Below are 121,896 nucleotides of genomic sequence, written 5' to 3'. Positions count from 1 at the left end.
GCACCTAGATCCAGGTTCAATTCCTCAGTATCACATACACAGAAAATGTTGGAAGTGGTGCTGTGGCTTAAATGGTAGAGAAAAACCAAGAACAGTGTTCAGTTCCTGAGTTGAAGCCCCAGGACTGGCCAGAAAAAAAAAAAAGCTAAAAAATAGTGACCAGACTCTGATTTCAAGTCCAAGTACTGGTGCACACTCGCACGCGCGTACACACACACACACACACACACACACTACCAAAAAAAAAAAAAAAAAGAGGCCATCAGACTCCAAAATAACCAGCAAAAAGCTAGACTAGAGGATTGGCTCAAGTGGTAGTAGACAAGCCAAGCCAGAGCATGAGGACATGAGTATGAGTTCAAACGTGGAATCACCAACAACCATAAGAGAATTCTACCAAGACCCAAATATCTCAGCCTCCTTACCTCTCACCTGTATCACCTTTGACCAATCCTGAGTATATCTGATTTTTTGACAACTTAGGTGAGGTTTTTTTTTTTTTGCCAGTCCTGGGCTTAAACTCAGGGCCTGAGCACTGTCCTTGGGCTTTCTCAAGGTTAGAGCTCTACCACTTGAGCCATAGCACCACTTCTGGCTTTTTTTTACTAGGCCAGACTCCTAGCCCTTTGGGTTTTTTTTGTCTTTTTGTTTTACCAGGACTGGGGCATGAACTCAGGGCCCTGGACACTTTTTGCTTAAGGGTAGTGCTCTGCCACTCGAGCCACAGCACCATTTCCAGTTTTTTGTGTTTGTGGTACCAAGGAATCGAACCCAGAGCTTCATGCATGCTAGGCAAATACTCTACCACTAGGCCATGCTCCCAGCCCCAGGTGAGTTTTTTCTTTTCTTTCTTTCTTTCTTTCTTTCTTTCTTTCTTTCTTTCTTTCTTTCTTTCTTTCTTTCTTAATTTAGGGATTACAGGAGTATACCACAATGCCCAAGGAAGTAAGATAATTAAAAGTAAAGCCTTGATTCCCCTGCTATTATTCAGAGCTCCAGAAATAGAACTGAGTGTGCTCATAATAAATAGGGAAATTTATTTTAAGGAACTGACTCATGCGATTGTGTAAGTTGCAAGTCCAAATTCAGCAGAGTAGGCCAACAGCCAGAAAACCCAGAAGTGAAGTTACAGCTCATTTCTAAAGACAGTGCAAGAGCAGAATTTCCTCTTCCTGAGTTGCCTCCTTTTGTTTCCTTCCTTCCTTCCTTTCTTTCTTTTTTGTCAGTCCTGGGGCTTAAACTCAGGGCCTAGGCACTGTCCTTGGGCTTTTTTAAGGCTTGGTGCTCTACCACTTAAGCCACAACACCTCTTCTGGCTTTTTCTGTGTATGTGGTACTGAGGAATTGAACCCAGAGTTTCGTGCATTCTAGGCAACCACTTTACCACTCGGCTACACTCCCAACCTCTCCTTTTGTTTTCTTAAGGTCTTTAACTGATTGAATGAGGCCTGTGAAAGTACAGCTGAGGATTTTACCTGCAAACTCAATTCTTTCTAGGTGGAGGCTGGAAGATCAAGAGATAAGGATCTAGGGGACGAGAGTGGTAGAGTAATAGTCTTGAGAAAGCCCAAGGACACTGCTCAGGCTCTGAGTTCAAGTCCCAGGGCTGGCAAAAAAATGGATCTAGCCCTGGTGTTAGTTGAAGCTGCTCAGAAGGCTGAGCTCGGAGGATCTGTGGCTCAAAGTCAGTTCTAGAATGAAAGTCCGTAAGAGTCTTATGTTCAGTTAACTATTAAAAAGGTAGGAGTAGATACTAAAGTTTTCCTTGATCAGAAAAGGCTCTGGACAGTGCTCATGCCCTGAGCACTGGTACCAAAAAACAAACAAAAAATCTGGATGATGGTGGCTAATGTAATCCTAGCTACTCAGGAGGAGATCTGAGCACTGGTTCAATACAAGATCTAGCAGTAAAAATCCTAGAAACTCTTTTTTTTTTGGCCAGTTCTGGAGCTTGAACTCAAGGCCTGGGCCTTTCCCCTGACCTTCTTTTGCTCAAGGCTAACACTCTACCACTTGAGCCACAGCACCACTTCTGGCTTCCTTCTCTGTATGTGGTACTAAGGATGCATGCTAGGCAAGCACTCTACCACTAAACCACATTCCCAACCCCTAGAAACTCTTATCTCCAATTAGTCACCAAAAAGCCAGAAGTAGAGATGTGACTAGATGTGGTAGAGCCAAAACATTGAGCAAAAATGTTCCTGGACAACACCTAGACCCTGGAGTTTAAGCCCTAAGACCAGCCTAAAACCAACCAACCAGAGTTAAGGATCTAACTAGGTACCAGGGCTCAGGCATATAATCCTAACTATTCAGGCAGCTGAAATTCAGTGAGTCTTAGTTTGAAGACAGCTGTTCCACCATAGAAAAAGAACTGATTGAGAGACCCCAGACTCATGGTAGTAGGAAATAAAGAACCTGTAAGTCAGGAGTTAAAACTGCAAGGACCTGAAGGCACTCAGATGATTTAGGGAAAAGAAAGCATTCTATGGGATTTGGCCTTCCACCTTCCCTAACATAACCAAGATCAGGAGGCCCTGGGGAAAACTATGCTTCTGTTACACAAATAACACAAGGTTTACTACCATTTTGCTTCAATATCTGCTTGCTTCCTTGCCATTGCTTTCCAATTAGAAATAGCCAGGGTATGGTGCCACTGAAGGCAAATCTATTGAGAGCTGGGATGTCTAAGGTTTATGAAGAACAGTGGACTTAAAGGTCACTAAATAATCACCAATGAAATTATGGCACAATGGTCTTGCATGGCCTGCTTTTGTAATTCCTGCTTATAAAACCCTACCTTTCCATAAGCACTGGGCCATTTTTCAGTTATCAAGATGATGATTCACTATCGGTAGTGGGAAGTAGACGCCCTGTGACTTAATCAGATTCCTAGCTTTTCTTCTGAGGATCTTGGAATCTCATTTGAACTTTGAATATAATAAGAACCAACAGATTAAAGAAGAAAAAAGCTAAATGCTAATGGCTCAACACCTATAATCTTTTTCTTTTTTGCCAGGGCCTGGCGCTTGAGTCACAACACCACGTTTAGCTTTTTCTGTGTATGTAGTACCAAGGAATCGAACCCAGGGGTTCATGCCTGCTAGGTGAGCAAGGACTACATTCTCAGCCCATACACCAGGAATCTTTACTTAGGAGGTTGAGATCCGAAGATCGTGGTTCAAGTCAACCTGGGAAGGAGAGTGCATGAGACGCCTATCTCTATTTAACTACCAAAACAGCCATAAGGAGAGCTGTGGCTCAAGTAGTAGAGCTCTAGCCTTGAGCAAAAAGCTCAAGGACAATGCCCAGGCCCTGAGTTCATGCACCAGGATCAACACGAAAATGAAAGTTAACTTCCCTTTGCAAAGGAGAAACAGAACTATAGAAAAGTTAACATCTACTAATGCACCTTCTATCTGGTGAATATAATGTAACCCTTCTATTAATTACAATCAAAATATATGGGGGGAAAAAGAACAAAGAAAAGTTAACATCTATTTGTATAGTTAACTTTTTCCTGAAGTGATTGAGGGAGGGAACTTCATTAGCATGTTGTTTCAGTACATTGAAATGGGGTGGGGGTCGCGAGAGGGGGTAAAATTGACTGATTTTTTTTTTTTCCCAGTCTTGAGGCCTGAATTCAGGACCTGGCTGAGCTTCTTTTGCTCAAAACACTCTACCACTTGAGCCACAGTGCCACTTCTGGCCTTTTCTGTTTATGTGGTACTGAGGAATAGGACCCATGGCCTCACGTATGCTAGGCAAGCATTCTACCAATAAGCCACATTCCCAGCTCAAACTAACTGTTATCTGTTCCTCCTCCTCCTCCTCCTCCTCCTCCTCCTCCTCCTCTTCCTCTTCCTCTTCTTTTTGCCAGGCTTGGGGCTTGGACACAGGGCCTGAACACTGTCCTTGGGCTTTCTCAAGGCTAGCGCTCTACCACTAGAGCTATAGCACCATTTCTAGCTTTTTCTATGTATGTGGTGCCAAGGAATGAAACCCAGGTCTTTGTGAATTCTAGGCAAGCACTCTACCAAACTCCTGGCCCCTCCTTGGACACGTTTTACTCAAGGCTAGTGCTCTGTCACATGAGTCACAGCACCATTTCTGGCTTTTTCTGTGTATGTGGTACCCAGGAATTGAACCTGGGTCCTCCTGCATGCTAGGCAAGCACTCTACCATGAGACTATGCTCCCAGCCCTGGACTGTTATCTTTTCTAATTTTGGGGAAGATCAGATAATAGCTTACTTTGAGTTTCATGACTTTAGAGCAAACGATTCCATCTTGACTTTTAGCCTTGTCTGTAGAGGACCCAGGGCAAGATCCTACTACAAAACAAAAGCCTTCCTGTATTGTAGGCTTTTGTGTGCCAGAGCTGGAACTTGAACTCAGGTCCTAGGCACTGTCCTGTTTTGCCCAGGGTTGGTGCTCTATCACTTAAGTCACACCTCTAACTTGCTTTTCTGATGGTTAATTGGAGATAAGAGTCTTACCTCAAGGATTTTCCTGTGAAAGCTGGTGAGATAATTAGATCTCAGTTTTCTTAGTACCTAGGATTAGAGGTGTGTGCCAATAGCACTTGGCTCTTCTTTTTTTTTTTTTGTTCTCTCTGTGGGGTTTGAAGTGTCAGTCTGTCCCTGACCTCCTCAACTCAAGCTAGTGCTCTACCACTTTGAGCCACAGGGCCACTTACAGTTTTCATTGAAGATAAGAGTTTCACTGACTTTTATTTTTGTGTTCCAGCTGGCTTTGAACAATGATCATCAGGACTCAGCCTCCCGGGTACCTAGGATTACAGGAGTGAGCCACAAGTGCCTGGCTCCTCCTGAATTTTATTTGTGTATCTGTTTGGTGTGTGTGTGTGTGTGTGTGTGTGTGTGTGTGTGTGTTTGTGAGAGTCCTGGGACTTGGTTTGGTTTGGGCCCTGTCCCTGAGGGTTTTTTTTTTGCCAGATCTGGGGCTTGAACTCAGGGCCTGAGCACTGCCCTTAGGCCTTTTCAAGACTAGAGCTCTACCACTTGAGTCACTTCTTTTTTTTTTTTATCGTTCAATTATGATCTTTTAATTTTTTTAAAATTTTATTTATTTATTTTTGCCAGTCGTGGGGCTTGAACTCAAGGGCCTGAGCACTGTCCTTGGACTTTCTCAAGGCTAGAGCTCTACCACTTGAGCCACAGCACCACTTCCAGCTTTTTCCTATGCATGTGGTAACGAGGAATTGAACCCGGGCATTTGTGCATGCTAGGCAAGCACTCTACCACTAGGCCAAACTCCCAGCCCCACTTGAGTCACTTCTGGCTTTTTTTTTTTTTTTGTAGGTTATGGGGGCATGAACTCTGGTTTGAACTCTTTAGCTCTACCCACTTGAGCCACAACGCCATTTCTGGTTTTTCTGTGGTTAATTGGAGATAAGAGTCTCCCAGGCTTTTCGTGCCCTGGCTGGCTTTGAACTATGATCCTCAGATCTCAGCCTCCTGAGTAGCTAGAATTACAGGCATGAGCCACCAGTGCCTGGCTCCGGCTTTTTTTGATGTATGTGGTACTGAGGAATCGAACCAAGGGCTTCATGCATGCTAGGCAGGCATCTACCACAAGGTCATACTCCCCACCTGTCCCTGAGTTTTTCTTTTTTTTTTTTTTTTTGCCAGTCCTGGGGCTTGACCTCAGGGCCTGAGCGCTGTCCCTGAGCCAATGTCCCTGAGTTTTTCATACTCAAGGCTGGTACTTTATTAACCCACAGCTCTACTTTGGGCTTTTTGCTGGTTGTTTAGATATGAGAATCTCATCTCAAGAACTTCTTTTTCTAGACTAGCCTTAAACTGTGATCCTCAGATCTCAGCTTCCCAAGTAGCTAAGATTATAGGCCTGAGCCACTGGTGCTGAGTGTGTGTGTGCGAGTCTGTTTGGGGCCTTGAGTTCTGGGCCTGGGCACTGTCCCTGAGCTCTTCAGCTCAAGGCTACCGCCCTACCCTTGAGCCACAGTGTCACTTCCACTTTTCCAGTGGTTAATTGGAGATAAAAGTCTCAAAGTCAGGCTGGGAGTTTGGACTAGTGGTAGAGTGCTTGACTAGTATGCACGAAGACCCAGGTTCGATTCCTCCTTACCACATACATAGAAAAAAGCTCAAAATAGTGCTGTGGCTCAAGTTGTAGAGCTCTAGCCTTGAGAAAGCCCAAGAGCCCAAGGGCAGTGCCCAATCCCTGAGTTGAAGGCCTAGGAATGGAAAAAAAAAAGTCTCAAAGTCTTAAGTCCCCCTGGGAGCTCTGAACCATGATCGTCAGCTATTATCCTCCTGAGTAGCTAGGATTACAGGTGAGAGCCACCATGCCTGGCTCCTAAGCTTATTCTTGATCTGAAACTCTGCTCAAAGAACTTACTTTTAAAGGCAATTTGATAACAGCCCACTCCAGGGACATTTATGACACAAAAATAATTTTTGTGGCTGGGAGTTTGGCTTAGTAGTAGAGTCCTTGCCTAGCATGCACAAAGACCCAGGTTCGATTTCTCCATACCACATACATAGAAAAAGCTGAAAGTGGTGCTGTGGCTCAAGTGATAAGAGCACCAGCCTTGAGGAAAGCCCAAGGACAGTTTTCAGGCCCCGATTTCAAGCCCCAGGACTGGCAAAAAAAACATTTTTTTGTTTTGGTGACATTATCATGACTATTCCACTTAAAATGAAAGGAAGAGGCCCAAGATCTCTCAAGCCTATAATCCTAGCTACTTAGGAGGCTGAGATCTTAGGATCTGGGTTGAAAGTCGGCCTAGTAACTAAAGAAAGTGAGACTCTTATCTCCAATTAATCACTAGAAAATGGAAAGTGGGGCTATGGCTCCAAGTTAGGGCATTAGCCTTGAGGTGAGAGCTCAGGGTCAGTGCCCAGGCCCGAAGTTCAAACCCCCATAACCCACAAAAACAAAAACAAAAAAAGCTCTGGGACAGTGCCCAGAATTCAAGCCCCATGATTGACAAAAATAAATAACTAAATAAAAATAAAAGGAAGAATCCCCTTAAAATGAAAAGAATCTGTAACTGGGAGTGTGTCTCAGTGGTAGGGCAGGGACTGGGTTTTACGTAAATACATGAAATAGAAAGCTCTGTATGGGGCGTGCATGCCAATTGTTGGGCCAGAGCTGCGTGTCCAGCAGGTGGTGCATGGTAGAGTCTCAGTAACAACATTATTATTCAGTAAGTATTATCTACAATCTGGAGTAGGATCCTATGCAGGGATTTTATTTGTTCGGGGGGAGGGTCATGGGGCTTGAACTCTGGGCTCTGAATCACAGTACTTCTGGTTTTCTGGTGGTTACATGGTCAGAAGAGTCTCCTGGACTTGGGTGGCCAGGCTGGCTTTGAACCAGGATCCTCAGATCTCAGCCTCCCCGCATAGCTAGGATTACAGGCGAGAGCCACCCCGCTTTACCCTTCAGGGATTTATGGTTTTAGTGAGCCGTGCATGGGTGGGATTCGAACTGGCAACTCTCCCAGTCCGGCTCATCAGGAGGGTTTCCCCCGGATTCCCATTTCCGGCTGCTGGGGGGCGGAGGGGGGGGCGTGCCAGGGCAGCCGAGGACGTGAGCGGGAGCGCGCTCACGTGTGGACGTGCGTGCGTGGATACGTACAGGCCGGTAGAACCCAGCGGGTGCAGGAGGTGGAGGGGTGGCTCCCCCGCCGGGGCTGGCGGACGGTCGGGAGGCCGACGGCGTCCTCACGCCGGGACTCCCCCGCAGCTCCGCGCAAAGTGGTTCCGCCCAGCCCCTGGCTCATTGTGCTCGCTTCACGCCGGCTCAAGATGGCGGCGGTGCTGGAGATCCCGGGCCTGTGACTACAAAGAGGGGAGCCGGGGGCCGGGACGGGAGCGTGGTGGCGACGGCGGTGGCTGAAGCCCCAGCCGGGCCCCCTCCCCTAGGCCTCCCGCCCCTCCCTCCGCCCTCCCCTTCTGCCCGCCCTCCCGCCGGCGGCCCCGCCCCTCCCCCCACCGCCGGACTAGCATGGTGCGGCGGCCGCGCGCGCTGACATGGGGGAGAAGCTGGAGCTGAGACTCAAGTCGCCCGTGGGGGCCGAGCCCGCCGTCTACCCCTGGCCGCTGCCTGTCTACGTGAGTGCCGCCCGGGGGAGAGACACAGAGAGAGGGAGGACGTCCTTGGAGGCGCGAGAGGCTCGGGCGACAGGGTCTTAGAATCCCGTTGGAGGACTCGGGGGTTCCCGGACGGCGCGCGCCGGCCCGCGCCGGGCGGCGGTGGTTGCCTTGGTTATTCCCGGGGGTGGGCGGGCGGGCGGGCGGGCCGCGCGCCGGGCCCGGGCTCGTCCCTGGGAACCCGGGCTCGTCCCCGGCCTGGGTGTGCGTTGGCCGCTGGTCTGGGTGTTCCTGGCGCTGTCAGTCTGCGGTGCGATTTTGTGCCAGCTTTTGAGGACACCCTGTGCCTTGTGTGTCCCGTCCCCCCCCCCCCCACTCCCTACCTCCCTCCTTTCCCGGTTGATTTTTTTTTTTTTTTCCTTCTATGAAGGATTTGTTCCTCTGGAATCTTAGGGCTGGGGTGGTGGGGGAGCGAAGCCCAGGGCTGGAGTGATCCTGAAAAGTCCCAAGAATGTTGTGCCCTCTCATGTTGGTAGACAGGACTGGAGTGATTTTGGGGGGGGGGTGGAAATCCGGAACGTCGTTCCTATAATCCCAGTGACCCCCCCCTCCTTTTTTTTTTCTCCCCTCCCAAGATGACAGGACGAATGGAAAGGCTTTCTTCTGGGAGTTTGAGACGTCCAGGATTTGGGGGGTGGTGGGGGCGGGGATGTGCGTGATGATGTATGTGTGTTGGGTCGATGTCAGAGTAAACGGTTTGGATGGGTTGCCTTTGGACTAGGTCTGTGTGTGTGTGTGGGGGGGAGTGTGCAGGTTGGCAGGGGACCTAGTGGAAGGGGGGGGTACCCTCTTCTGCTTTACCTTAGCGTGTGGAAATATGGTGGCCCCGGGTGTCGGGCGAGGTGGAGACTGGTACTCTGGCTTTTCCTGTCGGGCAGCTCGTGCATCCTGAGATGGAAACTCCCACCGGGTCCCATTCTCAAAACTGGAAAACTTTAACTCCTCCCACCACTCAATTCTGTTAGGCTGGATAGATTCCAGACTTAATTTTGATTTCTTCCTCTTTCCATTAACATACTCTTTTTTTTGGGGGGGGGTGTGGGGTGGGGTGGGGGCTTGACAGGTGTGTGGGGTCTTATAATCCGTCAAGGTGCAGAAGGAATCCATCCAACCCCAAATTTCCTCTCACCCTCTGGTCATCTACCTCACTCTGTCTTTGCACTTCTAGTTTTTGAAAGTCAGATGATGAATGAATCGTGTAGCCCTTTGGCCTATGTCCTGCCTTGTTTTGGCTGTCAATGTCACACCTAGGGTTTTATTGTTTGTTTTGTTGTTGTAATTGTCAGTATTGGGATTTGAGCCCCAGGACTTGGGCTTGGTGTGGTGGCTTGCTCATTTGGAGCTCTGCAGCTCTGCCACCTGAGCAGGTGACACTTCCAGCCCAGCTTTTTGCTGGTTATTTTGCAAATTCAGTATCTCCATTTTTTTTTTTTTTTTTTTACCCAGCTGGCTTCAAATTGTGATCCTCTGAATTTTAGCTCCCTAAGTAGCTATGATTACAAGCCTGAGCCACATGCACTGGGGTGTGTGTATAACTCAGGGCTTCACTGAGCATTTCCATTTATGGCTGGAGCTCTACCATTTGATTCACACCAAGAGAAGAGAGAAGAGATTTGGCTTTCCTAGCCTGTCTTTGAACTCTGATTCTCAGAACTCAGCCTTCTAGTTAGCTAGGATTATGGATGTGAGCCACCAATGCCAGGCTGACTGTAATATTTTGTTATTACTAGATTGACCCATTTATTCATCTGCTGGTCGCTGGATTCTGGACCCTTTTCCAGTTGTTGTTGTTTTTAGTAGGTGATGGGGCTTGCACTCTGGGCCTAGGCGCTGCCCCTGAGCTTTTCAGTTCAAGACTTCCACTCTACTCCTGGGCCTGGGTGTTGTCCCTGAGCTCTTCAGCAATTGGTTACTGCCCTAACTTGAGCCACTGCCCCACTTCCAGTTTTCTAGAGTCTCATTGGAGATAAGAGTCTCACATGAACCTTGATCCTCAGTTCTCAGCCTCCTGAGTAGCTAGGATTATAGGCAGGAGGAGATCCTGTGCCCTGCTTTTTTTGTTTTGTTTTGTTTTTGTGGATCATGGGGCTTGAACTCAGCCTGGGCATTGTCCCTGAGCTCTTCAGCTCTAGGCTACTGCCCTACTTCCCATTTTCTAGAGTTTAATTGGAGATAAGAGTCTTAGTCCTTTTGTGCCCGGGCTAGCTTTGTACCTTGGTCCTGAGATCTCAGCCTCCTGAGTAGCTAGGATTAGAGATGTGAGCCACCACATCCAGCTTGTGTGTGTGTGTGTGTGTGTGTGTGTGTGTGTGTGTGTGTGTCTGTCTGTCTGTCTGTCTGTCTGAGTGTGTGATAATAATAAAGCTGTATAGGGTTGGGAATTTGGCCTAGTGATAGAGTGCTTGCCTAGCATGCACGAAGAACCAGGTTTGATTCCTTGGTACCATATAAATGGTGCTGTGGCTCAAGTGGCAGAGCTCTACCCTTGAGGAAAAAGCCCAAGGACAGTGCTCAGGCCAGGAGTGCAAGCCCCAGGACTGGCAGAAAAAAAAATAAAGCTGTATAGACCAAATCAGATTTATGTGAAATGAGTTTCTTTGACCCTGAGGACTCCCAGGAGTTGGCATCCTAAAATTGCCATATTTTGAGTGTAGAGGGGAGAGTTAATTTGTTGCCCCCACCCTTTTCTCCAAGGATGAATATGAACGTACATTCATTCAGTGGCTAGGTCCTGTTTTTCATGGAGGTTTCAGTTGAACCTGGCGGGCTTTGGCTTTCCAGTGTCAGGCGGGAAAGATCACCAGTGCCTCTCCCTCTCTGGCTGAGACCTCACTTGGCAGGACCCAGAAGTGTTGGCCCTAATACACTTCTGACGTCTTGTGGGCTCTGTCCAGCTATAGTTGTTATGAGGCTGGGTGAGATGAGGCATAGAAATTCTCCTCTTTGTGAGTGTGTGTGGGGTGTAGTTACTTTTTACAGCTCTGCAGTGCGTTCTTCTAGAGCCTTCTTATATCTCCCTCCATAGTTTCTATAGTTTTCTGCCTTTGAAGGAGAATTGAGGGACAGTACAGTATCTTTTTAAAATTTCTTCATTAAAAAAAAAAAATTTTTTGTGGGTCATGGAGCTTGAACGTTGCCTGGGAGCTGTCCCTGAGCTCTTCAGCTCAAGGCTACTGCCCTACCCTTGAGTCAAGCCCCACTTCCCATTTTTTAGAGGTTAATTGGAGGTAAGAGTTTCAGGTCTTTTTGTGCCTAGGCTGGCTTTAAACCATGGTCCTCAGATCTCAGAGACTTGAGTAGCTAGGATTACAGGCATGAGCCACTGTGCCTGGCTTAAAATTGTTTTTAAACCAGTCCTGAGGCTTGAACTCAGGGCCTGAGTGCTGTCCTTGGGATTTCTCAAGGTTACAGCTCTACCACTTGAGCCACAGCACCATTTCTGGCTTTTTGTATGTATGTGGTACTCAGGAATCAAACTCTGGTCTTCCTGCATGCTAGGAAAGCACTCTACCCACTAGGCCAAACTCCTGGCATCTTTTAAGAAGGTTGCCATGAGAATGGTAACCCAACAGCCATGGTATGAAATAGACTACTAGAGAAGTTTGAGTTCTTGGAGGGTCCCAGTAATTCTTGTGAGTGTGCACTTGTTCTCAGTAGTTCTGAAAACTCCCATGGCTGGAAGACTGTAAGGCAGTATTCGTTTCTCAACTTTGTAAAGTGAAGGTAGGACCTTTATGCACAGAAAGGTCAGCAGAGTGATAGTACCCGTTTGGATGTGGGGGAGGGTGGCTTCTTGGAAGGGACCTCTGTGGGAGGAAGTAGAATCACATGGCCTCAGCTGTTCTCACTTGGGAATGTCCAGTTTTGGGACTGGGTTTGCCTAGGTGACACATGTGAGGTTCTTGCATTGGATTAGGTTTTGGGTACAAGTGCCGTTTGTGGTGGCTTGCCTGGTGGACAGCTTGGGGGAACAACCTGAGAGGACTGGGTGTTGGCCTTTGCATTAGTGACTCATGAGGCTGTGGGTGGTGTTGGAGTCAGTCTCCCCTTGGCTGAGTGCCCCTCTGATGAGGGCTGCTGAGTAAGTCCGTGAGTAGTTGTGAGAGGTGGAGTGAGCCATCCCTGGTCTTCTCACTGTGACTCAGAAGGTATTTTCTGACGTTGACCCTGGAGGCTGAGTGTCCTGCCCACCAGGGTAGGGGGAGGCAGATTAACCTTTAGATTGCCTTGTGTGGGTGGATGACGTGCTTGCAAAAGAAAAGGGATAATAGACTAAGACTGGGCTTCCATTTTTGGTATCACGAAGCAGTAGTGTGTTCTAGTCTCACAAATTCAGATTTACTGCTTACTCTGTTCCATATGGATATGGCATAAGAGGGAGGGAGGCAAGTCAGGAACTGGGGAGATGCAGGAAGTTGGTGAGCTGAACTGCAGAATCTCACCCTCCCTCCCCTTGGCTTTGGCAGCATGGATTTTTTTTTTTTTGACTAGGCTGGCTTCAAACTGGAATCCTCAGATAGCAGCCTCCTATGAACCACCACAACCCTATAATTTGACTTTTTTTTTTTTTTTTGCCAGTCATGGGCTTGAGCTCAGCGCCTGAGCACTGTCCTTGGACTTTGTCAAGGTTAGAGCTCTACCACTTGAGCCTCAGCACCATTTCTGGCTTTTTTTTATGTATGTGGTACCAAGGAATTGAACCTGGGTCTTCGTGCATGCTAGGCAAGCACTCTACCACTAGGCCAAACTCCTGGCTAATTTGACTTTTTTTTTTTGCCAGTCCTGGGCTTGAGCTCAGGGCCTGAGCACTGTCCTTGGACTTTCTCAAGGCTAGAGCTCTACCACTTGAGCCTCAGCACCACTTCCAGCTTTTTTCTATGTATGTGGTACCGAGGAATCGAACCCGGGTCTTCATGCATGCTAGGCAAGCACTTTAACCACTAGGCCAAACTCCCGGCCCTTGACTTTTTTTTAATTTTAATTTTTTGCCAGTCGTGGGGCTTGAACTTGGCCTTTGCGCTGTCCATGAACTCTTCAGCTCAAGGCTACCACCCTACTCCTGGAGCTGTAGCTCCCCACTTTCCTTTTTCTTGTGATTAATTGGAGATAAGAGTCTCAAATCTTACAGTTTTTAGTGCTGGGGATGGCTTTGAATTGCATACCTGGCTTCTAATTCTTGTCTTTTTTTTTTTTTTTGTGGGTCAGGAGCTTGAACTCAGCCTGGACGTTGTCACTGGAGCTCTTCAGCTCTAGGCTACCGCTCTACCCTGGAGCCAAGCCCCACTTCCTGTTTTCTAGAGGTTAATTGGAGATAAAAGTCTCATATCCTTTTGTGCTTGGGCCGGCTTTGTACTTAGATCCTCAGATCTCAGCCTCCTGAGTAGCCAGGATTATAAGTGGGAGCCGCTGGGCCTGGCTTGCTCTTGTCTTTTTTAAGGTTAACCTTTTTTTATGGGATAAGCTGAACATTCTTGTCTTTTTTTCAGGTTAACCTTTTTATTTTAAGGTAATTGGAGATTCCCGCAAGCACAGTAGTAGGAAATAATAGATCCTGCTGTGTTCCCTTCCTTTTCCTGAGATTCATTCCCAGGTGAGGAAGAAAGGCCCCTCAGCAACTGGATCTCCTGTGGTATACCTGATCTGGTGGCTACACTCTAGGCTTGGGGGCCCAGGCAGAAGCGATCAATTCTGTCTCTCCACTATGGAAAGGTTAAGCCAGTCATTCCATTGGGAGTTTTTCCCTCAAGGGACACTTGAAGATGTCTGAGAAAATTATGGGGTGGTGGTGGAGACTGATGGGAGACCAGAAATGTGCAACACCCTGTAAGGCACTGGTGGCCCTACTGTGTAGAACAAAACCAGAGGCTGAGAAAAGTGATGTCTAGTAATGATCCTTCTATCTGGCGAATATAACTGTAACCCCTCTACTAATTACAATAAAAAATATATGGGAAAAAATGATGTCCATTATTGGCTGAATTTCAAGGACTACTCAGTGTCCTTGAGTTTAGATGGGTGTTTTTTTCTATTTTATTTCCTGGGGTTCTCAGGAACTCAGGTTAGACAGGCCTTCACCAAAACCTCGGCCTGCTCTGTACTGGTGTTTACCTTGCCTGAGCATTAGTAGTTTCACTAGGTCTGTCATAGGGTCCTCTGATTCAGATACACACACTTAGGTATGTGCCCTCTGTGGGTATTGGGGCTGAAGTGAGAGGAAACTCACCTATGTGCAGGCAGGAGAGACAGATAACTACAATTCAGCAATTCTGCCCCCTGACACTGTGGGGGCCACTCATGGTTTTAGCTGAATGATTTTGCCTAAGAGGTGATTGGGAGCGGGTGATCAGCTCAGCTTGGGAGGTGAACAAAGGACTGATTAGCCAAGGTCTGGTTAGCCAGAGTAGTGGTGGGCCCCTTTTTCCTCTTTTCAGGGTAACCTTTTTATTATGAGAATTATAAAATACTTTTAACAGCTTATGGCTTAGTGGTAGAACATTTGCCTGGCATGTACAAAACTCTGGGTTTTGTCCTCAGCACCACAAACAACAACCAGAACAGGTTTGAGACATAAACTCACATCATAAAATTCACACTTCAAAGTGTACATATAGGTCAGTGGTTCCCTCTCACTCCCTTCTTGTATAGTTTGTTTGCTAAGCTGGCACTTTACTACTTGAGCCATACCTTCAGCCCTGCTTTTTGCTTGTTATTTGGGAGATGGAGTCTTGAAGGTTTTCTGCCTCAGCTGGCCTTGAATCATGAGCTTGGATCTCAGCCTCCTAAATAGAATTGATTACATGCATAAGCCACTAGTGCCTGGCAAACTCAGTGTTTTTTGTATACTTACAGATGGTGCAGCCATTATATCTATACGGTTTTAGAACGTTATAGTTTGCTAAAAACAAACCCTGTCCTTGTGAGCAGCCTCTCCTCAGCCCTAGACCCTACAAATCAACTGGCTGTCTTTGGATTCTTCTGTTTTGCACGTTTTCAGTTAATGGAGGCACCCCACACTATGGGGTCTTTTTTGTGTGTGTGTGTGTGCCAGTCCCGGAGACTGAGTTTAGATACTGGGCACTATCCCTGAGCTTCTGTGTTGAAGGCTAGCACACTTCCACTTGAGCCATAGTTCTACTTTCACCTTTTTGGTGGTTAACTGGAGAAAAGAGCCTCATGGATTTTCCTGCCCAGGCTGGCTTTGAACTGTGATCCTCAGGTCTCAGTATTCTGAGAAGCTAGGATTATAGGCATTGAGCCATGGGTGCCCTGGCTCACTGTGGTGCCTTTTGTGTCTGGTTCTCTCACTGATTAAATGTTTTCAAGGTCCCTCTGCCTTGTAGCCTCTTTGTTCATAGTGATTCAGTGTGTGGACACCCTAGGTTATATGTACTAAGGCCACCAGTGAAGCACTTTATCCTGAGATAGGTCACTTGAGGGCAAGGTTGTGCCCCTGGTGGAATTTTCATGGGCACAGGGAGCCTCAGCTGTCTAGATTCAGGAGTTGTCTTTGAGCCAAGATCCTCTTGAATATATTCTTCTAGAAGGGAAATTAACCCTGCAATCGCATAGTGGTCTATGGCAAGGAACCATTTTTTTTCAGTGATGGTAAGAAGAGTTCTAACAACAACGGGACTTGTAGTCATAGTCACATGTCCTGTCCCTTGATAGTAGCTTGGGTAGGTTGCCTCAGCTTTTCCTTAAGACCTCCAAGGTCGGAATTATTTGTCCCTGCCCATTCAAGGGGAGACTTTTGACTGAGACCAAACATTTGGCATAGGTGGGGAATTGTTATAGAAACAGCTAAAGATTTCTGCTGTCTTTGGTCAGCCTTGCCCTGGAGTTCTATGGATAACTGAGTCCCCATTCCATACCCACCTTCCTTCTTACAGAAAGAAGGCCAGACAGGAAGCTGGACTTCCTAAAGTATGGGCCAGTTCTGCTCTCAGCTGCCTGGATGGATCTGGGCCAGTCCATAGCATAGACTTCTTGGTTAAGTTTAAAAGTGTTTTCTTGGGTTAGGAATATGGCTTAGTGGTAGATTGCTTGACTAACACTCATGAAGCCCTGGGTTCAATTCCTCAGTACCACATAAACAGAAAAAAAAAATGGAAGTGGAGCTGTGGCTCAAGTGGTCGAGTGTTAGCCTCGAGCAAAGAAGCTCAGGGAGAGTGCCAGGCCCTGAGTTCAAACCCTAGGACTGGCCAAAAGAAAAGAGTTTTTTTGGCTTGGTGCTGGAGGCTCATGCCTATAGTCTGTTACTAAGGAGGCTGAGATCTGAGGACTCCTGCTCAAAGCTAGCTGGGGCAGAAGTCAAGTCCCAGCCTGCCCCCCCCCAACAAAAAGTGTTCTCTTGCCAGATGCCAGTGGTTTACACCTGTAATCATAGCTATTCAGAATGCTGAGATCAGAATCATAGTGTGAAGCTAGCCTGTGCAGACAAATCCAACAGATCTTAAGACTTTTTTTGGGTCTTGGGCTTGATCTCAGAGCTTCTTTAATTTCTTCCCTCAGGCCTGACACCCTATCACTTAAGCCATATCCTTACTTATAGCCTTTTCTAGTTAATTAATTAAATGTAAGAGTCTCTTATATTTGTCTGCCCCAGTTGTCTTTGAATCACAATTCTCAGATCTCATCCTCCTGAGTAGCTCAGATTATGGGTGTGAGCCATCATCACTTAGCAAATTTAAGACTTAATCAACAAAAACCAGGACTGGAGATGTGGCTCTTGTGGTGGAGTGTTATCCTTAAGCAAAAAAAGCAGAGCCAGAGTGGGGAAGTCTGGAGTTCAAATTCTAAGACCAGCACACACAAAAATGTGTTCTATTAAGAGTGGGTATAGGAACTGGAATGTAGCTCAGTGGCAAAGCGCTTGCTAGCAAGTGCAATGTCCTGGGTTCAATCTCCAGTATCGAAAAAGAAAAAAAAAAGCCAGGCACAGTAGCTCAAGCCTGAAATCCTAGCTACTCAGAAGGCTGAGAGCTGAGGATCAAGGTTCAAAGCCAGCCCAGGCAAAAAAGGACCTGCGATTCTTTTTTTTTTGGCCCCTTTCTCTTTTTCTGGCCCCGCTCGCTCCGGCCCGGCTCGCTCCGGCCCGGCTCGCTTCCGCCCGGCTCGCTCCAGCTGGGCCCTGCTCCTGGCTTGCTCTGGCCCCGCTCGCTCCGGTCCTGCTCGCTCCGGCCACCACTCGGTTGGGCTCTGTTCACTTCAGCTCAGCTCGCTTCTTTCGCTCTCTGTCGCCGTCGCAGTCTCGTCTCTGCCACTTCCGGCTTGGTTGTGTATGTGGGATACTGAGGAATCGAACCCGGGTCTTTGTGCATGCTAGTCAAGCACTTTAACCGCTAGGCCAAACTCCCGGGTCCCGGCCCTGCGATTCTTATCTCCAGTAAACCTCTAGAAAATGAGAAGTGGGGTTTGGCTCAAGGGTAGGGCAGTAGCCTTGAACTGAAGAGCTCAGGGACAATGCCCATACATGCTCAGGGTAGGGCAGTAGCCGTGAGCTGAAGAGCTGTGGGACAGCGCACAGGCTGAGTTCAAGCCCCATGACCCACAAAAAAAAAAAAAGAAAAAAGTGGATATGGTAACCTGGTGGGGGTTGCTTATGCCTATAATCTTAGCCTCTCAGGAGACTGAAATCTGAGGATACTGGTTGGAATCCAGCCTAGGCAGGAAAGTCCATGAGACTCTTATTTCCAATTAACCTCCGAAATGCCAGAAGTGGAGTTATGGCTGAAGTGGTAGAGCACTAGTCTTGGGCAAAAAAACCTTAGCCTAGGCCCTGAGTTCAAGCCTGAGGACTGGCGAAAAAGAAAAAGGAGAGAAGTGTGTGTGGTAGCACTCATCTGTGATGTATGCACTGGGGTTATGAAGTGGGCCGTGTTGGCAGATGCAGGACTTTTGGGGTTTGAGGCCAGCTAGGAAGTCATAGTGCAACCTAACCTAGCAATTCATCTGGGGATTTAGCTCACTGGAAGAGCTATACCCTGAGTTCAATAAATGAGCAGTGGTACTCACTATGTTGAAAGTGAGCTATACAACTTGTGGGCAGGAATGGAAGGAAAGACAAGAAAGGAACATATTCATTACCAGTAATGGTAATTTCGTTGTATATTACTTTTATAACAAACAACAACAACAAAAAAACCCTTCAAAACAAAACAAAAAACCCTAACAAAGTTGTGGGGAGCTGGATACTGGTAGCTTATGCCTATAATCCTAGCTACTCAAGGAGCTAAGATAGAAAGACTGAGACTTAGCACTTACTAACCACCAGAAAATAGTGGAGGTGGAGGTGTGGCTTAAATAGTAGAGAATAAATGGACTGCACCCAGGCGCTGAGTTCAAGCCCCAGTTCTGGTACACACACACACACACACACACACACACACACGTGCACGCGCAGAGGAATTTATTCAATGTGCATGTGTGCACATGTTTGCACCATGATAGAATCCCAGTAGACGTAGATCATGTGGGCATTTTGCATTTAACACATGCTCAGTTTTCCTTTTTCTTTTTTGCCAATCCTGGAGCTTGGACACAGGGTGTGGGCACTGTCCCTGAGCCTCTTTTGCTCAAGGCTAGCTAGCATTCTACCACTTGAGCTTCAGCACTACTTCCTGCTTTTTCTGTTTATGTGGTACTGAGGAATCAAACCTAGGGCTTCATGCATACTTGGCAAGCACTCTACCACTAAGCCACATTCACAGAGCTGAGGATAGAACTCAGGACCTTGCATTTTGCCAGGCTTGTGCACTTCCACTGAGCTAAATCCTTAACCCCTTCCAGGTGATCTTTGTAGCGCTCTCCCCCCCACCCCCGCCCCACATACACACTTTTTTTCCCCCTTCCTCTCATAGTGGCTGCAGTTGGGTTGGGAACATTAATTTTTTTTTTTTTTTTTTGCCAGTCCTGGGCTTGAGCTCAGGGCCTGAGCACTGTCCTTGGACTTTCTCAAGGCTAGAGCTCTACCACTTGAGCCGCAGCACCACTTCTGGGTTTTTTTCTATATGTGGTACCGAGGAATCGAACCCGGGTCTTCATGCATGCTAGGCAAGCACTTTAACCACTAGGGCAAACTCCCGGTCCCCGGGAACATTAATTTTAACTTCTTCCTGATAACTTGCTAAGGACTCAAGCCTAGGATTCTGCTACATTTCTGATTTGGGATTTTCCTGATCAAACAGGAAATGTAGGTCAGGAGGGTGAGCTGGTATGGTTGGCGGGTGTTTAGCTGTAGTTTGGCTCTGATAGCTGTCACAAAGCAGGACAGTAGCCCTAGTGAATCCTCCTGCCTGGTGACCCACAGCCTGGGTGTGTTTCTCAATGCTCTGTCTGTGATAGAGTCAGATGAATCATAGGTGTGGGCAAATCTTGAGGTCTTGACTCAATTACCTTCCTGAGGAATTTTTCCTTTTTTTTTCTGGTCCATCGTGGGACTTGAACTCTGGGCCTGTGTGTTGTCCCTGAGCAATTAAGCTCAAGGCTACTGCCTTATCCCTTGAATCCCATCCCCACTTTTGGTTTTCTGGTGACTAATTGGAGATAAGAGTCTCAAGGACTTTTTAGTACCAGGGCTGGCTTTGAACCTCGATCCTCAGATCTCAGCCTCCTGAGTAGCTAGGATTACAGGGGTGAGCCACTGCGTCCAACTCCTTTTTTTCCCCCTCAGTCCTAGGATTTGAACTCAGGCCTGGGTGCTTGCTGTCTCTGAGCTTCTTTTTTGCTTGAGGCTAGTACTCTACCACTTGAGCCTTAGCCAAACTTCCCCTTCAGCTTCTTGGTCATTAATTGGAGATATGTTTATTAGACTTGGGTTGGGGATGTGGCTTAGTGGTAGAGTGCTTACCTAGCATGCATGATGCCCTGGCTTGGATTCCTCAGTAACATATAAACAGAAAGTGTCTCAAGTGGCACTAGAGATAGAGTGCTAGCCTTGAGCACAGAGAGGCTCCGGGACAGAGCCCAGGCCTTGAGTTCAAGCCCCAGGATCAGCAGAAAATAGAGTCTTATAGACTTTCCTGCCCCGGCTGGCTTCGAGCTGTGAGGCTCAGATTTTAGCTTTTGAATTATATAAGAGTACAGGCATAAGCCACTAGTGCATGGCTTTTCTGCACTTTTTTTTTTTTTTTTTTTGTGCGTCATTGGGCTTGAACTCTGGACCTGGGCGCTGTCCCTGAGCTCTGTAACTCAAGGCTCTAGGTGCTGTCCCTGAGCTCTGCAACTCAAGGCTCTAGTGCCCTACCCCTGGACCTAGGCTCTGTCCTTGAGCTCTTTAGCTCAGGGCTACCACCTTACTCCTAGAGCCACAGCCCTACTTCCTCTTCTCTAGTGATTAATTGGAGATTAAGAGTCTCATTGTCTTTTGTGCCTGGGCTGGCTTTGAACCTTGATCCTCAGATCTCAGTTTCCTGAGTAGCTAGGATCACAGGCATGAGCCACAGTTTCTGGCTCCCTTTTATTTTTATTTTTGGTTGGTCCTGGGGCTTGAACTCAGGACCTACGTCTGTCCTTGAGCCTCTCTTTGCTCAAGGCTAGTGCTCTACCGCTTAACTGCAATACCTCTTCCTGCTTTATGTGGTACAGAGTAATTGATCCCAGATCTTCATGTATGCTAGGCAAGACTCTACCACTAAGCCACACTCTCAGCCCTTCTATACGTTTTTGTAATGTGACATTTTAGAGACTGTACTAAATGCATTTAACACAACCAATTAGTGGAAAAGTGGTGATTGGGTGAACTTGAACTCTGTAGAGATCTTCTGGAGATCTTTCTTCAGTTCCATGAAATTGAGGTTCATTGTGGGTAACTCATTAATTGCTTGACAATCAGCCTAATTGCCCTGAATAGAGCATGTGAGTTCATAAAGCAATTTCTTTTTCCTTCTTTTCTTTTTCTTTTTGGCTGGGGCCGGAAGTGATCTGTCCTTGGGCTTAAACTCTGGGCCTGGGCGTTGTCTCTGAGCTCTTCAGCTCAAGATTACCAACCCTACCCCTGCACCTGGTCATTGTCTCTGAGCTCTTCTGCTCAAGGCTAATGCCCTGCCCCTGAGCCACAGTACCACTTCCAGTTTTATGGTGGTTAACTGGAGATAGTTTCAGGACTTTAGTGCCCAGGCTGGCTTTGAACCATGATCCTCAGATCTCGGCCTTCTGAGTAGGATTACAGGTGTGAGCCACTATGCCTGGCTTTAGGTGGCTTCTGCACCTTTCATCAAGCTATTGCCAGTAATTGTTGATGTTTTATTGTGCCTGATTTGTAACTTACTCTTCTTGCCAGTTGTTGAACTCAAGGCCTGGCTGCTGTCCCTGAACTACTTTTGCTCAAGGCTAGCATTCTACTGCTTGAGCCACAGATATACTGCTAGCTTTTATTTATTTATTTATTTTTTGTAGTTTATTTGAGATAAGTGTCTTATAGACTTTCCTGCCACAGCTAGTTTTGAACCTTGTTCTTCAGACCTCAGCCTCCTGAGTAGTTAGGATTGTAGACTTGGGCTGCCAAGCCCTGGAGGTGGTTTGTTTTTGAGGTAAGATCTTGTTACTTCCTTTTCCTGAGTGAACAGCAGAACCCCCACCCCCAATTCTTCTATCTTCACCTAAGTAGCTGGCAGGTGGTACAGGAGTATACCACCCACATGGCAGCCACTTGACCTCTAAATTTAAGTTGGTTCTTATATAGATGAAACAGTATTTCTGGTGTTTGCTGTGTTTTCAGTCATCCACTGGAGTATTGGAATGTCTTTTGTGAATAAGGTGTGAAATTCTAGTTTAAGTCATTGATTGTATTTATTAAGGATTTTTTTTTTTTTAAGCTTGTCCTGGGGCTTGAACTCAGGGGCTGGCCACTGTCCTTGAGCTGCTTTTACTCAAGGCTAATACTACCACTTGAGCCATAGCACCACTTCCAGCTTTTTCTGTGTATGTGGTACTAAGGAATCGAACCTAAGGGTTTTTGCATGCTAGGTAAGCACTCTACAACTAAGTCACATTCCCAGCTCTCAGGGAAACGTTTTGTAGTCTCCATGGTACAGGAATTGAGACAGAGAAGCCTAGCTTGCTTCCTGCTCGCTGCTGTGAATGGACAGATTAAAAAAATTGGGGTGGGGGGCTGGGAGTGTGGCTTAGTGGTAGAGTGTTTGTCTACCATGCACGAACCCCTGGGTTTGATTCCTCAGTACCACATACACAGAAAAAGCTGGAAGTGGTGCTGTGGCTCAAGTGGTAGAGCTCTAACCTTGAGAAAGCCCAAGTAAAGTGCCCAGGCCCTGAGCTCAAGCCCCAGGACTGGCCAAAAAAAAAAAAAAGTGGCGGGTGCAGTGGCTCACACCTGTAACCCTAGCTACTCAGGAGGCTGAGATCTGAGGATCCAGGTTCAAAGCCAGCCAGGGCACTACAAAGCTGTGAGACTCATCTCTAATTAATCTCTAGAAAATGGGAAGTGGGGGGGCTGTAGCTTAAGGACAGGGTGGTAGTCTTGAGCTGAAGAGCTCTGGGACAGTGCTCAGACCGAGTTCAAGCTCCATGACAAAATAATTGAATAAATAAATAAATTCCTTTTTTTTAACTACTTTATTATAGAGGTGATATACAGAGAGGGTTACATTTATGGAGGTAGGTAATGACCATATTTCCTTTTATACAGTGTCATTTGTTTCCTCATTCTTTCCCAGACCCTCCCTCTGTCTCCATGAGTTCACTTTCATTAATACATGGATAGATTTTTATATGAAACTAAGCTGCTTCCTTGGCTTCAGTGACAGAGAATGGGTTAGTCACGCAACAGTTGGACTTCCTGTCTAGACTGGAATGCAGTGGCCTGTGGATGTCAGATGTGAGAGGCTCTTCTTGTCTAAGGATATCTGGGCCGATGATTAACTCAGTATTCCTGGGAGTTTTGTGTGCATTTCCTAGGTGGCTTCTATATGACACTTTCCTGGAATCCTATAAGTAAGAAAGATGAGTCCACAGCTGAGCAGGGTTCAGTGTATTGTTGATAGTATATCTGAGGGCTTTCGGTGGACCTAATAACAGGAGTTAATAATCATTTATAGCTTGATTTTCAGTGAAATTCAAAGACTTCATACAGTATAAGATAATTTCTGCACTTGGGAGTTGGACAAGTTTGAGCTCTGTAGTGAGACCCTGTCTCAAAAATTCAAGGGGGTATAGCTTAGTGGTAAAGCACTTGCCTAGCATCAGCAAGGCCCTGAGTTCCATCTCTAGCATGTAAAAAGTTATTAGCTGGGCTCCAATGGCTCATGTCTGTAATCCTAGCTTCTCAGGAAGCTAGGAAAGTCTGTGAGATTTTTTTTATCTCTAGTTAGCTGTGGTAGAGGACTAGCCTTGAGTACAAAAGCTCAGGGACAGCACCCTGGACCTGAGTTCAAATCCCAGGACTGGCACACACACACAAAGCTTTTTACCCCAGGCTAAAAAAAAGTGTATCCCAGACTTCCCTAGTACTTGAGATTGTCCTGCCTCCAATTCCCCATTTGGCATTATAGGCATGTATAACCTGGTACCTTTTTTTTTTTTTTCCTTTTTTTGTAGTTGAATTTGAATTTAAGTCCTCATGTTTGAATGTAGGCCCTCATGCTTCCTAGCCAAGTGTTTTACTATGCTTCTAGCACTTTTTCATGCCAGTTCTAGGGCTTGAATTCAGGACCTGAGCATTGATTTTTATCTTTATTTTTTGCTCAGGTTGACACTACCACTTGAGCTACAGCTCCACTCTTGGATTTTTAGTGAAAATAAAGGTCTCACAGACCTGGGCCAGCTTCCATGAGCCTCACCTCTCAGCCTCCTGAGAGGCTAGGATTACAAGCATGAATCACTGGCTTGTGACTTGTACTGTTGTTTTGTTTTGTTTTTGTTTTTACCAGTCCTGGGCCTTGAACTCAGGGCCTGAGCACTGTCCTTGGGATTTTGTCCTCAAGGCTAGCGCTCTGCCACTTGAGCCACAGCACCACTTTCAGTTTTTCTATGTATGTGGCACCCAGGAATTGAACCCGGGTCTTTGTGTATGCTAGGCAAGCACTTTAACACTAAGCCAAACTCCCAGCCTCTGCATTGGTTATTTTTTCTTTTTGGCCAGTCTGGGGCTTGAGCTCAGGGCCTGAGCATTGTCCTTGGACCTTCTCAAGGCTAGAGCTCTACCACTTGAGGCTCAGCACCACTTCTGGCTTTTTGCTATGCATGTGGTACCGAGGAATTGAACCTGGGCCTTTGTGCATGCTAGGCAGGTACTCTACCACTAGGTCAAACTCCCAGCCCCTGCACTGGTTATTTTTAAAATACGATTTTGCTTTCTGCCAAGGCCAGATTCTTCTGTTTTTCTGCTTTCTGATGTAGTTGGGATATCAGGACACCGCGATCTATACCTTCCTTGATTGAGAAGGATTTTGGTTGGTGGACTTTTCTACCTAGGCTGACTTAGAACAGTGATTCTCCCTCTCCCCCCACCTGCCACCATCTGTCCTGAGCCTTGAACTCTGGTGGTGCTGCCCCTGATTTCCTTTGCTCAAAGCTGGCATTCTACTACTTGAGCTTCAGCACCACTTCCTGCTTTTTCTGTGATTAATTGGAGATAAAGATTCTCATAGACTTTTCTGCTTGGGCTAGCTTTGAAATTGTAATCCTTAGCTCTCAACCCCTTGAGTAGCTAAGGTTATAGGTATGAAGTACCAGCTTATAGAGCTGTGAGAACTATGGCCTGGGCTGAGAGTATTCACTGTTACTGTCTTTGAACTCTTCAGTATGAGTTGACCAGTTGCACATGGCCTAGGCTAACCATATGGCATGATTGGGCCCCAGACCCTCTGTCAATCTCAGATGAAATTAGGGTATTTTTCCTTCTGAGTTAACAGCTCTGTCCTTTCAAATCTCAGGTTTGTTTATATATCAGGTTGCTCATACATCTAGGTGCCCAGAAATTGGAACAGGGCTGGTCTACATAGACTGGGAGGAACACTGGAAGGAATAGTCCCTCTCAGAACTAGACCATGAGTTTTGTGTATGCGTGTTTCTATGGCCATGTTGATGGCAGAAAGGATGAAATAAAGTGATGTTTAATGATGTGTCTGCTTACTCATCATGTCTATGTGATCTCCACATCATGCACAACGTGAGTCTGCTACCAGGACACTGTATCTCTTTCCACAAGGCTGGAGACTTAAGGAACATGAGCGACAATCAGAGCTCATCTCAGTCTGTGTGGGCTGCCTTTTCAGTGTTTTGTGCAGCCCATGGTTGCACTGGACAGACAACTCAGAGCTGTACTAACAGAAGTCCATATTAACTCAGTGTAACTCAGTGTGGCGGAGTAGAAAGCTGAGAGGTATAGGGAGAGGGTAGAGCTTTGTGGGGAGTTAGAATGGGGATGATATGAGAGATCCAGGAATGACAGGTGAGTGGAGTAGAGAGTGACATAGACATAAGCTGTGAGAGGCCCATAATGTCTGCAAAAGTGGGTGGGCAGAGGATGGTTAGTGGCATATTTCGTCTCACTGCTTTCTGGACAAGGAATCCAGATATTGTGTGTGTACATAAGCATATGCATGTAGTGTGTCTCTTGGTAGGTATATATGGTTTTCTTTGCAAGTTTGCCATCAGTAGTGGGAAGAGGCAGTGCATTTTCTTTAGAAAATGGTGGGAAACAGATAACTGCTCCAGGGTATCCAGATGGAACTGGCACCTCCTCTTTTGCCACATCCTTTTTAAAATTCTTCTGACTTTTGTTTTTGTTTTTGCTGATGTTACCTGAACTTGGGACCTTGTACTCACTCAGCTTGCTTGCATGCTCAGCTGGGACTCTACCACTTGAGCTACTCCTGGCTCTGCTTTTTGCAGGTTGTTTTGGAGATGGAATCTTGTGAACTTTCTGCTCAGGCTGACTCCACGATCTTCAGGTCTCAGCTTCCTTAGAAGATAGGATTATAAGCATTATAGTCATGAGCCTCTGATAACCGGCCCTTAAAAACATTTTTTTTTTAATCAACATGTGGAACATGTATGCAATAGTGTGGAATTGGCAGTTGTACTTGGCCCCTGTGGTCACCTGACTTGGTCTCTATGGTTGAAGGGAGAAGTAGGGGGAAGGAGGAACAAGAAGACTTGATTTCAGGCCTGGAATGTTCTGGGCTTGGGCAGTCAGCCATGTATGCTGGCCTCTGCTTTTGATGGGTGCTTCCCATTTCATACAGGAGGATAGTGAAGCCTGTGGAGACTCAGTGACTTGCTTGCTGTTGGGTTTGCTGAAGGTGCAAGCTGCTCAGCCACTGGGGAAGGAACTATTTCTGTTTCTGTGGATCTAGAAGAAGGTAGTCAGTGCTGCTGGATGGGTGTCTGGCTCAGAGTCTGTGTCAGAAGTGAATGGAGGTGGGATGTCTCTAAAAGGGCTGACCCAGAAGAGCAGGCTGCTTGATTTTCACCCTCTACACTAACTATGGTGCCCCTTGTTTTTCAGGACAAACATCATGATGCTGCTCATGAAATCATTGAGACCATACGGTGAGTCCTTGGGTGGTGTGGGGTACCTGCAGTTGGTGTGCAAGTGTGACCCAGTTCCTGGTGCTCTCTCTCTTGGATGCCTTGTCAGAGAGTGGCAGTGTGTTCTCTCTTTGCAGAGGTGATGAGACACATACGCAGTTTCTGCAGCATTGGGCTTGCCATACACTTGGTACAGGCCCTTTATGGTCTGTTTTCATAGTCTATAGCCTTCAATAGTTTAGATGCCCAAGTTTGTCATTGTAGCTATTGCTCCTCCATTCCCAAGGGGTTGAGCCTCTAGCATGTAGACACATGCTCTATCATTGAGCCACACTCCAGCATTCACCTCAGTGGTGATGTAGAAGCATCATGCTGGAAGGTATGGAGACTATTCCTCCTCTTTTCCATACCTCCAGATGGGTTGCAGAGTTAAGTAGGTGATTTGTATGGGCCCTAGGAGGATGCACTCCACACTAATGTGTTTCCTACCTTGTTGGGATGGCCATAGCTCAGTCTCTTTGTCAAGCTGCACCTGAATTTCTGTTCTGGTGGCTTGCTGTGTAAACCTTGTTCTCTGAAGTTCCTACTTAAATGGGAGAAAAGCTCTGTTGACTTACTTAACTCACAACCCAGAGGCTACAGAACCGCTAGTTGGTCAGAGCTGAAACCACTTTTCTCAGGGGGAAAGGATTCTAGAGGGATCAACTGAAATGCTTTTTAGAGAGAATGAATGGACCCTAGATTAATTTGGCAGAGATTAATTTGACAATGGAAAGAATCCTAGAGACAAATAGCACCTCGAGACGGTAGGTACTGGTCACATTCTTGACTTCTTTGCCAGACAAGAGATTCCAAACAGGCTGACCATGAATTGTGTCCTGTCTCATGGGTTTGTCTTAAGGAAGATAAGAGAATTCCTGAGAGGGGTCCTTCAGACCTTGGGGGAACCAGACAAGGTCATTGAAATTGGGGAGGATGGAGTGCTGGGACCTCTCAGCTAGTCAGAATGCCAAGGGACAGTTATCATTTCCTTCGCCTCAAACTGTGCAGTCAGCAGTCATGCTACATGACTGTGACATCTACATAAACAACTGAACTTAGATGAACTTTTTGTAGGGGTTATGTTCTATGTCTGTTGTCTCCCTCGGGCTCTCAAAGTATCAGGACAAGAGTGAACAGGCCTTCGAGGGTCTGTGAAGCCACCTTTGATTGCTCCTTAGACTCTGTGTCCTCTCTCCTCCTACTTCTTCAGCATCAAAGCAAAGTTCTCCAAACTAGATTGTTATTTTTATTTTTTTGAACTCTGGGCCTGGGCACTGTCCCTGAACTCTTCAGCTCAAGGCTAGTGCCCTACCCCTTGAGCCACAGCGCTACTTCCAGAGTTATTCAGGAACAGTTCTAGAGAAGATTGAACCTTGTATTTGCACTCGTAGACACTATGTTCTTTATTTTATATTGTCTTCAGTTTTCTGAGCAGTTTTTTTAAATGGGTTTTAATGTTGATTTGTTTGTTTTTTCCTCCCTTCCCTTCCCTTCCCTCCCCTCCCCTCCTTTTTGGCTTGTCATGGGGCTTGAACTCAGGGCCTGGGCTTTATTCCTGAAGCTCAGGCTGTGGTCTACTATTTGAACCATAGTGCCACTTTTGACTTTTTCTGAGGAATTGAACCCGGGCTTCATGCATATTAGGCAAGTACTCTGCCACTAAGCAATATTCCTAGCCCCTCTACTTTTTTTTTTTTTTTTTTTGCCTCTACTGGGGCTGGGGCTTGAACTTAGAGCTATGCACTATCCTTGAGCACTTTTGCTCAAGGCTAGTGCCCTACCACTTGAGCCACTTCTGATATTTGGTGGTTAATTTGAGATATTAGTCTCCTAGACTTTCCTGCCTGGGTTGGCTTCAAACTGTGGTACTCAGATCTAACCCTCCTGAGTAGCTAGGATTACAGATGTGAACTGTCAGCACCCAGCCTGTCTTAATTCATTTGTTCTTTCATTTATTTATTTATGCATGCATGCATACCAGTCCTAGGTCTTGAACTCAGGGCCTGGGCAGAACCATGAACTTTTTTTTTTTTTTGGCCAGTCCTGGCTTGAGCTAAGGGCCTGAGCACTGTCCTTGGACTTTCTCAAGGCAAGAGCTCTACCACTTGAGCCACAGCACCACTTCCAGCTTTTTCTATGTATGTAGTACCAAGTAATTGAATCCAGGTTTTCATGTATGCTAGGCAAGCACTCTACCACTAGGCTAAACTCCTGGCCCTCCTGAACTTTTTTTTTTACTTACAGCTAGCACTCTACCACTTGAGCCATAACACCACTTTCAGCTTTTTCTGTTTATGTGGTACTGAGGAATCAAACCCAGGGCTCCATGCATGGTAGGCAAGCACTCTACCACTAAGCCACATTTCCAGCCAGTCTTTATTTTTTAGAGAGTCATATGAAGTCTAGGCTGGATAAGAATTATTTATTTTCAGCTGAGCGCTGGGGCTTATAACTGTAATCCTAGCTACTCAGGAGGCTGATATCTGATGATTGTGGTTCAAAGACCGCCTGGGCACAAAAGTCCTTGAGACTCTTATGTCCAGTTAACCAACAGAAAACTGAAGTGGCACTATGGCTTAAAGTGGTAGAGTGCTAGCCTTGAGCTGAAGAGCTCAGGGACAGTGCCCAGACCTAGATTTAAAGCCCCATGACAAAAACAAGAACAACAATATTCTCACTATTTTTCCTGTGCTGGCTGGCTTTGAACCTCCCTCAGTCCTTAGATCTTAGCCTCTTGAGTAATTAGTAGTACAGAGGTTTGAGCCACCAGCAATTGGCTAGGCTGTTTTTGTTTTTTGTTTTTTTGCTTTGTTTTGGTGGGTCATGGGGCTTGAACTCTTCAGCTCAAGGCTACAGACCTACCCCTGGGTTTGAGCACTGTCCCTGAGCTCTTCAGTTCAAGGCTATCTCCTTACCCGTGAGCTACTACCCGTGAGCTACAGCCTCACTTCCCCTTTTCTGGTGGTGAATTGGGAGTTTCATGTTCTTTAGTGCCCAGGCTGGCTTTGAGCCACCAATCCTCAGATCTCAGCCTCTTGAGTAGCTAGGATTATGGGTGTGAGCCACCACCCTGGATTTTTTTTTTTTCCTGCCAGTCTTGGCTTGAACTCGGGGGCTGAGCACAGTCCTTGGGTTTTCTCAAGGATAGAGCTCTATCACTTGAGCCACAGCACCACTTCTACCCTTTTCTGTGTTATGTGGTAACCAAGAAATTGAACCTGGGTCTTCGTGCATGTTAGGCAAGCATTCTACCTCTAGGTCAAACTCTCGGTCCAGCTTTTTGTTTTTATCTTTGAGAGCAACTGGCATCTGGGAAAACTTTGTGTAAAGTATGAAGCTTGGGTCAGTAGTGTGGCCTAGTGGTAGATTACTTGGCTATCGTTCATGAAGCTCTGGGTTTGATTCCTTGGTCCCATAAACACAGAAAAAACAAAGTAGTGCTGTGACTCCTTGAGAAAGCTCAAGGACAAAGCCCAGGCCCTGAGTTCAAGTCCTAGCACTGGCAAAGAAAAAAAAAAGAGAAGATCCAAAATTAAATGGCCAGGAGTATAGCCTAGTGGTAGTGCTGGCCTAGCATGCATGAAGCTCTGGGTTTGATTCCTGGGTACCACATACTCAGAAAAGGCCAGAACCGGCGCTAGCCTTGAACAGAAAATGTTCAAGGCTGGTGCCCAGGCCCTGAGTTCAAGCTCCAGGACTGGTTAAAAAAAAGGATGAGGCTTGGCATATAGGGATCTAGAAAAAGCATTGCTGTTCTACTTCTCCATTGCAGATGGGTCTGTGAAGAAATTCCTGACCTCAAGTTGGCTATGGAAAACTATGTCCTAATTGACTATGACACCAAAAGGTAAGTGGACTATATCCAGCTTCTTTTCTGCTGAGGTCATGCTTCGAGTTACGTAGGAACACAGTGAGAACCAGCCCCTCCAATGGCCTACACTGGTGCCATATTTCCTCATAGAATTGCCCTGGCTTCCTGACTGCCTTTTGCCAGAAAGTGTTTATCAAAGAATAAGGACAAGATGCATCTCTAAGTTGCTCAGACTTGAAGTGGTGTGCATGTGAAATTACTCAAGGGCTCTTTTTTCTTTCTTTTTAATTTTTTTTTATTTTTTGCCAGTTCTGGGGCTTGAACTCAGGCGTGGGCACTGTCTCTGAGCGTCTTTTGCTCAAGGCTAGTACTCTACCACTTGAGCCGCAGTACTAGTTCTGGCTTTTTCTGCTTATGTGGTACTAAGGAGTGCAACCCAGGGCTTCATGCATGGTAGGCAAACCCTGTGCCACTAAGCCACATTCCCAGCTCTAAGGACACTTTTTCCCCCTTCAAAAGAAATTTTTTTTTTCTAGGTCAGCTTGGGCACTGTTCCTGAGCTCTTCAGCTACCACCCTACCCCTGGTCCTGGGTTGCTGTTCCTGAACTCTTCAGGCTACTATCCTATCCCTTGACAGTCCAACTTCCCCTTTTCTAGTGATTAATTGGAGATAAGAGTCACAGTGTTTTGTGCTCAGGCTTGCTTTGGACCACTATCCTCAGATCTCAGCCTCCTGAACTAGGATTACAGGCATGAGCCACTGTGCCAGGCCGTGTGTGTGTGTGTGTGTGTGTGTGTGTGTGTGTGTGTGTGTGTGTGTGTGTTTCGTTTTTCCAGTCCTGGCTTGAATTCAGGGCCTGAACACTGTCCTTGGATTTTCTGAAAGCTAGAGCTCTACCACTTGAGCCACAGCACTGGCTTTTTCTATGTATGTGGTAACTGAGATATCGAACCCTAATCTTCATGTATGCAACCACTCTACCACTAGGCCAAATTCCCAGCTCCTTCTTCAATAAAGATTTCTTTGTTGAGATTAAATAATTATATATATTTTTCACTGTACTGTGGCATATTTATACTTAATGTTGTTTCCATCTTAACTTTCACAGTGATAAGCATCATCATTCTAACCTACAAAGTTTTACATAAGAAAAGTTTAACTTTGAACATTGACAATGCTTCTAGATCAAGTGATATGTACATTTTTTTCCCTTTTGCTTAGTACCAGTGGTTCCCTCTTTCTCATTCCCTCATTCCCTTCTATACCTTTTGATTGCCTAAGGGCATTTTTTTTTTTTTTTTTGGTGGGTCATGGGGTTTGAACGGGGCGTGGGCGCTGTCCCCAAACTCTTTAGCTCTGGGCTACGTTTCTACCCTTGAGCCTAGCCCCACTTCCCCTTTTCTCAAAGTTAATTGGAGATAAGAGTCTAAGGTCCTTTTTGTGCTTGGGCTGGCTTTGAACCTTGATCCTCAGATCTTAGCATCCTGTGTAGCTAGGATTGCAAGTGAGTGCCACTACTGGCCTAAGGGCACTTTTTATAGCAGCTGTTCTGCTCAAGCCTCCTTGGGTCTAGCCTTGGCCTAGGGCGGCTTTGCTTACATTGGTTGGGCGTGACCAGTAGCCTGGGCTGCTGTTAGCACTTTTCCTCATGGAAAGTGGGTGGGGAAGGGCAAGGCATCCTTGGAATGTCTGTCTGGAATCTGTTGTTATTCTTAGAGAAAGGACAGCTCTGGCTGGCGCCTGCTCAGCTCTGGGAGGTCTGAAGGGGACCAAACCGCTGGACTGTTCTACTCTGCTGTCATTCCAGGAATGGCTCTGAGGCTTCACAGCATGTAGCGCCCACAGTGCTGTGCCTGATCTCAAACCTCATTGTTCCACATGGAAGGAGTTACTGATACCAATGTCAGGCTTTGTGACCACAGTTATGGTTCCTGGCCTTAGCCTCCAACCCTATAATTGATATCTCATGTCTGAACAGGAAGGGAGAAGACCATCCTCGTTTTTGTCAGAGCAGTGGGCCTGAGGTCAGGGAACTTACTAGGATGTTGACCTCCCGCTGGAGGCCCTGGAGCACCTGCCTGGGCCTCTGTATATGTCCAGGACTAGCCTTGGGCTCTTCTTTGCCACACCAAAGTTCAGGAAGACTCTTATGTTACAGGTTTATTAGAAAAATATAAAGGTTCAGATGGACAGCCAGAGAGACATAGGTGTGAAGATAAGGCCTGGAAGGACCAGATGCTAGAGCTTCTGTCCCCATGATATTGGGTGCATCCTCTTGCCACCCTCTTGTGCTCACAACCTGATGCTGAATTGTGTACTTTGGGGAATTTTTTTTGGTGGGGGGCGCAGTGCTGGGGATGGACCCAAAACTTGAAGGCTAATCAAGTTCTTCCCATTGACTCACACCCTAGCACCTTACTTTACAGAGGCTTCACCCTTCAACACGTGTTAACTTGATCTCCAACCCTACTCCTCTCCCAAGGATGGAGGCATGGTGACACCAAACTTGTAATCAGGGTTTGATCTTAGGGTTAACCAGAGCCACCCAAAAGCCCAAAAGTTGCCTTATCAGAATAGAACCACGATCTTCAGATTTCAGCCTCCTGAGTAGCTAGGATTATAGGTGTGAGCCACCTCACCCAGCTAAGTCTGTGAACTTATCTCCAATTAACCACCAGAAAACTGGAAGTGGCACTAGGGCTCAAAGTGTTAGAGTACTACTAGCCTTGAGCTGAAGAGTTCAAGGGCAACCCTCAGACCCAGAGTTCAAGACCCCCCCCCCCCCAAAAAAAAAAAGGAACTTATCCCTGCCAAGGGATACTTTCACAAGGACTAAGTAGAACCTGTCTAGGTAGAAACTGATTTTTTTTTTTTTTTTTTGTCAGTCCTGGGCTTGAGCTCAGGGCCTGAGCACTGTCCTTGGTCTTTCTCAAGGCTAGAGCTCTACCACTTGAGCCTCAGCACCACTTCCGGCTTTTTTTTCTATGTATGTGGTACTGAGGAATTGAACCCGAGTCTTTGTGCATGCTAGGCAAGCACTCTACCACTAGGCCAAACTCCCAGTCCCTAGAAACTGATTTTTTGTTTGTTTTTTTGGTACTATGGTTTGAACTCAGGGCCTCATATTCTAGCTTATTCTTTTTTTTTTTTTTTTTTTTTTTTACTATTTTTGCTCAAGACTAAACTTAAAAAAAAAAATCATTAATTGGAGATTAACCATACAGGGCGTACTGGGAATATGGCTTAGTGGTAGCATGCTTACCTTGCATGCATGGAGCTCTGGGTTTGATTCTTCAGTACCACCTACACAGAAAAAGCCAGAAGTGGCACTGTGGCTCAAGTGGTAGAGTGCTAGCCTTGAACAAAAGAGCTGTGGGCCAGGGCTCAGACCCAGAGTTCAGGACTGGCCAAAAAAAAGAGAGAGATTCAGATTTTCTACTTTGGGCTGGCTTCAAACCAGTATCCTCAGATCTTAGCCTCCCAAGTACCCAGGCGTATGGGCATAAGCTGCAGGTGCCTGGCTTGACAGATGTTTGTTGAGTGCAGCTTGACCTTGAGTTTGACTTAGCTCAAACCTGTCTCAAATTACTTTCGAGGTCCAGGCTTGCACTCCAGGACTCCTTCTAGTCTGTGGAGCCTGGTGTATTCTGGCTTCTGTGACTGTACCCTCCTTTCCTTTTTCAGCTTTGAAAGTATGCAGCGGCTATGTGACAAGTACAACCGGGCTATTGACAGCATCCACCAGCTGGTAGGTGGCTTGCCAAACATATCCCTGCCCCCTCTTTTCCATGAGGCTCTTTACAGTACTGGTTCCAGATAGGCATTGGTATTCCTGCTGGTGAATGGGTAGAATGAAGATACTGATTGGCAGAGTGACTGGGCTAGGGTCCCAGGTTCAGTCAGAAGCACGCTAGCCATAGAAGATCATCATGAACACACACACACACACACCACACGTATGCCTACATCTTTCTTTCTTTTTTTTTTTTTTTTTTTTTTTTTGCCAGTCCTGGGCTTGAGCTCAGGGCCTGAGCACTGTCCTTGGACTTTCTCAAGGCTAGAGCTCTACCACTTGAGCCTCAGCACCACTTCTGGCTTTTTTCTATATGTGGTACCGAGGAATCGAACCCGGGTCTTCATGCATGCTAGGCAAGCACTTTAACCACTAGGCCAAACTCCCGGCCCCTGCCTACATCTTTCTGTCCTACAACTGGCTTATGACATTTAGCCTCCATCCACACTAACTGCAGGATGGTCTTATCTTCCCTAGACCTCATTTCATCCTTATCTGATTCAGCAGATAAACTAGGAACATAGCTTCAGAGTATTGTGTGGGCCACATATGGCCTGAAAACTGTGCTGGAAGTCCCTCCAGTAGGAGAGAACTAGGGATGATGTACTGAGGGCATTCCTAAGTGGGAGGTCTGGAGAGTCCCTCCTAAGTCATAAGTGTGTGATACTTTTAGATCTAGTGGCCTGCATATATCATGTGCAGTTCTGTTGAGCCCTCAGATGTGATTGGCATGCATTGGTATTGCCTACATCATCACTACTACTCTATTTTTTATGGTTTTTGTTTTTTTCAGTTCAGGGTTTGAACTCAGAACTTGCTCTGTAACTTGAGCTACACCTCAAATCCAGTTTTTTTTGTCAATTATATTCTGGCTAGGTTGCTTCTGTGATCCTGTTCAGCCTCCTGAATAGCATTGCAGGCATAAGCTCCTGGCATTTATTTCAATCATGTTTTCTCTACTTTTTCAGTCATAGATTGATTGTATGTATGTATGTATGTATGTATGTATGTATGTATGTATGTATTTGTCAGTGGTGGAGCTTGAACTCAGGACCTAGGCACTGTCCCTAAGCTTTTCTTTTTTCTTTTTTTTTGCCAGTCTTGGACTTGAGCTCAGGGCCTGAGCACCGTCCTTGGGCTTTCTCAAGGCTAGAGCTCTACCACTTGAGCCCCAGCACCACTTCTGGCTTTTTTCTATGTATGTGGTACTGAGGAATTGAACCCGGGTCTTCGTGCATGCTAGGCAAGCACTCTACCACTAGGCCAAACTCCCAGCCCCATCCCTAAGCTTTTCTTCTCAAGGCTAACACTCTCCCACTTTGAGCCATAGCTCTACTTTGGTTTTCTGGTGGAAATAAGAGTCCCATGGACTTTCCTACCCAGGTTGGCTTTAAACCATGTTCCTCAGATGTCAGCCTTCTGAGTAGCTAATATTATAGTGGGAGCCACCAGTACTGGCCATAGAACATTGTATCTCTTTATTTATTTATTTTGGCAGTCTGGGGCTTGTACACTGGGCCTGGCGGCTGTCCCTGAGCTCTTCAGCTCAGGGCTAACACTTTACCACTTGAGCCATTGTGCTACTTTCAGTTTTCCCATATAACTAGGGATAGGAGTCTCCTAGACTTTCGTGCCGATGCTGGCTTTGAACCATGATCCTTAGATCTCAGCCTCATGAGTAGTTAGGATTATAGGCATGAGCCACCAGCACCTAGCAGAACTTTTTTTTTTTTTTTTTTGTGTGTCATGGGGCTTGACCTTGGCCTGGGCGCTGTCCCTGATCTCTGGCTCAAGTCTACTGCCCTACCCCTGGGCCTGGCCCTCAGCCCTTCAGCTCAAGGTTCCCGCCCTATCCTTGAGCCAAGCCCCACTTCCTGTTTTCTGGAGGTTAATTGGAGATAAGAGTCTCAGGTCCTTTTGTACCAGGGCTGGCTTTGAACCTTGATCCTCAGATCTCAGCCTCCTGAGTAGCTAGAATTACACGCGTGAGCCATCGTGCGTGTGTGCCCAGCAGTGAAAGCTTTTTACTTTTATTTTATTTTTTTGTCAGTCCTGGGCTAGGGCTCAGGGCTTGTGCACTATCCTTGGACTTTCTCAAGGCTAGCACTCTACCACTTGAGCCTCAGCACCACTTCCGGCTTTTTTTTTGCTATGTATGTGGTACCGAGGAATCTAACCCGGCAAGCACTCTACCACTAGGCCAAACTCCCGGCCCCGAAAGCTTTTTATTTTAAATTTACTGTTAAGGAAACTGGGGAGGAGATTGGGTTTGGACTCTGTACTTTGGCAGTGTTCTACCAGTGAGCTATATTTCCAGCTCACCACTGTTTTTGACCATGAGGAAGATAGTTGAATCAGCTGAATGGGTTTGAAATTTTCATTTGGTTCTTGGTGCAGGAGTAATGCTTTTGAAAGTTGAGCTTAGCCACCCTGCAACCTAATCACACCTGGTTAAAAACAGTCATTTTGAGGCCAGTGTCTTAAGTTGATATTATGGCTGGCCACAGGATATGCAAGGAGGCATATCCTGAGTTGAGGTATGACACCATCGTTCCTGCATGACCTTGTTGGTAGCAAGGAAAGCTGGTGGCAAGAACGGACTTTCAGGATATAGGTATACTCTAGGATGAGTGTAAGGTGAGGGCTTAAACTGAAATTGAGGGAGGGAAAATGAAAGTGGGCATTTCCTTAGCTACTGAGTGAAGTGAGAAAAGTTGAGTGCATGTCATGCACACATGCATTTGTATACGTTCTCCCTTTTTTTTTTTTTTTTTTTTTTTTTGTGGGTCATGGGGCTTAAACTATATCTGCTCAAGGCTACTGCCCTCCTTGGAGCCAAGCCCCACTTCCCATTTTCTAGATGTTAATTGGAGATGAGTTACAGGTCCTTTTGTGCCCGGGGTGGCTTTGAACCTTGATCCTCAGATTTCAGCCTCCTGAGAAGTTAGGATTACAGGGGTGAGCCACCTGCGCCCGATATTTAGTTTTTATGGTGCTTGGGATGGAAGCTGGAACTAGGCAAGAACTCTACCACTGAGCCACTCTGGCTTGCAGTATTTTGTTGTTGTTGTTGTTTGTTTGTTTGGTCTTTTTTTGTGTTGTTTATTTATTTTGCTTTTTATTTTTTCAGTTGGGTCTTGAGTGGGTGCTGCTAACTGCTAGTGGTGTGTGTGTGTGACACATCCATGTTGCTTGTGTTCCTAGTGGAAGGGCACTACTCAGCCCATGAAGCTAAACACTCGACCATCCAATGGGCTCCTACGGCACATACTGCAGCAGGTCTACAACCACTCAGTGACTGACCCTGAGAAACTTAACAATTATGAGCCCTTCTCCCCAGAAGTATATGGGGAGACGTCCTTTGACCTGGTGGCCCAGATGATTGATGAAATCAAGATGACCGAGGATGATCTGTTTGTGGACCTGGGTAGTGGTGAGTGTTGGGCAACCTGGCCCACAAGTTGTCCTTGGCATTTTGAGTGCAATTCAGGCTTATGTGCATTCTTGGTGAGGGAATGATAAGGTAGGCTCCCTTCCCTGTCCTCTTGCTCCCTGCCTAAATCCTTCCCTGAGGCCCAGGTTCCTGCCTCCCTGGCCATTTTGTCTTCTTTCCTAACTTTGCCCACACTTGCATCTCTAAAGGCTGTTAGTTTGTGTGTCTCCTTCACCAGAGCAGAGCTCCCCTTAAGTTTTGGGTCAAGGTCATTGTTAGCATTATGGGTCTCATCGGTGTACTTGATCAACATGCATTCAAGGAGCCACCACCTCATGTTCAGTAACTGGACTTTGAAATTGAAGATTGGCCTTGGCCTATCCCCAGCAATCCTTGTACTTTCTCTTCTTCTTGCTGTGTCCTCGCAGGGAAGGTAGTGGAAGAACAGCAAGAAGCTTAGTTTATTTTCTCCAGCACTTTCATAAGGTGCTAGCTAATCCCGTCTATGAACAGTAAGGCCTACTCAGCTTCTAAAACCCCTGTGCTGTGCCTTTATGGTTGTTTCCACTCTGGAGGAGATATTATCCCTTCCATTTTTAGATAAAAATGTGCTCTTTTCCATGATTCTAAACAGCTCATCCATCTGTTGTTACTTGACTATGTTCAACCCAGAAAGTTGGATGGCCCTTAGCATGTTATCTACTTGATAACATGCAGAACTATCTGCCATAGCATGAGAGGGAGTTGCAAATCTTCCTGTGTTAGTGATGCCTCAACTTGAATGACCCTAGAGTGCCTTACCCTGCTTTCACTTCTTCTCACGCCCTGCATGGGCATTGGGAACTAGTCTCCAGCTTTAAGGGCACTTGCTATATCCTCAGTTCTAGCTCAGACTGATCATATCTGTATTCAAGGTGTTATCTAGCCTGAGTAGCCACTTGCTTCTTATCTCAGGTGCCCCTAAGCCTTGTGCAGCTGTGCTAGATGTGAGCAGCAACTCCATGCACAGCTACAGGGAGCAGAGTGCTTCTGGTGTTAGAGTGCTTCTGTAGGTGATGGAGGAGAGACGGCTGATTCATGGTAGGACCTCTGCCCAGATCTGCTCTCTGAGATGTCGAAATGACTTCAGTGGACATTGTCAAGGGTCATGCCCTTGTCTCTGGCCTAGCCCCCCTAGGCTTCTAAGCCGCTCCAAAATGTTGCATAGGACTCTGACCTCTCTTTCTCTGGTTGAAGGTGTGGGCCAGGTTGTCCTTCAGGTTGCTGCAGCCACCAACTGCAAACATCACTATGGAGTGGAGAAAGCTGATATCCCAGCCAAGTACGCCGAGGTGAGTAGTTCTGGGAGAAGTTGTATGGACAGCTAGAAAGATGACACCTGGAGTTCTGCATTCTACTGCTTCAGGGTTTTCCTGTCTGGAGGCACTCTTCCAGCTCTAGGGGTTGTAGCTGAAAGAAGGATTCACCTGTATTTTTAATACTTAGCACCCTCCTAGCAGATTGCTCAGGCTTCTATGTCTTGGTTCCACTGTTGTGGGACAGAGCTCCCATCTCCTTTGGAAGATGATGGCTACACTCTTGCCTAACCATCCCTGTCTCAACCTCTGTCTCAGGTGGGAGATGAGCAGGGTCTGGGAGAGTGAGATTATCTTGAATGTGTGGCCTGATGGAATCTGCTCTTCACACCTTAGGCCTGCTTCCTAGCCAGATTGTCTTTGGTAAACTCTAGTATCCCAGCCCATGCAATCCTACCAGAATAGAAAGGACCACAGGGGCAGCAAGCTGTCTGGGTGTGTTCAGGGCCCCTGCTGTGCCTTACTGTACCAGGTTTCTGATGGGTTCTATGCTTTTTTTTTCCCTCTAGACCATGGACAGAGAGTTCAGGAAGTGGATGAAATGGTATGGAAAAAAGCATGCAGAATACACAGTGAGTGCCATCGCTCCATGCCCTCGGCTATGGTTCCAGCCCAGCCCCTTGAATCCTCTTGTTCTCTTCCCACTCCATTCTTGCCCTGGGCAACATTGCATCTTGCACATCTCCCTCTAATGCCCTAGTGCCAGAAACTAGCCTAAGAGCCTTTGTTATAGCCTGGCCATTCCTACCTCCTGTGTCCTTCAGGCAGTGAACCCTGGCAGGATACTGATGCTTCAGTGGAGCAGAGGCCTACAAGCATTGACTCATGGCACTGGGCAGCTCAACATCAACTTGAAATCCTGTAACTTCTCTTTCAGTCCTTCTGTTTTGGGGTACTTTATAGGCAATGTGTAGCCCCCTGGCCCTTGTACTCTTGGTGGAGAAGCAGAAGAACATGGGCCATGTTGCCTTCTTGCCCTCTTCTGTCCACAGTTGCCTTGACTTGAGGTACCCTCTGGGGCTACCCCGTCCAATGTTTCACCTTGCATAAAAGCATCCGGATCATGGTCATGTGGGGCATAGGAGCAGCTGGCTGAGTGAACACTGAGTGGATAGGATCATTTGATTTTTATTCCATAATTCACTAGTTATTTTTATGCTTCTTATGTTCTGGGTAGGAGCCAGGGCCTCCTATACTGCATGAATGAACATTCACCATTGAACCACCCCTTAACTTTCACCTGTTGTTGTGGCAAGTGAAGAACATTAAGCCATGTAAGGGTTCTTTTGGTTTATCCAAGAGGTTGGTGCCTGTCAAAAGATACTTGAGGCTGGACCATGTGACATTATCAAGCATCTCCTGTCCCTGCTGTGCAGACTCATTCAGCAGGACGCATATGGATGGGAGATTCTGGAGCGCTGAGGGAGGAAAAGCCACATGCCATATTGAGAGGCAGTGGCAGGAGACAGAAATTTTAGATATACTTTACTGCAAGATACTGAGGAGGTTCTGCCCTGTGCTATATACTTTGTTGATCTGGGATCATCCTTTCCTATAGTGCTAGCTTCTAGCACTGTTAAGAAAGTATTTTCTCTGCTTCTGCCTTGTTTCTCTTGTGATTGGGGTGGAGGGTCCAGCCCTCCTACTTCTTGTTAAAGCCTCTTCTAGAACCCTGTTCCTCAGTGATAGGGAGGGCTACACCTAGGCACCCCTGTCCTTCCCTTGTCTGAGAGTCTCATGTTTGTCCTCTGGCCTCATGAGGCTAGAAGCCTGCTTGCTTCTGTTCTGGACTCTCCTTCCTGCCAAGGAAAAGTTCCTAGGTCAGTTCTTTATTCCCTTTTAAAATGATGGTTCCCTAAAAGATGACATCAAAGTTGACATTTCTGGCGGAGAGCCAGACAGTTCCACGTACATGGTTAGATGTTTTCACCAATACACTTCCTGGAAGAATCCCTCTCAGTCCCAAGTGGCCCTTTGGGCTTCTTCCTGGGAAACTGAGATTGGCCAACTCTGTTGGCTAGACATGGAGGAGAGTGTGAGAATCTGGTTACATCTTTTTACTTTTCCGCACATTAGATGACCTGCCCTGATAGGGCTTTGTGTCAATGTCATGGCTGAGAATTGTGTTACTGGGTTAGGTCCATCATCCTTGTCCAGATCTCATAGGGATTCAAAGTGCATAGTTAGGGATGAGTGCTAGTAGGATCATGTGGTTAGGAGCAGAATTTGAAGGAAAAGGCATACTTTCTCAAGACCTTGGTGATAGTTGAATATCACTGGGCAACAGGCACAGTGGATATCTGAACTGGCCTGTCTCTACAGCTCGTGGGGGGTGGGGAGGGAGAGAGAAAGGGAGAGAATATTAGGGCTTGACCTTAATACCTTAAGCTCTCACTTTTTTGCTCAGGTCTGTCACTGTACCATTTGAGCCTCACTTCTACATTTTTTTTTTTTTTTTGCCAGTTCTGGGGCTTGAACTCAGTTTCTGAGCACTGTCCTGGAGCTTTCTCAAGGGTAGAACTCAAGCTCTACCACTTGAGCCACACACAGCGCCACTTCTGGCTTTTTCTATGTTTGTGGTACCAAGGAATCAAATCCGGATTTTTGAGCATGCTAGGCAAAATACTCTACCACTAGGCCAAACTCCCAGCCCTTCTTTTTTTGGGCTGGTCCTGGGGTTTTAATTCAGGGCCGGGGCATTGTCCCTGAACTATTGCTCAAGCAAGTACCACTTAAGCCACAATGCTACTTTATATTCTCTATTGGAGATAAGAGGCTTTTAGACATTCTTTCCCTGTCTGGCCTTGAACCATAATCTGCAGATCTCAGTCTCCTGAATAACGTAGCACTTCTGGCACTTCTGACTTTTTTTTTTTTTGCCAGTCATGAGCCTTGAACTCAGGGTCTGAGCACTCTCTTTGGGCTTTCACAAGGCTTAGAATTTACCACTTGAGCCACAGAACCATTTCCAGCTTTTTTCTATATATGTGATACCAAGGAATCGAACACAAGTCTTCGTGCATGCTAGGCAAGCACTCTACTAGGCCAAACTCCCGGTCTGCACTTCTGACTTTTTACTGGATAGTTGAAGATAAAGAGTCTCATGGGCTTTTTTGCTTCCACTTTTTTTTGCTGTTGTTATTGTTGGTTGTTTTTGTTTTTTATTTTTGTTGGTCATGGGGCTTAAATGCTGACTGGGCGCTGTCCCTGAGCTCTTCAGCTCAAGACTACTGCCCTATTCCTTGAGCCATAGCGCCATTTCCAGTTTTCTAGTGGTTAATTGGAGATAAGAGTGTCATGAACTTTAGTGCACGGGATGGCTTTGACCTTGGACTGGGATCCTCGGATCTCAGCCTCCAGAGTAGCTAGGATTACAGGTATGAGCCACAGTGCCTGGCATCCTCCACTGGTTTTGAATTGTATTCCTCAGATCTCTGCCTCCTCGGTAGCTACGATTACAGATGTGAACCTTTACTGTCTGGCTTTCCAGTACCTACTCTTTCTTCCCACAGTAGCTTTTATGACAGCCAGTCTTCTTCAGGAGGGCACAGTCTGCCTGGCTGGGTTAGTCTCCTGTTTTGGCGGGAACTTGTGTCCTGATATTTGAACATGCCTCTGAGCAGCTTTGTGGCTTTGATGGGTTGCCCTGGTTGGCAAACTCTATGTCTTGCCTTCCGTTATTGGAGAAGCACAGAGGAGAAAAGCCAGAAAGAGTCTAAAAATAGTCCAGTGTATTTTTCCAGGTCCAGAGCTGCCTCTGGGGATGCCCCTCCTCCTGCTGAAGAGGTTTGATGTAATCTGCTGCCAGCCAGGGCTTGGCCTGTTAGCCTACTCCCTCTTGTGGTCACATTTGAGTCAGCTCTTCGGCTCCTGGGGTAGCTCTTTGTTTTTTCTTTTTGGTGGGTCATGGGGCTTGAACTTGGCCTGGCCACTGTCCCTGAGCTCTTCAGCTGAAGGCTACTGCCCAACCTCTGGGTTTGGGTGCTGTCCCTGAGCTGTTCAGCTCAAGGCTACCACCCTACCCTTGAGCTAAGCCCCACTTCCCATTTTCTAGAGGTTAATTGGAGATGAGTCTTAGGTCCTTTTGTGCGACTGCTGGCTTTGATCTTCAGATCTCAGCCTCCTGGGTAGCTAGGAGAACAGGCAGAGCTACCAGCCCGGCCTCCTGGGGTAATTCTTCTTTAGCCCACCCCCTTATCCCTCCCAGTCAGAGCTCTTGTCCTTTTCTGCCCTCCCCCACCTACTGTCTATCAGTCCCTGTCTATCCTCCAGAGCTCGGGAATCAGCTTTGGGACAGAAATTAGGTCAGTCTTTCTTCTGTGCTGTTAGCACTTAATGATGGGATTGTGCTTTGCTTGTGTCATATACTCAGAAATACCAGGTACATCAACACTGTGGGTGGCCAGGATGCTGAAAGACTTACAGAGATACCTGTCTAGATATCACTAGGGCAAGTTTATCTGGATTGTTATGGCAGATCACATCATATCTCTAATTAAGAACAAAACTGCAAAAACAGAGTAGAATTGTGGCTGAAGTGGTAGACTGCTAGCCTTGGGCTAGATAGAGCTCCGGGACAGTGCCCAGACAGAGCCTGCAACTCCTAGTTAAGTCTTCTTCATCAGGATAGGCAGCTGGGGCTTTATCTGCAGGCCCTGGTACCTCTCAGTCATCATGCTCTGGGTTGAGTCTATGCTGCCTGTCATAGGTTTCCTATAAAGTTAAAAGACAGTTCTTTAAAGTTGTGGCTGTGCTTATTTATTTGTTGCTTGACATATTGGCCGGAATAACCAAGCCAGAGAGTTTGTATGTGGTTATGGCCTCCTGTCAGTGTCTCACTCACAGTAACAATGTTTTGGCCCTTTCTGGGCCAAACCTCTGAGCCTACCTCAGTTGCCTCACTGGAGGAAGTCCTTCATTCAGGGATGGCAGCTTTAGTTCTGCTGCTTGTTGTTGTTCTCTATGAGAGGCATGGTGTGTAATGGCTTTAAGACTGTATGGAAGGCTTTCCTGCAGGGCATCAATAAGCATAGCCTTACCTGCTAGATATTCTTGCCCCTCACTTTCATCTTCTGGTGTTTTCTACCAGTCCTAAGGCCCTACTACCTCAAAGCCAGTGGCTAGCATAGTTTTCTAGTTGTTGTGATTCCAGAATATTCGGCCCTAGACAAATTTAGCTCAGCCAGGCCACTGGCAGATAGCCCCTGGCTTGGTGTGAAGGGATTGGAACCATTCACTCATTTATGGCCTGTGAGTGCAAGGACAGGACCAGCTTCATGCAAGCATAGCCTGCCACCCAAGGGAGGAACAAACTTCTTTTTTTGTTGGTCATGGGGCTTGAACTCAGCCTGGACGCCATCCCTGAGCTCTTCAGCTCAAAGCTACCACCCAACCCTTGAGCCAAAACCCAACTTCCCGTTTTCTGGATGTTAATTGGAGATGGGAGTCTCTGGTCCTTTTGTGCCTGAGCTGGCTTTGAACCTTGATCCTTAGATCTCAGCCTCCTGAGTAGGTAGGGTTACAGGCGCAAGCCACCATGGCAGCAGGAACCAACTTCTACTTCTTTCTTTCTTCCTTCCTTCCTTCCTTCCTTCCTTCCTTTCTTTCTTTCTTTCTTTCTTTCTTTCTTTCTTTCTTTCTTCTTTCTTTCCTTTCTTCCTTCCTTCCTTCCTTCCTTTCTTTCTTTTTCTTCCTTCTTTCTTCTTCGGAACCAACTTCTTATATAGCCACAGTCTGCTATGCAGGGGCAAGCCAGGGATTTGCAGGAGAGCAGGAAGGCTAATTCTGGCAGTGTTCACGTTTGTGCTTTGCAACTAAATAGTAATAGGGCTGAGGTTGGTTTTTTTTTTTTTTTTTTTTTTTTTTTGTGGGTCATAGGACTTGAACTCACCTGGGCGCTGTCCCTGAACTCTTTAAGCTCAAGGCTACCACACTACCCCTGGACCTGGGCATTGTCCCTGAGCTCTTCAGCTCAAGGGTACTGCCCTACCCCTTGAGTCACAGCCCCACTTCCCATTTTCTAGAGTTAACTGGAGATAAGAGTCTCAAGTCCTTTTGTGCCCGGGCTGGCTTTGAACCTCAGTCTTCAGATCTCAGTCTCCTGAGTAGTTAGGATTATAGGCATGAGTCACCAAGCCCAGCTTGAGGTTGGTTCTGTACAATGAGCTTCAAAGGAGAGAGATAACCTCAGGAGAGAGCCCAGTATTACCCATGTTAGGGCCCAAGACTTCCTCTTATGTGAGGACCTCAGAACCTAGTATGTGGTCTATCCTCCTCATCGTGGTTTACCACAACAGAACATAGCAGAACCATCCTTGAGAAAAGGTATGTGATATGGGTGGAGAATATTTGGGCAGGTAAAACATCTGGAATCATCTTTCTGGGAATCATACAGAAGTCTAGTAACAAGCTAAGACATATGCTGGAATATTGTCACCAGATGCTTACAGAGACCCCATGCACAGGGCCATGAAGGAGGGTGTCACATGATCCTATCATGTGGCCCCTCTGTCACATGCCAATATCCCAGGTTTTGGAGGAAACAAGGGTGTAAGCATAAACTTCACATAGTTTACACAAGTGGTTTAAGCCCAGGAATATTTCGTGGCAGGGAGGGTGGGGCCTATAGGTCAGATCCTTATAAATCCTAAGGAACAGTTTGGCAGTTGCTTTCTGAGTGCAGAGCACAGACCTGCAGGGCAACTCTGTGCTGCTCTGTGCTATCAAAAGACATGGACTTTAGTCACCTATACCTGGCTGATGAGTCTGCTAGAATGAGGGGGGACTCATCAGCCAGGTGAGTGAGATGAGGTGCTCAGCAAATGCATTGTACGCCTGCCACATGGAGGCTGTCTAGCTATCTGTGCTTTCTCTGTGGGCAGTGATTGAGTAAAGGTGATCGGCTTCAGTGGTGCCTGCTAGCTACATGAACATATCTTACACTGTGGTAAGCTGTGCACATAGCTCATACCATGCTGATTCGAGGGAACAGATTGCAGCACAGAGGGGATGGCCTGGACAAGGGCTTTGCAGGTTACTCCTTGGAGAGCTCTGCCAGCAACCCCGGACATGGGGTGTTAGGGTTTTGTAGTAGAACTTCTATAAGAAAATGTGTTCATGGCATGAAAACTTTCCAGTGCTTTCTGCGCTATCTTTGTCCTTCTGTCCTTCGGGTAGATAACAGCTCTGTGCTGTGTGCTCAGGTTCTGCTTGCAGAATCTTGGCTGGTCTCAGCTCATCGCTTTCACTAGCCCTGCTCCCCAGAGAGCCATTGATTGGTTAAGACTTGGTTTTCTGCATCCTTCCCACTCCAGCAACTTTGATCATTTCATGTTTTCTTCACAGCAGTAAGGCAGGGCCAGGACAACAGAGCTTGCGTGAGACCCAAAGGAGTAAGTGTATCTGTGTTTTCTTCCTCAGCTGGAACGAGGCGATTTCCTCTCAGAAGAGTGGAGGGAGCGGATTGCCAACACAAGGTATGGCCCAGCCTGGGTTGTGATGCTGATAGGACAGGTGGCATCCCAGAACCAGGGCCTCAAGACCCAGGGTGGTTTATATTGTGTTGGCTGGTCATGTCTAAGAGGCAGCTGTGAAAGGTGGCATAGAGCATTAGTCCCATCCATACCTCCTGCCACCTCCTTGTGCTAATCACACTCTAGTTCCTGTCTTTACACATGTTCCCCAAATGGGATGGGCCAGCTTTAAGACCTCAGCCCTGCATGCTGGTCCCTGTGGGCTTGTTCTTGGCTGTCCTTATAAAGTCTGTTCCAAGGAACCCTAGGTGCCTTCACCCTCAATATCAAGCTTTGCCATCTATATGATTTCTGTCCTGTCATGTTCATCCCCAGTTGGTCTTCACACTGGCTGTCTTTTTTTTTTTTTTTGGCCAGTTCTGGGGCTTAAACTCAGGATCTAGGCACTGTTCCTGAGTTTGTTTTTTTTTTTGCTCATGGCTAGCGCCCTACCACTTGAGCCACAGCACCACTTCTGGCTTTTTCTGTAAATGTACTGAGAAATCGAACCCAGGGCTCCAGTCACTCTACCCTTAGGCTACACTCCTGGCCCTAAACTTGGCTATCTTGCTCAAAGCTTTTCAGCTTCCTTCTTATACTTGTCTAGTCCTTCCCAACTGACCCCTTCATCATGTGTGTTTTCAAAAAAAGTTTTCAGTTAAAAATGATCAGGATTCACAGTAGGCCTCCCACTATGAAATCAGTTCACAGTTTTCTGTCGTATTCTGAAGAGAAGTAACTTCTATCCATACTTCTGGACCCCTGATAGAATTCTGCTACATTAATCCTTAGCATTTAGGGTGCATGGGTGGCATTGCATTGGGAGTCTACATGTGCATGAAATGGAGCCTTGGTTTTACTCAACTGGAACATTGTTTTGCAGTGTTATATTTGTGAATAACTTTGCATTTGGTCCTGAGGTGGATCACCAGCTGAAGGAACGATTTGCAAACATGAAGGAAGGTAACACACTCCTTTCCACACACCCCTTGTGACTCCAGCCTGCTTGACCCAGAGGCCAGACTGAGGGCCAGTGTCTTAGGTGGAGCTGCTTACATAATATGTGAACCTTAAGCCGGATCTCCTTCAGCTATATAGAGTGAGCTCATTGCCTGTGGTTCTAGGCCTTGGTGCCTGAGCTACAGACTGGCCTGCACCTCTCCAAAGATCCTGGTGGTATGTTTGCGGGACCTTTTCCTCAGTTGCCACAGTCTTCTCCAGGGACATGTGGGCAGGCCTGGTCTTCCTTGACAGGACCATTACCTTTTCCCAGACTCCCAGTATGATGTACAGCTCCACCAGAAGCTCCAGGTTTGCCTGCCTTGGAGGATGTGGCTATGGTGTCCTAGTGTGAGCTCCTTGGGCTTTTGTGGCGACTTGACTGAAGTGAGGGCCAACTAACCAAAAATACTTTTAATGTCCAGTTTCCTGGGGGCTAGGATGTCTAGTTGTCATGGGGGTAATACAGTGGTCCTTTTACCAGATAATGTCCTCAGAGCTCATCACCAAGTAGCCAATTCACCTGTGTTGATGAGCACATGAGACACTGTAGAAGGGCATTTGGCGTGTAACTGGCTGCCCTACTTACTCGTGGGCATTGTATGTAGAATGCATGCTCAGTGAGTAGCAAGCCGATTCCGCCATGGCTCTTTCAGAAGTTCAGATGATGTCAAATAGGCCCTTTTGCCTGCCAGGCTCATCCCAGTCCCCCATGACCCATGAGTCTGAAGATTGCCCCTTTCCTGGCACAGCTGGGACATGGACTAACCTTGATTGAAGTAGACAAGGTGGTCCCTCTTGTTTGTGCTTTGAGATGAGAGCCCAGGTATGGGCTCATGTGAGTATGGATGTGAATGTGAGCAAATGTGTGCATTTCTGTATGTATACACTTTTGAATGAACTCAGTTTGAATTTTTCTGATTTAAATTTTACTTAATCATCTTTGGTTTTATTTCATCTTTAATTTTTATTTCATTTTTTTGTGTGCTGGTTCTGGGGTTTGACCTCAGGGCCTGGGCACTGTCCCTTAGATTTTTTGCTCAAGGCTAGCCCTCTACTATTTGAGCTACAGCTGTACTTTTAGAGTTTTGGTGGTTAGTTGGAGATAAGAGTCTCACAAATACTGCCTGGGCTGGCTTCATACTACAGTTGTCAGATCTCGGCCTCCTGAATAGATAGGATTCCAGGCATGAGCCACCAGCACCCAGCTTCCACATAATTTGTTAGTCAGGTAATGAAGGTTACTTAATATTTGAATTAAAATTATGTACCAGCTAAGATGGCCTGTGCCTTTAGTTTGGGCATTTATTTTTATTTTTTTTCTAGTCCTGGAGCTTGAACTCAGGGCCTAAGCACTGTCCTTTGGCTTTCTCAAGGCTAGAGCTTCACCAACTTGAGCCACTTTCAACTTTTTTCTATGTATGTGGTGCTGAGGACTTGAACCCAGGTGTTCGTGCAGGCTAGTCAAGCACTTTACCACTAGGTCAAACTCCTTTCCCCTAGTCGGAACATTTATTATGACTGCTAAATGGATAACAGAAGTGAGTGATCCTGTGGGTCTCTTACAGACTGAGTTTTCAGACAGCTAAGTTGAGACACCCAGTCTGATAAGAGTGTATAATGTGGGAAAAGTCACTGAAACTTCTGATGGTTGAAGAACAATCATGAGTACTGCCTTAGGAACACCACCAGTTAATTACTGTAGAATTGTTTTTTAACTCTTAGCATTTAAACAGTAGGTAGGTTGTTTTTACTATAGGGTGATCCTAAAATCCTTTTAAATTCTTTAATTGAAGTTTTGTGATACGAAACACAACATAATACTTAGAGTTCTTTACAATCTGTTCTAAAATAAAACTAGATAGGTGATACAACTATCTTCTAAAGGGAAACAAGCCAAGGCACAGTGGATTTTTGAGGGAGCTGCTTTTCTGTGTGCTGGCTGATTGCCCTGCTTCTCCCATGTAACGATAAACCTGGGGAGCCACAGTACTGTCAGCAATCTCTCTCCCTGGGTCCTTCTGTGACTCCCTTTCCAGGATATCCAGGGTATCACCCACAGTGCAAGGTCACCACTGTCATTGAGGCTTGCTTTGCAGGGTCCATCTTTTGTCCTGTTTGTCATACCAGGCAGATTTTGTGAGAACTGGAGAGAAGTTATATTGCAACCACTTGTAGGAAAGGATTAACCTAGTGGACATAATATCCTTTCCTTACTTGTAAGAAAATGGGCAGAAGCCAGGTACTGGTGGCTTACTCCAATAATCTTAGTTCCTAAGGAAGCTAAGATTCGGAGTATTGTGGTTTGAAGTCAGTCCTGGTAGAAAAGTCTTGCAGAATCCTATCTCTCTCCAAAATAACTAGCAAAAAACATGTCTGGAGGCATGGCTCAAGCAGTAGAGAACCTAGCAAGCAACCTGAGCAAACATGAGACCTTGAATTTAAACCCAGCATTGATGGCAAAAGAAAAATAACAGGAATATATATATATATATATATATATATATTTATTTATATTTATATTTATATATATTTTTTTGGTCAGTCCTGGGGCTTGAACTCAGGCCTGGACAATGTCCTTGAGCTTTCTCAAGATTAGCATTGTACTACTCTACCACTTGAGCCACAGCACCACTTTCAGCTTTTTACTATGGAATCGAGCCCAGGGCTTTATGCATGCTAGACAGGCACTCTACCACTAGGCCACACTTCTGGCCCCAAGACAGGATTGTTTTTATATACTCAAAATGCTCATTTCTTTCTTTAGATTCTCTCTTAATCTTTTTTGTTTTTTTGTTTTGTCGATAGTGGGGCTTGTACTGTACCTGAGCTCTTCAGCTCAAGGCTAGCACTCTACCACTTGAACCACATAGCACCACTTCTGGCTTTTTCTGTGTGTGTGGTATCAAGGAATTGAACCCAGGGCTTTGTGCATGCTAGGCAGCACTCTACCACTAGGCCAAATTCCTGGCCCTCTCTGCAATTATATAAATTTCATATTTTCCAAGTGTGTCTGTGTGTGTGTGTGTGTGTGCATTTATTTTTCTTACAAATGGCATAATGGGTTTTCTTGTTTCAGGTGGCAGAATTGTGTCCTCAAAACCCTTCGCACCTCTGAACTTCAGAATAAACAGCAGAAACTTGAGTGGTAAGAAATGTCCACATTGTTCAGTTAATTTAATTTTGTTGTTGGTGGTGGTGGTGGTCATGGGGGTTGAACTTGGGGCCTGGGTACTATCTCTGAGCTCTTTGGTTTAAGGTTAGCACTCGACACTTTGAGCACAGTGCCACTTCAGTTTTCTGATGGTTAATCGGAGATAAGAGTCTCAGGGATTTCTGAGGCTTCCTGAAAGGCCTGGAACAAGATGATTTCCTCTCAGAAGAGTAGAGAGAGTGGATTGCCAACACAGGGTATGGCCAAGCCTGGATTGTGCTGACAGAACAGGTGGCATCCCAGACTGTAATACTTAGCTTCCTGAGTAATTAGGATTACAGGGGTGAGCCACTAGTACCTGGCATTAATTAATTAATTTTTATGTTATTTATTTGTTCGTTTTTGTGCTGGTCCTGGAACATGAACTCAAGGCTAAGGCTCTATACTTGAGTTTTTTTGCTCAATGATGATACTCTACCAATTGAGCCACAGATCGACTCCAGCTCTTTGTTGACTAATTAGAAATAAAGAGCCTCATAGATTTTTCTTCCTGGATTGGCTTCAAACTGTGATCCTTAGATCTTAGCCGCCTGAATTGTTAGGATTATGAATGTTAGCTACTGGCACCCACTTAATTTTTAAAGTGTGTGTGTGTGTGTGCGTGCACATGCACACGCGTGCGTGCATGCGTACATATATATGTGCATGTGTGTGCACGCTGTTCCTGGGGTTTGAGCTCAGGGCCTAAATTCTCTCTCTCTCTCTCTCTCTCTCTCTCTCTCTCTCTCTCTCCTTTTTTTTTTTTGGCCAATCCTGCGGCTTAAACTCATGGCCGAACATTGTCCTTGGGTAGGCTAGGGCTCTACCACTTGAGCCACAGCACCACTTTCAGCATTTTTTTTTTTTTTCTTCTTATGTATGTGGTACCAAAGAATCAAACCCAGGTCTTCGTGCATGCTACACAAGCACTCTACCACTAGGCCAAACTCCTGGCCCCCAAGTGCTATTTCTTAGCTTTTCACTCAAGGTGGGTGCTCTGCTTCCTTGTTTAGTTTGTTGGTAGGATGACTTTTAAGCTGCTGAGGTGCATTAGGACAGCAAGACCCACTAGTAGCACTGGGCCTGGTCCTCTGTGAAGGCATCCTTGGCACTGCAGGATGTGGAGCAGTGCTTTGGCTTCCACTTGTTCCATGCTAGACGCATCTCAGTTGTGTCAGCCACAAATATACCCAGTTGTTGTCCAGGGTCCCCTGGAAGAGGAAGAGGAAGAGGATGGACAAAGCTGTAGGCTAACTGGCCACTCTTAAGATCTCCTTCGGGCTCCATGGGGCCAGTGGTCTGGGTTGGCCCAGCTTAGCATAGTAGGTCCATGTTCCATTAGGTGGCCATTCTTATAGCCATCATTTGAATTCTTTCCACATGATAAAGTAGGGCCCTTTTGCCAGGCACTGGTGGCTCGTACCTGTTATCCTACTCTAGGAGGCTAAGATCTGAAGATCATGGCTCAAGTCACCTCAGGCAGGAAAGTCCCTGAGACTCTTTTAGAAAATCAGCAGTGGTGTTGTGGCTAAGAGTGGTAAAGCACTTGAACAAAAGAGCTCAGGGACAGCCCTCAGGCCGTAAGTTGAAGCCCTATTAACAACAACAACAAAAGGGCTCTGTGAGCCCATAGGATTGGGCTTGCTGTTTGGACTTGTACCTCCAGGAGCTGGCCCCATCATTCCTGTTCTGGTATCTGGGTCAGGCTTGGACACATTGCTAGCCACATTCAATATAGTAGGTAGATATGGCCATAGGCCTGTCCCACATTGTAGGAGGTTGGCTGTAGTTCAAGCTCTGCCCCCTCCTTAACTGCCAGGGTCTTTGTGATGATATGCACATGCGCCTCTTGTAGGGTTGGTCCAGACACGGCCCTGACCTGTCTCCTTCCTGCAGACATTGGTACCATCATGCGTGTGGTAGAGCTGTCGCCGCTGAAGGGTTCCGTGTCATGGACGGGGAAGCCGGTCTCCTACTACTTACATACCATTGACCGCACCATAGTGAGTACTGTGGGGTACTACCCCACTATGGGGGTCCTACTTTTCTCCTGCCTTTTGTCCACACTGCCCTCGAGACACTCCTTCAGAATACCCTACTATACTATAGGCATGGGTAGATCCTTGACAGAAATGGAACATGTGGGCTAGGGTCTGGGTAAGGTGTGCTGCAGTTCTGGTTCTTAGATCCTAGTCTGGGCAAACATCTTCCTTACACAGGATAATGGTGGATTCTACCTCATTACCCAGAGGCCTCTCGTGTCTGGGGACAGTTTTGTGTTTCCACTGCTCTCTCAGTTCATTCTGTATGATCCAAAGGTCCAGGGCTTGGGGGAGGGGTATCTTTTTCACCTCTCTGCAGTGTTCTGGACTAGCCTGTGACTTACCTTTCTTTCCTATCACTATCTCTTCCTTCTTTCCCTAATCTGGGCCTTCTACATGTAGGCATCAGTCCTCCCCTGCCCTGTCTTGATTGGCTCTGGTATCCTAGACATAGGACCTATCAACAGATCTGCATGTTTGTCTGGATTTTTTTTTTTTAACTTTGAATGCATCTGTCACTGGTTAGAGCTTCAGTTTGGATACTTCCTGGGGATACTTTGATATAAACTGGTGACTGCGACAGACAGAGATATTTCTGCCCATCTATTAGAAGTGAGGAAAATTGTGGGCAGCAGCTCCTGTGCTGAGATGTGAGCCTTCTACATGTTGTCAGCCTCATCTCAGCAGCCTTGCCACTTTAGCTGCGCATAGCCTTGTGGCCCTGTGGTCTATTTTATGTATTGGCAAGCTAAACAGGGAGCCCATGGCAAGCTCATGTTTCCCCAAGATGGCAAGTGCTTAGCATATCAGAAAGCAAGACAGTACTGGGCTCTTTCTGGTTCGGTCTCACTCAAGTTTGGCTTCTTGATTGGGCCCAGCCTTTGCTCACTGCTGTTAGGGATAGTTCAGTAGTTTCTTTCTTTTTTGTGGTGTACTGGTGATTTAACCTAGGGTCTTGCATATGCTAGGTAAATTCTCTTAACCATATGAGCCAATACCAGCACTTTTTTGTTGTTGTGTTTTGTTTTTGAGATGGGATCCTGCTACCTTTGCCCTACCTGCTTTCAATTTTTTTTTTTGAACAGTCCTGGGGCTTGAACTCAGGGGCTGGGCCTTAAGGGTAGCACTCTAACACTTGAGGAGCCACAGTGCCACTTTTGGCCTTTTTTTGTTTATGTGGTAATGAAAAATCAAATCCAGGACTTCATGCATGCTAGGCAAGCACTGTACCACTAAGCCACATTCCCATCCCTGCTTTCAAATTCTTGATTCTTATGTCTCTACTTTCTAGGTTGATGGAATTAAAGAAGTGTTTTACCACATCAAGCTTGGGAGTCGCTTCTAATAACGTTTTTTGTTTTGTTTTGTTTTTTTTTTAGCTTGAAAACTATTTTTCTAGTCTGAAAAATCCAAAACTCAGGGTAAGTATTTCTTCTTGACTTAGTAACATGAATGTGTTTTCTTTGTGAAGTCTTGAGTGCTGGATTTCTGAGCCACAGTGGTTTAGGTGGCTGAGTCATGCTTTGCCACCCCCTCATTGTTCCCTCTGTGTGCTTGGCCTTGTCTCTGTTGGTCTTGAGTGGGTATACGTCCTGTTAGGACTAGTCTAGGGAAGTCGGGGCAAGTCAGAACCTTGCTGGTGCTATAGTATATGTGCTGTGAACTGCTGTGCTGTGCTGCCTTGCGCTGGTCACCCATGAAGACTAGACACAGTCTGCTCTATGGTCCTCCTCATGTTTTAGCTGTACACAGGCCCATCCCTGTGACCTTCCTTTCTAGATTCCAAGGTAGTCAGTATTGGCAGAAGCTCCCTTCTTCCTTGTATCTGGCTTGGGGGCAGCTTAGCTCCCATCCAATCCTCCGGAAACCTGGGCCTTCATTCTTGCCCAAGGATGAGGGTCTTAAGGAGAGTAAGAAATGGCCCACTCTGGGTTGGCATGGTCTGACATTCTTTCATAGACATTGCATGGTCCCTCAGTGGAGAGACTGGCTATAACTACATGGAAGTGTGCATGAGACCTCTGTATTGGAAAGCTTCAGAGGGGCTCTTAGTCTGTCCATCCTGTCAATCTTGTGTTTTGAGTACTTCCTTTGTGTGTGTGTGTGGGGGGGCAGTCCTGGGACTTAATCTCAGGGCCTGGGACACTATCCTTGGGCTTTCTCAAGGCCAGTGCTCTACCACTTGAACCACAGCACCACTTCTGGCTTTTTATTTTGTTTGTTTGTTTGTTTATTTATTTTTGCCAGTCCTGGGCTTGGGCTCAAGGCTTGAGCACTGTCCTTGGACTTTCTCAAGGCTAGCACTCTACCACTTGAGCCTCAGCACCACTTCCGGCTTTTTGCTATGTATGTGGTACCGAGGAATCGAACCCGGGTCTTCGTGCATGCTAGGCAAGCACTTTACCACTAGGCCAGACTCCCGGCCACTTCTGGCTTTTTCTATGTATGTGGTACCAACGAATCAAACCCAGGTCTTCCTGCATGCTAGATAAGCATTCTACCACTAGGGCATGCTCCCAGCCCTGGAGTACTTTCACAGATAAGAAGTGCCTGGTTTTCTGTGAACCTAGTGTGTTTGTGCATGTACAACTGTGAATGTCCTGTCAGAGTCACTATCTCTGTTTCCTCATCTGTGCTGTGGGCAAAGCTGGGACTACCAGCACCTTTTGGCACCCTCTAGCCTGTTATCCAACTCTTTTAGGAGGAACAAGAGGCAGCTCGGCGCCGACAGCAACGAGAGAACAAGAGTAATGCCACTACCCCCACCAAAGTCCCAGAGAGCAAAGCGGCTGGACCCGCTGAAGCTACCGTGGTAAGGCACCCTGCCCTGTACATAGCTGTGGGGATGTAAGGAAGTTCTGGATGCCCTCTGGGCTGCCTGCAGGCATTGACCCTCAAAAGTGGCTACTCTCCCTGGCCTGAGAGCCCCCGTCTGGTCTTTGTCATTAACTAGGCTTCATTCCTGCCATGTCCTTCATTGTCCTTCCTCTGCCCATTAGGATTCTGGTGCTGAGGAAGAAAAGGCTGGGGTGGCCACTGTCAAAAAGCCATCTCCCTCCAAAGCTCGGAAGAAGAAGTTGAACAAGAAAGGGAGAAAAATGGCTGGCCGGAAGCGTGGGCGTCCCAAGAAAATGAGCACTGCGAATCCCGAACGTAAGCCCAAGAAGAACCAAACTGCACTGGATCTCCTGAACACCCAGACTACATCCCAGACTGCATCCCCCTCTCCCCAAGGTGAGCTCCCACCTCAGCCCCAGAGCCCTTTCCTGTAGCTCTGATCTATGAAGAGAGTCCAAGTCTAGAGACTACAACATGTGCTCACTTCTCCCCCCCCCTCGTCAGTGCCCATGAGGACATTCTTTTCCTCCCTAAGGTGGTGTCATCATAGAAAAAGCTGGAACATAGAGGATGCTTCTCCTTTGGGCATCTGGGCATCTTTCTACCAATCTGAGGGTTGGATTTGTTGTGGGGTCAGTGATACCAAGGGGTCGTGTATGGTATTCTCTGTACCCTAAGAAACACATTGGATTTAAAATTTGCATAGTCAGCAAGTGCCATTGGCTCATGCCTAATTCTAGCTAATAAGGGGGCTGAGATCTTAGGAGCACAGTTTAGCCTGGGCACGAGAAAGTCTGTAAGACTCTTATCTCCAATTAACCACGAGAAAACCAGAAATGGCACTGTGATTCAAGTAGTAGGGCGGTAGCCTTGAGCTGAAGAGCTCTGGGACAACGCCCAGGCCCGGAGTATAAGTCCTATGATGAACCCCAAAAAAAAAAAAGAAGTGCCTAAAATAGGCAATCCTCGTGGTCATGTGGCTGGTGGCTAACATCCTACTTTCTTCTGCAGATGCTTACAGGTCACCCAACAGCCCATGCTACCAGCTACCTCCAAGTGCACAATGGCACTCTCCCACCCCACTGCTGGTGGCACCTACCCCACCTGCACTGCAGAAGCTGCTAGGTGAGCTGCTTTCCCGAGAGGCTCAGCTGGGCAGTAACCCTGGCCATTTTCTGTGGTCCCAGGACATGTTCATTCCCTGTATCATGGCTTTGACCTCACTATGCAGGGTAGAGGCAAGGAGGTATTGGATTGGCATGGACTTACTGGATTGGCAGGCCCATTAGATGGGTCAGTAGATGCTCACAAGCCCCTGTGAGCAACTGAGGTTTACTTACCTCAGGGGAACCTGGGCCATGGGTGTTATGATTAGGGAGCTCCTGGAGTAGGTGTAGTTTGGAGATGCTGTCCAGTACCCTGTAGCACCTGGGATGCTCCCACAGAGAAGAACCTGCTCTTGAGTGGGCTCCGCTAGAAGGGTGTACAGCTGCCCTCTATATCTGTGATACCTGGTGTGTAATGGTAAACTGAGAAGATGTGAGGTCACAGACAGATGACAGGGATTGCTGCAGACTACCAAGACATTCCAAGTGGATGTCTATGTCTCCCTCACACCTGCACGGTTGGTTTCTGTATATGTGCTGTCTTCCAAACCTACTCTCCATATCTCTCCAGAGTCCTTCAAGATCCAGTACCTGCAGTTCCTGGCCTACACAAAGACTCCCCAGTACAAGGCCAACCTGCAACAGCTGCTGGACCAGGAGAAGGTGTGTGTGGCTTCGGCCCCAGAGCACCTGCCTATCTGTCCTGCTGCCAGGGGCGGGTTTCAGCTTTTCACTCCAGTGCTAGTTACTGTGCTATGAAGGTGTTCCTTAGGTGGCTTGAGCACAGCCCTTGGGGAAGGAACGTGGTTGTCCTTTTCTGGTGGTCTCTGGACTTACCTGCCACACATCCCACCCACAGGAGAAGAACACGCAGTTGCTGGGCACAGCACAGCAACTCTTGGGCCACTGCCAGGCACAGAAAGAAGAGATCCGGCGACTCTTCCAGCAGAAATTGGATGAGGTAGTACCTTAAGACTATGCCATAGTTTTCTCTGCCAGAGCAAGAATGGGGGAATGGTTAATGGGAAGTCTAGAGATGGTTTCGTCCTTGGGCTTCCTTTCCCTGAGTGAAAGTGTTGTGTTGAGAGAATGGCCTAGAACCTGGGAAGTGGAGTTGGTCTGCTAGCTCACTCAGACATGCATAGCTAGCTCTGTCTGGGACCTGGAGCAGTCCTTCACAGTGGTCATCCCCTCTGACTCTTCTTCCTTCAGTGTCCCCAAGGAAGTAAGAGGCCCATTCCCCTTCATCCATTCCTTCTCTCACCCATGTATTGCTTGTGGCCATGGAGAGCTGGCCTGTACACCAGAGCTCCACTGACTCTTGTCCTCCTTGTTCCCAGCTGGGAGTGAAGGCGCTGACCTACAATGATCTAATCCAGGCTCAGAAGGAAATTTCTGCTCACAACCAACAGCTGCGGGAGCAGTCAGAACAGCTAGAGAGAGACAACCTTGAACTTCGGAGCCAGAGTCTGCAGCTGGTATGTACATATGCACCCATCTGGGCAGCATGTTGTGGAACAATCCAGAAAATGCAGTCTTGAGTGGAGGATTGGGTTCTTGTCAGCTATTAAGCCAGAGGCCTGTCAACCTGATTCCTTAGGCAGTTCTGTGAGCCCTGGGTGCAGAGGTGACCATAGGGTCCCTGCTGAGGTCCTGGTGCTTCCCCTAATCCAGTCCTCTATTCCAGGGTTGTCTATGCAGTCCTCTTAACTATTAGAGTGTGCCAGAGCACATCAGATAATCTTATATCCACTGAGATATCCCAGAAGGAGTCATTAGAGCAGGGTGTTCCCCTAGACTTCCTTAGTGACCTCTTTGCTGACACTTCTTATGGAGTTGTGCGTTGGTCACATGGCCTTTCTCATCTTATACTGAGTGATGATGAGGTGACCTATAATTCTAAGAGGCACCTTGGTTTCTGGTAATACCAGGAAAGAAGTCAGGCAGCTGTGCCAGGTACCCTGGCCAGAGAGCATGGCCCCCTGCCCTCTGTGTCTGTTGTGTGCCTAGAGTAACCTACCTGCTAGATTCAATGTCAGTCCCTTATCCCTGTACCCACAGCTCAAGGCCCGGTGTGAAGAGCTAAAGCTGGACTGGGCCACACTGTCCCTGGAAAACCTTCGAAAAGAGAAGCAGGCCTTACGGAGCCAGATCTCTGAGAAGCAGCGGCACTGCCTAGAGCTGCAGGTAGGCCTTGGGGCCCAGTGGATGTCCATGTGGTAATGTTACAACCTAGGCCTCATCTTCCCACTTTGGAAGAATAGGTTGCTGAGGCTTCTAGACCTCACTCTGCATACTCTGCTGGGTCTCAGAGGTCTTCGGGCTGGCAGCATGGAAGGTATTATCCAATACTCACATATCTAAAGCTCAGATTCTGAGTGCTTTCCAACAAATAGCTTTTTTTTTTGCCAGTCATGGGGCTTGAATTCAGGGCCTGAGTACTGTCCTTGGGCTTTCTTAAGGCTAGAGCCCTACCACTTGAGCCACATCACCACTTCCAGCTTTTTCTATATATGTGGTGCCTAGGAATCGAACCCGGATCTTTGTGCATGCTAGGCAAGCACTCTACCAGTAGGCCAAACTCCCAGCCCAACAAATAGCTTTTGAAACTATCACTGGCAGAATTTGCTTATTCAAAAAACAGTGTATGGGGGCCGGGAGTTTGGCCTAGTGGTAGAGGGCTTGCCTAACATGCACGAAGTCCCGGGATCCATTCCTCAGTACTGCATACATAGAAAAATGCTGGAAGTGGTGCTGAGGCTCAAGTGGTAGAGCTCTAGCCTTGAGAAAGTCCAAGGACAGTGCTCAGGCCCTGAGCTCAAGCCCAGTACTGGAAAAAAAAAAAAACAGCGTATGGGTCAGGAGTTTGGCCTAGTGGTAGAGTGCTTACCTAGCATGCACAAAGACCTGGATTCCATTCCTTGGTACCATATACATAGAAAAAAAAGAGCCAGAAGTGGTACTGTGGCTCAAGTGGTAGAACTCTAGCCTTGAGAAACCCAAGGACAGTAGTCTGGTGCTGAGAACTTTTACTGAGTCACAGAAAAAGTAGTTCAAGGGCCAGGTATGGAAGCTGATGCATCTAATCCCAGAGGCAGAGAATGATGAGTCCAAGGCCAACCTAAAGTTCATAGTAAAAGCCTATATATATATATATTTTTTTTTTCTTCCCACTTTTTGAGTAGCTTATTGGAGGTAAGAGTCTCATGGACTTTCTTGCCCAGGCTAGCTTTGAGCCATGATCCTCATCTCTCAGCCACCTGAGTAACTAAAATTACAGGCATGAGCCACTGGGGCCTGATGGCATGGCATCTTTCTTTTCTTTTTTTCTTTTTTTTTGCCAGTCCTGGGCTTGAGCTCAGGGTCTGACCGCTGTCCTTGGACTTTCTCAAGGCTAGAGCTCTACCACTTGAGCCTCAGCACCACTTCTGGCTTTTTTGTATGTTTGTGGTACCAAGGAATCGAACCCAGGTCTTCGTGCATGCTAGGCAAACACTTTAACCACTAGGCCAAACTCCCGGCCCAGCATGGCATCTTTATATAGGAATATGTTTTGGTTTTTCCTCCTTCCCTCCCTCCCTGCACAAGCAGGGGGTGTCCTGGAAGCTCCTAGTAGCTGTCCTTTGCTCCTTCCTCACAGAATCCTTTCATAGTCTCAGTGGACAGTTGACTCTGGCCCTCTGGGCAATAGGGCAGGTACAGTCCCCTCCCACTTGGTCTTAACTGTCTGCTACCCCCACAGATCAGCATTGTGGAATTGGAGAAGAGCCAGAGGCAGCAGGAGCTCCTGCAGCTGAAGTCCTATGTGCCGCCTGATGACGCCCTGTCCATGCATCTGCGTGGCAAGGGCGCCCTGGGCCGAGAGCTGGAAGCTGATGCCAGCAGGCTACATCTTGAGCTGGACTGTGCCAAGTTCTCCCTGCCTAACTTCAGTAGCATGAGCCCGGAGCTCTCTATGAATGGTCACACTGCCAGTTATGAGCTCTGCAGTGCTCTGAGCCGGCCCTCCTCCAAACAGAATACCCCCCAGTACCTGGCATCCCCCTTGGACCAGGAAGTCGTGCCCTGTACCCCCAACCACAGTGGCCGGCCACGGCTGGAGAAGCTATCTGGTCTGGCCTTGCCTGACTACACTCGGCTTTCCCCTGCCAAGATTGTACTGAGGAGGCATCTGGGTCAGGACCATGCTGCAACTGGCAAGGCAGCTACCAGTGAACCACACCCGCGGTGAGTACAGTGCCTGCATGCTGCACCTACCTGCCCACATCCACCTGCTGGCTTTCCTGGCATTGTGGGGAGCGGGGGTATTCTTCCTGGAAGGAGTGTGTCCCTTTGGAAGAGAGGTCGGGTTTGCTAGGTCTGTTGTTGCCAGCTTTGAGCAGTAAGCCCACAGCTTGTGCAGGTACCTGAGTGACACTGCTTCTCATCACAGAGCTGAGCACACCAAGGAAAACAGCCTTCCCTACCAGAGCCCAGGCTTGTCAAACAGCATGAAGCTGAGCCCCCAGGAACCACGGCCTCCTTCTCCTGGGGCATCGCCCATAGTGGGAGAAAAGAGCAATGAGAAGGTGAGGTCTGGCTCTTCCTTCTTCCCGTGCCGGTGTCTCTGGAGCTCACCAAATTTTGAGTGTGCTCATCAGATGCAGTCTGAGCATGTCTGTTAGGAGGGATTGTAGTGTAGCTTAGAAGGCTCCTGGGGTTGAGTTTGGTACCTGGGGAGGAGGTAGCTGGGACATGTGACACCACTGGTCCCTGTACTGTGAGTTACAGTCAGTGTCTCCTGTGGGCAGCTTTGTTCTTTGTGATGCTGGAGTTTAGGAGGGGGTTGCCCAGGGGATCTGAGGACCCTGCCTTGGGTTTGTTTATGGATGGGGAGAAGGTTGTGAAGGGGCCCAGGAAAGTTGAGGTACTCACAGGCAAGACTACTATAGCAGCAGGAGGTCAGGAGGAGGAACCATGTGGGAAGGTGTCAAGGTCCCCACTCTTCAGGGGACTGTTGAGGAACTCAGTGATGACTATCTGAAGGGTCCTTGTTTGGCCAGAATTGTGCCCCTCTGTCCTTCCTGTGGACCTTCCTCTTGTCTGGGCCTGCAGTGGACAATGTGGTATTTATTGGCAGGGTGTGAAGGAGCGCTCCTATGGCAGCCAGGGGGAGACCATCACTAGCCTGCCCATCAGCATCCCACTCAGCACGGTGCAGCCCAACAAGCTCCCCGTCAGCATCCCCCTGGCCAGCGTGGTGCTGCCCAGTCGCGCCGAGAGGGTGGTGAGCCTGGGCTGGTCGTGGGTGTGTGGGATACAACTTGAGGCTTTGGGTTTTGATTTTTATGGCATGACATACTGTTCTGTTATCTGCTATTAAATTCCGAGCATACCACCATCCCCAGAACAGACAGCATCAAGCCTGGCTTTTTGTTGTGGAGTATCTTTTGGGTTTTAGTATTTGGGTGATGTGGGTATTTATTTATATTGAGGGTTATGGGGCTTAAACTCAGTCTGGACACTGTCTCAGCCTCCTGAGTAGCTAGGATTACAGGCTTGAGCCACCAGGCCTGGTAGTGTGCCCGTACTAGGGCTTGATTTTTTTTTTTTTAATTTTTATTTATTTTTTGCTTCAGTTCCTTCTCTACTGCTTGAGCCACATCTTTACTTACGGTTTGCTTTTTATTTATTTATTTATTTTTCTGGTCCTGGGGCTTGAACTTTGGGCCAGGGCACTGTCCCTGAGCTTCTTTTGCCCAAGGCTAGCATTCTACCACTAGAGCCACAGTGCCATTTCCATTTTTTTCTAAGTAGTTTATTGGAGATAAAGAGACTTACAGACTTCCTGTCCTGGCTTGCTTCGAATTGTGGCCCCCAGATCTCAGCCTCCTGAGTAGCTAAGATTACAGACTTGAGCCACTGGTGCCTGACTCTGTTTTTGGTATTTTTGATGGAAGGTGGGTGAGCTGGTGGAAAGGGTCTAGGGAACTCCTGCTCAGAACTCAATCTTGTAGCTGAAACCTGGCAGCTGGTACGTGGATGCCAGGAGCAGCCTCTTTGAAATGGGTGAGGTGTAACAAAAAGCCCAGCATTGTTTTTTTGGGGGGGAAAGGGGGGGGGTAGAGACTGAATGTAATTCACATGAAAACCACTTGACATTTGGAGGTTTTAGCCCAGCCACAGTTCCTGTCTTGTGGTCTTTATCCAGTCTACAAGTGGCCTTGCCCTCCCATTTCTGGCTGGCCCCAAAACTCTCCCCAAGCCCTCTCCTGCTGTTGCTGCTCACCCACTGTGGGTTTCTCTGGCAGAGGAGCACCCCAAGTCCTGTGCCGCAGCCTCGAGACTCGTCGTCCACACTTGAGAAGCAGATTGGTGCTAATGCCCATGTAGCTGGGGGCAGTGCTGCAGGGAGCAGGAGCCTCACTCTGGCACCCACAGGTAACATTTCCCTCTAGTCTTTAAAGTGGATAAATGGGGTCTCTGGGGATTGTGGTCCACTACCCTATGCCACTGGGCATTGCCAGCAGTGCCTTCTTATCCCTCAGCTGTGGGAAGACTAGCTAACTCTGTGTAAGCCAGGTGCCATCCGGTTAGATCCCAGTCTATGAGGTACACCTGTGCTTGCCAGATGTTACCCCAGATCACCTGCTTAGCCTGAAGTCAGAGTTTTTTGAGGCTAAAGAATTGATCCCTTTGGCTAAGAGTGTGTAGCCTAGTGGTAGAGTGCTTTCCTAACATGCATGAGACCCTGGGTTTCATTCCTTGGTACCACATACACAGAAAATGCTGAAAGTGGTGCTGTGATTCAAGTGGTAGAGCACTAGCCTTGGGAAAGCTCAAGGACAGCAACCAGTCCCTGAGTTCAAGGAACTGGCAAATAAATTTATTAATTAAAACAACAACAAAAAAAACCCAAACTGTCTCTGTCCATGGTGATGAAAGACATCTGTCATCTCCTTAAAGGGCCAGGGAGACCTGTAGCTTGGCCTTGGGTATAACTGTAATCCTAGGTGGGAGTATACAGCAGGTGGACCTGAATAATGGGACATGAGGCTGTGTGCATGTGAAGTCTTATTCATAGTAGTTGTAGAAGGTCAGACCAATAAGCTGGAACCTGTGAGGCCAGCAGTGACACAGACCTGGCTTTGGCAGTTAACTCCCAGGAGTAAAAGGTAGTGTCTACATGGTCTATGCACCCAGGCTTTTCTGTGGTGCCTGGTGCTGAGAGAGGGGCTAGTTGGCCACCCACGGCCAATTGAGACACCTTAGAAAATAGGCGGCTTCATCCTGTGGTGATTGCTCTGGCTAGATAAGGTCTGTCTCTGTGTACAGAACTTTGGAAGTTTCTAGATGGTTTCCATGAAGGGACCATATTGGGGAACAGTTGTGTGCCTGCTGTGGGACAAGCCCATGGCTTTGTGTGTCTCCAGGTTCTAGAGAGCCTGTAGTCTCTAGAATGGGAAGAGCCACATCTGCCCCTGCCCTCTGTCACTTGTCTACTTCCGTTACCCATGTCATGGCCTAACGGGCTTAGGATGCTATCAGGCGCCTTATCTCCTGAGCCACACAGGTATTTGCACCCCCTGATCAGAGGAGTGGCCATTTGCCTCTGGTACTGAACTGCTTGACATGACTGGGGAACTGTACAGCACGTGAGATGGGGATGTTTCCTGAGACCCCACTCCCTGCTGGATCCCAGTGACTCTGGAGTCTGTTACTCTATCTCTGATGAGTTCATCACACAGTGCAGCATGTGGGGACAAAACTCTTGTGTTACTGACTTCATCATTGTCCAGCTCCAGGCTGCCAGTGGTGACCCACCATGCTCATTTCCCTTATACCTCACTTGACCCACTGCCAAACTAGTGCCAAACACCTCCTCTTGAGCCACAGATAGGAGCTTCCATCTTTGTGATTTCCCAGCAAGCAGAAGCCCCAAATTACTTCTGTGACCAAAGGGAGGAGATTTAAGTGCATCTGAGGCAACAGCAGGCTGAGCCCCCTTGCTTTCAAAACAGGTGGGTGGGGGCGGGGCTATCTCCAGAAAGATATCCTAAGGGGAGGTCTATGAGATGAGCCTTCACACAGAATGGTAGGGGGTGTGGTGTGCAGAATATATCCTACTCTCTTAGAGAAGGTCAGTGCAGGCTAAGCTGGTATGGGACATGGAGAGTCTTCCTAGCCAGAATAAGGGCTGCCCTGCTCTGCAGTCTCGGCCACTTGAATGTCTTGTGTTCTTCCTGGCAGGCTTTTATACCGGCTCGGTGGCCATCAGTGGAGCCCTGGCTAGCAGCCCAGCACAACTGGCCTCTGGAGCTGAATCAGCTGCCTTTGATGAGTCCTCCAGTTCAGGGAGCCTCTTCACTATGGTGGGGTCCCGCAGTGCAACACCGCAGCACCCTCCTCTGCTGACACAGCCCCGGAACTCTGGCCCCACTTCTCCTATCCCTCAGCTCTCTGCCAGTCCACGGTTCAGTGGGGTCACTCAGGGCCTGCTGCCTGATGCTGGCAAGGGAGACCTGCCTTCTGATTCTGGCTTCTCCGACCCAGAAAATGAGGCAAAGAGGAGAATTGTGTTCACTATCTCAGCTGGCACAGGCAGCACCAAGCAGTCACCTTCCACCAAGCACAGCCCCCTGGCAGCAAGTGCTCGTGGCGACTGTGGGCAAAGCCATGGGCAGGACAGCCGGAAGCGTGGCAGAAGGAAGCGTGCATCAGCCGGAACCCCCAGTCTGAGTGCAGGCGTGTCCCCCAAGCGCAGGGCCCTGCCTACTGTTGCTGGCCTCTTCACACAGTCCTCAGGGTCCCCCCTCAACCTCAACTCCATGGTAAGGACAGGACAGCTTGGTGTAGGGGTAGGTCATCTCTCCTTCCCTCAGCCACCTCCTGCCTCAGCTGGCTGTGTTGGGCCTAGGAAGTTGGGAGAGGCTGAGCCTAGTGTGGTCAGGGGAGCTTGACTAGTACTTGGTGGGGATTGGCACAAGGTGAGTGGGTGCTGGGTTCTAGGGTGAACTATGAGGGGCAGAGGCCTTATGCAGCTCCTATATTAGGAGTCCTGCTTCAGGACTCATTGGTCCAATTTGTGATCTGCATGTGTATTTTTTTAAATCTCTGACACCTTAGGTCAGTAACATCAACCAGCCCTTGGAGATTACAGCCATCTCGTCCCCCGAGAACTCTCTGAAGAGTTCCCCTGTCCCTTACCATGACCATGACCAGCCCCCTGTGCTCAAAAAGGAACGACCTCTGAGCCAGTCCAATGGGGCCCACTATTCCCCACTGACCTCAGACGAGGAGCCAGGCTCTGAGGATGAGCCCAGCAGCACTCGGTAAGTGGAGCTAGGTTCCTCAGTGAGAGGCCATGGCTGTGTTCCCACTGCCCAGGAAATAGGTGAGGGGTTGGCATACTGAATTGACCTTGGGAAGGCTCTCTTTGTTTTGACTAAGATTTTAAAAATTAGCATACATTAGTTGTACAGTAGGAGGTTTGTTGGACATTCCCATGTGTATATATATAATATGATCACTCTCTTGTCCCAGCTTCCTCCTTCTTGTTATATGCTCTTTTTTTCTTGTTATGTTTTCATACACATATATAAAATACTTAGACCATATTCACCTCATTCCCTCCTTGCAGATACTAGATTCTGACAGAGCTAACTTTTTTCTTTTCTTTTTTTTTTTTTTTGCCTGTCCTGGCCTTGAACTCAGGGCATGGGCATTCATTCTACCGCTTGAGCCACAGCGCCACTTCTAGCTTTTTCTGGGTATGTGGTACCGAGGAATCTAACCCAGGGCTTCATGCATTCTAAGCGAACACTCTACCTTAGGCCACTCTCTCAGCCCCTCTTGTTCTTCTTTTAAAAAAAAATAGTACCAAAGTGTTTTACCCTGGTATTTTGGACATGAATATATTGTACTTTAATCAGAACTCCTAGTTTTTAGTTTCCTATTTTAGCCTAGGATGGCAGACACAAGCTACCATGCCTAGTTCTTCCTTTGAAATTTAATCTTGCGGATTTTTCTGCCTTGAGTGTCCTGGAACTGTAATCCTCTTGATCCCAGCCTAAATAGAATTACAGCCATAAACTACTGGCATCTGTCTCTCTTTTTGTCAGTAAAGTCCAATGGACTTACATCTTGTGGTTTATCATCTGTCTGTCTGCCTATCTATCTATTGTCTGTTGTGGGGCTTGAACTCTGGGCCTGGATGCTGTCCCTTGAGCTCTGCAGCTTAAGGCTAGTGCTCTACCACTTTGAGCAACAGCACCACTTCCAGTTTTTGAGTGTATAATTGGAGGTAAGACTCTCATGGACTTTCATGCAGGGGCTAGCTTTGGACTGCGATCCTCAGATTTCAGCCTCCCGAATAGCTAGGATTACAGGCCTGAGCCACGGGTGCCTGGCTATTATTTATTTGCTTTTTTTAAAAAAAAAAAATATTTATTTATTTTCTTGTTGGTTGTGGGATTTGAACTTTGGGCCCTGAGCTCTTCAGCTCAAGGCTGCTGCCCTACCCCTTGAGCCATAGTGCTACTTCTGGTTTTCTAGTGGTTAATTGGAGATAATTGTCTCACAGACTCTAGTGCTCTGGCAGGCTTTGAACCGAGATCCTCAGATCTCAGCCTCCTGAGTAGCTAGGATTACAGGTGTGAGTCACCATGCCCGATGTAATTTATTTTTATTTTTTATTTTACTGCAAATGTGATGTAGAGAGGGCTTACAGTTATATAGGTAAGGTCATGAGTACATTTCTTTTTGAACAGTGTTATTCCCTTCCTCATTTTCACTTATCTCCCCTCCCATTTTTTTTCTCTTTATTTTGTATTTCATATCTGTAAACTGTGTTAAAACTGAGCTGGGATCATGGCCTAGTGGAAGAGTGCTTGCCTAGCATGCGTGAAGCCCTAGATTTGATTCCCTGCTGTCCCATACACAGAAAAGGCTGGAAGTGGTATGGTGGCTCAAGTGGCAGTGCTAGCCTTGAGCAAAAAGGGTCTAGAGGCAGTGCCCAGGCCCTGAGTTTGAGCCCCAGAACTGGCAAAACAAGCAAACAACAAGAACAAAAACCCCACTTTTGTCCTTGGACGTCCCCTTCTGGCATTGTCTTTAGTGGTTTCAGGACTTTGGGATTTTTTTCTGTATTCCTAGAGATGTGTGATAGACATGGACCCACACAGTAAACTTCTGAAAAATGTGATACTTATTGCTCTAATAGCAGCCTGGTACAGTGCTGTCTGGGCTCCAAATACTGAGAAAAGGCTTGGGTCAGAAGACTTACCACAGGCTGCCTCCCTCAGGCCCTGTCTGCTTCTCGGTGCATTAGGGAACTGCATCCTGTTCACCTGCCCCCCCAGCTCAGCAGAGGACCTCTTTTCCCCACAGAAACAGCTCGCTGTTCTATGTTAGTGGCCCCACAGCTCCCCGTTAGGATGCACTTAGATTTCTAACATTTATACTGCTGGCTTCCCTTAACAGAATTGAGAGAAAAATTGCAACAATCTCCTTAGAAAGCAAGTCTCCTCCGAAGACCTTGGATAATGGTAAGTTCAAGTACCTAGAATCCAGGTGTGTTTATATCAGTTTGGGACAGTCTTCTACTTGCTTCTTGGGGAAGGTGGGCTCTGAACTCCTTTCATGAAGGGGCAGACAAGCCTCTTCTGAGTGGTCTCATGCTACCCACCTGTTTCTCACCCACCTCAGTCCTGTCTCTGATTGGGCTCAGTGGTGTGAATAGCAGGAGCACTGAGACCCAGATACTGTGCTCAGTGTCAAGAACGATTTGGGGCCTGGGCGTTTGGCCTAGTGGTAGAGGGCCTGCCTAGCATGCACAAAGACCTGGGTTCAATTCCTCGGTACCACATACATAGAAAAAAGCCGGAAGTGGTGCTGAGGCTCAAGTGGTAGAGCTCTAGCCTTGAAAAAGTCCAAGGGTAGGGTTCATGCCCTGGGCTCAAGCCCAGGACTGGCAAAAAAAAAAAAAAAAAGATTTGGGCAGTGGGCAGGCACAGTGACTCCACCTTTCTGCCTTTTTGTTTGTCAGGTGGCAGCTTGGTGGGGAGGAAACTGGCACCTGCAAGTGAGCCCATCAACAGTAGCAAGTGGAAATCCACCTTTTCACCCATCTCTGACATCAGCTTGGCCAAGTCCACAGACAGCCCACTGCAAGCTAGCTCTGCCCTGAGCCAAAACTCCTTGTTTTCGTTCCGGCCAGCCCTGGAAGAAGCCTCGGGAGCTGAGGCCAAGCTCACCGGACATCCAAGGAAAAGCTTTCCCAGCTCTCTATTGAGTGCTGATGGACTCAGTCCAGGTGCCAACCCCCCCAATGGCCTGGCCTTCAGCGGGGGCCTGGCTGCAGACCTCAGTTTACACAGCTTCAATGACGGTGCTTCCCTTTCCCACAAGGTCCCTGAGGCAGCCAGCCTGAGTACCCCACTTAACTTTCCTTCACAGCGGGGCAAGGAGGGCACTTCAGAAGCCAATCCCTTCCTCAGCAAGCGGCAGCTGGATGGCCTGGGTGGCCTGAAGGGTGAGAGCAGTGCTGGCAAGGAGGTGGGCGAGCTAGGCCTGCCCCTGTGTGGGCCCACGGACAAAGCAGCTCTGCCACACAGCAGCAGGGCTAACAAGGGCCGGGACCGTGAGCTTGACTACAAGAGTGGCCACAACCTTTTCATCTCTGCTGCAGCGGTGCCTCCCAGTGGCCTCCTTGGTGGCTCTGGCCTCCCCACAGCGGCATCCTCTGCAGGCAGCACAGCCCCCACCACCCAGACACATCGCCCCTTCCTGAGCACCTTCACGCCCGGGCCACAGTTCACCCTGGGCCCTATGTCCCTGCAGGCCAATCTCAGCTCAGTGGCCGGCTCATCCGTGCTGCAGTCCTTGTTCAGTTCTGTGCCGGCTGCTGCAGGCCTGGTGCATGTGTCATCTGCTGCAACCAGACTGACCAACTCCCACGCCATGGGCAGCTTCTCCTCCGGGGTGGCCGGTGGAACTGTCGGAGGTAGGCAGAGGTAGTCCAGCTTCCCATGGGAAGGGGGCTCTGGTTCCCAGGCAGGTGGCGCCTCCTCCCAGGAGTACTCAGTTCATCACAGGCTACTTCACCGGTTCCTTACACAGCCCTCTAGAGGGGTGAGGCCAAGCCACACTGCCTCCTGTATGTTCCTTGCCAAATCCAAGTAGGAGATCGTTGTGTGGCAGGGACTGTCTTGAGTTAGCCGATTCAAGTTCTCTTGTAATATGTGCCTCTTGTTTCCAGAAGACTGCGGTGCATAGAATTAGGGCAGTCCTTTCTGCCTGGGTCCCACCTGTTTGAAGGTGACCACCCATGTGCCCTGCGGCAAGGCCATGGGAGCTGGCATTGGGCAAGGAAATCCTGACAGCGCCAGCGCAGATGCAGGGCAGAGTGGAGCTCGGGCCAGGCAGGCTGCACTCTGGGCCTTGGCTATACTCTTGGCAGGGCAGACCCGGGCAGGTGTGCCGTAGGGGCGGGGCCTCAGTCTCAGTCTGGCGCAGGTAAGTGTCCTGCGCTGAGCCCTACTGCTTGCCGCTTGTGCCTGCACACACACATAACTCAGAGCCGCCGCTGTCATTCTGCTTCTCCCTGTTTTGTGACTGTGCCTTTTCTTCACTCGCCTAGCTCATGCCCACCTGTTGAAGCTGAGTTTTCTCTCCTGTTTGCAGGTGTCTTTAGCCACATGGTGCCCTCCGCCTCTGCTCATCCATTTGGAGTCAGTGTCAGCAGCGGGGCTGTGTGTAGCAGCGCCACGCTGGGCCTGAGCCCGCTGCAGGCAGTGGCCAGCACCTCAGCCTCTTCCTTTCAGGCCGCGGCCTCCATGGAGACTCGGCCGCCCCCTCCGCTCCCGCCTCCCCTGCTTCCTCCTCAGCGCCTGGGCAGGCCCCCTGCGGGGCCACCTGTCCTCCACGCCCCCCCTCCGCCTAACGTCACCTTGCCTCCTCCCCCTGCGCTGCTGGCCTCTAACTCTGAACCCGTGCTCCTGCAGAACCTTGCTTCCCTCCCAGCTAACAAAGCTTTCTTACCCCCTTCCTCTGCCACCTCTTTGCAGCCTGCTAACGCCACTCTGTCTGTCAAGCTCGCCTCCCTCCCGCACAAGGTCTCCCATCCCTCTTTCACGGTGCACCACCAGCCCCTGCCCCGGCTGGCCCTGGCACAGACAGCACCCGCCGTCCCGCAGGCCAGCTCTATGGGTTCATCTGCTGTATGGGTTTCCCTTGGCATGCCGCCTCCCTATGCCGCGCACCTTTCGGGGGTTAAGCCCCGATAAAGACCTTGCTTAGCTAGCCGTTCGTATTCTGTAAGGTAAGGCTAGAGCCACACGAGGTGGCTCCCTTGAGAAAGCGAACCATCCTTCCTTTTGCCCAGAAGACAGCCTGGCAAGGCTTGGTGGAGGTCTCTGGGACTGGGGCTGCTGTGCCCAGCTTTCCAAAGGGGTAGAACGGGGAAAGGGAAGCTCAGGGAAGCCCTCAGAGTCACAGACTTGAGCACTGAGGTGTGGGCCTCCTGAATCCCAATGGTGCAGGCTCTGCGTGACAACTCCAGCTGGCACGTGAGGACAAGTTCCTGGTAGACCTGACATGTTGTGGACAGTCAGGACTGGTGCAGCAGTGCCTAGCTGCTGTGCCACTGGTGGAGCTGCTGTGTGATGAAAGCTCACTGGCCTGGGTCCTCAGGCATTTGAACGTCATAGGGTGTTAAAGAGGGGTCCAGAGCCGTATCCTAATAGCTCATGCCTATAAGGCCCTAGCTTTTGGGGAAGCTGAGGTCTGAGGATCAGTGTTTGAAGTCAGCTGGGGCAGAGAAATTCTCAAGACTCTTACCTCCAATTAAGTAGCAAAAGCTGGAAGTGGAGATGAGGCTCAAGTGGTAGTGCTCTCCATGAGCGAAGAGGTCCAGTGAAAAGTCATGAGGCCCTGAATTGAAGCCCCAGTACTGCCCCCACCAAAGAAAAAGTTACAAGCATGCAATATGCAATGCCCTTGGTATGTAGCAGGCTCTGAGAATGGGGAAGAAGGGGTAGCCAGCTGGGTGAGGCTTGGGGAGGATGGAGGGGAGCTTAGAGGTCACCACTGTGAACTGAATGGGGCCAGGAAGTGGGGAAGAGCTGGCTAAGGTAGCTTGAGGGTCTAGGGTTGTCAGTGTGAGAGCAATAAAGCCTGAGGGCAGCTTGCCTGGCTTATTTGGGGAGGGGACTGTCTTAATAGTGAGGTTGTTTGTGCCTTCTAAGTGAGGCATCCATGGTAGAAGTCTAGGGGCTGTGGCCATGATGTCCTTCCCTTGGGTATGTGTGTAAGCTGGAGTGTAGCCATAGGGGTGGTGACAGCCTCTGTCAGTGCTGGGCTGCTGAGAGCTAGACAGGCTGTAGCTGCCCTGCTTTTGTGTCCTCAAGAGGGTGACTGTAGTGGAAATAAGCCAGCAGCTGGCTGCAGCGGCCCCAGGCAGTGTTCGCCTGCAGGCAACACCTGCTTGCCATCAGCTGGCGTCCTGCTGGAGAACCAGCACAGAGCCCACCTGAGTGTTTGTAGACCTTTGTCCCACCTGAGTTGAGTGCTGAGCCCCCTCCTCTGGGCTGCTAAGTGGCTGCTCTCCCTCTCCCTATGCCCCTGCAGGTAACTAGGACTTCTACCTCAACCGTGCGACCTATGCAAGGACGGTGTGGACCAACGCCTGCTGCCTGGTGCTGCCAGCTTGCTGGGCTCCACCCAGAGGGCGGAGACAGGAGAGGACAGGAGCTCCACTGTGAATCGGTGGCACCCGCAGGAGGTGCTGGGGCTGGTCCAGTTTGTACTGTCGATAGTTTTAGATAAAGTATTTATCATTTTTAAAAAAGTATAAACAATTCTGACTTATTTTATTCCATCTAAGTCGTTAAAGGCAACCTATTGAGAAATGTCTATATAAGAGAGAATCTATATAAAGACTCAAAACTTGCAGGGCTGGCCCACCAGCGGAGACGCGACTGCCTGCCTGCTCCGGTGCTATCTCACCACCACCAGGCCTGCCTGCGCCAGCCTCCACCTCGGTGCTGCCCTGGACATTGACCAACGCCAAAACCAGTTCTCAGAAGCGCCGGCTGCTTGTTAACTGTACCAAAGGCATGCCTGACTCTGGGTTTTTTTCATAGGGTCCTTCAGAGAATGCCACAGCTTACCTTCAGACCCCCACCCTCTTGTCCTGGCCCCTCTGTCAACCTTGCCCCGTCACTGTGAATGCTCCAGCTGGTAACTGGCTGGCTAGGGCTGTGCCTTTGGCATATGAGCAGGGCTGGCAGGTGCTGGGTGGATTGGGACTTTGGTTCTGTGCAGCAGGCGGCAGTTCCAGCCGTTCTGAGTGGTGCTCAACACATGGCTTTGTACTTGATTCCCAGGGGCTGGTTTGGCTTGTGTGACAAGTGCATTTACTTTTATATTCCTTTGCTTATTCTGATTTGTGGCAAGCTGGCCAGGTGACATGGGGCAGGCCCACCGTGGGTTCCTTGGTGTTTTGTGTATAGGAGAGAGTCACACTAATGGGTGACAGTATTTTATAGAGATGTGATGAAAATTTATAAATTTCATAGACTTGACTGCATTTATTTTTAGATTGTATAATGCACAGCGAATTTAAAAAGGAAAGTGAAGGGGAGAAAATCTATTTATTCAAAGGCACAAAAATAGTACCTGCCCCAGGGCTGGGCACCCTGCAGAAAACATGGCCCACTGTGTCCTCTGGTCAGCTTCAGGTTGTCAGAGCATTCATGAGCATTCCTGCAGCTGCTGTGGGTGCTCCCAGCTTTGCTTCCTCAACCCCCAAAACTGGCATCTTCACCCCGGGGGCAGATGCATTAGATGTAGTCCCAGACTGACCAGGACACAACAAGAGCAGGACTTCCTGGGCTTGCTAATAAGCCTTCCTGGTTTTGACCTAGATCTGACTCCTTGAGCCTTGGCTTCCAGTTGGGAGGAGCCAAGGGAGGGCCTAGAAGCAGGCCTGTCCTGCACCCAGCCCCAGGCAGGGGGATGACCTAAGGAAACCTGTGTATCAGGCCCACCCCACCCTAACTGGAGCCCTGAAGATGGTGCTGGTGACTCCTTCCCTCCTCCCCCTCCAGTGTTGGTGCTCTTCTGCTGGGCCTATAGGTGCTGTGCCTCATTCCCTTGGATCCTGGGGGTGGGGTGGGGAGAAGGGCCTCCTAGGGCACTTCAGGGTGACAGCAAAGCTGGCACATAATGCGTGGTTTGGAAGAAAACACTTCAAACTTCTGCCACAGCTTGGTGCACTTTGGGCCATGCTGGTGCGCGGATTCCTACTGACAGGCCATATTCAAACATCCGTCCTGTGACCTGATCTATACATACTTGAGTGCTGGGAGACAAAGATACTGAGTGTTTGGGCTTGTGCCTAACAGTCCCGTGCTGGGTGATAGTGTACCTGGCATGAATACAAGTCCCTGCTTGAGCCCTTAGAGGGACAGATACCACATGCTAACTGGCTATGGTACGCTGGCTCCTTGCTCCCTGCAGATACCCACTGACTTGGTTTCCTGGTAACTGGGTATGGGACAGGTAGCATTCATTGTGTTGGAATCTGATGCTATTTTGATGGTCCAGGCTATTCAGATTGAGGCCTTGCTGCTGTGGACCTAGAAGCCTCCTTGTGGCTCTTGCCCAGGAACTCACCACAAAACAGTAGGAATTAGTATAACATACCCCCCCACACACACACACACACAGATCTGGGAGGCACCCTGCTAGCCAGCAGGAACTGGCTCTCAAGTCTTTTATGCTAGCCCACGAGTGGAGACTAAGACTTATTCCCTCACTCTTCTGTTCCCACTTCCCTCTCCCCCCATTTGCAAGTCCAGTACGCACACAGCATTCCTCCCTCTGGGCCTTCATCTGTAACTCAGCACAGCTCTGCTTCTTCCTGTAGTGAGCTCTGTATTTAATGGGTGTCCCACTGCATTGTTTTTGCCTCTAGGCACTGTAATAAAATCAGTCTTCACTTGAACCTGGCCTGGATTACAACCTTTCTTGTATGCGCATTCACTAACACGGGAGCTGATAGTGGCAGAGATCCCCCAACTCAAACACCAAGCCCTCTAAGAACTACATGTAATAATGGAGTTGAGCTTGCCAGATGAACGAAGCCTAGGGACCCAGCCACAGCAGACCTGGTCTTATCCCCAGGGATCACTTGGGATCTCCACAGAATTCCTACCACAACAGGAATTCTGCTCTAATCTGAGACCTCTCTAGATAGCCTTTCCTGACTTGGGTCCAAGGTCTCCTCTTAGGGTCAGTAGTCAAGCTCTGCTTGGGTAAAATAAGGATGTGTGCTCATAGGAGCCTCAGCTGCCTGAATCCTCCTTATTACACCACCATACAATTGGAAAAGAGGTACCTTTATTGAAGAGTTGAGTGAATTGGGAGGATCAAGATCACTCCCTTCAGCAGGAGTCGAGTTCACAGCTGGTTGAGGGAGACCCCTCTATATTCACAGCTTCACCTAACTATACATTCAGCTGGTATGGGGCAGAAGAGTTGCCACAATCAGATGCTCTCAATGGGTGTACCTGAGCTGGTGGCAGCAGCACATAGCACAAGTGCCAGACCTGTCAGGTGAGCCCCAAAGGCACCAGGGCAGGGGTGCTTGCTAAGCTGTTTCTCAAAGGATACAGCCTCTGTTTATACCCTCCTCCTCCAGCCTTGGGCTTTGGACATTTTTTTAAGCCAAAACACCTCCCATCACAGACCCAGGCATCCAGAAATCCAAGGCAGAGGGCTTGGTGGAAGATCAGTCCAGTGCATCTAGCCTGGAGCCAATGGTGGACCACCCGTCCCTTGATGTGCCAGTCAGCTGGAACCTGGCCTCCTCAGATATGCCAAACTGCTCCAATGGATCCTGTGGAGGTGGACAGGTGGCTGTTAGCTAGGAATAAGAAGGCTGCCCATGTTACCTCTAGCCCTTCACACACCTTGCCTGTCATCTTCTGGATCTCATTCCTGTAGAAGATGAGGCTTTTCCGCATATACTCATAACTGGGGAAGAAAATAGTGCTTATTCATTTGCTGTCAGATTCCCAATTCTCACCCTCTCATAGCCACTGTGCCCCACCCTCCAGGTTGTCCTTGAGCCCCACCTGGCCCGACGCAGAGCCTCCATCCACGCCTGACACTGTTCCTGACTGCAGCATTCAAAGTGGTACTTCCTCTCTGCATCTTCCACAAAGCCTACAGAGGAGGATGGGAAAGAGGGAGGGAGCTGCTTCTGCTCCATCCCCATTTGGTCCTCCACCCTGACCAATATCCTCTTGCCAGGACCCAAAACTGCCCCTCCTCTGGCCCCATCACAGGCCCATCACCTGCACCACATCCCACACCTTAGAACGTGGGTGCAGCCTACTTGAAGATTAGGCCATTAGGGAGGACACTGGGTTGTTGTGTTCATACAGGAGAAACATGAAAATGGCCACAGAAACAGGTAGAATCCTGTGTGATGATGAAGCCACAAGTTAAGAAACCCTAAATATGGGAGCAAGATCTGGGACAGATTTCACCTTGACTGGAGTCACTCTCTTGACTACACCTGGTCTCTGGCCTCCAGAGTCTAGAGAATTTCCGGTATTTAAGTCACCGAAGTCGCAAGTCTTTATGGCAGCCCCAAGAGACAGGCAAGAGATCTCACTTTCCCTGGTAGTACATTTCCTAGTCACCCAGCACTCCAGGCAGGCACTGGAGGCAGGAAGAAATGAACCAGCAGGCCCAGGCCATGTCACATCCAAAGGGGCAGGGAAAAAACAGTCCTGGTGGTGCTTTGGAGTGACAGCGGAGGTACCTGAGGTTTGCAGAATGACAACTAAGAGGGGTGTGCCGGGCTGGGCACCCCGACTCCGCCAGCGCGCGGCCGGTCAAGGGATCCCCTTTCCAGGGGCAGGGAAGGAGGAGAGTCTGGATGCACTCACTGATGGAGAAGCCGCCGGGCTCTTCCTGGGACACGCTGCAGCGCTCCAGTAGCAGGGCTCCGAGGGGCTGCAAAGACCACGGCCGTGAGCCTCGGCGGCGGCCCGCGCGCGCGCCCTCCCTCCCTCGCTCCCGACGCGCCTACCTCGGCCTCGTCCGGGCGGAAGTAGAAGAGGAAGTTGACCACCAGCTTCACCAGCCGCCGCTTGGCTACTGCAGGCACAGGGCGGGGTCAGCGCGGTGGCGGGACCCCCGCCCGCCCCAGCGCCCCAGCCCTGGCCCCTGGCCGGCTCACCGCTGCCTTTCTTGGGGCCCCGCATGCCCAGCTCCGCCGCCATTTCTGCAGGCTGCCGGGAGAGCGCTCGCAGTTCCTTTTCGTTATAGCGCATCGCGCCGGCCCGGGTTCTGGAACCAGAAAAACGCGGGGTGGGGCCGCCGAATCCCCCCTCACCCTCACGCGGGTACCGCAGTCTGCGCCACAAAGGTCTCAGGGAGGCATCGCGGAAGTACCGCTAGGGTTTACTGCGCCTGCGCGACGCAGGCCGGTCGTCTTTTTTTTTTTTTTTTCCCCCCAGTTCCCCAGTTGTAGGTGCATTTCCGGATCCGGCCACCAGCGTCCACTTCCCGCTCTTGAACAATCCTCCGGGGCATTGGACGGGGTGGACCTACGCACACAAGAAGTTCCGCCCCCATTTGACTCGGAATTGGTTCTTTCGTCCCCTTTTACGCCTGCGCACACAAGAAGTTCCGCCTCATTTTGACCCGGAATTGGTTCTTTCGCCCGCCTTGCGCCTGCGCACAGCCAAGTCCTGGTGGTCGCTGAGAAAGCCCTGGCTGTGGGAGGCCTTTGGCCCGGGTGAGACAGATGGAAGGCTTGGGCCGTAAACTGCTGGGGTGGAGTGGGGGTGGGCTGCGGCGGGGATTTGGGGGATGGCTGAAAGGGGGAGGATTTGAGAGCGAGTTGCCTGCAGGGTGGGCCCGCGCACTTCTGCACCCTCCCCCCCCCGGGAAGGCCTGTTGGGGTTGAGGCAGGAATTCCCACCTTGGGGGGGTCTCCGGGGTCTCTGCCGCCCTCCCGCCTTCCGCCCTGCAGTATTTCCTGGGAGTTTTTCCTGGGCTTTGTGCGGGGCGGGGGCGGGAGCGCATTCGCCTTGGCGGATTAACCCGGATAGGCGCCTCTATTCCTTTAACTGTAAAACGGCCAAGGCGACACCCAGAACATTCCGTGCTTCGGTTTTGCTTATGGCGTCCCCAGGAAAGCGGGCTTGGTCATTCGGACGAGGCGCCTGCCCACCTCAATTAGAGAACAAGCACAGAACTGCCAGGAGCTCGGGGGGAAAAAAAATTGATTGTTCTATAGGTTTGACCTAGTATTTCCACCAAAAAAAAAAAATTATCTGTGTTCTTTGGTTCCGAAGGCACCTGTTCTCACCTTTTTAAAAGTTTTTATTTTTTTCCCCCAGTCCTGGGGCATGAACTCGGCCTGAACTGGCTTTGCTCAAGGTTAGCACCACTTGAACCACAGTGCCACTTCTGGCCTTTTATGTGGTAATTTCAGAATTGAACCCAGGGCTTCATGCACACTAGGCACCTTCCCCCCTCCCCTCTCATTTTAAAGCCATTTACCTCGGGCGTTAAGCATCTGTCGATTTTCTGTCTAGTCGATAAGGTCTCCCCTTTTAATTCACCTTCCTGTTCGTTAAACCATTGGTCTTATTTCCTTTCCCCTCTTTTTTCAGTACTGCGGTTTGAGCTCAGGGCCCCTGAGCTTCTTTTTGCTCATGCTAGCACGCCACTATTTGAGGTACAGTGTCACTTCTGGCCTTTTCTGTATGTGGTACTGAGGAATTGAACTGAAGGCTTCATACACGGCCCATTGGATTTTTTTTTTTTTTTCCAGTCCTGGGTTGAGCTCAGGGCCCGAGCACTGTCCTTGGACTTTCTCAAGGCTAGAGCTCCACCACTTGAGCCTCAGCACCACTTCCAGCTTTTTTCTATGTATGTGGTACCAAGGAATCGAACCCGGGTCTTCATGCATGCTAGGCAAGCACTTTAATCACTAGGCCAAACTCCCGGCCCGATTTTTTTTTTTTTTTTTTTTTTTTTTTGGTGGGTCATGGAGCTTGAACTCAGCCTGGCTCTTCAGCTCAAGGCTTCCATCCTACCCTTGAACCAAGGAGCTAGAGGTTAACTGGAGATTAGAGTCTCAGGTTCTTTTGTGCCAGGGCTGGCTTTGAATCTTGATCCTCAGATCTCAGCCTCCTGAGTAGCCAGGATTATAGGCATGAGCCACTGTACCTGTTTTTTTTTTTAAGTTCTTGGATTTGAATTCGGGCCTGGGCACTGTCCCTAACCTTCTTTTGCTCAAGCACTCTGCCATTTGAGCCACAGCTCCAGTTCTGGCCTTTAATGTTTATGTGGTACTGGAGAATCAAACCCAGGTCTTCATGAATGCTAGGCAAACAATCCCACAATCCCAGCCCTCGCCAGTGTATTGTATCAGAACACATCTTGAACTTGGTTGCTCTCCAAGAAGTAGGAGACTTTTTGGCTTGGAGTCTTTTATTGTCTGGATTTATTTAGAAGTTTAGTTGGATATAAAATGAGTCCAGCAGGGCATGGTGGCTCATACTTATAATCCTAGTTACTCTGGAGGCTGAGATCTGAGGATTGCAGTTCACTACAGAATGTGAGGTTCTTATCTGCAGTTAGCCACTAGAAAACAAAAGTAGGGTTATGGCTCAAGGGTAGGGCAGTAGCCTTGAGCTGAAGCGCTCAGGAACAGCGCCCAAGCCCAGAGTTCAAGCCCCACACCGAAAAAAGTAAATAAAGTGAGTCTATAGGCTGGTTCTTCCTGAGGCCTTAGGGACAATCTCTCCCACCTGTTCCAGCTTCCAGAGGGCCATAGCCATCTGTTCAAGGCTTCTTCCTCATTGAAAATAGCAGCAATAGGTGTGGTGGCTTACTTCTGTAAACCTTGGTACTCAGGAGGCTGAGATCTGAGGATGAAGGTTCAAAGCCAGCCTGGGCGCAAAAAGGACCTGAGACTCTTATCTCCAGTTAAGCACTAGAAAAGGAAAATGGAAAGTGGGGCTTAGCTCAAGGGTAGCGTGGTAGCCTTGAGCTGAAGAGCTCAGGGTGTCTGCCTTAGGGCTCTGTGATGACCTTGGGCCCAGATGGATGGTCACTGTGTCAGGGTTCTTAATCATATGTGTACATTATCTTAGTCATAGAATTTTGTTTTGTATGTATCAGAACAGCTTAAAATCAGGGCCTTGCCCTCGACTCACACTTTCTTGCCAAAAGCTGCCAGCATTTTACAACTGAACCACTCATCTAGCCTGGCATTTTGCTGCTTTAGCGGAGATGGAATTTTACAGACTTCTGCTTGGACTGATTTCAAACAGTTCCTTCACTTCTCAGGTTTTGAGGAGAACAAAGATGTCTTTAGCAGCTGTCTTTCACTTGATCTTCTGGACTCTGCCTCTGAGCCCTCTTGGTTTTAAACCAAATACCTGGGTCAGACATTGAAGAATGCAGAGTAGTGGGTGGTCATGGACACTTCAGGGAGGTTGGGTTTGATTGAGCCTGAAAGAATATGGGAAGATGGACTGGGAGTTTGGCCTAGTGGTAGAGTGCTTGCCTAGCATGCACAAAGACCTGGGTTCAATCTCCTGATACTACATACATAGAAAAAGCCGAAAGTGGGGCTGTGGCTCAAATGGTAGAGCTTTAGCCTTGAGAAACCCAATGACAGTGCTCAGGCCCATAGTTCAAGCTCCAGGACTGTTTGGTGGGGGGAGGGGAAAATGTGGGAGGAAAGAATCCAGAGGCATAGATGATATTCTGAAGGGTTCAAGAGAGCCAAGTAGTCCCTTCCTCCAGGGAAGGAGAGAATGAGAATTTTTACTGGGTAATTGTAGATGAAAGTCAAGATTTGTCTGCCACAGCTGGCTTTGAATCTCCGTTCTCAGATCTCAACTAGCTGCTAGGACTATAGGTGTGAGCCACTTGTATCCAGCTACAAATGGCCCTTGAATGTATCTCGTTTGGAGGTCCAAACGTAGATATCTTCCTCACCTTCAGTAAATCCATAGCAGTCTAGAAAAACTGATGTTGGATTGTGGGGTGTGTAGTCATGTAAGAAGTGAATTTTGTGGAGGAGGTAGCCTAGGGATTCGATTCATCTAGGAAGGCTTCCTGGAGGTGGTAACATTTGTTGGCAGGAACTGGCCTCATCTTTCCTGTTTGTGTCTTATCATTTCTGCTCTCAGGCTTTTCATTTCATGGCTTACAGTAACTTCCGGCCTCCTTTTTATGATTACTTAAAGTGCTCTAGGAGTCATTTAGTATCCAGATTAGGGTTTTCTGAAAACAGGTGCCAGTATCCTTGTTTCTTTGTCTGGCCTGCAATAAGCTTTGAGGGTTGGTTAAACTTCAGCAGGTGCGGTATGGAGCCAGGGATAGCATCATACTTGCCTCATGCCTGGCCTGCCCTCTCCTTTTGATTTCCACAGGTTTCTCCCCTGTCTCCTAAAGCCCTAAGGCCTTCACCATGGACTTTCAGCATAGACCTGGAGGTAAGACTGGCAGCGGAGGAGTTGCCTCCTCCTCTGAGAGCAACCGGGACCGGCGGGAGCGCCTCCGACAGCTAGCCCTAGAAACAATCGACATCAACAAGGTGGGCCAGGCCTCTTCCTTTTCTCTCCCCTTTTGGGCTGCTTCCACTGGGTCACAGCCCCAGGGCTCAGAAGCATCAAACTAGTACCATTATGGAGAGCCAGGCTCCCCGTGAAATGATTGTCTGGGCATGAGGTTTGGGGACCAGGCAAGTCCCAGAGGGACCCTGAGGTGGTGTCTTCTACTGACAAGACGCTTTATTCCCTTCCCAGGACCCATATTTTATGAAAAACCACCTGGGATCTTATGAATGTAAGCTCTGCCTTACACTTCACAACAATGAGGTGAGTTCTCAACTTTATTGTTTGAAGGGCCCAGCCCAGGCTTGCTGACCTGGCACCAGCTCTGCCCTCCTCTCTGTCATCCCTGGTCAATGGTGTGTTTTCTTTCCCTCTCCAGGGAAGTTACCTCGCACATACTCAGGGGAAAAAGCATCAGACCAATTTGTAAGTACCACTGCACCCTCCCCCCTCCCCCCCTCACCGCCCAGGTGGGATACCATGTAGTGTATATAGAGAGCGTGAAGCCAGCTGGGCTGTGACTGGCACCCTTTTTGGATGGAAGAGACGACTAGATTTCCCACCCAGGACTGAATGCGTTCTTCCTGGTGTTAACTTCTTAGATGAACCACATTGCTGTCCAGCTAGGCGTGGTGGGACTGGGATAGCATCTTTGCTTCTGCTGCCTTGCTGCAGCTTTGTTCCAACCCTTTTGTTTTTGTTCCCTCACTTGGAGATGAGTTCCAAGGTCATGGGGGCTCTGGCACCTGGGCCTGTGGCCTTGTTGGCTTGTGTGGAGGAGTTATATCACCCACCATGTGTTTTCTGTCTGTAGGGCTCGGCGTGCAGCCAAAGAGGCCAAGGAAGCCCCTGCCCAGCCAGCACCAGAGAAGGTCAAGGTGGAGGTGAAGAAATTTGTGAAGATTGGTCGCCCCGGTTACAAAGGTATGTATGTCTATGGGAGAGGTAGGCAGCCCACAGCTGCCTTGGACTTGAATGAGCTCTTTGGACGCCGGGCCACACAGAGCTGTTGTTCTTAGACCTTCGCACAGCATTCCTCCTCCTCACCCACTGGCAGCTGGCCAGTAAATACCCTGCCTCCTACCTGCAGCAACCCCCCTTTCTTGCTAGCTCCAAATAACCTCAGGAGAAAAGAAAAATTGAATAGCTTGTTTAACAGGTCCATTAGTGAGTGAGTGCTCTTAGGGCAGAAAGCTGGGTGGGCTAGGTGGGAACCGAAGGAGCTCAGTAGGAGATGGGGATGGAGTAGTGCTGGGGCAGGCCTGCCTGGTGAACATGGGTCCACAGGAGTGGCGGAGTCCAGGGGGGGACCACTGCTTTTACCAGCTGTTAAGGTCACAAGCATGCTGCTGCTTGACTCTGAACACAGTGCTGGCCGTTCAGGTTGGCTCCACTTGGACCTTCCTGGGTGTACTCAGCATTCAGTGGTGATGGGCGAGCCTGACGCCAGGGCCCAAGTGTAGAGACTGTCAGTTGTTCTCTTCTTCAGAGAACAAAGGAAAGCTTATAATCTTATGCCCACCAGAGTTAGATGAGCTTCAAGCCCCGCATGTCCTGTCCCTTCCTTTTTGCCAGCCAGGAACTCCCCAGGTCCTTTTCCCCCTATGTTGAGTGTGTATATTAGAGCAGCCCTGGGCCCTTGGATCTGGGGCTATAAATCCCCTGAACTGAGTCTTGTGGTGTTGCAGTGACCAAACAGAGGGACACTGAGATGGGCCAGCAGAGCCTCCTGTTCCAGGTAAGACAGGGCCTTGGTCTTGGGTACAAGGGAGATGGGGGCAAAGGTATCCTAAGGCCCTGCTAAAACTGTCTCCTCAGATCGATTACCCTGAAATTGCCGAGGGCATCATGCCCCGTCACCGCTTCATGTCTGCCTATGAGCAGAGGATCGAGCCCCCTGACCGACGCTGGCAGTATCTGTTGATGGCCGCTGAGCCCTACGAGACCATCGCCTTCAAGGTAATGTGGTCATTGAGGGGCCCGGTGAGAGGGTGCAGCACAGGCTACCTGGTAGCTAGTTTCTATTTCAGACGGGGCTATCTCCAGAATGAATCTTCATCTCTTATTAAAGTATTGACTCTGGACACCATGGGGTGTCCCTGGAAAAAAATGGGGATCTGTGAAAGTTTGGCCACATTACTTCATCCCTGGGTGAATTAGTAAATTATGACAAGAGCTGAACCTAGTGGCACACTCCTGTTACCTCAGTACTCAGGAAGCAGAGGCAGAAGGATCAAGAGTTCCAGGTCAAGCCGGGCATGGTGGCTCACGCCTGTAATCCCAGCTACCCAGGAGGCTGAGCTATGAGGATCTTGGTTCAAAACCAGGCAGGGCATGAAAGTCTGTGAGACGTTTATCTGCAGTTCACCACCAGAAAACCAGAAATGGCTCTATGGCTCAAAGTGGTAGGGCCCTAGCCTTGAACTGAAGAACTCAGGGACAGTACCCAGGCCCAGAATTCAAGCCCCATGAGCAACAACAAAAAAGCCTGCATTGGGACCAAGAGTTTGGCCTAGTGGTAGAGTGCTTGCCTAACATGCACAAAGACCCAGGTTCGATTCCTTGGTACCACATACGTAGAAAAAGCCAGATGTGGTGCTGTGGCTCAAGTGGTAGATCTCTAGCCTTGAGAACGCCGAAGGACAGTGCTCAGGCCCTGAGTTCAAGCCCCAGGACTGGCAAAAAAAAAAAAAAAAAAAAGCCTGTAGCTGCTTTAGGTTCTTAAAGACTTCTTGTGGCTTCTTTATATGCCAGGTGCCAAGCAGGGAGATCGACAAGGCAGAAGGCAAGTTCTGGACCCACTGGAACAAGGAGACCAAGCAGGTAAGCTTCGGGGTATGGACATTCTGCAGCTCTCTCCAGCTTTCCCCCAAGGCCATGTCCTGCACTAAACCTTCTCTGTGGCTCTAGTTTTTCCTTCAGTTCCACTTCAAGATGGAGAAGCCTCCAGCACCACCCAGCCTTCCTGCAGGGCCCCCAGGTGTGAAGCGGCCCCCACCTCCGCTGATGAACGGCCTGCCCCCTCGGCCTCCACTGCCAGAGGCTTTGCCTCCACCCCCACCAGGAGGCCTGCCTTTACCCCCTATGCCCCCCACAGGGCCTGCACCCTCTGGACCCCCTGGACCTCCCCAACTGCCGCCTCCAGCTCCTGGGGTCCATCCCCCAGCCCCGGTGGTCCATGCTCCCACATCTGGGGTCCACCCAGCTGCTCCCGGGGTCCACCCAGCTGCTCCTGGGGTCCACCCAGCTGCTCCTGGGGTCCATCCCCCAGCACCAGTGGTCCATCCCCCTACATCTGGGGTTCACCCCCCTGCTCCAGTGGTTCACCCACCCGCTCCTGGGGTCCACCCACAAGCCCCAGGAGTCCATCCAGCAGCCCCAGGGGTCCACCCTCCTCCGTCAGCTGGAGTTCACCCCCAGGCCCCTGGGGTGCATCCTGCTCCTGCAGTTCACCCCCAGGCCCCTGGGGTGCACCCAGCAGCCCCTGGAATCCACCCACAGGCACCTGGGGTACACCCTCAGCCTCCTGGGGTTCATCCTGCTGCTCCTGGAGTACACCCTCAGCCCCCTGGAGTGCACCCCTCAAATCCTGGGGTACATCCCCCAACTCCCATGCCCCCCATGATGAGGCCCCCACTCCCTACCGAAGGCCCTGGGAACATTCCCCCTCCCCCCCCCAACCAACTGAAAAACTGCCCTTCTTATGAGTCTAGTTTTCTGTTTTCCCGTGGAGACATTGCAAGCTTTTGTATTTTGTACTGTCCCTGGAGCCTAGTAAACAGCCTCCCCCATGTCTGCATGGACTGATGTGGCTATGGGTTATGGTGGGGTGGACTTCATGCAGGAGGAATTATCAACTTCTGGGAGCAGTGAAGATGGCTCTCAGGACACTGGAGACCTTTTCGACTGACCCAGGCCTGGGGGCCTGAACTTGTGCCCCAGAAGTGGATTTGTGAGCTGGACTGTTGCTCTGCCCTCTGGCCATGCCGGTAGACAGGCTAGAGCCTGTGATAAGACACACGCACTCCAAGGCAGGGCTGGGAATGTGGCTTAGTGATAGAGTGCTTGCCTAGCATGCATGACACTGGGTTCAATTCCTCAGTACCACATACACAGAAAAGGCCAGAAGTGGTTCCGTGGTGATTCAAGTGGTAGAGCGTCAGCCTTGAGCCCAGGCCCTGAGTTTAAACTCCATGACTGGGGCAGAAAAAATGACCCCCAAGGCAGCAGGTCTGCCTGGGACACTCCCCCATTCCCAATTTACTGTTCTAGAAGGACTCCTCAAGGACAACTCTGGACAGTGGTCACAGGCCCTGCTCTGTTAAGAGCCAGATAGGTGGCCTGCCTGGAACACAAAGCCCTTTTGAGAGGGCTGCCTCCCACCTCTCCAGGCTCGCCGTGGGACACTATACTGTCCCCCAAGGTCACTCCCTCCTCTCCAAACATTTTGTCCACAATATAAATGGTGTTCCTGCGTAGACCCTCAGCATCACCATGCTGCATCTGCCTCTCACACAGTGGGCCCTGCTGCTGCTGACCATGGGGATTGTACTGGGGACTAAGATCACTGAAGAGGAGCCTACTACCAGCACTGGGAGCCTCCTGGGCCCCTTGTGTCTGGTGACTCTGAACAAGGCCAGCAGCAAGGGCAGAGACCCCTTGCAGGTGGTGGGGTCCTTGAGCACCTATGAGCACACCTTCTTAAAGGCTGTGCAGTCAGCCCACTGGGGACTCCTAGACCTGGCCACCTTTGGGGTCTGCAGCTCCAGTGACTCGCAAGCTACTCTGTCTGCCCTACAGCACCTGGGGTCCTGGCTGGGGAAACCTGGAGGGCAGCGATTGCAGGTCCTACACCTGACTGAAGGTATGTGAGGGGCCCAGGGCCTCCATTCACTCTGCCACTCAGAAAAAGACCTCCACGTGAGATGGAGTGCTGAAGAACCTCCACCAAGGCCCCGTGCCACCTGCGGCCCCTTCCAGTCACTGAGCTATGGGTCTCTGCCAAGGAAGCAGCGAGTTATCTCTGCTGTGTCTGGGAACTCCAGGTCCCTGGGCTGGCTCCCACAGAAGCTGCCAGGAACCAGGCTAGCAGATCCACAGCCCTGGAAGGCATGGGCCTGGAGCTCCAGAGCCAGTCAGCCAAAGGGTGAACAAAGAAACACCCATCCTGCTACTGTCAGCTATTACTGCTGCCAAGCTCACTTATTTCCTGGCCACAAGAAGGTAGCAGAGATGGGCCTCTGTCTCTTCAGGCAAAGTCCTCTGCCTTCTTGGTTCAGAGCAGTGGGATTGGACAGCTTTAGCCACACCAGGCTCTGGAATGCTCTGACTGGGGAGGGGCTCTCCCCACAGGTGGGCTTGGGGAGATGCTGGCCACTGGCTTATATTGTCCCTTTGTGCTGGCTGCAGTGACCTGGGAGCCTGCGCTGTCACTGAGATTCCAGGAGCCCTCACTTGGAGAAGCTAGTCCCATGGAGCAAGCACTGCTGGTGCTGTACCCTGGGCCTGGCCCCGAGGTCACTGTCACTGGGGCTGGGCTGCAGGGCATTCAGGTACTTGGGACTTCCCTGGGTGGCCAAGAGCCTTCTCATGCAGAGCAAGGGTTATAGAGTTTTGAAGGGTGGGAACAGTGACAGGATCGGGGCTGGGCATGACCATCCTCATCCAGTCTGGCTGAGCCCCCATTTCCACAGAGCTTCTGTCCCACCCAAGACACACGCTATCTGGTATTGGTTGTGAACCACCCAGCAGGGGCCTGGCATGGCCGAGGGCTCACCCTGACCCTTCGAACCCGTGGAAACGGTATGCTTGTGTAGAAAGGGAAGGGTCTGGGCAGCAGGTGGCTTGCTTGCAGCTTACTGATCCTGGGCCAACCCCATGCCCCCACTCCGCAGATGTCTCCATGAGCACTGCTCAGCTGCAGACCCTGCTGTTCGGCCGAGACACCCGCTGCTTTACACGGATGACCCCAGCCTTGCTCTTGATGCCCGGGCCTGCCCTGCTGCCTGCACACCGTCTGCTTGACATCGTGCCCTTTCCAGAGCAGCCCAGGTGTGGGAAGGCCCGGAGTACTAGTGAAAGAAATGTGGGCTGGAGGGCAGCACAGCTTACTCCTCCATCTCACAATGCCCGCTCCTGCTGTTCCAGGCTTTTCTCCAAGTCGAAGGAACTGCCTGTCAGCACCGATCCCTTCCTACAGACTCTCATGCGCCTGGTGCTTGCACTACGGGGATCCCCGGCCCAAGTCTGGCCACCTCGCCTGGCTCTGGACCCAGGAGCTTTAGCCAGCTTCCGGCAGGGCTGGCTTAACCTTTCCGACCCTGCAGCGCTGGAAAGCCTGCTCCACGGGGAGGAACCGCTGCTGGTGCTGCGCCCCCAAACTGCAACCACTAAAGGGGATCCTGAGCCGCTTCAGGGCCCCACCTCGGCGCCCTGGACCTCAGTCCTGGCACACCGGGTGGGTGGAGAGCTACAGGCAGCGGTTGCTGAGCTGCGCGGCCTCCCAGGGCTGCCTCCAGCTGCACCCCCACTGCTGGCGCGCTTGCTCGCGCTGTGCCCGGATGATCCCGGCCAATCCCGGGACCCGCTGCGTGCACTGCTCTTGCTCAAGGCGCTGCAAGGTTTGCGCGCAGAGTGGCGCAGGCGGGATCAGCGCGGGGCGGGGCGGGCGCAGCGGAGCGCAGGGGCCACAGCAACCGCTGTCACCACCGACGGGCCCTGCTCCTTGCGGGAGCTGAGCGTGGACCTGCGGGCTGAGCGCTCCGTGCTCATCCCGGAAACCTATCAAGCCAACAACTGCCAGGGTACTTGCGGCTGGCCTCAGTCCGACCGAAACCCACACTATGGAAACCATGTGGTGCTGCTGTTGAAGATGCAGGCCCGGGGGGCCACCTTGGCACGCCCACCCTGCTGCGTGCCCACGGCCTATGCGGGCAAGCTCCTCATCAGCCTGTCCGAGGAGCGCATCAGTGCGCACCACGTCCCTAACATGGTCGCCACGGAGTGTGGCTGCCGGTGACCTTCCAACCGCACGGTTCGAGACCAGGCATGCCCCCAGCCCAGTGAATACCCTTCTCATAGGTTTATTCAGACCTAAGCCTCCCCCTAATAAAGACCAGCAAGCACCTAGCTGGGATGTCTGTGTTGGTTCGCCCGAAGTCCTTAGGGATGGCCTATTGCCTTGTCTTCTCCAGGGCCAGGGCTCCATCCCTGCTGTAGATGCTTTACTGCTGGTTTTTCCTGCCAGCAGCTTTTCATCCCATCATTGATTGATGTCTGGGGTCCAGGCATAAAGGACTTAGCTAGGCAGGTTTTGATGGCTCACATCTGTAAGCCTAGCTAACTCAGGAGGCTGAGATTCAAAGTCAGTCGGGGCAGGAAAATGTATGAAACCTGTTTTGTTTTGTTTTGTTTTCCTTGTCCATTGTGGGCCTTAAACCCACAGAACCCCGGGTTCTGTCCCTGAGTTCTTCTGCTCAAAGCTAGTTCCTTGAGCCACAGTGCCACTTACCGCTTTTGAGTGGTTAAGTGGAGATAAGCCACCTGGTTCTGTGAGACTCTTATCTCCAATTACCCACCCAAAAGTTGCAAGTGTAGTTGTAGCTCAAGTGGTAGATCGGTAGCCTTGAGCAAAAAAAGAAACTCAGGGACAGCGCCTAAGCCCACCTGGCCAAAAAGAAAAAGAAAAGAGTTAGCAACACAGTACTTGGCAGCACTTTATTTTGCTGGAGAAAAATAAAAGTTGCAGGCGTCACAGAAAAATGTATTTTGTAGGAGCCACAGCAGTGTTCTGGGATTCAGGGTGGGGCCTCAGGCTCAGCCGCGCCCCTTACCCTTGCGGTGCTTCCGCTTGTCTTCCTCACCATGGTGGGGCTGGGAGGCCCAGGTGGGTCTCTTCCTGTGACTGGAGTCCGGAGTCCATGGCCGATGTCCTCCTTCCCCTGCTTCCCAGCGCCGGGGCAGCGCTTCTCGGGACTCCCTGGAGGCGCGTGGCCTCTCTTCCTTTCCAGGTTTCTCTTTGCGTGGCCTGTCTTCCTTTCCAGGTTTCTCTTTGCGTGGCTTCTCTTCCTTCCGTAGCTTCTCCTTCCTCTGTCGCTCTTCCTTCTCCACCTTTCGTGGCCTTTGGTGGCCCAGTGGCGTTTGCTCCTCCTCACTGAACTCCCCAAGCTCCAGGTTCTCTGCAGCCTGAGGAACCTCAGGTTTGTCCTCTACCTCCACCTGGGGCACGGCGGGCTGGGATTTGGGTGCAGATGGCTCTGGTGGCAGCGCTGGGGCTGCAGGCTTAGACTGTAACACAGACAGTGTAGGGGTCTGGGGTCAGGACCCACCTGCTCGAGGGTCTGGCTTCCTTCCCTCTGGATGAGCCCCCACTGCAATCCGTGCAAGGAAATGCTTACCGGTGGCCACACTGGCTTTTTGGGTGGCAAGCTGGGTGGGGCCCAGGGGTCCTGGGCTGGGGCCGGAACAGCAGCTTCTCCAACCACAGCGTCTGAGGAGGAGGGTGGGACAGTGGATTGAGGGATGGGAGGGAGAAACAGACCACGCTTGCAATGTCTCTCTCCAGGGAACAGATGAACCCTCCCCCAAGCCTGCACTGGCACCTGCCCTGCCTCCCCCATGGAGAGGGCCCCTTTCCCTCCTGGGCCAAACGCTGCTTTCCAGGAGTAGCCATTGTTGAGGATCTTCTGGAGGTGCTGGGCATACTCACGCCTCCAATCCTAGCTACTCAAGACACTGAGAGCTGAGGCTGGAAGCCGGTCTGGTCAGAAAAAGTTCCGGAGACTTAACTACAATTAGCCACCAGAAATCTAGAAGCAGCTAGGCTCTGAGTTCAAGCCAGAAGAAGGGGAAGGGAAAGGGAGAGGAGGAGGAAGAGGAGGAAGAGGAGGAGGAGGAGGAGGAGGAGGAGGAGGAGGAGGAGGAGGAGGAGGCGCTCAGACCTCCCCCGAATCGTGTGTCTAAGGGTCTTTCCTGAAGCAGAGGATATACACTGCTAACCCCACCCCATCTCAGCTCACCTCGGCACAGCTGGAAAGCTGAACCCAACAGAGCCACCAGTGAGGCCAGAACCAGAGCCTTGTTGAGTGACAGATCTCGCCAGGGTAGTTCCTCACTCAGGGCTGGGGGTGGTGGTGGTGGCTGCAAGGGTGGCGTAGTCTGTGATTTCTTGCGTGCAGAGCCACTGCGAGGGGCTGCAAGACAAAGTGTGAACTACTCACTGGTCCCCAAAGTGCTCTCTTCCCAAGTGCAGGGAGCAACAGGTGACCTACAACTTTGCATCCATTGGCCCCATCTGTCTGTGGCTGGGGCCCAGTGAACAAAGCCTGGTGCAGCATCAGGAGATGCCCGCATGCGTGGCATGGTGGTTGGTATAATCAGTAATCACTATATGTTACACCTAGAGTTACTCAGCCACGATCCTTCTCCATCTTGTCCCTAAACCCCTCAACTTCAAGGACCCAACCCCAGGCTGCTCTCCCCAGCCTCACCCCCATCTGAGTCATGCCAGCTATAAACTCACTTGCTCCAGTTTTCATTGTCTCCTTTCCTGGTCCTGGGCCCCCACCAGTTACAGACTCCTTTTCCATCTTTTTGGGCCTGGCATCCATACCACCAGCTGTAGCCAGCTCCTGAGGTTCCTATAGGGAGTCCAGAGTCTTTGTTCTGAGCCAATTCAGCCCCTTCTTTGGGATGCAGAATGCCCCTCTCCCTCCTTCAATAATCTTCCTCCCCAACTCCAAGAATCCCAGCTACTCACATGGGGCCAGTTGCTGGAGTCTGCCAGCCTGGCTGACACTATTGATGAGAAAAGAGACAAGGGTCAAGATTATGGGCTAGAGTCAGGTACTGATGGCTTCTGCCTCCTAGCTATTCAGAAGGCTGAGATCTGAGGATCCAGGTTTGAAGCTATCTGGGCAGAAAAGTCTGTGAGACCCTTACTGACAATTAACCATCAAAATGTCAGAAGTGATGGCTCAAGTGGTAGAGTGCCAGCCTTCAGCAAAAAAAAAAAACAAAAAAAAACAAAACTAAAGGATAGAGGCCAGGCCCTGGGTTCAAGCCCCAGAACTGGCATGAGAAAGAAAGAAAGAAAGAAAGAAAGAAAGAAAGAGAGAGAGAGAGAGAGAGAGAGAGAGAGAGAGAGAGAGAGAGAGAGAGAGAGAGAGAAAGAAAGAAAGAAAGAAACAAAGAAAGAAAGAAAGAAAGAGGGGCTGGGAGTGTGGCCTAGTGGTAGAATGCTTGTCTAGCATTCTTGAAACCCTAGGTTCGATTCCTCCATACCACATACACACAAAAAATAGCCAGGGTCTGAGAGTTTGGCCTAGTGGTAGAGTGCCTGCCTAGCAAGCACGAAGACCTGGGTTCAATTACTCAGTACCACATATATAGACAAAGCCAGAAATGGTGTTGTGGCTCAAGTGGTAGAGCTCTAGCCTTGAGAAAGTCCAAGGACAGTGCTCAGGCCCTGAGCTCAAGCCCAGGACTGGCAAAAAAAGAAAAAAAAGCAGAAGCGTTACTGTGCCTCAAGTGGTAGAGTACTAGCCTTGAGAAAGCTCAAGGATGATGCCCAGGCCCTGGGTTTGGACTAGCAGGGAAAAAAAAAAAAAACCAAACCAGTCTTGCCTTGTCTACCCTGCCTGTGCTAAGCAAATAATAGTATGCCTGCTTATTTTATTTTGTTAGTTTTTTTTTTTTAATAGTGCTAGCTCTGGGGCTTGAACTAAGGGCCTGGGCAATGCTCCTTAGCTTTTTCGCTCAAAGCTGGCACTCTACCACTTGAACCACACTTTGACTTACAGCTTTTTGGAGATTAGTCTCACAGACTTTCCTGCCAGAGCTGGCTTCATAGTCAGCTCTTAGATCTTAGCTTTCTAAGTAGCTAGGATTGCAGGTATGAGCCATTAATTAGCACCTGACATAGTATGGTTGTCGTTATTTATTTATTATTATTATTATTATTATTATTATTATTATTGGTTAAATGGAGATAAGAGTCTCACAGTGTTTAGTGCCCAGGCTGGCTTTGAACCTCGATCCTCAGATCTCAGCCTCCTGAGTAGCTAGGATTACAGGTATGAGCCACCACGCCCGGCTTGGTTTGATTATTTTAAAGAGGAGAAAGGAAGCTGGGTATTGGTGGCTCACACCTGTAATCCTGGCTACTCAGGAGGCTGAGATCTGAGGATAGTGGTTCAAAGCCAACCCCGGTAGGAAAGTCTTTGAGATTCTTATCTCTAATTAATTACCAAAAAGTCCAAAGTGATATCTTGGAGCAGTAAAAAACTAAAAAGCTCAGGGACAAAGTTCAAGCCCCATGACCAGCACAGAATAAGTAAGTAAAATCTCTGTACATCACAATAAAAATTAGAATAATAGAAAAAAACGAATGAAAAAGATGAGAAAAGAGATGAAGCTCAGAGACAGCTTTGCGCAAAGAGCCCATCACTTGAGTGGTAGGCGGGAACTCAAGCATGGATCTCAACAGCTGCCTCCTGGGCTATGGACAGACCACTGAGGGATCCTGGACTGGAAACCAAGAGCAATTTAGCCAGTGTGGGACTAGTACCTGGGGCTAAGCCATAGAACTCAACAGAAGGATCAAGGTACCTCGAGCCTTGTTTTCTCGTGGCCGGCTTGGGCAAGGCTCCAACAATGCGGAGAGGTTGTCGCTGACCAGACAGCTGCCCAGTCCTCCATCCAAATCCTCCAAAGCTCTGGTTGTCATGGAGACTGGAGCAGCCGTGGATCCAGATGTGGCTGGGAGAGGATGCAAAAATGGGTTCGTGTGTGTGTGTGTGTGTGTGTGTGTGTGTGTATTGTTACTAGGGCTTGAATTCAGAGCCTTGTCACTGTCCCTCAGCTCTTTCACTCAAGGCTCGTGCTCTATGTGAGTCATAGCTCCACTTAAGGCTTTTCTGGTGGTTAATTGGAGATAAAAGTCTCATGGATTTTCCTGCCTGCCCAAGCTGGCTTCAAATCATAATATTCATCTCTCAGCCTCCCGAGGCACTAAGATTATAGGCATGAGCCTTTAGTGACCGGCCAAAAAGGAATTCTTGCCCTGTAATACTTGGGTGTGACTCCTGGGCTCTGGGCAGGAATCAAACAGTTCCTTTCCCTTACCTAGAAGCTTCCACTGGTCCCTTTCTCTGTCCTGTGACCTTCATTTGGCATATTCAGGCAAGGTCCTATGCCTCCCTCCTACCTCCCCCAATGCCTGCTTTGGGCCCCTTCCCTATTATATTACAGCCCATCCTCTAGCCCTCCAGCAACCCTAAATGAAGCAGGGAAGGCTGTTTGTGGCTCAGAGAGGCCTGGGATCCACCCACGGTCACACAGCAATGAGTCAGAACCCCAGGCCCTAGGGCCAGCTCGTGTTCCCTGAGACAAGGGACTATTTTTATCTGGTGTCCAAGGCCAGCAGGACAGAACAGCTTGTGGCCCAACCCCTCCCTGTCTTAGCTGTCATGGTGGTTTCCCACCAGACCATCCTCACCCATTAACCCTGGCATCAGCCCCCCCCCCCAACTCCGTGAAGCTGGGGGGGCCAAAGTCACAGCAGCAACCACTAGCCTGGCCCTGGCTAAAAGGATTGACAGAGAAGGGGGGAGGGTCTTGGGTTCTTCTCACCCCAATACTAGGTTTCCCGTTCCTCTCACCACTCCTGTTCCCACGGTGCCAATAGGGAAACTGAGGCTGGAGATATAGTCCTTGGTCAAGCTTGCCAAGCTGGAAGTCAGACCCAAAGCCTTGCGTTTTACTTTTTTAGGCTCTCTATGATGCCAGCTACTGGCCTTCATGTGTCCCCATCCTTGAGAGGAAAGGCCACCCTCCCCTAGGTTTCTGAAACCATAGAGGGGTGAGTGGGGGAGGGCATCAACAAACAGGGAGACAGGAATCTGGGCCCATAAGTGTCAGGGATTGGCAGCCACGGGCGTTTGGAACCATAGTGGACCCTGAAGATACCCTCCCCAAGACCCTGGACACCCAACCTCCGCTTAGGTCTTTTCCAGTCCCCTCTTACCCCTCAGCCTCCGCGCTGGCGTGCAGGATGGAGAATGGGAGGGTAGCCTGAGACAGACAACAACAGGTGGCTGGGCACAGCTGAGGGGCCAATCACTGAGGGCTGGTTGAACCAGAGGGAGGGGTTGGCAGGAGGTCACTCTCCCCTACCACTGGAGCAGGACAGGGAGCTGACCAAGAAGTGACCCTCCCCCCCTTCTCCAATTGCAGGAGTGTCCAAGGGGACACTGCCTCTGCGCCTGGTAAAGCAGTACCATAGGATTCCCTCTGCTCTTTGTGATTTGATTAGCTCTGTGTGTGTGTGTGTGTGTGTGTGTGTGTGTGTGTGTGTGTGTGTGTGTGTGTGTGTGTGTACACAGGCTTGAACTCTGGGCTTGGGTGCTGTCCTTTAGCTTTAGTGATAATCTAGTGTGGATGGGACACACCATTGGTGGACATTTGAGTGGATCTTTGGTCTGCTGACTTGTGCTGCCCAGGCTCTGAGTGGAAACCCCAGGACTGGCACACACACACACACACACACACACACACACACACACACACAACACACACACACACACGGAGAAAAAAAAAGAATCTCAGCTGTGTGCCAGTTTCTCATGTCTATAACACTGGTTACTTAGGAGTCTGAAATTTGAGGATCCAAGTTTCAACCCTAGGCAGGAAAATCCATGAGATTTTTTATCTTCAAATAACCTAGCGAAGAGCTGGATGCTGGGCTGTGTCTCAAGTGGTAAAGTCTAAGCAGAAAAGCCCAATGACAATGCTCAGACCCTGAGTTCAAACTCCCCAGGATTAGCAAAAAACAAAAAACAAAACCCAAAAAACAAAAAACTTATGAATTTCCAGGGCTGGTTTTGAATCATCATCCTCTGATGTCAGTGTCATGAGTAATTGGGATTACAGATATGAGCCACTGGGATGTGGCTCTTGGCACGTTTTTGTTTTCTGGCTGTCCTAGTGTGTGGGAAGCACTGTTTTCTCCTGCAGTCTCTTTCATTTCCCTGGTTTGTAACACCTTCCATTCTGGTGGGTCTCCTTCCTCTCACAGCCTTTTCTGGAAGGCAGAGCGCTTCTGTGCCCTTCTCATAGCTGGGGTGATGTCTGACCACCAGATCAGGCTTATTGATTAAGGTGTTAACTTTTCCCCCAGGCCAGCCTCAAGTTGGGACTCTCCCTCATCTCCTGCCTCTCCCAAGTATCTGGGATTGCAGATATATATACCATTACACCTAGCCTACTAACGTGTGTGTGTGTGTGTGTGTGTGTGTGTGTGTGTGTGTGTGTGTGTGTGTATTTTGGGCTTCAAAGCCAGGATCTGGGCACTGTCCTTGAGCGTTTGTGATCTCAGGTTAGCACTCTACTTCTGGCTTGTGGTGGTTAAGTGCAGATAAAAGTCTTCTGGATTTTCCTTCCCAGTTTTTTATTATTATTATTATTTATTTTTTTGTCAGTCGTGGGGCTTGAACTCTGGGTTTGCTGCCATTCCTGAGCTCTTCAGCTCAAGGCTAGTGAGCTACAGCACTGGTTTTCTGGTGGTTAGTTGGAGATGAGTCTTACCAACTTTTATGCTTGGGCTGGCTTTGAACCCCAATCCTCAGATCTCAGCTTCCTGAGTGGCTAGGATGGTAGGTGTGAGCCACTGACGTCTGTCTTCCCCAGGCTATCTTTGAATCAAGAACCTCAGCTCTCAGTCTCTCGAGTAACAAGGATTATAGTCATGAGCCAGGGGCTCCTGCCACTAATTTTATTTTATTTATTGTTTTACTGTTTTGGGTATAAACTCTGGGTTTTGCATGCGAGATGAGTGCTTGCTGTGTATCACGACACCACATACAACAGATAGAAATACAAGTCATTTTTGTCCACAGTGAGCAGTGCCTAAGAGATAATGGGCCCTTGAAATGATAATAAAGCTAAAAATTTCCTCTTATCTATTTTTTTCTTTTCATTGTTGTTGTTTGGTTTTGTGGTGCTGGATATGAACATAGAGTCTTGTGCATGCCAGAAAAGTGCTCTACCACTGAGTTGCACTCCTCCGCTACCATAAATTTCTTCCTATTCATGCTTGAGTAATATTCCAGAGTGTGGGTGGAAATTCCTGACTTCAATAATCTGGGATACCTACTTATGACTGGAATTTCTAGACTCCATGGAATCCTTCTTTTCTTCCTTTCCTCCCTCCCCTCCCTCCCTCCCTCCCTCCTTCCTTCTTCCCAGGCTTAAACTCAGGACTTTGTGATTTCACTTGGCTTTCTCACTCGAGGCTGACACTTTGCCACTTGAGCTGCACTGCCACTTCTGGCTTTTTTTCTGCTTAACTGAAGATAAAGATTTCTCAGATTTATCTACTGGGGCTGATAACCAGAATCCTCAAGTGTTAGCCTCCTGAGTAGCCCGGGTTACAGGTAGGAGCCCTCAATTTAGAAAGTACAATGTATAAAGATGAGGAGGAGCTGATGGTTCAACTCTAGCTACTCAGGAGGATTGAGAATTGAGATTCAAAACAGCCCAGGCAGAAAAGTCCATGTGACTATTTTTTTTTGAACTCAGGGCCTGAGCACTGTCCTTGGACTTTCTCAAGGCTAGAGCTCTACCACTTGAGCCACTGCACCACTTCTGGCTTTTTCTATGTATGTGGTACTGAGTAATTGAACCCAGGGTTCCATGTATGCTAGGCAGGCACTGTACCACGAAGCTAAACTCCTGGCCCTCCATGAGACTTTTATATCCAATTAACTACCAAAAAGCTGAAAGTGGTGTGGTGTAACTGAAGTGGTAGTGTGCTAGCCTTTAATTTAAAACAAAAAACAAAAAACCCAACAACTCAGGGACAGTGCCCAGACCTTGAATTCAAGCTCCAGACAAAGAGAACTCTCTCTCTCTCTCTCTCTCTCTCTCTCTCTCTCTCTCTCTCTCTCTCTCTCTCTCTCTCTCTCTCTCCCTCCTTCCCCCCTCCCTCTGTGTGTGTGTGTGTGTGTGTGTGTGTGTGTTACCAAGGGCTCAGTGCATGCTAGGCAAACACTCTACCAGTAGGTTTTGCTCCTGGCCCCAAGGCTTCCTCCACCCCTCCCCGGGTCTTCTACCTCTTTGTACAAACCTTGGAAAGACTGCAAAATTCAAATCTGAGAACTTGGTAATACAAGCATGAGGCAGCACTGTGCTGAGACGGGCCTGCTCATCGTGGTGGAGCTCTCTTCTTAGCCTTGTGACTAGCTTACCAGCAGAATTTGGGGCCACACACTGTATCAGCCTCAGCAGACATGGCTGTTTACACTGCTCCTGGCAGCTGCTGGCTGTGCCTGCCTTGTTGGCCTCTGGTATTTTCTTCCATGTGGTTTGTGCCAAAACATTTAGGCTTTACTACAGACATGGCCAGGCTTGAAAACCATGGGATGGAGTACTGACAAAGTCTTTTTATACTTCTCCCTCCCCCAATCTCTCTCTCTGTCTCTCTCTCCCCACTCTTCCTTCCCTCTCCCTCCTTCCCCCTACCCCCTCTTCTTTCTCTCCTTCCTCATCCCTCTCTTTCTTTTTCCCCTTCCTCCTTCTCTTCCCTCCCTTCTCTTCTCTCTCCCCTCCTTCCCTCTTCCTCCTTCTCCTCCTTCCCCTCCCCCTCTCTTCTCTACTCTTTCTTTCTTTCGTCCATTCGTTCTTTCTTATTTTCTTTCTGCCAGTCCTGGGACTTTGAACTCAGGGCCTAGGTACTGTCCCTGAGCTTATTTTGCTCAAGGCTAGTACTCTATCACTTGAGCCATAGGCGCCACTTCCAGCTTTTTCTGTTTATGTGGACCTGAAGAATTGAACCCAGGGTTTCAAGAATGTATGCCAGGCAAGCACTCTACCATTAAGCCACATTCCCAGGTTTCTCCCTTTCTTTCTCCCTTTCTTTCTTTCTTTCTTTCTTTCTTTCTTTCTTTCTTTCTTTCTTCCTTCCTTCCTTCCTTCCTTCCTTCCTTCCTTTCCTTCCTTTCTTCCTTCCTTCCTTCCTTCCTTCCTTCCTTCCTTCCTTCCTTCCTTCTTTCCTTCCTTCTTTCTTGGTGTTGTCCCTGAGCTCTTCAATTCAACACTAATGCTCTACCTCTTGAGCCACAGTGCCACTTCCGGTTTTCTGGAGGGTTTTAAATTGGAGCTAAGAGTCTCTTGAACTTTTATATCCAGGTTGACTTTGAACCGTGATCATCAGATAGCCTCCTGAGTAGCTAGGATTACAGGTGTGAGCCACTGGCACCAAGATTTCTCAGGTCTCTTTCCCTCCCTCCCTTCCTCCTTGTCTTTTGTACTTATCCTGGGGCTTGAACTCAGGGTCTGGGCACTATCCCTGAGCTTTGTTATTTATTTATTTATTTATTCTTAATTTTTTTTAGTGTAATTAGTAAAAGGGTTACATGATATTTGCCAGATAGAAGGTGCATTAATTCACATACATTGATACCCTTTCACATGTCTTGGTACACATTTCCCTCCCTCCCTATTTATTTATTTTTCATATATTTTTATTGTAATTAAAAGAAGGGTTACATTATATTTGCCATGTAGGAGGTTCATTAATTCACATACACTGATACCCTTTCTCATGTCTTGGTCCCCAATTCCCTCCCTCCACACCCGCCCCTCATCTGTGTTTTCCTCCCTTCTCTATCTGACTTAAAATAATTTCCCTCCCCCCTCCCTCACCCCTCATCTTGTTTTGTTATTTATTTTTATTTATTTTTTGCCAGTCCTAGGGCTTGAATTCAGGGCCTAAGCACTGTCCTTGCGCTTTCTCAAGCCTAGAACTCTACCACTTGAGCCATAGCACCACTTCCAGCTTTTTCTATGTGTGTGGTACTGAGGAATTGAGCCCAGGTCTTTGTGCTTGCTAGGCAGGCACTCTATCACTAGGCCAAACTCCTGGCCCCACCAGAGCTTTTGTCTATCATGGGTAGTACTCTACCATCGGAGCCACAGCTCTATTTGCAGATTTTTGGTGGTTAACTGGAGATAAATGTCTCATGGACTTTCTTGCCAGGGCTAGCTTTGAACTCTGAGCCTTCAATCTCAGCCTTCTCAGTGGCACTTGGCTTTGTTTTTAGCTAATAAAAAATGTTTTTTGCCTTTACCACTATGACATAGACATATGTATACATACTGTGTGTGTGTGTGCGTGCGTGCGCGCGTGCGCGCGCATTTTTTTGAATACTGGAGTTTGAACTAGTACTGGGGCTTCAATCTTGTTAGGCAGGCTCTGGAACACCTAAGCCACACCCTCAACCCTTTTCCAGTTTATTTTTCAGATAGGGGGTGTTTGCTATGCGCCACAGCACCATACGCAAAAACCAGAAAACGCAAACATCCATGCAGCCACAGGATGTATTAGTATTTTTGTCAACAGTGAGCAGTGGCTAGGAGAGGTGGTCCCTTGAGAGGCTAGTGGAGGTGGACATCTCCTCTGCTCTAAGAAAGTGACTGCCCAATCACTGCCTCTTGTACAGCTAGAATGAACTACCTAACCAAACTTCAAAACATTTTTTTTTTTGTGGGGCCGGGAGTTTGGCCTAGTGGTAGAGTGCTTGCCTAGCATTCAGGACACCATGGGTACGATTCCTCAGTACCACATACACTGAAAAAAGCCAGAAGTGGTGCTGTGGCTCAAGTGGTAGAGCGCTGGCCTTGAGGAAAGCCTAGGGATAGTGCTCAGGCCCTGAGTTCCAGCCCCAGGACTGACAACAACAAAAAAAGTTTGTTTGTGTGTCTAGGTGCTGTGCCTGATGTTTTTTTTTGTTTTCAACTTTTTGCTCAAGACTAGAGCTCTACAGACTTTCCTGTTTAGGCTGGCTTTGAACTTGGATACTCACATCTCAGCCTCCTGGGTTGCTAGAATTACAGCCATGGCTTCTGTCTGTGCCTCACATGGCTTCTGTCTGTGCCTTGTGAGTATCATGGGCCTGGATGATCCAAGATGATCACTGCTTAGAGTCTTTCGATTGATTCCGTCATCATGATCCTCTCTGCCATGGAAGATGACATATTCACGAATGCAGACTTTTTTATTATTATTTAGAGAATACTTTATTAGTTCCTGTAATCAAACCCACATAGATAAGACCTTACATATTAAATACAGTGTGTTTACCCCTGTACAAATGAAAAAAAAGTTTAATGTTTCTAGACCAATATGACTATTAATTTCTGTACAATGCCAACTCAACATGGTAAACTAGGATACTTTTTTCCAAAGTTGACAGCACAGCTAAAGTTTCAAAAAATTCAAATTATATATGTATATATATATTTATATTTATATAAAAAGATCAATAATAGCGGTATATTATGCATCAATATAGACTTTTTTTTTTGCCAGTCCTGGGGTTTGAGCTCAGGCCTGAGCACTGTTCTTTCTTTCTTTCTTTCTTTTTTTTTTGGTAGATCATGGGGTTTGAACTATGTCCCTGAGCTCAAAGCTTCTACCCCATGAGCCACAGCCTTACTTCCTGTTTTCTGGTGATTAATTGAAGAAAAGAGTCTAATGGTCTTCAGTGCCTGGGCTGGCTTTGAATTGAGATCCTCAGATCTCAGCCTCCTGAGTAGCTAGGATTACAGGTGTGAGCCACCTCACCTGGCTGTCCTTCATCATTGCCAAGACTAGCACTCAAAAAAAAAAAATGATTCAACTGGCCAGGAGTTTGGCCTAGTGGTAGTGTGCTTGCCTAACATGTAGGAAGACCAGGGTTTGATTCCTCCGTACCATATTCATAGGAAAAAACTCTGGAAATGGTCCTGTGGCTCAAGTAGTAGAGCTCTAGCTTTGAGAAAGCCCAAGAACAGTGCTCAGGTCTAGAGTTTAAGCCCCAGGACTAGCAAAAAAAAAAAAAAAAAAAGACTTGCTCTGCACTCTCCCACAGCACCACTTCTGGCTTTTTCTGTGTATATGATAGTGAGAAATCAAACCCAGGGCTTCGTGCATGCGAGGTAAGCACTCTACCACTAGGCCATGCTCCTGGCCTGAATATAGTCTTTTTTGAATGGTGTTATTCCTCCAATCACACTCTTTTATTCCGTGTGTGTGTGTGTGTGTGTGTGTGTGTGTGTGTGTGTGTGTGTGCGCCAGACCTTGGGCGGGAACTTAACCTACATATTGTCCCTGAGATTCTTTGACTCAAGGCTAGTGCTCTACCACTTCTGATGTTTTTGTAAATTGAAGGTAAGAATCTCAGAGGCATTCCTTTGAACTGTAATCCTCACATGTCAGCCTCCAGAATAGCTAGGATTATAGGTGTGTGCCACTGGCGCAGGTCAGTGAATCCTTTTGAAAATCAGAGGGAGATATTATCTCCTTTGGACATCTGGCCATTCTGCTTTAGGGGCAATGAGTGTGTGTGTGTGTGTGTGTGTGTGTGTGTGTGTGTGTGTGTGTGTACTCAGAGCCTTTCAGCAGGTATCTTCATATCCATGTCTTTGTCCTTTCTCAACATATAACCATCTCCACCTCCAGGAAAACCTCTATAATAAGCTTGGGTTTGCCCGGCCTGGTGGTTTACTCCTGCAATCCCAGTTACTCAGGAGGCTGAGATCTGAGGATCAAGGTTCAAAGCCAGCCCCAGCACAAAAGGACCTGAAACTCTTATCTCCAATTAACCTCTAGAAACTGGGAAATGGGGCTTGGCTCAAGGGTAGGGTGGTACCCTTGAACTGAAGAGCTCAGGGACAGTGCCCAAGCCTAGTTCAAGCTCCATGACCCACAAAAAAAAAAAAAAAAAAGCAAAAGCTTGGGGTTCCTTCTTGCCTCCTGGGACTGCTTACATCTGCCAGGCCCCCACTCCTGATTTGATATCATTTTGCTCTCCAGGAAGCTCAAAGTTGGAGGGAGGAGATTCTTGACCATTGGTGGCCATTTTTGATCATTACTTAGTTTGGCCTGGTCAGGTGGGTAGGTTCCCTTGCTGTTCCCCTGAAGTGTTTCCAGGGAGAATCCTCAGACTATATCCCTGCTTCCTCAGATAACCCTGTGGCCTCAATCAGCTCATGATCTGAGGGTAACTGTGCCCCTAAAGAATGCTAGGATACCTCTGTGGCTCTCAGAGGGGATGAGAGGAAGAGGAAGCAGGTCAAGTTTATCAATGCAAAGCAAAGTGAAAGCAAAGCAAATGTTCCTTCTTCAGGCAGAGGGTTTTGGGTCCCAGATCTCAGACTTTTTATTTCTTTATTTTTGGCCTGCTGCTTGAACTTAGGGCTTGGGCTCTATTCTAAAACTTTTGGGCTCAAGGTTAATGCTCTATTACTTGAGCCACTGCTCCATATCTAGCTTTTTGGTGGTTAATTGCAGATGAGAGTCCCACAGACTTTTCTTTCTGAGCTGTCTTCATACCTTGATTCTCTGATCTCAGCCTCGTGAGTAGCTAGGATTACCGGTGTGAGCCACTAGCACCTGGCTAAGACTTCAGGCTTTTTTGGTACCTCTGGACATGGGGTGGTCAGTATAGGAAAGCTGTGTATAGATCACTAACTTCTCCCACAAATTGGTGAGGTTCTTGACTTTGGATCACTGGAGCTTTGGTGTGAAAGCGTGCATGCGCACTCGCACGTGTGTGTGTGTGTGTGTGTGTGTGTGTGTGTGTGTGTGTGTGTGTGTTACCAAGGGCTCAGTGCATGCTAGGCAAACACTCTACCAGTAGGTTTTGCTCCTGGCCCCAAGGCTTCCTCCACCCCTCCCCGGGTCTTCTACCTCTTTGTACAAACCTTGGAAAGACTGCAAAATTCAAATCTGAGAACTTGGTAATACAAGCATGAGGCAGCACTGTGCTGAGACGGGCCTGCTCATCGTGGTGGAGCTCTCTTCTTAGCCTTGTGACTAGCTTACCAGCAGAATTTGGGGCCACACACTGTATCAGCCTCAGCAGACATGGCTGTTTACACTGCTCCTGGCAGCTGCTGGCTGTGCCTGCCTTGTTGGCCTCTGGTATTTTCTTCCATGTGGTTTGTGCCAAAACATTTAGGCTTTACTACAGACATGGCCAGGCTTGAAAACCATGGGATGGAGTACTGACAAAGTCTTTTTATACTTCTCCCTCCCCCAATCTCTCTCTCTGTCTCTCTCTCCCCACTCTTCCTTCCCTCTCCCTCCTTCCCCCTACCCCCTCTTCTTTCTCTCCTTCCTCATCCCTCTCTTTCTTTTTCCCCTTCCTCCTTCTCTTCCCTCCCTTCTCTTCTCTCTCCCCTCCTTCCCTCTTCCTCCTTCTCCTCCTTCCCCTCCCCCTCTCTTCTCTACTCTTTCTTTCTTTCGTCCATTCGTTCTTTCTTATTTTCTTTCTGCCAGTCCTGGGACTTTGAACTCAGGGCCTAGGTACTGTCCCTGAGCTTATTTTGCTCAAGGCTAGTACTCTATCACTTGAGCCATAGGCGCCACTTCCAGCTTTTTCTGTTTATGTGGACCTGAAGAATTGAACCCAGGGTTTCAAGAATGTATGCCAGGCAAGCACTCTACCATTAAGCCACATTCCCAGGTTTCTCCCTTTCTTTCTCCCTTTCTTTCTTTCTTTCTTTCTTTCTTTCTTTCTTTCTTTCTTTCTTCCTTCCTTCCTTCCTTCCTTCCTTCCTTCCTTTCCTTCCTTTCTTCCTTCCTTCCTTCCTTCCTTCCTTCCTTCCTTCCTTCCTTCCTTCCTTCCTTCCTTCTTTCCTTCCTTCTTTCTTGGTGTTGTCCCTGAGCTCTTCAATTCAACACTAATGCTCTACCTCTTGAGCCACAGTGCCACTTCCGGTTTTCTGGAGGGTTTTAAATTGGAGCTAAGAGTCTCTTGAACTTTTATATCCAGGTTGACTTTGAACCGTGATCATCAGATAGCCTCCTGAGTAGCTAGGATTACAGGTGTGAGCCACTGGCACCAAGATTTCTCAGGTCTCTTTCCCTCCCTCCCTTCCTCCTTGTCTTTTGTACTTATCCTGGGGCTTGAACTCAGGGTCTGGGCACTATCCCTGAGCTTTGTTATTTATTTATTTATTTATTCTTAATTTTTTTTAGTGTAATTAGTAAAAGGGTTACATGATATTTGCCAGATAGAAGGTGCATTAATTCACATACATTGATACCCTTTCACATGTCTTGGTACACATTTCCCTCCCTCCCTATTTATTTATTTTTCATATATTTTTATTGTAATTAAAAGAAGGGTTACATTATATTTGCCATGTAGGAGGTTCATTAATTCACATACACTGATACCCTTTCTCATGTCTTGGTCCCCAATTCCCTCCCTCCACACCCGCCCCTCATCTGTGTTTTCCTCCCTTCTCTATCTGACTTAAAATAATTTCCCTCCCCCCTCCCTCACCCCTCATCTTGTTTTGTTATTTATTTTTATTTATTTTTTGCCAGTCCTAGGGCTTGAATTCAGGGCCTAAGCACTGTCCTTGCGCTTTCTCAAGCCTAGAACTCTACCACTTGAGCCATAGCACCACTTCCAGCTTTTTCTATGTGTGTGGTACTGAGGAATTGAGCCCAGGTCTTTGTGCTTGCTAGGCAGGCACTCTATCACTAGGCCAAACTCCTGGCCCCACCAGAGCTTTTGTCTATCATGGGTAGTACTCTACCATCGGAGCCACAGCTCTATTTGCAGATTTTTGGTGGTTAACTGGAGATAAATGTCTCATGGACTTTCTTGCCAGGGCTAGCTTTGAACTCTGAGCCTTCAATCTCAGCCTTCTCAGTGGCACTTGGCTTTGTTTTTAGCTAATAAAAAATGTTTTTTGCCTTTACCACTATGACATAGACATATGTATACATACTGTGTGTGTGTGTGCGTGCGTGCGCGCTGTGCGCGCGCATTTTTTTGAATACTGGAGTTTGAACTAGTACTGGGGCTTCAATCTTGTTAGGCAGGCTCTGGAACACCTAAGCCACACCCTCAACCCTTTTCCAGTTTATTTTTCAGATAGGGGGTGTTTGCTATGCGCCACAGCACCATACGCAAAAACCAGAAAACGCAAACATCCATGCAGCCACAGGATGTATTAGTATTTTTGTCAACAGTGAGCAGTGGCTAGGAGAGGTGGTCCCTTGAGAGGCTAGTGGAGGTGGACATCTCCTCTGCTCTAAGAAAGTGACTGCCCAATCACTGCCTCTTGTACAGCTAGAATGAACTACCTAACCAAACTTCAAAACATTTTTTTTTTTGTGGGGCCGGGAGTTTGGCCTAGTGGTAGAGTGCTTGCCTAGCATTCAGGACACCATGGGTACGATTCCTCAGTACCACATACACTGAAAAAAGCCAGAAGTGGTGCTGTGGCTCAAGTGGTAGAGCGCTGGCCTTGAGGAAAGCCTAGGGATAGTGCTCAGGCCCTGAGTTCCAGCCCCAGGACTGACAACAACAAAAAAAGTTTGTTTGTGTGTCTAGGTGCTGTGCCTGATGTTTTTTTTTGTTTTCAACTTTTTGCTCAAGACTAGAGCTCTACAGACTTTCCTGTTTAGGCTGGCTTTGAACTTGGATACTCACATCTCAGCCTCCTGGGTTGCTAGAATTACAGCCATGGCTTCTGTCTGTGCCTTGTGAGTATCATGGGCCTGGATGATCCAAGATGATCACTGCTTAGAGTCTTTCGATTGATTCCGTCATCATGATCCTCTCTGCCATGGAAGATGACATATTCACGAATGCAGACTTTTTTATTATTATTTAGAGAATACTTTATTAGTTCCTGTAATCAAACCCACATAGATAAGACCTTACATATTAAATACAGTGTGTTTACCCCTGTACAAATGAAAAAAAAGTTTAATGTTTCTAGACCAATATGACTATTAATTTCTGTACAATGCCAACTCAACATGGTAAACTAGGATACTTTTTTCCAAAGTTGACAGCACAGCTAAAGTTTCAAAAAATTCAAATTATATATGTATATATATATTTATATTTATATAAAAAGATCAATAATAGCGGTATATTATGCATCAATATAGACTTTTTTTTTTGCCAGTCCTGGGGTTTGAGCTCAGGCCTGAGCACTGTTCTTTCTTTCTTTCTTTCTTTTTTTTTTGGTAGATCATGGGGTTTGAACTATGTCCCTGAGCTCAAAGCTTCTACCCCATGAGCCACAGCCTTACTTCCTGTTTTCTGGTGATTAATTGAAGAAAAGAGTCTAATGGTCTTCAGTGCCTGGGCTGGCTTTGAATTGAGATCCTCAGATCTCAGCCTCCTGAGTAGCTAGGATTACAGGTGTGAGCCACCTCACCTGGCTGTCCTTCATCATTGCCAAGACTAGCACTCAAAAAAAAAAATGATTCAACTGGCCAGGAGTTTGGCCTAGTGGTAGTGTGCTTGCCTAACATGTAGGAAGACCAGGGTTTGATTCCTCCGTACCATATTCATAGGAAAAAACTCTGGAAATGGTCCTGTGGCTCAAGTAGTAGAGCTCTAGCTTTGAGAAAGCCCAAGAACAGTGCTCAGGTCTAGAGTTTAAGCCCCAGGACTAGCAAAAAAAAAAAAAAAAAAAGACTTGCTCTGCACTCTCCCACAGCACCACTTCTGGCTTTTTCTGTGTATATGATAGTGAGAAATCAAACCCAGGGCTTCGTGCATGCGAGGTAAGCACTCTACCACTAGGCCATGCTCCTGGCCTGAATATAGTCTTTTTTGAATGGTGTTATTCCTCCAATCACACTCTTTTATTCCGTGTGTGTGTGTGTGTGTGTGTGTGTGTGTGTGTGTGTGTGTGTGTGCGCCAGACCTTGGGCGGGAACTTAACCTACATATTGTCCCTGAGATTCTTTGACTCAAGGCTAGTGCTCTACCACTTCTGATGTTTTTGTAAATTGAAGGTAAGAATCTCAGAGGCATTCCTTTGAACTGTAATCCTCACATGTCAGCCTCCAGAATAGCTAGGATTATAGGTGTGTGCCACTGGCGCAGGTCAGTGAATCCTTTTGAAAATCAGAGGGAGATATTATCTCCTTTGGACATCTGGCCATTCTGCTTTAGGGGCAATGAGTGTGTGTGTGTGTGTGTGTGTGTGTGTGTGTGTGTGTGTGTGTGTGTGTACTCAGAGCCTTTCAGCAGGTATCTTCATATCCATGTCTTTGTCCTTTCTCAACATATAACCATCTCCACCTCCAGGAAAACCTCTATAATAAGCTTGGGTTTGCCCGGCCTGGTGGTTTACTCCTGCAATCCCAGTTACTCAGGAGGCTGAGATCTGAGGATCAAGGTTCAAAGCCAGCCCCAGCACAAAAGGACCTGAAACTCTTATCTCCAATTAACCTCTAGAAACTGGGAAATGGGGCTTGGCTCAAGGGTAGGGTGGTACCCTTGAACTGAAGAGCTCAGGGACAGTGCCCAAGCCTAGTTCAAGCTCCATGACCCACAAAAAAAAAAAAAAAAGCAAAAGCTTGGGGTTCCTTCTTGCCTCCTGGGACTGCTTACATCTGCCAGGCCCCCACTCCTGATTTGATATCATTTTGCTCTCCAGGAAGCTCAAAGTTGGAGGGAGGAGATTCTTGACCATTGGTGGCCATTTTTGATCATTACTTAGTTTGGCCTGGTCAGGTGGGTAGGTTCCCTTGCTGTTCCCCTGAAGTGTTTCCAGGGAGAATCCTCAGACTATATCCCTGCTTCCTCAGATAACCCTGTGGCCTCAATCAGCTCATGATCTGAGGGTAACTGTGCCCCTAAAGAATGCTAGGATACCTCTGTGGCTCTCAGAGGGGATGAGAGGAAGAGGAAGCAGGTCAAGTTTATCAATGCAAAGCAAAGTGAAAGCAAAGCAAATGTTCCTTCTTCAGGCAGAGGGTTTTGGGTCCCAGATCTCAGACTTTTTATTTCTTTATTTTTGGCCTGCTGCTTGAACTTAGGGCTTGGGCTCTATTCTAAAACTTTTGGGCTCAAGGTTAATGCTCTATTACTTGAGCCACTGCTCCATATCTAGCTTTTTGGTGGTTAATTGCAGATGAGAGTCCCACAGACTTTTCTTTCTGAGCTGTCTTCATACCTTGATTCTCTGATCTCAGCCTCGTGAGTAGCTAGGATTACCGGTGTGAGCCACTAGCACCTGGCTAAGACTTCAGGCTTTTTTGGTACCTCTGGACATGGGGTGGTCAGTATAGGAAAGCTGTGTATAGATCACTAACTTCTCCCACAAATTGGTGAGGTTCTTGACTTTGGATCACTGGAGCTTTGGTGTGAAAGCGTGCATGCGCACTCGCACGTGTGTGTGTGTGTGTGTGTGTGTGTGTGTGTGTGTGTGTGTGTGTGTGTGTTACTCCTGGGGCTTAAACTCAAGGGGCTTAAACTCAAGGCATAGGTCTTGTCTCTGAGCTTTCTCTGCTTAAGGCTGGTGATCTTCCACTAGAGCCACAGTTTCTATTTCTGGTGATTGGAGATAAGACTCTCATGGACTTTTATGCCCGGGCTGGCTTCAGAATGCCACCTGAAGGTATATGCCCCAGTGGTTATTTTACCTCAGCTGTCCAGGAGGTGTTTCTGTATCAGCATACAAGCCATTTCCATAGCAACCAGGGTTCCTAATTCCAGGTGAGTTTGGTTATCTCTGGTAGGGAGTGGGAATGGAGGGTGAGGACTTGACTCAGTAACCTGCAGCAGTTCTCAGGATCCCTACTCTCCAGAGAACAATCCTGCATCAATGGGAATGAATTGGTGTCTCAGTCACCAAACTGTGAGGACTCAGATAGGAGGAGGGAAGTGATGGTTCATGCCTGTAACCCTAGCTACTCAGGAGGCTGAAATCTAAGGACCGTGGCTTGAAGGAAGCCCAGCCAGGGAAGTCTGTGAGACTTGTTGTTGTTGTTGTTGGTTGTAGGGCTTGAAATCTGGGCCTGGGTGTTGTTCCTGTGCAATTCAGCTCAAGGCTACTGCCCTACCCCTTGAGCCACAGTACCACTTCCTGTTTTCTAGTGGTTGATTGGAGATAAGAGTTTCATGGACTTTAGTGCCCAGGTTGGCTTTGAACCGTGATCCTCAGATCTCAGCCGCTAAAGTAGCTAGAATTATAGGCATGAGCCACCAGCAATCAGCTCTGTGCGACATTTATCTCCAGTTAATCACAAAAATGCCAGAAGTGGCTATAGCTCAATAGTGCATTATCTTTGGGCAAAAAAGCTTGGGGAGCTGGGCGTGGTGGCTCATTCCTGTAATCCTAGCTGTTGGGAAGACAGGCCACAGGGGAGGAAGCTGAGCAGAACCTCTTTTCTGAGTGGGCTCCATGAATGCATGGCCTTCAACCTGGGAGCTGACATTTGGTATCTTGGTGACTTCCAGGCTTTTTTTTTTTTTTTTTTTTTTCTCTTCTTGCCAGTACTGGGGCTTGAGCACAGGATCTGGGTACTAAGGTTTTTCCATTCAAGGTTGGTGCCACTTGGACCACACCTCCACTTCTGGCTTTTTGGGTGGTTAGTTGGCAACAAAGTTTCATGGATTTTTCCTGCCCAGGCTGACTTTGAAAAATCAGATTTCAGCCTTCTAAGTATCTAGGATTTCAGGTGTGAGCCACCAGGTCATGGTTCTCTCTACTTTTTTGGGGGGGGGCCAGGTCTGGGGCTTGAACTCAGGGCCTGTGTACTGTCTTTGGGCTTTCTCAAGGCTAGTGATCTACAACTTGAGCCACATAACCACTTCCTGCTTTTTCTGTGTATGTATTACAGGGAATTGAACCCAGGGTCTTGCCTGCTAGACAAACACTCTACAACTAGGTCATGTTCCTGGCCCTGTTCTCCCCACCCCCCACAGTGTTTACAAGTTAACGTTTGCTTTGGCTAGCGATTTCCAAAGGTCTGCCAAGAAAGAAACAGATTTCCCCACTGGGTTCCGCCTGGACATTTCTGTGGCTCCAAATGGTGGCACAAACCTAGTGTCACCTAAATGTCACTCTTGAGACTGGCCTGGAAATGAGGAATGCCTTTGAGACCAGACTCTGTGTAGACCACAAGGCTGGGCAGTCTCACTCATACTGGGCAAGGGCCACTCTTGGCTTTACTCACTTTTTGGCTAGAGTCATGGGAAGTAAATCAACTATAACACAGTGACCAGGGGCCGAGTCTGCATGCTGGATACCTGGCCGGGCCTTACCCTTTTGTTGGCTATGGGGAGCTATTCAGAGGCCAGAAAATAGATTTATTTTTTCTTTGCCAGTCATGGGGCTTGATTTTTTTTTTTTTTTTTGCCAGGGGCTGGACTCTGTCCCTGAGCCTCTCAGTGCCATCTGAACCACAGGAACACTTCCAACTCTTCTCTGTTTATGTGGTTCTGAGGAATCTTACCTATAATCCCAACTACTCAGGAGGCTGAGGTGTGAGGATTACAGTTCAAAGCCAGCCAGGGCAGAAGATAAGCCTCTTATCTCCAATTAGCCACCAAAAAAACCACCAAAACCCCAAAACCCAGAAGTGGAGGTGTGGCTCAAATGGTAAAACACGTCATTTTTTTCTTTTTAAATATTGGGGCTGGTCATGGGGCTTGAACTTAAAACCTGGGCACTGTCCCTGAGGTGTGTTTTGTTTTGTTTTGTTATGGGGCTTGAACTCTGGGCCTGGGCTCTGACCCTGAGCTCTTCAGCTCATGGTTCGTGTTGTGCCACTTTGAGCCACAGCACCACTTCTGGTTTTCTAGGGGTTAACTGGAGATAAGAGGGTAAAGGATTTTTCTACTTGGCTGGTTTTGAATGATGATTCTCAGATCTCAGCCTGAGTAGTTAGGATTATAGGTGTGAATAACCTATATACTGGTGCCCTAGATAAACACCCGTCTTGAGTGGAAAAAGCTAGGCAAGGGGCCGGAGCATAGCCTAGTGGTAGAGTGCTCACTTAGCATGCAAGAAGCCCTGGGTTCAATTCTTCATACTCAGAAAAAGCTGAGCACTTGAGCTGTGGCTCAAGTGGCAGGGCACTAGCCTTGAGCAAAATGTGTCCAAAGACAGTGCCCAGGCCCTGAGTTCAAGCCCCAGGACTGGCAAAAAAAAAAAAAAAGCTAAACAAGAAAGACCCTGGGTGCGGTGCCGGGCATGGTGGCTTACGCTTGTAATCCTAGCTACTCAGCAGGGTGAGATCTGAGGATCACAGTTCAAAGCCAGCCCAGGTACTAAAGTCCATGAGACTCTTATCTCCAATTAACCATTAGAGAACTGGAAGTGGAGTTGTGGGCAGGGCAGTAGTCTTGAGCTGAAGAGCTCAGGGGCAGCGCCCAGGCCCAAAGTCCAAGCCCCACAGCTGATAGAAAGAAAGGAAGACAGAAAGAAAGGAAGGGAGAGAGAGAGAGAGAGAGAGGGGGGGGGGGGGAGAAACCTTGAGTTCAAACTCCAGTTTCACATAAAAGAGAGAAAGCAAGCAAGCAAGAAAATAATAGGTTTGAAATCCCTAGATTGTGCTTGGGTATGGCCCAGTATGTACAAGGCCTCGCAATTATCCCAGCACTGCAAAAGATAAATAAAATCTGCAGGCTTAGCTGGGCATGGTAACTCATGTCTGTAATCCTAGCTATTCAGGAGGCTGCGATCTGAAGATCGCAGTTCAAAGCCAGCCCAGACACTAAAGTCTGTGAAACTTTTATCTCCAGTTAACCACTAGAAAACTGGGACTGCGGTTCAAGGAATAGGGCGGTAGCCTTGAGCTGAAGAGTTCAGGGACAACATCCAGGCTCAGAATTCAAGTCCAATGATCAACAACAACAAAATCTGCAGGCTTGTCCAGCCAGAATGACAACAAAGATACAAATCTTCCTCTGTGTAAGAATGTACGTCTGGGGCCGGGAGTTTGACCTAGTGGTAGAGTGCTTGCCTAGCATGCAAGAAGACCAGAGTTTGATCCCTCAGTACCATATTCATAGAAAAAAGCTGGAAGTGGTACTGTGGCTCAAGTGGTAGAGCTCTAGCCTTGAGAAAAGTCCAAGGACGGTGCTCAGGCCCTGAGTTTAAGCCCCATGACTGGCAAAAAAAAAATGTACATCCTAGTGGGGTGTTGTGGCTCACGCCTGTTATCCTAGCTACTCAGGAGGCTGAGATCTGAGGATCACAGTTCAAAGCCAGTCTGGGCATTAAAGTCTGTGAGACCCTCATCTTCAACTAACCATTAGAAAACTGGAAGTGGCACAGTGGCTCAAGGGGTAAGATGGTAGTCTCGCCTCCTGGTTGCCCAACTTCCCGAAGATGGGAGTCGTTGTCCCCAGACGCTGCCTGGAGTGGCTGCTCGGCCTCTATGTCCTCTCCCACCTCCCTATCACCCTGTTCATGAACAGGTCCATGACCTGCACGTGCTGCTGCCTGGCCCAGTTTAGGAATTTGATGAGCTGGTATTGTAAAGAATTCAAAGATCCTCTGCTGCGGGAGTCTCCAGTGTGGTTCAAGTCCTTCGTGTTTTGCGAGCTGCTGTTTCAGCTGCCTTCCTTCCCCTTTGCAAACAGATGCATTTTTCAAAGGAAGCTGCAGGTGGATCTGCACCCCTGCCATCATCTACTCAATTCACACCATGACAACTTTAATTCCAATTCTCTCTTCATTTCCTCTTGAAGAGTTCTCCAAAGCCAGTGGCTTCAAAGGACTGAAACCTGAGGATCCCCCCCCCCCCCCCCGCGTGAACGACTGACCCTTGTATTCCTCTCTGCCCCGTACTTAATCATCCCCCTCATACTGCTGCTTTTCATGTTGCGGAATCCCTACTATAAGCATGAGGAGAAAAGAAAGAAAAAGTGAAAGGAACCCCTCCAGGCCCCAGAGGGAAGATGCCCTTTAAACCCAGTGAAAGATAAACTGCTCTGAACCCATGTCTTCAGCATCACACAAGCACAGAATAGTGGCAGGAGCCACATAAAAGCCACATAAAATCCTCCCTGGGGTGATCAGACCTATCAGCAGAGTTTGGGGCAGGGGAGCCAGTGAAGGTGGTGTCAAATGCTAGGTGCCTATATTCCCTTGTAGTAAACTAAAAACCAGAAGCACGGCCTGCCTGCCATGTTCTGTGGCTCTTGTCATACGATTTGGAATATACCCCATACCACAGTAAACCTCTATAGCATACATATCGCCTGCTAAAAGAATAGGATGTTGGGGCCAGGAGTTTGGCCTAATGGTAGAGTGCTTGCCTAGCATGCACGAAGACCCGGGTTCGATTCCTTGGTACCACATACATAGAAAAAAAAAAAGCTGGAAGTGGTGCTGAGGTTCAAGTGGTAGAACTCTAGCCTTGAGAAAGCCCAAGGACAGTGCTCAGGCCCTGAGCTCAAGCCCAGGACTGGCAAAAAAAAAAAAAAAAAAAAAAAAGAATAGGATGTTAAAATCAAATTATGGCTTTTAATATCCATAAAGAACTTGTTCTTGCCAGTACCTGTACCCTTGAGAGAAAAAGATGTTATGCAAAAGCTTGAAACTACCTTCTAAAAGTCATATCTAGGTCTTTTTCAGAGATGGGCAGAGGAAATTACTGGGGTTTGAACTCAGGACCATATGTTTGCTAAGCGGGTACTTTTGTCATTTATGTGTCCCAACATCTTTTTTGGGGGGTGGGGGGGTGGGGGGTAGGTCATGGGGCTTGAACTTGGCCTGGGCGCTGTCCCTCTCTGGAGCCAAGCCCTACTTATTGTTTTCTAGAAGTTAATTGGAGATAAGAGTCTCAGGTTTTTTTGTGCTCCGGCAGGCTTTGAACTTTAATCCTCAGATCTCAGTCTCTGAGTAGCTAGGATTACAGGCTCGAGCCACTGCACCCGGCTCTAACACTGCCTTATTTCCAAATCTGTCTTCCTGTTTTTAGAGGCCACTTGACATAACTCCTTTTATCCTGGCATCTTGAGGCTCGTGTGGGAAGCACACGCCCTAGCAGGGATCTTCATTCTTCCTCAGGGGCCTGGCCGTTCCAGCCAGAGACAGAGGCGCGCTGTGTGCATGTAGGATCTCCCTACACCTGCACAGAAGGCCAACCAACCCTCACACTCAAAGACTACCGGTCCCAGCCAATCCCAGTGCTGGCTCTTCCCTGCTCAAAAGCCGTATAGGTCTGACTGCTGGCACTGCTGACTTGTGTGCATCCTGTCCAAATAAAAGGGAGCTGCTCTTTGAAAACAACTGATTGCTTTTCCTTCCAACCTTTGTGAGTTTACAAAAAGTGGAGCAAAGTTACAGATTGCTTCATTCATACTAAGAATGCAAAAGGTGAGGCCCTCTCCTGCCTTGCCTCCAGCGGTGCTGGGTGCTGTTTAGTACCAGCTCCCCAACATGGCGTCAGGAGATGGTAGCAGCAAAACCAAGACAGCTGAGAAACAGTCTCTCTACCAGAAAACCAACTGAGGAACATTAGAGCTTGGCACTGGTGGTGTATGCCTGTAATCCTAGCTACTCAGAAGGCTGAGCTCTGAGGATCATGGTTCAGAGTCAGAAAACTGGTATGCCTGACTACAAAAAAATGTTAGAAGTGGACCTTTGGCTCAAGTGATAGAACGCTAGCCTTGATCATAAAAGTTAAGGGACAGTGCTCAGGGCCTGAGTTCAAGCCCCAGAACTGGCACCGAAAAAGAAAAAAGGGAAGGGACATACAGTCAAGCTATTTTCAAAGTTCCTTATTTTTAAATACTTGTAAATTGAGATACCACAATTAATGTAAATCCTGCTGGAATATCAAAGGGCAGTTCCTCATCAAACACTTCCTTTTTTCCGAATTTGTTTCCAATGTTAGCAGAATCTTCCCATTTTCCCTCTTAAAACCTGCATTTTTTTTTTCCTGTGCCAGTTCTGGGGCTTAAACTCAGGAACTCACACTCTTGCTTGGCTTTTTCACTCAAGGCTGGTATTCTACCACTTATGCCACAGCTTCAGTTCCAGATTTTTGTTGGCTAATGGGAGATAAGAGTCTCAGATTTGGGGGGGGAGGGTTTGGCCTAGTAGTAGAGTGCTTGCCTAGCATACACGAAGACCTGGGTTTGATTCCTCAATAAGACATACATAGAAAAACCCAGAAATAGTACTGTGGGTCAACTGGTAGAGCTCTAGCCTTGAGAAAGCCCAAGGACAGTGCTCTGCCCTGAGTTCAAGACCCAGGAATGGAAAAAAAAAAAAGAGTCTCAGATTTGTCTTTTCTGGCTGGGTTTGAACCATGATGCTGAATCTCAGCCTCTTAGGATGATAGGCGTGAGTACCTGGATTCAACTTTTCTTTTTTATGTTAACTACTGGTGTCCATGTTTTAAAAGCTTATGTCTTGCTTATTGAGGTTTTACCCAGAGGCAGTTTCCTTCTGCAGTACCTTTGGTCTACTCAGCAAATTTTCGGAACAAGGGAGACAGGCCTGGTGATCCTGGGCAATCACCCCCTTATCTGTCTTTCAGGATGAGCTGATAGTGGCTGCAGTATGTATCCTCAGAAATTCCTCCTCACATTTCCACTCTCCCAGGCTGGAGGGAACCAGTGTCTCTTTCCCTCAGCATCTTTGCCATTAGGTGCTCAAAGAATTTGTACCGTAAAGGAGTAGGTGAGCTGAGAACTGGTGGCTCACACCTGAAGTCTTAGCTACTCAGAAGGCTGAGATCTGAGCATCATAAATGGAAGCTAGCCCTGGCAGGAGATTCTTTATCTCCAATTAAACACCCAAAAAGCAAGACGTTGAGCTGTGGCTCAAGTGGTAGAGTGCTAGCTTTGATTAAAAAAAAAAAAAGCTCAGGTACAGCTGGGTGCCCTTGGCTCACACCTGTAATCCTAACTACTCAGGAGTCTGAGATATGAGGACTGTGGTTCAAAGCCAGCCTGGACACTAAAGTCCATGAAACTCTTATCTCCAAATAATCACCAGAAAACTAGAAGGAGTGCTGTAGCTCAAGTGGTAGCCTTGAGCTGAAGTGATCAGATACAGTGCCTGGGCCCTGAATTCAAGCCTGGTACACATAAACACAAAAGATGTGTGGGAGAGGAGTTTCAAGTATGGTGGTTCCCGGCTATCTTCTCAGGACTAATTGGGCAGGATCTCAGCCTAACTCAGGAGGATAGTGAGTTCTAGGTCAGCCTGAGCTCCACAGTGAGATGAGAACTTGTCTTAAAAAAAAAAAAAGTAAAGCTGGGCACTAGTGGCTCATGCCTATAATTCTTGCTACTCAGGAGGCTGAGATCTGAAGATTGTGGTTCAAAGTCAACTCTTGGCAGGAAAGTTTGTGAGACTGACTCATCTCCTATTAGCCCTAACAACAACAACAAAACCAGAAGGGGAGAACTAGCCTTGAACAAAAAGAGCTTAGGGCCAGGTGCCTGGTGGCTCACACCTATAATTCTAGCTACTCAGGAGGCTGAGATCTGAGGATCAAGGTTCAAAGCCAGCCTCGGCACAAAAAGACCCGAGACTCTTATTTCCAATTAACCTCTAGAAACTGGAAAATGGGGCTTGGCTCAAGGGTAGGGTGGTACCCTTGAGCTGAAAAGCTCAGGGACAGCGTCCAGGCCGAGTTCAAGCCCCATGATGACCCTCCCCTCTCCCCTCCCCCCCTACCCCCCATCCCCGGCAAAAGAGCTTAGGGGCAGTGCCCAAACCCTGAGTTCAAGCCCCAGGACTGGCATACAAGCACAAAGTCATTTTGTAGGAAGCTAATGATGGGAGCATGAAAGAAGGGAGCATTCTTCTCAGCTGCTTCTGGGATGTCCCTAGATCTTGCCCCATAAGCATCTGTTTGACTATTTCTCCTCTTATCAGGAACAAAGAACACCACACTTCCTGATAGGAGCATGGGGGTAGAGGGTAGTTTCTGCTGGCTGGCTTGCTGAAACTGTTACCACAATCAGATGTATCTGCCATGCTCTAACTCTAGATGATCACGAATTGGAGAGACAGAAATGAGTAGGAGGACTCAGTTTTCACGCAAAGCTAGCCATGAAGTAGATGGCGAGTCTTTTTTTTTACTTTTAACCTCCAATCTCTAACTTATGAATGCACAGGAGGATGAAGGGTTTTTAAGGGAGGGAGAGGAAGTCTGCGTGGCTGAAGGCTAGACAGGGGTCTCGGTAAGCTATGGTGTTTTCTCTAGGCTATCCCAAATATCTTCCTGTAGCCCAACAGTTTGCTAAGGAGTGGTGTTACAAAGGCCACTGGTGTTCTGCAGTTTAGCAGTTAACATTTTACTACCAGGCAAAAGGGAGTGTGCTTGCACATGTGTGGACACACACACACACACACACACACACACACACGAAACCATGTAGTTCAGACTGAACTTGAGCTCTTCCTGACTCATCCTCCTGAATATGTGAATATAGTTATGCATTCCATGACTGACTTCAAACAGTCCCTGTTACAACTAGACTGGGAGTGTAGTCAATGGTATAGTGCTTGCCTAGGTAATGCTTGGTAAGAAAATGAAGAATGGAAGAGGAATAGGCTGGACTCGATCTTCAACAGGCAAGGAACATCGAAGGGCACAGACCTTTCCAAGGGATTGGAGGTTGTACATCCAAACTGGAACAGGAGCTGGGGTTTTATGGGGTCTAAGTAAGAGGGATAGAAGTTAATGCAAAAGCCATTGGGTCGGGGGGGGGGGGGGGCTTTCCAGTTGGGCCCATGATGGGCTGTTTACAGCTAGGCTTAGTTAGGTAAATTGCCCTGCTGGAGTTAGGCAGTCTGTACTTATCTTTGGTGGCTTGCCTGGTATCTGTATGCACCTGGGAAAACAGGGTGGAACTCAATCCTTCATAGTTCATCTTTGGATACATAGTAAGAATGGGCTTAGAGAGGAGAGCCACGTCCTTCACTACAAGGCCCTTGATTCTATCCCTGAAATCATGAAACAGGAAAGAGAGTTTAGCTTATTGGTAAAGCATGTCCATAGCCTGAGATCCTGAGTTCCTGCCTTAGAGTCAAAACAAAACAAAAGAGCTGGGAATTTGGCCTAGTGGTAAGAGTGCTTGCCTTGCATGCACAAAGACGGGTTCGATTCCTTGGTAGCACATACACAGAAAAAAAGCTGGAAGTGATGCTCTGGCTCAAATAGTAGATCTCTAGCCTTGAGAAAGCCCAAGGACAGTGTCTAGGACCTGAGTTCAAACCCTGGGAAAATGTAAACTGAAAATGGAAAAAAAACAACAACAAAGGACCTGCAAGGAGTACAATTTTTGCTTGATATGCATATTTAACTTTTTTTTTTTTTTTTTTTTTTTGTCATGGGACTTACATTCTGGGCCTTGGTGCTGTCCCTGAGCTCTTCAGCTCAAGGATACCACCCTACCCCTTGAGGCACTTTTGGTTTTCTGGTGGTTAATTGGAGATAAGAGTCTTCTGGACTTTAGTGCCTGGACTGGCTTTGAACCCCGATCCTCAGATCTCAGCCTCTTGAGTAACTAGGATTACAGGAGTGAGCCACTGTGCCTGGCTAAGTGAAGGTAAAATCTATCTCCTTGGTAAGTCCAGAATTTAGTCTACACATGAAGTAGTTTCTGAATTTTAACTACAAGAAATTCTTCCTTTGCCTTTTGAATATATGAAATATATATATATATATATATTTTTTTTTTTTTTTTGCCAGGTCTAGGCCTTGAGCTCAGAGCCTAGGCAATGTCCTTGGGCTTTCTCAAGGATAGAACACTACCAGCTGAGCCACAGCATCACTTCTGGCTTTTTTCTATGTGTATGGTACCTTGGAATCAAACCCAGGTCTTCATGCATGCTACGCAAGCACTCTACCACTAGGCCAAACTCTTGGCCTTTAAATATATTTCCTAATTTAACCAAGAGGCAAAATATTTGTGCTTCAGTCCAAATTGTAGTTCACCCGTGACATGCTTTACCAAATTTAGCTGCAAAAACTATTGTGTGTGTGTGTGTGTGTGTGCGCGCGCGCACACACGCACGGTGTTGGCTTGAACTCAGGACCTGGATGCTGTCCCTGAGCTTTTGTGCTCAAGTCTGCAGTCTACCACTTGAGCAGCTGATCCACTTTTGGCTTTTTACTGGTTAATTGGAAATAAGAGTCTCACAGACTTTCCTGCCCTGGCTGTCTTTGAACACTAATCCTTAGATCTCAGCTTCCTGAGGTAGCTAGGTTTATAGGATAAACCACAGGTACCTGGCTGTTTCTAAATTTTAATTTTACTTAGGTAAAACTAATTCAGCAATAAATAAAATTTAGGCTGTGGGCTGGGAATGTGGCTTAATGGCAAAGGGTGTTCTTAGCATGCATGAAGCCCTGGGTTCAGATGCTCAGTGCCATGTAAACAGAAAAAGCTAGAAGTCCCGCTGTGGCTCAAGTGGTATAATTAACCTTGAGCATAGGAAGCTCAGAGATAGTGCCCGGGCCCAGAGTTCAAACCCTACAACCGACCAAAAAAAAAAAAAAAAAAGCCCTTACAGAGTTAATCAGGACCTCAGTTGCTGTGTTAGTGTTCTACCCCTTGAGCCACACCTAACATTTTTGCTTATATCCAACATTTTACAGGAAATATTTTTCTAGATTTTCCTATCATGAGCCTTGAGAGTTATGTTTTTAATTTCCAAGTTGTTTTCAAACTTAGAGGCCAAATTAACAACACAATAATAACCGATTATTACAAGGTCATTACTGAAAATAATTTTGCCCAGTGGGGGATGGGCACCCTAGGGAACTCCTCTTCTCCCAAATATCCAGGGAGCTATGACGCCCCGAGCCACCCCTCTGGATGAAGTGATCCTACAGCAGTGACAGGAGACGTGAGTGACACTACGGTGGCAGGGACCAGGTAAATAATCCCTAGAAAACAAGTCTGGCCTGGCGGGGCGTCCCGACCCCCCCAGGCCTGGGTCCAGAGGGCGGGGCGAGGGCGGGACGCACGCGGCGCAAACTCCGCGCCACAGTAGCCCCGCCCCCTCACTCCCGCAGGGCTGACGCAAAGGGGCAGGACCTCAAACGCAAGGACCAATCCATGGCACGTATTTATGGTCTCCCTTCATCATTCACCAATCAAACGGCGAGATTGGAGGGTGCGTTATGTTCTTCCGGCGGCCCCTAGGGCTCCGCCCCCTCGTGCGGCCGCGTTCGCGGCGGCGTGGGAGGGGGCGTGGCTTAGGAGCGGCGTCTATAAAGGTGGGCGGTGGCGGCGGCGCCATTTTGCGAACGGCGAGCAGCGGCGGCGGCCCGGAGAGGCGCAGCGGAGGTTTTCCTGGTTTCGGACCCCCAGCGGCCGGATGGTGAAATCCTCCCTGCAGCGGATCCTTAACAGCCACTGCTTCGCCAGAGAGAAGGAAGGGGATAAACCTAGCGCCACCGTCCACACCAGCCGCACCATGCCGCTCCTCAGCCTGCACAGCCGCGGCGGCCGCAGCAGCGAGAGGTGAGTGCCCCGCCTCCGCCCCCCGCCCGGTGCTTTCGGAAGCGCCGGCGGCGCAGGGCCTGACTGACCTCAGGACGCCAGGTCTGCCCTCCGAGCGCGAGATCCGCCCCTTTGTCGAGGCCACAATCGCGCTGGGCGCGGGTTCTCGGCCGAGTGGGGGCGGGGCCGGTCCCAAGATGCCCCCCCCCCCGCCGGCCCGGCTGCGCTTTCGGGGTTTTGGATTAATTGGACTACGCGGCGGGCGGGGGGGGGCGGTGGTGGAGTTTCAGGGTCGGATCAGGGGACTCGCAGGGTTGAGGGCTCTAGAGTTAGGGGTTTGGTTAGTCTTAACCAGCATGAAGCGTCTCAGGGGTACTGGGAATGTCGAGTTTGATTTGGAGGAGGGGCGACGGGTGACAGATTTAGGGTGGTTCTGGAGGGGAGACACGGACCGGATGGAGTCGTTGGCATCTCATTTGAGGGAGAGAGGATGAAGGGCTGTTTGGGGGCGGGGTATGAATTCGAGGGTCGGGTTTGGGGGTTCGCGGTCGGGCTCAGCCTATGCAGTCTGATTCAGTGTGGAACAGGGTCGCACTGGGGCGGGGTGGGGGACAGGATCGGACTTGGGGGACGGCTGTTGCCAGCGGAGTGGGGCTGCTAGTCCGATGAATTTGCACTTTTCGGCCGACAAGTGTTGGTTGTGGAAACGAGCGCTTCGAGGATGCAACCGCTGCCCTCGACTGCGTCTTAAGCCTCGGAGCGGGTCGCTGTGGATGGCAACCCACGGTGAGGACCTGGCTTATCTAGGAAGGGCGGGTTGGAACTAACTCGATCGGATGCGGAAGGTGTCGTCGGTATTGGTGCTGGTGTGGCTTGGAGGGTCCTGGTCTCTCCTCCCAGGGGCTCCCCAGGTGGGCCTTGACTAGCCTGGTCCCGAGAGACTGAGCCATTGTCCCAGCGGGGTTGCGGTTGGGGGAGGCCGTGGGTGCCGAGCAAAATGGAGGAGACTTTGGGGCCTGTTTACACTGCGCAGCAAATGGCTGCTGGCGCTGTTGCTGCTGCTGCGCAATTGTGAAAATCTCCCCCCGGGCGCCACAACGGGATGACGCAATCGGGAGACTGCGGCCGTGGTGGGGAGGGGCCCAAAGACAAGTCACTGGTGTTGGAATCAAAACAGGCGGCGCCCCTGAGCTCCTGGGTGTGTCAGACCAGCTGAGGTCCGAGGCTCTAAGGTTCACTTAGGGAGGTAGTGTCCACTTCCTA

General features: G+C 48.6%; 6 protein-coding genes and 1 pseudogene across 8 annotated transcripts in view; 5 read left to right on the top strand and 2 right to left on the bottom strand.

Annotated features, from left to right (window-relative positions):
- The first annotated feature begins 7,792 nt into the window (after positions 1-7,792).
- Positions 7,793-74,742, top strand: Dot1l (DOT1 like histone lysine methyltransferase). 2 transcript variants are annotated; one of them, XM_090338811.1, is made up of 29 exons: positions 7,793-8,103; positions 26,609-26,652; positions 30,446-30,520; positions 34,171-34,234; positions 37,484-37,712; positions 38,949-39,043; positions 39,577-39,639; positions 46,487-46,542; positions 47,462-47,541; positions 50,657-50,725; positions 52,667-52,773; positions 54,192-54,233; positions 55,514-55,624; positions 55,812-56,046; positions 56,662-56,775; positions 57,328-57,419; positions 57,616-57,717; positions 58,097-58,234; positions 58,818-58,943; positions 60,499-60,983; positions 61,189-61,324; positions 61,876-62,022; positions 63,047-63,176; positions 64,986-65,566; positions 65,862-66,067; positions 68,217-68,281; positions 68,782-69,738; positions 70,419-71,055; positions 72,363-74,742. In XM_090338811.1, exons 1-28 carry the CDS (start codon positions 8,023-8,025, stop codon positions 71,018-71,020), a joined length of 5,232 nt encoding a protein of 1,743 aa, XP_090194937.1. In that variant the 5' UTR covers positions 7,793-8,022; the 3' UTR covers positions 71,021-71,055; positions 72,363-74,742. The 2 variants fall into 2 exon arrangements, with proteins under 2 accessions (XP_090194937.1, XP_090194944.1); XM_090338818.1 differs by lacking the exon at positions 70,419-71,055.
- A 378-nt stretch (positions 74,743-75,120) lies between these two features.
- On the bottom strand, positions 75,121-77,241 carry Plekhj1 (pleckstrin homology domain containing J1). 2 transcript variants are annotated; one of them, XM_090327047.1, is made up of 6 exons: positions 76,990-77,241; positions 76,840-76,907; positions 76,697-76,763; positions 75,875-75,965; positions 75,710-75,773; positions 75,121-75,656 (listed from the first exon to the last, which is right to left on the bottom strand). In XM_090327047.1, exons 1-6 carry the CDS (start codon positions 77,081-77,083, stop codon positions 75,588-75,590), a joined length of 453 nt encoding a protein of 150 aa, XP_090183173.1. In that variant the 5' UTR covers positions 77,084-77,241; the 3' UTR covers positions 75,121-75,587. The 2 variants fall into 2 exon arrangements, with proteins under 2 accessions (XP_090183173.1, XP_090183092.1); XM_090326966.1 differs by having other exon boundaries at positions 75,121-75,636.
- Positions 77,242-77,283: 42 nt separating this feature from the next.
- Sf3a2 (splicing factor 3a subunit 2) lies at positions 77,284-85,201 on the top strand. The gene is made up of 9 exons (XM_090328868.1): positions 77,284-77,550; positions 81,212-81,375; positions 81,587-81,658; positions 81,774-81,820; positions 82,209-82,318; positions 83,083-83,132; positions 83,213-83,353; positions 84,149-84,217; positions 84,305-85,201. Exons 2-9 carry the CDS (start codon positions 81,250-81,252, stop codon positions 85,199-85,201), a joined length of 1,512 nt encoding a protein of 503 aa, XP_090184994.1. The 5' UTR covers positions 77,284-77,550; positions 81,212-81,249.
- A 621-nt stretch (positions 85,202-85,822) lies between these two features.
- Amh (anti-Mullerian hormone) lies at positions 85,823-88,507 on the top strand. Its single transcript, XM_090326721.1, has 5 exons — positions 85,823-86,258; positions 86,804-86,946; positions 87,088-87,196; positions 87,289-87,445; positions 87,542-88,507. The coding sequence occupies exons 1-5, from the start codon at positions 85,889-85,891 to the stop codon at positions 88,410-88,412; spliced, it is 1,650 nt and encodes a 549-aa protein (XP_090182847.1). The 5' UTR covers positions 85,823-85,888; the 3' UTR covers positions 88,413-88,507.
- A 697-nt stretch (positions 88,508-89,204) lies between these two features.
- Positions 89,205-93,119, bottom strand: Jsrp1 (junctional sarcoplasmic reticulum protein 1). Its single transcript, XM_090338801.1, has 6 exons — positions 93,002-93,119; positions 91,152-91,189; positions 90,915-91,032; positions 90,412-90,585; positions 89,799-89,882; positions 89,205-89,688 (listed from the first exon to the last, which is right to left on the bottom strand). The coding sequence occupies exons 1-6, from the start codon at positions 93,117-93,119 to the stop codon at positions 89,210-89,212; spliced, it is 1,011 nt and encodes a 336-aa protein (XP_090194927.1). The 3' UTR covers positions 89,205-89,209.
- A 19,421-nt stretch (positions 93,120-112,540) lies between these two features.
- Positions 112,541-113,083, top strand: LOC150068551 (sigma intracellular receptor 2 pseudogene; annotated as a pseudogene).
- Positions 113,084-120,424: 7,341 nt separating this feature from the next.
- The window catches only part of Oaz1 (ornithine decarboxylase antizyme 1), a 3,473-nt gene continuing 2,001 nt past the window's right edge, over positions 120,425-121,896 (top strand). The window contains 1 exon segment of the mRNA XM_090338792.1: positions 120,425-120,654. Within this exon segment, the coding sequence (XP_090194918.1) occupies positions 120,509-120,654 (146 nt within the window). The 5' untranslated portion in view covers positions 120,425-120,508.

This window comes from Megascapheus bottae, chromosome 1 (genome assembly GCF_031878675.1).
Source record: "Megascapheus bottae isolate mThoBot1 chromosome 1, mThoBot2.hap1, whole genome shotgun sequence".
NCBI lineage: Eukaryota > Metazoa > Chordata > Mammalia > Rodentia > Geomyidae > Megascapheus > Megascapheus bottae.
This window is presented reverse-complemented; position numbering and strand designations above follow the sequence as displayed.

Coding starts and splice junctions, on each gene's coding strand:
- Dot1l (XM_090338811.1), top strand. CDS start 8,023: ATGGGGGAGAAGCTGGAGCTGAGACTCAAGTCGCCCGTGGGGGCCGAG. Junction 26,653..30,445: donor GAAATCATTGAGACCATACG/GTGAGTCCTTGG, acceptor TCTCCATTGCAG/ATGGGTCTGTGAAGAAATTC. Junction 34,235..37,483: donor TTGACAGCATCCACCAGCTG/GTAGGTGGCTTG, acceptor TTGTGTTCCTAG/TGGAAGGGCACTACTCAGCC.
- Plekhj1 (XM_090326966.1), bottom strand. CDS start 77,083: ATGCGCTATAACGAAAAGGAACTGCGAGCGCTCTCCCGGCAGCCTGCA. Junction 76,764..76,839: donor TCCGCCCGGACGAGGCCGAG/GTAGGCGCGTCG, acceptor TGGTCTTTGCAG/CCCCTCGGAGCCCTGCTACT. Junction 75,774..75,874: donor GAGGCTCTGCGTCGGGCCAG/GTGGGGCTCAAG, acceptor TTTCTTCCCCAG/TTATGAGTATATGCGGAAAA.
- Sf3a2 (XM_090328868.1), top strand. CDS start 81,250: ATGGACTTTCAGCATAGACCTGGAGGTAAGACTGGCAGCGGAGGAGTT. Junction 81,659..81,773: donor TTACACTTCACAACAATGAG/GTGAGTTCTCAA, acceptor TTCCCTCTCCAG/GGAAGTTACCTCGCACATAC. Junction 83,354..84,148: donor ACGAGACCATCGCCTTCAAG/GTAATGTGGTCA, acceptor TTTATATGCCAG/GTGCCAAGCAGGGAGATCGA.
- Amh (XM_090326721.1), top strand. CDS start 85,889: ATGCTGCATCTGCCTCTCACACAGTGGGCCCTGCTGCTGCTGACCATG. Junction 86,259..86,803: donor GGTCCTACACCTGACTGAAG/GTATGTGAGGGG, acceptor TGCTGGCTGCAG/TGACCTGGGAGCCTGCGCTG. Junction 87,197..87,288: donor CCTTCGAACCCGTGGAAACG/GTATGCTTGTGT, acceptor CCCACTCCGCAG/ATGTCTCCATGAGCACTGCT.
- Jsrp1 (XM_090338801.1), bottom strand. CDS start 93,119: ATGACAACCAGAGCTTTGGAGGATTTGGATGGAGGACTGGGCAGCTGT. Junction 91,190..93,001: donor ACGAGAAAACAAGGCTCGAG/GTACCTTGATCC, acceptor TCTCATCAATAG/TGTCAGCCAGGCTGGCAGAC. Junction 89,689..89,798: donor GCCACCCAAAAAGCCAGTGT/GGCCACCGGTAA, acceptor CTACACTGTCTG/TGTTACAGTCTAAGCCTGCA.